Here is a 144,179-nt window from a genome sequence, read left to right as displayed (position 1 = left end):
ATTCTTATTTTTGCTGTATTGTTCTGAATTTTGTGCATAAGTATTTCACCCATGTGACACATAAATACATATGCACAAAAGTAATTTCTACTTACAGCACCATTTGGTCTAATACCCAGTGTGAGTTTTCTGCTTAATGAACAATCTGCAGTGATATCTTACTCCAGAGTGCTGGAACATAATTTCATCTTGTTTAATTTCAAGAATTCTAGCCCAAAAGATCATAGTTTATTTTCCTTAAAAAAGAAAAATCAAAATCATTTTGCTAGAAACAATCCAAATGTTCCTCAGAATCTATCAAGCAGTTAACTGAATGAGCTGCGCCACTGTTAACTTTTTGGGCAATTTTAATTCTTTGACAAATAACCTTGACATTTAGTGATTTTTCTTTCTTTTCTATTTGGGAAGGCTGTGGTGGAAGTATGTGATCTCTTTTAAATAAGGTGTAACGTTGCATATCTTTCTAACATTTAATGTACTCACTGTAAAGCAATTCTTAAAATCAATAAATTATAAAAGTGAAATGAGAACCATTCAAAAAGGGATTTATTTACAGAAAAGAGATCGGCTGAGTTCTCTTAATATCGTTTTCATGGTGTTGTCAGGAAGTCCCCATCACAAAAGGTACAATGCACTATATCTGAGAATTTCTTCGTCAATCATGAAAAGAGTGCATAAAAGCACTAGTTAGAAATTGCACACACTAAACAAGGTCTGATTTATTAAAAAACAGGATCACCTGTGTGCACACGCCGATAAGAGATGGTTGTTGATAACAAACACTTCTGCACAGTCCTCGTAATTATCAGATTAATGTTATCCTATATACACGCACCTAAAGGATTATTAGGACCACCATACTAATCCGGTGTTTGACCCCCTTTCGCCTTCAGAACTGCCTTAATTCTACGTGGCATTGATTCAACAAGGTGCTGAAAGCATTCTTTAGAAATGTTGGCCCATATTGATAGGATAGCATCTTGCAGTTGATGGAGATTTGTGGGATGCACATCCAGGGCACGAAGCTCCCGTTCCACCACATCCCAAAGATGCTCTATTGGGTTGAGATCTGGTGACTGTGGGGGCCATTTTAGTACAGTGAACTCATTGTCATGTTCAAGAAACCATTTTGAAATGATTCGAGCTTTGTGACATGGTGCATTATCCTGCTGGAAGTAGCCATCAGAGGATGGGTACATGATGGTCATGAAGGGATGGACATGGTCAGAAACAATGCTCAGGTAGCCCGTAGCATTTAAACGATGCCCAGTTGGCACTAAGGAGCCTAAAGTGTGCCAAGAAAACATCCCCCACACCATTACACCACCACCACCAGCCTGCACAGTGGTAACAAGGCATGATGGATCCATGTTCTCATTCTGTTTACGCCAAATTCTGACTCTACCATTTGAATGTCTCAACAGAAATCGAGACTCATCAGACCAGGCAACATTTTTCCAGTCTTCAACTGTCCAATTTTGGTGAGCTCGTGCAAATTGTAGCCTCTTTTTCCTATTTGTAGTGGAGATGAGTGGTACCCGGTGGGGTCTTCTGCTGTTGTAGCCCATCCGCCTCAAGGTTGTGCGTGTTGTGGCTTCACAAATGCTTTGCTGCATACCTCAGTTGTAACGAGTGGTTATTTCAGTCAAAGTTGCTCTTCTATCAGCTTGAATCAGTCGGCCCATTCATTCTCCTCTGACCTCTAGCATCAACAAGGCATTTTCACCCACAGGACTGCCGCATACTGGATGTTTTTCCCTTTTCACACCATTCTTTGTAAACCCTAGAAATGGTTGTGCGTGAAAATCCCAGTAACTGAGCAGATTGTGAAATACTCAGACCGGCCCGTCTGGCACCAACAACCATGCCACGCTCAAAATTGCTTAAATCACCTTTCTGTCCCATTCTGACATTCAGTTTGGAGTTCAGGAGATTGTCTTGACCAGGACCACACCCCTAAATGCATTGAAGCAACTGCCATGTGATTGGTTGATTAGATAATTGCATTAATGAGAAATTGAACAGGTCTTCCTAATAATCCTTTAGGTGAGTGTAATCAAATACTGTGCAGCAGGAGCGTCTTTTAAAACCATACCAGGCACTGTTTTACCACCACTAGAAATTAAAGAATTTTAAAAATAAATTAAAAAAGTAACTTTTATTAAAATAATTGAAAATATACATGCATCACTTTTTCAACACTGTGAAAAACAAACCAATAGTTCAGAACAATGTTTGTATTGGGTAACAGGTTCGTTTGGCTTAACTGCTTTACAAGAGTGGATGAGACTCACTTGAATGGCTCCTGAGACCCACTACAGATGTGTATCAAATGGTGCCATCTCTCTGGCCCTCATATTGTTCTTGAACACCTACTACTTATAACCCAGGAGCTCTCCCTAAGCTGGACTTCAAACTGAGAGTACTGGGCCTGAGGAACTTCACCTAAATTTGATAATAAACAGACCAAGCATTAGGTGGTTAACACCAACGCGGCTTTGTAGTACTACAGCCCCTATGTACTCCTACGTCATCTTCAGGCTGAAATTGCCTTTCCCTCAGGACTGTAAACTCATATACTCTATTACGATTGACATAATTTAATTTACTACCAGCAACGCAGTCATTGAGTTGAGAGAGAAAAGCAAGATTACTTATAGGGCTGTGGTGACTGAACTCACAAGAGGGTGTAGTCAACAATACAAAAGAACTCAAGATGGACTTCAGAGGTCACACAGCACTGCAAGACACAAAGAGCTAAAAGCACCCTGATTGACTGCCTTCCATTATGATCCACACTGTCACATGTAAAGGTTTTGCAAAGCATTCTCTACTTTTGCATGCTGTATGTTGTATTCATTTTCTTTACAGCTTTGTATGGCACATTGTACATTTTTCAAGGGGAGGTTTCTTTTTTATCAAAAACTGAAGCACATGCAAGAATTTTAATCCATCCATCCATCATCCAACCCGTTATATCCTAACTACAGGGTCACATGTCTTCTGGAGCCAATCCCAGCCAACACAGGGCTCAAGGCAGGAAACAAACTCTGGGCAGGGCGCCAGCCCACCGCAGGGCAAAAAGTTTAATAATAAATAGAATTATTTACTTCAGTACTACAGACAACATAATTTGGGACCAAGAGAACAGTTATTCAACCAATTGAAAGCTTACTGGTGGTGCACATAGATAGATAGATAGATAGATAGATAGATAGATAGATAGATAGATAGATAGATAGATAGATAGATAGATAGATAGATAGATAGATAGATAGATACTTTATTAATCCCAAGGGGAAATTTCCATACTCCAGCAGCAGCATACTGATAAAGAACAATATTAAATTAAAGATAAAAATGCAGGTAAAATAGACAATAACTTTGTATAATGTTAACGTTTACCCCGGGTGGAACTGAAGAGTCGCATAGTGTGGGGTCTCCTCAGTCTGTCAGTGGAGCAGGACGGTGACAGCAGTCTGTCGCTGAAGCTGCTCCTCTGTCTGGAGATGATCCTGTTCAGTGGATGCAGTGGATTCTCCATGATTGACAGGAGTCTGCTCAGCGCCTGTCGCTCTGCCACGGATGTCAAACTGTCCAGCTCCGTGTCTACAATAGAGCCTGCCTTCCTCACCAGTTTGTCCAGGCGTGAGGCGTCCCTCTTCTTTATGCTGCCTCCCCAGCACACCACCATGTATAAGAAGGCGCTCACCACAACCGTCTGGTAGAACATCTGCAGCATCTTATTGCAGATGTTGAAGGACGCCAGCCTTCTAAGGAAGTATAGTCGGCTCTGTCCTCTCTTGCACAGAGCATTAGTATTGGCAGTCCAGTCCAGTTTATCATCCAGCTGCACTCCCATGTATTTATAAGTCTGTACCTTCTGCACAGTCACCTCTGATGATCACGGGGTCCATGAGGGGCCTGGGTCTCCTAAAATCCACCACCAGCTCCTTGGTTTTGCTGGTGTTCAGGTGTAGGTGGTTTGAGTCGCACCATTTAACTAAGTCCTTGATTAGGTTCCTATACTCCTCCTACTGCCCATATGATGTCTGCCCAACCATTTTTCCATCACAGGATCACCAGGAAGCAGGATACATTCAATACACTTTCAATATACATTGGAAGCAGTAGAGGAACTAACCTGGGCTGGGGCACCAATCCATTACTGGGCACACTCCTGGACACCCAAATGTATTGTTGTCTGGTTAACCATCAACATAGTGAAACTACTTTGTCTGCCATTACAGGACTTTGACCTTTCAATATATCTATGCCAATTATTTAACAAACACTGACACTTTTTGGACACTTAAAAGAAATGAAACGAGCTCTACTGCATAGTCAGTAAGCTTGTAGGTGATTGGCTGGCTGTATTATAGGTGCTAAATCATAAGAACATAAGACATTTGACAAACAAGAGGAGACCATTCAGTTCACCAAGCCTGTTTGTTTAGCTACGAGCTAAGCTGTTCCAATATCTCATCCAGATTCTTCTTAAAGGTTGTCAAGGTTTCTGCTTCAACTCCATGTTGTGGTAGTTTGTTCCAGAGTCCCACAAATCTTTGCGTAAAGAAGTGCTTCCTGGCTTCAGTCTTAAATGCACTTCCCCTTAATGCCCACTGATATCCTTGAGTATTCGTTACACCTTTAAGCTCAAAGAATGTCGTTGGATCTGTTTTATCAATGGTTTGATGTTATTAAAGTAAGAAAATCTGCTGTACACATCAAATCAGACAGTATACACACCAAATTGCAACAAACTATGGCATATTTCAGAAAGTTTGACCTCTGATCTTTTTTAAAACCAATATTACTCATTTTTTCAAACTCAGGTGGGCGATTCTCAATCTACCAAATGCTCAGATGTCTTCTTTACCTCCCATTAATTTTTTCCCTTTAAGGTGTATTAGTGTATTTTTATAAATTAGACCACCAAACATAAATTCTCCAAGATGTTGATAAAGTAGATCCAACACATTTCTTTCAGCTTAAAGGTAAATCACATACTTGAGGACACCAGTGGAAATTAAGGAGAAGTGCATTTAAAGGAATACTAGCTATTTTTCACTGATGAAGACACCTGTCTGTCATTCAAACACACAGCACTGTGGGAATGGCGTCTTCCTTCTTTACATTTAATGCAGAGTTTTCAGGAACTAACTGTTAATAATATTTCAGCAAGAAATGCACACATTTTGCATGTTTTAAAATTTACAAATGATTACTGGACATGTCGATTATATGACACGAGTTATGTGTCTTCCATGAATGTTTTTCACACCACTGTATAGCATTAGTCACCTATTGACCATGCTGACATGGAAAATCCATCCATCCATTACCCAACCCGCTATACCCTAACTACAAGGTCACGGGGGTCTGCTGGAGCCAATCCCAGCCAACATAGGGCGCAAGGCAGGAAACAAACCCCGGGCAAGGTGCCAGCCCACCACAGGAGATGGAATATTCAATGTATAATCCATCCATCCATCCATTATTTAACACGCTACACCCTAACTACAGGGTCACGGGGGTCTGCTGGAGCCAATCCCAGCCAACACAGGGCACAAGGCTGGGCGCCAGCCCACCGCAGGAGATGGAATATTCAATGTATAATTTCTTCACACAAACACAAGAATAAAAGTTTTACTCGGCCACCACTACAAACTACATGGATAAGTAACGTTTAAAAAAATATTTTTGGGTGGAGTATTTCTTTGTGAGTGAAGCATTTCTCTACTTAAAGAGTTGTGGGAATCTGGACCAAACTACCAAGATATGGAGCTGAAGCAGAAACCTTGACAACCTGTAAGAAGTCTCTGGATGAGATATTGGGACAGTTTAGCTACTGGTAAAACAAGCGAGCTTAATGGACTGAATGGCCTCCTCTGATGAGTCAGATTTCTGATGTTCTAAATGAACACACTTAACGTTTTAAAATGCATCAGTTATTCATATACAGCCAAACCCTAACCTCTGATTGTCACAATTACTACCAGATTGTGCAGAGTTTTAGGTAGCTCATACTGACAGGGAAGGCAGCACTGACAAGAGGATAGGACCTGTCGGGGCTGGCAGCGAACAAAAATGTGCTGTCAGATTTAAATATAAACTGAGACCAGGATACTTGCTACCTGCTATTTGAGTTCCTTAGGATGCACAAACCAGTGTGTTTCTTCATGCCGGTCCTAAGCCCGGATAAATGGGAAGGGTTACGTCAGGAAGGGCAGCCAGTTTAAAATTTTGCCAAATCCATATGCGGAGAGATGATCCGCTGTGGCAACCCCTAAGGGGAGCAGCCTAAAGAAGAAGAAGAAGAAGAAGATATTGTCAGTGAAAGGTAAAGCAAGTTATTTTTTAAAACAATGTCAAAAGAGCTTAATGTATGTATATTTTATAATTCAGTTGTTCATTTCTCCATTTCTAGAAATACATTATGGGCATTACAGTGTTAAACACTTGATGGCCTCATATACAATGCATTAAAGGAAGTAAATTCCAGGGCATGGGCCATTTTCGCTTGTTTTTTCCTTTTGCTCTAGTCTATTTAAACTAAGTGGCAAGCTGTCTCTGGTGAATATGCATTTACCTTTAATGTGCACCAAGTACCGCAATCAGACAAGTACCACAGAAAAATACTCTCACATGGTGCTATAATAAAGGAGAGCCATGTGGCTCATTTGGTAGCAGAAAAACATGTAACTGGAAGCTTGTTGTTAGTGATTAATTGTCTTGTGCTGCCAGTCTTGGCTAGACAACCGAGTCAGAGCAGTGCATTAGCCCCTGTCAGCAGCACAAGGTGCTTTGAAGTAAATTGTGTCGGAGCTGTAGCTCCTGCAAGTGGGAGTTAAAGTCATCTTACTTTTAACAACGAAAATAAATCTGAAGTTGCCGTTTACCTGATAATCCATTTGAGATTTGACATTTTTAATTTGTTTGTCTTTGTGATTAACCAGGCCATATTTTTTTCCCCAAAGAACTAGCAAAGCAAATATAGGTTAAAGAAATGAAAGCATATTTAGCATTGCATACGACGGTCACACAGTGGATAGTGCTGCTGCCTCACAGTTCAGAGTTTGTACGGAGTCTTCATGTTTTCTCCATTTTTTCTAAGGTTTCCAATTCTGACAGAAAAAGGGAACATCGATTATACAGACAAGATTTAAGTTCAGCTCCCTATTTGTGTTCATGCTTATCAAGCTACTTCTAGTGTAAAGAGAAAAGTATTTTGTCAGGACATTTTGAAGTCAGGTATGGCATCCCGGGTGGTGCGGTGGCGCAGTGGTAGCACTCGCAGTTAGGAGACCCTTAAGGGTTCGCTTCCCGGGTCCTCCCTGCGTGGCGTTTGCATGTTCTCTCCGTGTCTGCGTGAGTAGTTTCCTCCCACAATCCAAAGACATGCAGGTGAGGTGCGCTGGCAATCCTAAAATTGTCCCTAGTGTTTGCTTGGTGTGTGTGTGTGTGCGCCCTGCGGTGGACTGCCGCCCTGCCGGGGATTTGTTCCTGCCTTGCACCCTGTGATGGCTGGGATTGGCTCCAGCAGACCCCCGTGACCCTGTGTTAGGATATAGCGATGGAAAATGACTGACTGATTGACTGACTATGGCATCCCTTAGGGCTTTGTAATTGGACTGTTACTGTGATGATTTCATATTTTATTTCCAGGAGGTGTCATTTGTAAGCATAACATTCAGTTTCAGTGGTCTGCAGATGACACTTTTCCATATCAATTAATTAGACATCATGCCTTTTATTGTGTCTTTAAATAATTGTATCAATGATCTTCTGTAAAATATTGCATGAGTGATATTTCTTAAAAAGATACTAGGACTTTTTATTGTGGGAAAAAAATTTGCAGGGCTTGGAAAATTATATAGTTCTGTTGATATATAATTGTAATGTGCCTCTGAAAAAGGACTTTGACACAACAGGCTCACTTCAAATAAAGTGATTAGAGCACATAGTCACTCCCTTGTTTTGTGATTATTAACTATATACATGGAGAAAACAATGCGGGAGGCCTTCAGAATGACCATAAAGCAGGCCAGGACTTCACTAACCTGCCCAGAAGAGCCTCACCTTAAATCAGCCAGCCATCATACTGCTATCTGCTGGCTACAGTCTGAGCAGGGCCCAAACTGATGGAGCTGGTTTGAAAGTTCAAAAAGACTTCCAAAATAAACAAACATTCCTTATAAAGGAGATAAAACCATAAAAAAAAAATTGTAGACAATCCCATACTTGAATTTCTTGTATGATTCGAACACGATACTCTGGGCTTTTGAATAGCAAGGCTGTGTTGTCTGGACAGCGCAAGGCCAACAATCAGGTGGAAAAATGATTTTCTCCGTACCTTTTCTATCCTCCTTCAGAGTTTGTGCTTCTTTGAAACCTGGGCATCCCATTGCTAGCTTTGTTTCCATGAAAGGAGCACAGGTAAGGCTTACTTGGTGGATTTGTCAAATGAAGTAACTCTCAGGCAGTCCTCCTCAGCCCTATTGTGATCAGTGTAATGTCTTGTGCTCGATACACTGCTGACATTGATCTGCTTTCTTTTTTTCAGTTTACCATGGCATGGCTACTCTTAAGGACTTTTCATACTTCTTTGCTTGTTTTTATAGCATTGATTTGACTACGAAAAGGTTGAACTGGGAGAACAAAGACCTTATTTAAAACATGCTAATAATAAGGGGTTGTAGAAAGTTCACGTTATACATGCACACACACACAAAGGTAAACCAAGGACACTGCAGGGCCAATAGAGCTCCAGAAGAGGCTTGCAGCACTCACATGCCATGAAAGCAACATTTGTCTGTATAATTGTGTGATGGAAAATACGACAAAATGGCTTAAGAAGGCAAAGTAGAGAGTTGTTATAAATGCTGTATTAGTAAGTTAAATTACAGATGGACGTTTATTACTTATTTTGCACAACATTTGGCTGGGCTGTAGCACTACTGGCCCTTAATGTAGACATGTCACTGTATTTCTTTCAGACTAAATAACATTTATTCTATGGTGTCCTTAATTAATTGTGTCAGTGAGCTGAAAGAGTAGATGGACGATAGCTATCTGTCTTCGAAGACAGCAAAAACAGAGATGTTATAAATTGGAGGAATGATCCAGACTGGAACAATGTCATGTCAGGCATTAACTGAGAAGATCTAAACATTAGGCTTACGGAATCAGCACACAACTTAGACTTAATCTTTGACACCCGTCTGTTCTTTAAAACATAACTTGCGTCACTATTTAAAATATGCTTTTTCAGTCTTAAAAATATAGTCAAATGAAGACGGTTTCTAAATATGGATAATTATGAGAAGTATTTTAATGCATTCATGTCTTATAGAACTGACTTACTGCAATGTGTTAATCACATACTGTTCAAAATGATCTGTTTTCAGATTTCAGATAATTCAAATTGCAGATGTAAGCATCTTTATTAGAAAAGGAAAGTATGACCATATGACTAGTAGTTAAAGGATACGTTTGGTATTTTTTCAAGTCGAAGGTACTTCTTCACAATCATGGGACAGTATATATTAATTTGCCACATAAAATTGTGTTCTAAAGTGAAGCGTGTTTTATAAATTTTAAAAATGCTTTGTCTGTTCTTGCATTCCACTATGGAACAATGCATCCAAATATGATAGAATTATCTGTTTTTTGGGGGAGATGAGTGTGACGATGTGGGTTCTGCTCCATGCTCCCATCTTGCTTCCGGGAGCCCTTGAACCCGTCACCGTCAGTAATGTTACCGATGAGCTCGGCAGTGAGGCACAACAAATAGAGCAAGGGGTTGGTGCAAAATGTGCAAAAGTGCTTTAATTAAAATCAACAACAAAACAGGATCCAAACAAAGTGCAGTGTATCCATTTCCATAAATCTTGAAATCATTAAATTAATAAATAAAAACAGTTGTGAAGTGGAGGTTAAAAAAAACAGAAAAAAAACAATCCTTTAAAACGACGACGGGGTTAAAACAACGCTGGAAGCAGTCCTTTAAAAACAACAAAGCCTGGTGTCTTTTACCTGGCGGCTCCCCTGCTTCTCCCATCTGGGCCCCGCAAAAGGAGAGTCGCCCTACCAGCAGCTGGCCTTCTCTCCACTCTACTGGTCTCGAGGCTTCCCAATCCCTGGTTTCGGTCTAACACTCTCCAGATCGAGACTTGGCTTCCCTAATGACCAGGACGCTCACGTCAGGGAATTCACCACCTAAGCCTCCCGACTCCTGCGTGCTGCCTTTTCGGCCTTACATGGCCAGCCATCCTACTGCCGGTCACTCACGTTCCTCCATAAAATGCTCAGCGGGAGCGACTACTTCCAACTGCCCTAGGTGTTGGCCAAACACCCCTGTTCGGGCGCAACTGTCCAGCTGCCCTCTCTCAACTCTGCTTCCTGCTCTCCTGCAACCTCCATCTTTCTTTTTCCTTCCTTTTTCTTCTCCTCCTAGCCGCCTGGCGCTTCTATTTATGACGGGGACGTGACAATCAGCAGCTCCCGGGAACAATTATGGATGCGGACGATTTCCTACCTGTGCACTTAGGTGAGAAACACCCACATCACTAGTTCTCCAGGAACCGCTTCAGCCACATAAACCACGCCACCTCACTAAGCCGTGACTGCGGCGATTATTTGTTTTAAAACTGGCCTCTTGACGTGAGCTGTGGACCTGCTATACCACAATGAGCTGGTTCCTTCTTAAGTAGGCACAACACTGATTAGCTGTTCTAATTACATACATCTCTGCTGTTAGTCATTTTTGTTCATCTCAACTATAGCTTTAATGGATATATATTATCAGAATTTGTTTATGGTAATGAAACCGAAATAGCACTGTTGAACTGTATGTTTATCCTAATCACTATTTGCGTTTCTGTATACATAATGTAAAAATTGTAATTTGTATTTTATCCCAAAACATCTCACAGTGCTCTGAGCCTGTACTCAGTGAAGAGCGCTGTACGGAAATGAACAAACCTGTCTTGACTTGACTTGATAACTCAGAGGGACTGCCTACCAATTTTCCTAAATCAGCACATACCTTAGGTGCTATCCTTTAATATTCTTAATTACTGCACTATTCAAAAAACTGTTTTTTTTTTCCTATTAAGAAACATAGCGAAATGTAGTTATTTTCTTTTAGCCTATAAAAAAATTTCATTTGCACATTAACTTCAAACACAACTGATAGATCTAATAGTTTTTTCAAACGCTTTTGAAATTGTCCTATTTCTAATGCTGCAGTTAAATCAAAATTCTGTCCCAACAATGATTAGAAGATCTAGGAAGTACAACAAGGTAACTCCGATTCTGAAGTCTCTTCATTAGTTTTCTGTTAGGTTTAGGGGTGATTTCAATGTATAATGCTTTAAATTGATTCTGTCTCGTTCATTAAACAGAACTTAGTGTGTATTATGTGTTTTGGTCAATCATAAGATTTGGGATTTCTACAGATTATTGTAGGAGGTCAAGTGTCAGGAATGGTCTGCCTGTAAGTGTAAGGAATGCCCTATCAGCGTCAGCATTTAAGTGCACTCTGAAGGCCCTTTGCTTTAGTTTAGTGTCCTCTTACTACACGTATACGGTATGTTTCTATGTTTTTAGGTTATCGGTTTAAAAAGTAACGATCCTGGTCATTTTCAATACTGCTTCTCCGATCAACTTTACTGCTCCATTGACCAACTTACTCTTCTTTTCCAAAGAGTGAGACATCAGAATAATCAAGAAAGTCACCGTTTACTCACACAGCTCCAGACCATCAAGCGTGCAAACTTTTATGTCGCATGATGGACTGGTGTCCTGTTCAGGATTGTTTTGCATTGGGTGCAGCTGAGAAAAGCATGACCTTAAATTGGATTCAGCAAGTTTTCAAAATTACATAATTATGACTTCTGAATTATTTCGTAGGTACGTAGATAAATGTGTTTAAACTAATCTGAAATTCTGTCATAGCACTGCTGAATAGTGCATTGGCTAGGGATTTGCTGGTTCGAATCCTGTAAACACCAGAAGTGACTCTACTCCATTGGGCCCTTGAGTGAGGTCCTTAACCTGCAATTGCTTCGTCTTAGGTATGACGTTAATCTGCATCCAGCCCTGCAAGCAGGTCCTCCAACTTATAGGGAAAACTTGAGGGTCGGTGGCAAGATTGGCACTCCAGCCACCGTAAAAAAACCTCACAGTGTTCCAGTGTGGCGCTGAGGTGTCACCCGAAGGCACTCGGGTCCCAATCCAGGTGGTTTGGTGTGTGTGGCAATGTGCTATCAGCGTATACTCCCAACCTCACTCATTGCTGAATACTTTACCTAAAGCATGCAAGGAAAATGCAACAAACCCTTTTCTAATTGTTTAGTGATTGCAACAAAACCGCACTCGCCATAAAACACAGTCTACATCCCACATCGGCCAAAGCTGGGGAATGTAAAATTCACTATTAGGTTGTTGTCAGGAAAGGAAAAGCCGGTTCTGTGTAAAATGCAGATGTTTTAGCACTGTAAGTGGTGGCAATTGTTTTTAACCAACAATGAACTATTTCATTTTTTTTTTTTTTGCTAATACTTAATTCCATGTTGCATATATTAAAACACATATTTGATGGATATATATCTACTTTCCAATATAGTCAAACTTGAGAGAATGTGATATCGGCTCATTTATGTATTTGTGCATGGTTCCATCTTCATCACAAAGAAGGGTTACCCCCCGAAAACTAGAAATAGAATTTCAGATAACCTTTTCTTCGGTTAATTAACTACAATTTGCTGAAAGGAGATCAATCATTGTAGAGCAGTATTGGTGTTTTGTGGCACATTTGTTTCAGTCCCACCTCTCTCAGCATGTGTTTTGATTAGGTAGCCATATCTGAAAGGTCTAGTGATGCGGAAGAAAGATGAAATAGGAAAAAATGTCATCAATACTAAAGTTAAATATAAATAGTATGAGTGTTTGTGTGTAAGCGTCACACATATATATCGTACGTTATAATTTTTTGAAAAGAACCTTATAACCACTTTCGCACTTTTTTTATTTATTTACGTTCTACAATTTCATTTTAAAGATTCGGTTTAATGAAAAAGAAAACCCATACTTGGCTCCTCTAAAACCTGCTGTGAACTTTTATTTATGGACTAAATTTTCAAACATGCGCTATTATGAATCATTTTGAAAGGTTTAAATCATAGCACTGTGCAATTATTAACTCTACAGGTGGTCATAGCCAGATACTTACAACTGAAAACCGCAGATGCATGATCAGCCTTGAAATATTTGCCTCACATGATCATGTCCATATCTTTATGAGGACCATCAAGGCTCAGATATTTAAGAAGCCTCATTATCTTTTCTACTATAGAACCTAAATGTTTTTTGACTTGTTTGACAGATTTGGTGTCCATGGTTTGGGTGGTGTAAACGTTTTAAAAAAAAAAATAAAGTTGGTCTTTAAATCATTGAATCAAAAGTTCAATATAGGGCACTGATGGATTATTTAGTGCTCTGCTTTGTCTGGTCCACTCTGTCTATTGTATATTGGAGAAACTGTCTATAATCCTCAGTCAAGGAAGATGAAAGATCATCCAGCCATCCATCATCCAACCCGCTATATCCTAACTACAAGGTCACGGGGGTCTGCTGGAGCCAATCCCAGCCAACACAGGGCACAAGGCAGGAAACAAACCTCGGGCAGGGCGCCAGCCCACCGTAGGGCACACCCACACACCAAGCACACACTAAGGACAATGTAGAATGGCTAATACACCTAACCTGCATGTCTTTGGACTGTGGGAGGAAACAGATCAAAGATCAGCCACTTTCTATTTTTTATTCTGCAATTTGCATTAAACCTGAAAAATAATATCATATCCATGTGACATATTTTAAAATAAAGCAGCTACCTGGTATCAAAATCAAACATAAGAACAATTAATGAAAACCAGGAAAGGGGGCAAGCGATGATTTCTGCACTGCTACCTTACTCCATCATATTCCTTTATACAATACAATACAGTTTATTTTTGTAAAGCCCAAAATCACACAGGAAGTGCCGCAATGGGCTTTAACAGACCCTGCCTCTTGACAGCCCCCCAGCCTTGACTCTCTGAGAAGACAAGGAAAAACTCCCAAAAAACCTTGTAGGGAAAATGGAAGAAACCTTTGGGAAAGGCAGATCAGAGAGAGAACCCTTTGCAGGTAGGTTGGGCGTGCAGTGGGTGTCAAAAGAAGGGGGTCAATACAACACAATACACAGAACAGAACAAATCCTTAATACAGCATAATAATAAAAATTTTAGAAGTACGGAGCAGAATTTAACAGTAGATGATATCACAGAATAAGATTTGGATATTTTTAGAGTCCTGGAGACCTCATCCATCAAGCTGCCTCCCCATTTGGCCATTTCACGGCTGAAACGTTGCTCCGATGAAAGGACCCCTCTTTCCCATGATTCCTGTGATCCTCCATCAGGGATGACTTTACCGTAGGCAGGCAAACAACTTGGCAGGTGGGCCACATTTGGGTACCGAGAACAGAAACAGAATAGGTGAGGGTTAGTAATCGGTGGCTGTATTCAATATTTGATCAAAGTTGCAGTGTAACTTTAACTATTTGGTCCAGGCAGCACATGCTTAACTTGATAGTGGCTGTTTGTATTGTAGAAGGGTGACCCTGTTCTCGCTTTAAGACTCTTTATTGTGTAGTCCTGAACAGAGTGTCTCAAATCCTAACTACAGGTCTAGTATGTGTATTCTTAGCAGTCACAAAGATGCAGCTGCAATCTGTCACTCCACTTGTGGTAGCTTTTAGGGTTGACTGCTACTTTAACTCAATATTCACCTTTCTTTTACATCTATGACCCCAGGTGACAAGACAGAGTACCAAAACAAGCAGGAGAGGTGGTTTACAGATCTATTGGTGGATTATCAATTTCAAAGCAAAAACAGAGCACTATGAGTGTGACAAAATAATACCAGTACAACCTGGATGGGTAGCAGCTTGTCTTACTAGGAGTCTAGATATACTGTCTAGATGTCTTATCTATATGTCTTAGTAACCTTATTGGTCTCTGATCTGATGTGTCCTCTAGATGATGGAATAAGAGAGAGACACAGACCCAGTCTCTTATACGGCATGGCTTCTAAATGTAAGGAATGACAAGAGACTCTGACTTTCTCTAGTAGCCTGGACATACAGTATGCCTGCCGGGTGTTTTCTTCATGTACTTCTTAAGCCAGTGGGGCGTTGTAGTGTAGGGGCCGACCCTCTCGACATGTTCGACTATGCCCTTTTACCAAGTGAGCTTTTCACTGTAACCTTTGGGCTAAGACTAAGTTTACACTGGTTGTGATCTGGTATGTGGAGAGGAGACATGTTTTTCTTTCTATCAGAAAGCTGCTTCTCTCTTCTAAGCATCCAGTTTAAACTCGTACCTTTAAAGACATTAAACACACAATTATCACACAAAGCTACACGTTACATATTATTTTCAGTAAACCAATGCATTTTGTGCAGTCCTTAACTCAGTTCATTTTTCTTCATTCCTCAGCATAATTTTTTCAGTTACTTTATTTACAGTCTCTTTATGGCACCAAGCTTGAGAGTTTGTCTGGATTTTATACCGTTTAGGAAAACAGTTGTCTTGAGGATTAAACGGTATGTTTTTGTACTAGCAGATTCTTTCAATCAGACTTACTTTTCGATTACACTGTGTACTTCGGTAGTAAAACATCACCATATGCAGTATATATGATTGTGTGGTTTAATTATTTTTACTCTCTTTTTGCACATTTCATTTACACACATACATATGCCTTGGTTAAATGTGACTCAGAAAGCCACTTGCAGCATGCTGTTTGTGTGGCTCTGAGTTTGGCATATAAACATCTTTTATTGGCAGGTAGATGGAAGAGCTGGCCAAAATCTTCTTTTTTTCCTTGCCTCACACTGGGTTGACCAGTCATTCTTGTATGTTAGCTTGAAATGGGTGATTGAGTTTGAAAAGCAAGTATTATGCTTCTTAATTTCTGCCTGAAGCCTCAAGGGATTCTCCACAACTCAATTAGTGTGATCAGATTCATGCTGGGCCACTTAAGCACTCAAGCCTTCAGTTCAAGAATGAAATCTGCTGGTACCAGGAACATTCTGTTCTATGTAGTTGACACTCTAAGATGAAAGTATTTCTTTCTATTTTTCTATCATTTTTGTAGTGAATGCCCATATGTATGTATGGATTTGTACACACAGACGTATCATCCTAATTCACTTGTTCTTATGTTAGTGCTGAGAACATAGGGTAAAACCCAGGAAATCAGATGAGGGACTCTTGATGCCTCAGAGCTTTGGTGATAGTCTTAAAAACCAGCATGAGAAGTACATGTCCAAGAAGCACACTCTGAAAGGTGTACAAAGAAGACTTTCTGAAAGAATCTGTTAAGAACTTGGACTCTCCATAAACACCAGCAAGCTAATGAATTGAACTGAGAGTTGAAAAATGGGGTGTTCTATTTGTGTTTCTTTTGTTGGAGACATCATTGTTTTTGCATAAAAATACAATTGTTGAAGCATGCATGCCTGACCTGGACAATGGTCCACCTTAAATATACAGTGGTGTGAAAAACTATTTGCCCCCTTCCTGATTTCTTATTCTTTTGCATGTTTGTCACACAAAATGTTTCTGATCATCAAACACATTTAGCCATTAGTCAAATATAACACAAGTAAACACAAAATGCAGTTTTTAAATGATGGTTTTTATTATTTAGGGAGAAAAAAAATCCAAACCTACATGGCCCTGTGTGAAAAAGTAATTGCCCGCTTGTTCAAAAATCACCTAACTGTGGTGTATCACACCTGAGTTCAATTTCCGTAGCCACCCCCAGGCCTGATTACTGCCACACCTGTTTCAATCAAGAAATCACTTCAATAGGAGCTGCCTGACACAGAGAAGTAGACCAAAAGCACCTCAAAAGCTAGACATCATGCCAAGATCCAAAGAAATTCAGGAACAAATGAGAACAGAAGTAATTGAGATCTATCAGTCTGGTAAAGGTTATAAAGCCATTTCTAAAGCTTTGGGACTCCAGCGAACCACAGTGAGAGCCATTATCCACAAATGGCAAAAACATGGAACAGTGGTGAACCTTCCCAGGAGTGGCCGGCCGACCAAAATTACCCCAAGAGTGAAGAGACGACTCATCCGAGAGGTCACAAAAGACCCCAGGACAACGTCTAAAGAATTGCAGGCCTCACTTGCCTCAATTAAGGTCAGTGTTCACGACTCCACCATAAGAAAGAGACTGGGCAAAAACGGCCTGCATGGCAGATTTCCAAGACGCAAACCACTGTAAAGCAAAAAGAACATTAGGGCTCGTCTCAATTTTGCTAAGAAACATCTCAATGATTGCCAAGACTTTTGGGAAAATACCTTGTGGACTGATGAGACAAAAGTTGAACTTTTTGGAAGGCAAATGTCCCGTTACATCTGGCGTAAAAGGAACACAGCATTTCAGAAAAAGAACATCATACCAACAGTAAAATATGGTGGTGGTAGTGTGATGGTCTGGGGTTGTTTTGCTGCTTCAGGACCTGAAAGGCTTGCTGTGATAGATGGAACCATGAATTCTACTGTCTACCAAAAAATCCTGAAGGAGAATGTCTGGCCATCTGTTCGTCAACTCAAGCTGAAGCGATCTTGGGTGCTGCAACAGGACAATGACCCAAAACACACCAGCAAATCCACCTCTGAATGGCAGAAGAAAAACAAAATGAAGACTTTGGAGTGACCTAGTCAAAGTCCTGACCTGAATCCAATTGAGATGCTATGGCACGACCTTAAAAAGGCGGTTCATGCTAGAAAACCCTCAAATAGAGCTGAATTACAACAATTCTGCAAAGATGAGTGGGCCAAAATTCCTCCAGAGCGCTGCAAAAGACTCATTGCAAGTTATCGCAAACGCTTGATTGCAGTTATTGCTGCTAAGGGTGGCCCAACCAGTTATTAGGTTCAGGGGGCAATTACTTTTTCACACAGAGCCATGTAGGTTTGGATTTTTTTTCTCCCTAAATAATAAAACCATCATTTAAAAACTGCATTTTGTGTTTACTTGTGTTATATTTGACTAATGGTTAAATGTATTTGATGATCAGAAACATGCAAAAGAATAAGAAATCAGGAAGGGGGCAAATAGTTTTTCACACCACTGTATGTGTATTAAGCAAAATGATAAAGTCTAGGCTAAAACTTCAAACGATAATGGGGTTTCACATTGACACTAAAAGAACACCAACAATCCCCTAGTGCACAGGTGTCGAACTCCGGTCCTGGAGGGCCGCAGTGGCTGCAGGTTTTCATTCTAACCATCTTCTTCATTAGTGACCAGTTTTTGCTGCTAATTAACTTCATTTGCCTTAGTTTTAAATGATGTGACTCAGGCCCCTTAGTCGTTCCTTTTTCCTTAATTAGCAGCCAAACAATAATGAGACACAAAACAAGCCACCACATGACCAGCTCACCTGTGCCTGTCATTCAATATCTGAAACTAAAGGCTGATCTCTCAGGTCACCAAAACATTTTGACGGTTTTGGAACTGAGAGCAACAACAAGCCATGGAATTAAATAACGGGCTTACTTAACAACAAGAATTAGTTTCTCATTAAGAGACTGGTTGGAGTGAAATTGGTTGGAGTTTGAAATCCCAGTTTAGCTGGTCATCTGTTGGCTTGTTTCAATTCCCATTTCTGTTTAGCTGTCATTTAATGAAGAAAAGAATACATTCAAAAGGACTGAATCCTTCAAAATAGGGCTATTAAAATGAAGGGAAAAGGAGTTAATTAGCAGTGAAAACTGATTAGGAAAAGGGTAAGAATGAAAACCAGCAGCCAATGCGGCCCTCCAGGCCTGGAGTTCGACACCCCTGCCCTAGTGTGACCATGTCACGTATTGTATAGCAGAAAGGAAAAATCTGCACATGAACAGAAGAAAGAGACTTGTCACCTGGGAGGAAAATGTCATATTTTCGTTTAATTCCAGTGTCCAGAGGAATCAGCTAAGAAGTCTGGGATGGCTTAAGAAGTTCTGACTAGACAGAGAAGGAGAGAAAGGTCATGATTGGTTGGCGAGAGGCTTATGACCGTTGTGAGACTGCTGAAGCCATGTTGTCAATTTTAAGGTTTGATCAGGAAGAATTGGGAGAATGACAAACATTCCCATCTATTCACTGGGGTCAAATACTTGGTCTCATATGTAAAGAAACAGTATAATTTTACCAGTTAAAGAGAATCAACACCTGTGCAAGCACCATGGAGAACTCACCTTCTAAGGGCTACTCATACTCAGTTATGCACAGACACCAGAGTTTGCTAAAGCAAAGTCAAGTCTCATGTCCCTGAAGCCAATATAGAGCTGCTCCATGCCTGGAAGTGATCTGGGGGTTTGACTCAAAAGAAGAAGTTAAAGCTATCTTATCCAATGGAGTTCATTGACTCTCGAGTTGGAAAACTGCTTGAGGTAAAGTCTCATTGGCAGTAGAAAGAGGCTACCAGAACACCACCAACGAGGGTGACTATGGCCTGTAGTTCTATAGGATGTTTTATAGTGTAAACAGTTCATTCTGCACTTGGATATGGAGTTCATGCTGTAAGGGAATGTTATATGTTCCCCTAGCATATCAGATGTGAGTAGACCTGTAATTTTCACAAGTCTGGCTGACCACTTGTGAAGTAGGATGATGCCAAGAAGAAGAAGATATTGTGCTCATATAGCATTTTTCAAGACACTCAGTGTCAATAGAGGGAGGGAGCCACTTCTACCACCACCAATGTGCAGCATCCACATGGATAATGAGATGGCAGCCATTTTGAACCAGTATGCTCACCACACATTAGTTATTAGGTGGTGAAGAGGTGAGAGAGATAGCAAATTAGAAACGGGGAAAATTAGAAGGCCAGAATGACCAGACCTTGGGTGGCAATTTGGCAAGAACTTCAGGATACCACCTACTCTTTACGAGGGATGATCAGGGATCTTTTATGACCACAGAGTCAGGACCTTGGTTTTATATCTTATCTGAAAAATGGTGCCATTTTTTCAGCACTGTGTCCCCGTCACTGTATTGAGACATTGAGGGATTGAGGGTCCACACATTGACAAAAGGGTAAGTGCCCCCTGCTTGCCTCAATAACACCTCTTCCAGCAGCAACTCAAGTTTTTCCTAGATAATCTTGTGATGATGTGAGTCTGGGAGCACTTGAACCCTACACCGTCAGTAATGTTACTGATGAGTTTAGCAGTGAAGCAACAACAATAGAGCAAGGGGATGGTGCAAAAGTGGAGGTTAAAAAACCGATGAATAGAAAAACGATCCTTTAAAAACAACAAGGTTAAAACCATGGCATGAAGCAGTCTCTTTTTTAAAAAAACCACAAAACACTGTGTCTTCATACAACCTTCTCTACTTGGCGGCTCCCCTGTTTCTCCCATAGGGCTTTGCAACAGAAGAGCCGCCTACCTGCAGGAACAGCTGCCTTTCACTCTGGTCGACTGGTCTCGACGACCAGGACACTCACGACAAGGACTTCTCTAACCAAGCCTCCTGACTCCCACTGCCTTCATGGCCTTACGAGGCCTGTTGTCCTACTGGTCACTCCAGCTTCTTAATCGCTCAGCTGGAGTGACCACTTCCTTCAGCCCCACCGAGTGTCGGTCAAACACTCCCCTCGTGGGCTCACCTCCCAGCTGCCTGCTTTCACTCATTCGAGCATGCTCTTGCTCGCTCTCTTCGCTCACTCGCTCTTCTTCTCAATCACACCGTCTCTCCCCACCTGCTCACTGCCTTCTCCTACAACCTCCCGTTCTTTCTCTTTCCTTTCCTCTTTAGCCGACTGGCGCTTCTATATATCAAGAGGGCGAGGTAGCTGTGGCAAATCAGCAGCCCCAAGCACAATCACATATATGGACGATTTCTCACCTGTGCACTTAGGCGAGAAACACCCATATCACAAATCATCCCGGGACCCGCTTTAACCACACTACCACGCCCCCTCGCTAAGCTGCGAACGCCGTGATTATCTTGATAGGTCATTGCTTACTAAATCAGCGTTGGCAATCCATTACCATCTTCTGATTGTTGTTTTTGCAAAGCTCTCTGCTGTTAACTGAACAGACAGCACCCATCATTCATACTTAAAGAACAAAAAGCCTTCATTTTGTGGAACACCTTTCCGTAGATAACACCAGTACAGATGTAAAGTACTATTTTATTTACAGTGGTACCTTGAGATACGAGTGCCCCAAACGTGCAAGTTTTTTGAGATACGAGCCGTCACTAGGTCGATTTTTTGCCTTGAGTTACGAGCCAAAATTCGACATACGAGCCATCAAAGAGCTTGTCGCCACACATTCCGAGGAACTGACGACAGAGGAGTTGATGGAACTACAGACGCAGCAACATACGGAGGTTCTGCAGGAGATCGGTATCGCGGAGGAGGTTATCTCTTAAAGTGAGATAAAGGAAGTGTTTGCAATGTGGGAAAAAGTTTCAAACTTTAAAGAAAAGAAACACCCTGAAAAAATTACAACTGATCGTGCAGCGGCGCTATTTAATGACACTTACCTAACTCATTTCAGAAACATTCTAAAGGGGAGGACTAAACAAAGCTCCTTGGACAGGTTTCTATTGAAACGGCATGCGAATGAAAGTGACAAAGCGTGGCAAAAAAAAAAACTAATAAAGAAGAAAATTAAGTTAAGCAAAAGTGAAGTGAAAGAAAAAAAATACAATACGCTAATCAGCTTCGCCAAAATCTGTTTATTTCTTTAGATTCTCTTTTATGTAGTAGGTTTTATTTTGTTTCTATACAATATTTGTTCATTATAAATACATTTTCCCCGTGACCCTGTAGTTAGGATATAGCGGGTTGGATAATGGATGGATGGTTGGATGGAAATACATTTTTCTTATATTGAAAACATTTAGCAAAAAATTGGGGTGGTTTTTTGGGGGCTGGCACGAATTAATCTCATTTCAATTAATTTCAATGGGGAAAATTGATTTGAGATACGAGAATTTTGACTTACGAGCTCGGTCACGGAACGAATTAAACTCATCACTTAGGCCAGAAACACCCACATCACGAATCATCCCGGGACCCGCTTTAACCACACTACCACGCCCCCTCGCTAAGCTGCGAGTACGGTGATTATTTATTTAAAAGTGTCCCTTTTTACATGAGCTGTGGACCCACTATACCACAGATCTCCCCTCCAAGAACTGGTCGGGCCTAAACATGCTTAGCTTCAGGCGGGTTACCTGTTCTAAAGTGCATATGGCTGCTGACATAAAGCAGGATTTAGTCATTACCTACCCTTGTTATAATGAGGAGGTGAGGGAGTGGAGGGTAGGAGAAAGGCCAATAGAGTGAAGATACAGTCTCAGTATATCCTTCATCCACTTTAAACTTTTTTAAACTCAAATCTTGAGCCCCAACTTCAGTTTTTACCTGCCTGGAGAAACACTGGCAGGATGTACTTACAGTTCAAGAACTCTAATTGGGCACTGTCCATTTCGTAATTGTGGTCAATGCAAGGAACTGAATGTACGTGAGGTGAAATTTTGGGGTGTCATCCTGGTTGTCCCAGTTGAATTGATAAAAACGAGCAAACAAAAGGTGCACTCCATGGCACTAAAACAAATGAAAAAAATCAGGGTCCTTGGCTCAGGAATCATTCTTGGCTGATAAAGCCTCTCAAAGTCATAGTGAGAAGGAGCTCCGTCCTGTGGTGCATTCTCTTAACAAGTCACACTGGGAACCATGGGATATGTAGCGACAGAACCTAAAGGGGCAGAGTCAATTGCCCTCACTAGGTATCTTCTTGTCACCGGGGTGGGAATATTAAAGGATAAGGTTAGCACCAGCATCCCCTCTCAACCCAAGGTGCAAGTACATACCTGGATGATAAGTCACTGATGTGCACGTGTGACATAACGCCTATGTCATTATCCCTATCTATTGAATATATTCCATGGTGGCAAATCAGTTACACATTTACCACTCAGTTCAAGGCCCTTGATGTTGATCACTTGTTTAATAACTGCTTGCTTACAGCTTCTACAGGATTCCCATGTGGCTTTTCCCATATTCCAAAAATTACCCTGTGTGAGAATCCCATGATGTACTAGTAGCACATTCAAGGTTAGTTCATGTCTTGTAATCTTTGCTTTCCACAGTGTTGTAAAGGAAAAAAGCATATGTCAGAAATGGGTAGATGGGGACATTGAATGTGAGGTTTTTTATTTTTTTATTTAGATTTATTTTAAATTTACTTAAAGACTAGACTACGATAATGTCTTTACTGGGTGACAACAGAATCTTCAAGTTTTCCAGAAATCAGCTCTGATTGTATCTGACAGCACAGATGCCAGAGAAGTAAAATGAAAATTTGTCATCCTTTTGATGAGCTTTGCCCTGTCTAAATGCGTAACTTTTCTGAAGTAGTTTTGCTCACATCAGCAATGATTTTGACAGCCTTGCATGCCAGTTGTCAAGCAATGATTGAGCGAAATTGAGTCAGATTTTCCTTTAAAGTTAAAATGTGTCCATGGGGGTGGGGAAATTAAACCTGTGGCAGTAATGTAGTTCTTCTTGTTTCATTTAAAATATTTAATATTCCTCCAAAAACACATTTTCTCCTTAAAGTTGGCAGGCACAAGTGTCTTTACTTTAATAGGTCTAAATGAACAGCTCTTCTAAAATGTGCAGAATTAATTTAAAATCTTTGTCTAGTCAGATCATACCTGCGGTGTGATGAATTGAACCCAAACCTAAGTAAGGTAGAAAGAACTAAGTTCTGAAACTGTGATACGTGTTTGGCAGCTAAGAGTAGTGAACTACAGAATGACAATTACTTTTAAATAACCATGTGCTACTAAATGACTGGACCAAGAAAAGTCTAACAGACATAGCTTGTTTTATGTGTCCGCTCCGCCATTCATTAAAATAAAACACAATCGTTAGGTAGTTCTACTAGGTGACCTTTAAGAAATCCCAGGCAAAAATTTTGATGGGTCATTGCTTACTAAGTCAGCGTTGGCAATCCATTACCATCTTCTGATTGTTGTTTTTTCAAAGCTCTCTGCTGTTAACTGAACAGACAGCACCCATCATTCATACTTAAAGAACAAAAAGCCTTCATTTTGTGGAACACCTTTCCGTAGATAACACCAGTACAGATGTAAAGTACTATTTTATTTACAGTGGTACCTTGAGATACAAGTGCCCCAAACGTACAAGTTTTTTGAGATACGAGCCGTCACTAAGTCGATTTTTTGCCTTGAGTTACGAGCCAAAATTCGACATACGAGCCATCAAAGAGCTTGTCGTCACACATTCCGAGGAACTGACGACAGAGGAGTTGATGGAACTACAGACGCAGCAACATACGGAGGTTCTGCAGGAGATCGGTATCGCGGAGGAGGTTATCTCTTAAAGTGAGATAAAGGAAGTGTTTGCAATGTGGGAAAAAGTTTCAAATTTTAAAGAAAAGAAACATCCTGAAAAAATTACAACTGATCGTGCAGCGGCGCTATTTAATGACACTTACCTAACTCATTTCAGAAACATTCTAAAGGGTAGGACTAAACAAAGCTCCTTGGACTGATTCTATTCACTGATTCTGTTTCTATTGAAACGGCATGCGAATGAAAGTGACAAAGCGTGGCAAAAAAAAAAAAACTAATGAAGAAGAAAATTAAGTTAAGCAAAAGTGAAGTGAAAGAAAAAAAATACAATACGCTAATCAGCTTCGCCAAAATCTGTTTATTTCTTTAGATTCTCTTTTATTTAGTAGGTTTAATTTTGTTTGTATACAATATTTGTTCATTAAAAATACTTTTTCCCCGTGACTCTGTAGTTAGGATATAGCGGGTTGGATAATGGATGGATGGATGGATGGAAATACATTTTTCTTATATTGAAAACATTTAGCAAAAAATTGGGGTGGTTTTTTGGGGGCTGGCATGAATTAATCTCATTTCAATTAATTTCAATGGGGAAAATTGATTTGAGATACGAGAATTTTGACTTACGAGCTCGGTCACGGAACAAATTAAACTCGTATCTCAAGGTATCACTGTACTTTGTGATGGATGGCCGGCCGTTTATCCCGGCCAATACCCCCAAGCCGCCAGGTGGAGCCCTCCTTGCAGTATGGAGGTCCCCAGAAAACCAGCAGGGCATCATGGACAATGGAGTTTTTATGCTGGATGCCATGGGGGCCACTAGGGGACGCTGCAGGGAGGAATAATGGATATTATTCACGTGGACAAGAGGAATGACATGCTTCCGGAGTGAAGAAAAGAACTTGTACCTGACCCAGAAGTGAATGAGAGTCACATGGACTGGGAATTAGGAACACTTCCGGGTCAGGAGTTATAAAAGGACTGTGGGAGCTCCCAGACGGCGAGCTGAGCTGGGTGGAAGGGTGGCAATGTGTCTGGGAGCTGGAGGATTGTGTATTATTGTAGTATTGTGTTTATGAGTATTGTGGAGGAGAGGGTGCTTTGTGCACTGTGGAAGTTTAATAAAGTCAATTTGAGGACTTTTACCTGGTGTTTGGAGTCGTGGAAAGGGGTTGAAGGGAACGAGAGCGCCCCCTATCTACCACAACTTGTATTTTTATTTATAGTTGAAGTACATCCAGGTTAAGTGACTTCACCATAGTGTAACAAAAAGAGACAAGAGATTATAGATCTTTGGGGCACCCAAAGTTCAACATGTAATTGTAAATAAAAAGCGGTTATTGACTCGTCAAAAAGTAAAGAAAAATGTCATATTGACGTAAGTCTCCATGAAAGACTGTTCAAGATGATGGAGCTTCTGGTATTTTTGGCACCTGGCAGGAAGAGGCGGGTACAGGCAGGCAGACATTGGAAGTGATGTCAGAGATGTCATGGCCATCAATCTTCGATTGCAAAGAGAAGAAGAGAAAAGGCATCAGTTGACAGTGCCCTCTGGCGATCCAATGGGAAATTAGAATTATCTGAGCCCTTGAACTGTCCCCCATGTGCACGTGTGTGACAACAGTCATACAGTGAGGTGGCATCAGGACTGGAACTGCGTTTACAGGCCTGATATTTAGTCACTAAGTGACACAGCCAGCCATGCAAATGACAGCATAAACTATTTGGCCACTTTATTATTACTCAACAATGCATATTGTTTGCTCCTCCAATTTGCCAGTCATTGGCTACAACTCATTATATGTACAGTGGCATGCAGACAAGGGCAGGAGATTTAGTTGTTTATTCTACCAAACTTTACAAAATGCAAGACTCCTGATTTGAACATTCAGGACAGTTCCAGTCTTTGGAGTTGACACATAATGGTGTGATAATCTAAAAAGTCCCATGAATGGCAGTGTTCTTGTTAGTGAGAGGTCACAGAAGAATGGCCAGACTTGTTTAGGCTGACTGAAATGCCACACGTCTCAAATAACAGTTTTTTATCACTAGGGATGCAAAATGATTAGTACAAATTGAAACTGCAGCTAAACTCTGTGTTTTCCACTTCACAAAACAATTTGTGAAATAAATTGGGGTTCACTTCTAAGAAATTTGTACCATTCAAACAAAAAGAAAGCCATTTAGTTCCTGTCTGAAAGTTTATTCATCCATTCTTTCTGTCTGGATGTGCTGTTCGTTTAGTGAAAAAAAATTCACTGGAAACACACATATCCTCAACTAGGATAAAGCAGTTGCTAGGTAACAGTGTGGGCGGGGTTTTTGGCAGTGGCAGTTGACCATTTACCGAATTGTCCTGTGTAGAACCTAGAGGTGTACCTGATTGTTGTTTTTAGCATGTCATCATATGGAAATATGGTTAACAATGCATAGAATTCTTCAGTAACTCAAAGACAAATTTCTGAGGATGAATGAAAGTTGACACAGCTATTATTGTTCTAAAAAGACTATTGATTTTGAGTAAAATGGCTGCACAGAGAAAACAATTTGGCCCTTTTTGTAAAGATTTGTACCTCAAATTATTTTTTTACCAAATAATTAAGTACAGTAGACCCCCGCAAAGTCACGGTTCAGAGTTCCCGGCCTCAGTCGTTCGCTGATTTTTCCTTAGAACCTAACTAATAATTTTTAGCGGAAACTGCAAATTTCCTCCGCAATTTTTTTATGGCTTTTTCCGTGGCAATACTGTACTGTAGAGAGAACAGGAAGCAACCATAATGGAAAAGGCAGTTAGCGATGGTGAAAGTAGCCAATCCGAGAGAGTTATTCATTTCTGCTTGCTGCTGATTGGCTGCTGCTCTGTGACACATCTCCGGCAGATGCAGCCCAGCATTCCCGCATCATAACAGTTTACGACGTGTAGTTATCTCAAGTGTTTCACTGAGCGTTTTTTCGTTTTGTTCTTCTTAAAGCCCTAAGATGCCGCCCAAATGCCCTGCACCTTCTAAGGCTTCTGTCGATGAGCCGAAGTGCCAGAAAAAGTTTAAAGCACTCCAGGAGAAGGTTGAACTACTGGATTTACTCCTGGAACTAAAAAGTGGTAGTAGCCACCCGAGGAGATGTAAATCCTTTGCTTTGCTGTGCAGTCATTATCTTCATTACATACCTTCATCGTACTGCACAGCTAATTCATCATCATCTTCAATCAATATCATTCATTATTGGTGAGTATTCGTACATTTTACTGTATTTTTATTGAATTAAAATTATTAAGTATTTGCCCTACTTATACCAAAGAAAATGACAGAGCATACCAAAGAAAACACACTTGCATTAATTACAGTACATATAGCAGTAACATCGCTATTTTACATTCTAGCTCTGCGGAGACACAGCAGTTCAATACTGTACAGTATACGGGTTTACCTTTACATTCTTTTTTTAGGGTAATGTATTAAGCTGAGTTTAAAATGAAATTAAAGTGTTTTGGGGGCATATTTAGGGTTTAAACTATAAAAGTAGGCATTTTTTTGACCACATCCAAAATTGTGGTTTTTCACAATTCACGGGTGCTCTAGGAACGTAACCCACGTGAATTTCGGGGGTCGTCTGTATTGGCTTATGATATTTTACTGGTAAAATCCCAGCTTTGTGCACAGAAAGCAATGTGCTGGATTCATCTGATTTTTTTTATTTTGTAACAAGACAATCACAGCGGTGAAAAGAGACTTAAAGTGACATGCAGATAAACAGCTAAAGGTGACAGCAAGGTTTAGGATCCAAGTGAAATGCATGGACGATTCTGCACTTAAATGCAGACCTGTGAGTACATGTGATTAACAGCTAAACATTTCATTCCGCAGGCTGTGGCACCATGTTGTGTTTCACCGGACTGAGCAAGCAGAATACAACAGCTAACATTATAACTACTACTTTGGATTTAGAGCATGGAAGGTTTGAGTTCACTGGGTAATAGTGAACACGCTCTGTCACTGTCACTGACTTTGACATATAATGATAACATCTACTATACACTGTGTATGCAGAAATATATTTTCAAAAGATATTCAAGCAGGTGGCAGCCCCACTGCCTCACAGATCCAGCTTCCAGGGTTTACGTCTTGCCCCCTGTTGTTGTCTGTGTGGGGTGTCAATCTTTTCTCCATGTAGTTTCGGTGTCCTTCCATATCACCTCAAGCAACTTAAGCTAAGTTGCTAACCCATTCTAAGTTGGCACTGTGTGTTACATAAGTGGAGTCTGTGCTGGACTGTTGCCCTGTCCAAGCTTCATTCTTGACTTGAGGACAGGGCCTCTAGGATAAATTCTGACCTCCTCATGAATCTGAACTGGATTAAATGAGTAGGAGGATGTTATGTTGCATTAGTCAGCCAGGCCTTTTAAATCAAAAGTTCATGCACATCTCTAACAAGAGCAGCCTGGCGATGTTTTGAATCTAACTGCTCTTGTTTGCATTATTAAGGAGTGCAAAGTGCTTTGATACAAGAGTACAGAGTTCTGAGTGTGAGCGTTGTCATCCGTCACCTAAACAGGCGAGCGGAGAGAGGATTTTGCTGGTTTCCATGCCTTGTTAGATCTATCATCCCTTTAATTAATAGTGTTTTTACGAAGACGTCTGAACTGTGTCATTTCCATTATTGGAAAACCAATGCGATTAATGAATAATTTTCATTTTTGATCCGTTATATCATGCTAGTTGATCTCCTCTTTCTGCACTGCTGAGTGATAGCGTCGTTTTCTGCCCCTCGATCAAATTTAATTTGGCCTCTTATTATATTACAGTGTTGCAACTGAAGTGTCAATTTTTGTCAGGCAATTAGAAGCTATAACCTGTGAAGTTAAGTTTGATAGGCATTGTAATTGGATTGTTTCAGCAATAGCTTGGAACATTTTTTTTCTTCTCTCTCTCTCTCTCTCTCTCTCACACTCCCTCTCTGTCTTTCTTTTGCCGTCCGATGGTGACTGCAAAGATATTCTTTAGAACAAACAAAGAAAGGAGGATGTGAATGACTTGCGCTGTTTGGATTGCCTGAGTGTGCACGACACATTGCCTTCTGTTGTACCTGTGTTTCCCTTTGCCTCCTTGCACATTGACAGCCAGTGTTAAGATTAACCATTTATTATATTTTTTATTTTTACTTTAACATTCCAACCTGCCTACTTTATTGCAGGACCATTTTTTATTTCTTTTGCTAATCTCATAGTATCGTTAATGTACTTTAATAGGGCGGCACCGGTAACAGCAGCTTTATATTTACATTGTCAGAAACCACTTAAATTCATCAATTTAAGTTAGAATTTTAACCTTCAGTCCAGTTTCATTCTAGCTGACCACTTCCAGGACCATAGAGGTGGAAACAGACTGTATATTTTAAGTACCACAGCAAACTGACAAAGAGCAATTGTTCAGAACCTTTCCCCCCACTAATATTCATGTGTCTCCTCATTGCCCCAGTCCCATCATGTCCATATGACCTCCCCCTTTCTGCTGTACAACACCCCTAACTTCACATTTTATGTTGGAGTGCTACATCATTTTGTTAGTAGGACTCTTAGCAACTATTATCTAGTCCAACTCCCAGGAATTCTGTAGGCCTGATTTATACTGCGCCATGTTAGACCCACGTTACTTGCTTCCTCAACATTGCTGCTAAAATTCTGCCTAGAAATAACCTAATGGACCCCTGTACACTGGTGGTCCTCTTTTACCTTTGCTCTCGATTGGTTCCTCCTTTTATCCTCCATTCTGCCCTTGGGATAAGATGGTGCCACTATGTAATAGCTGTCTATATCCAAAGAAACCAGGGCTGAGGAGTCGGAGTCAGAGTTAAGGAGTAGGAGACAATTTTGGGTACTGTGACAGATAGGGGGTGCTGTCGTCCCCTTGAACCCTCTGATCAGACGCCAGACACCAGATAAAAGTCCAAATTATGAATTTATTTAGACAATACAGTGCACAAAGCACCCTCCTCTCCACAATGCGCATAAACTATAACAATAATACAATACAATAATCAATCCTCCACTCCCAGACACGTTGTTCCCTTCCTCCCAACTCAGCTCACCGCTCTGGTGTTTCTCACAGTCTTTTATAGTCCTTGACCCGGAAGTGCTTCTGATCCCTCAGTCCATGTGACGGGTCAGGTGAAAACTCTTCTTGTTCTTCAGCCCGGGAGTATATCATTTCTTCTGTATCCGTGATTGTGAATTATTTCTGGGCTATATGGATAATATAAGTCCCTGGGCCTCCCTGCAGCGTCCCCTGGTGGCGCCCACGGTATTCAGCAGGACTGTGAAGAAAGACTCCAAGGTCCATAATGCCCTGCTGGAATTCGGGGCACCTCCATGTTGCCGGGAGAGCTCCATCGATCAACGTGGGGGTATTGGCCAGGATGAACGGCTGGCCATATACCACAGCACCTGGAGTTGGGGTTGGAGTTGGCAAAAATGTATTGACTCCGACTCCTAATAAATGTAAATTGTAATGAAAAATAAATTACAGCAAGTAAAAATGTCCCATTTCACAAACAATAGTCCTAATGAAGTACTTCTCTGATGTAAGAATAAAGCCCAGTGCATAGTTGTGTTACTACTAGTGTGAAGTTCAGCTGAGCTATTGTACAACCTGACATTCACTTATTGTAATCTGGATTACAGTACATTACAAAAAGTGTTTTCCTTAATTTTAAGATATAATGTGTTTAACAAGTTCGTTTGAGTGTAAACAAGTGTAATGATGTAGGTGGAGGTTTGAGCTGTGGCCTGATGTGTGTGTGGTCTGGAGTTCTGTCTGCATTCACCACATTTGCTCCTACCCAGGGCTGAACTTTAGCATAACTTTGCACACCACCTGTTCGAGAAGATTTTGAATTTAAAAAGGAACAGATTCTATGTATTGTGACAGATAATGCTTGTAATATGTTAAGCACAATTAAGAAAATGAATAAAGTAAATGAAGAAAGTGACAAACAGATATTAAGGAAAACAAGTATTGGAGAAAGTAGAACTGAAGAGAATAGTGAAATTTTGGATAACATTGCTGAAGAAGCATCTAAGCCTACTACTATTCAACATATGCTGTGCTGCAACTTGCAATAAGAGAAGGATTGAAAGATCGTCATGCAGCTACTCTAACTGGCAAATTGAGGCAAGTAACTGTTGCAGCCAGGGCCTCTAAAACAGGTGCCATTTTGAAAAAATGTGCAGGTAAAGGAGCCATTTTGGATCAAACAACACGCCGGGGAAGCACTTATTTGATGGTAAAGCGTTTGCTTGAACTAAAAGACTTTCTTGAAAAACTGGACAATGACAATGTTTTATTAACTGAAAGCAAGTAAAAGAGCTGGAAAGTCTACTTTCTTACCCCTTTATTCTTCACCAAGAGGTTGCAATATGAAGATTTAACACCCAGTAAATTTTTCTTGGGATGGAAGAGCTTGATATATTGCCTGAACAAAAGTGGAGGGCTAATAGATGATGGCATTGTATCCTCAGTGAAGATAAGAGAGAGTCTCTTACTGGATAATTAAATCTTGTGAGCTGCTATTTATGTTGATCCAATGAGCCGAATTCTGTTGAGCAGTGACCAGATTGCTAATAGAAAAAAAGGCCCTCTGTGATGTAGCAGTTCACATGAAGGGATAACTTCTACCAGAAACACTACCACTGGATGAAACTATAAGCACTGGTAACTCAAGATCATCCTCTTCAAATGAAGAATTAGACTTTGATTCCTACTTGGACCAAATGGAAGTTTCAAAAGCAAAGCGACGTTGCTTACATATGAAAAATAAATGACCAGTAAATGTCCAAATAAAGAGATTCCAGCAGGAGTTTTTTAAAGAATTAAAAAAAGTTGAAAAGTATGATCACTCATCGAATCTGACTGTAGAAGAAGCCATCCTTGTTGATCCAGAGATTATTAGTGATGTGGCTAGAATTGTAAGAGCAATGCCACCCACCCAAGTCAGTGTTGAAAGACTATTTACATCCCTCCATCCATTATCCAACCCGCTCTATCCTAATTACAGGGTCACGGGGTTCTGCTGGAGCCAATCTCAGCCAACACAGGGCCCAAGGCAGGAAACAAACCCTGGGCAGGCTGCCAGCCCACTGCAGTAAAAGACTATTTTCAGCTCTAAAAATAATCAAGTCAGATTTAAGAGCTTCTATGAAAGAGGATCTGACAGAAGCAATTCTGTTTCTTAGAAAACTGCATTGAGTTCATTCTGGATCGTATTTGACAGCTATTCTACTCTACAACGGTATTCCAAGTTTAATATATAAACTGTTTTAGGTTTTCTAGTTGTTGTTTTTGTTTTTTGTTCATGTAGTTAAGCTTTGTTTTTGTTTTAGAACTACCGAAGATTTTTTGAACTGGTAAAGTTCCTGTTCCTGATTTTTATGCATGCTACTACTTTATAATAATAATAATAATAATAATAATAATAATAATATACATTTTATTTATATTTTAAATGCTTTCGATATATCCGTGCAGATGCTTTGCACTTTCTTCTTCCATCAAGAAGAAAGAAATACCTTGTAAATAGTAATACATAATCTTTTGTTTTTATGATTTCACAGTGTGTTCTGTGTTTTCTGATGAAGGGAGGGGTAGGGAACGGGTTACTTTAAAACGTGTTTTGCGATTGTGTAATTAGCCATGAGGTGCTGCACTGCCAGTGCTCAGGGATCAGCTTTATATATCCAGTGGCAGTACTTGTAATATTGCAGTTTTTTACCTTTTCAAGTTCACTGGCAACTCACATACAGCAATCGAACAGCCCTGGAGGTTAAAAGAACCACAAGTTAAAAAAAAAATTGTGTTTTTGGAGATGGTGAAAAATATCGCACAGTACTGTCAAGCGCTTTGTTGGATGGGTTCAGTACTTCTTAGTGGCTGAAACAGTATTTCGTTTTTTCGTCTTGTGCTTGCGACCCACCAATGGTTATGTCGGCAATGTTCTTATGTTAGGCATGCATAAAAGTTGTGTCAACAGCTGTTACACCTCTGTCATGTCGCACTGGTATTGCAAAACATCGTAGGGTATGGAGCACTTAAGCCAACCTCACAGCAAATTTTCACAAAACTATTTGGCGAACAAATCCTCCAGGGAACTCAGCATATACAATGTGAAAAACGCTTTGGCGAATTTAGCTGATCAAAAATATTCATATCGGCCATCACTTTTGTCTTCATTTTCTCCTTCAAAAGTACATCCAGAGTGTCGAGAATGAGTTCAGTTGCAGAACCTGCCATTTTAATTAGCTTGTTGGATTGATAGTACCAGCCCAGCACACTACAGTGTAGAAAGTCGCAGTGGTCAACACTAAGTTATAGAATATCCTTGTATAAAAGATGTCACTGCCTACACGGACAGAAAACATTTGTCTTTTAAAAAAAGAAGAGTCTGTTCTACCCTTTCTTATATAGTTCTTTGTATTACAAGACCAGTTCAACTTGTCACTGATGTGGACCCCCGACTACTTCCAGCAGTGCACCACCTCAACATCCACTCCTTGAATAGTGAAAAGACATGGAAACTCTTTAGTACGTTGAAAGCCAATAACCAGTTGATTGGTTTTGCTGATGCTGAGTTGCACAAAATTCTCATTGCGCCAATAAACAAAGTTCACTGCTCTGACTATTCCCCTTTATCGATTACTCCATTAGTGTAGAATCATCAGTCAATTCCTACAAGTGGCATGACCTGGTGTTATATTTATAGTTTAAAGTGTACAGAATGAAGAGGAAAGGAGACGGGACTGCTTTGGAGGTGCTCCATTGTTTCTCACATCCATATCAGAAACGCAGTCATTGAGTCTCACAAACTGTAGACTATTGGACAAACAGTCCATTATCCAAGACACTGTATGCTCATTCACCTGCATGTCTCTAAGCTTACCCCTTAAGGCCGGAGTTATACTTCACGCGACGCGACGCATGCTGCTGTGGACACTCCTGCTACGCAAGCCGCTGCTGTCAGGTCCAAGAAGCTCGTAGCGATTAAAAACTGGGATGACGTTTACGATGGTCTGCATTAATGATAAAGTAAACTACGAGGTTAAAGTGGACATTTCGAGATTAAAGCCGAAATGTCCACTTTAATCACAAAATACATGTTTTCACCGTGTCCTTTATTTTTTTCTCATTGGCTCAAATACAGCGCTATACATTAGGTTGCTGTTATTAAGTTGCAAAAAAAAAAAAAAAGACGGCACAAAAGATGGTATGTGAGACTGTGAACGCTGGGAATGCGTGGCATCCATGATGCGGGCGCGTACGCGTTCTGAGCGTGAAGTATAAATGAGCCCTAACAGGGATGACTGGATGGCACTGAAGGCACTGGAAAGATCACAAAGCATATTCCTCCCAGTGCTGCCAGCTTTAACCAAATGTGAATAAACCTTGTGGAGCAAATAGATAATTGTTCAGTAGGAAAACTGCAGTGGATCCATGTGATGCTTCACAAAAGGACTCATATAGTCCAGAATCAACCTCTCAAAGGTTTCATGATGTGGAACGCAAGGTCCACCAAATTATAGTCATTAACTAAAGGGGTACCTGTCTACTTTGGAACTGGATTAATAGTGTATGTTTTCCACAGCAGTGGCACTTTCTGAAGATTTGGTGTCGGACCAAAGAAGTAGTAGAGGATACCACAAAGTTGTTCAGCACAGACTTTAAGAACTTAGAGGACTGACTCTATTCAAGCTTGTGGCCTTACCTTTGTGTAGCCTTCTTAATTGTCAGGCCACAATGTTGGTCAGAGATTAACTTATCAGTGGCCATACCAGCTGAAGTGAAAGGCATAAAATACATACAGGAAGTTGCTGATGCAGGTGAGATTGCATTGAGAGATTGGACATCATAAGAAGGTTGTAACGAATCGGTCCCGACACTCTGAAATGAGCCAATCGCTACCGCTCATCTTCTTAACTTTAAGGCAACTGATAAACAGGATAGGCCAATATCGCACCCTGCAGCTCACCGCCTTACGTCCCCTTTTGAAATGTTCAGCTCAAACAGTCAAATAAATTACATACAGTATAAAAAACACCTATAAGGCAACATCTGTAAGCAATGAGAAATATATCATACCAAAAAGAAGGTCAAGAAGATGAAAAACAGCACCAATCCCTTTCCTTCTCTCACCAACCCAAAATAAACCCCTAAATGGGCAAATGAAATATATATAGTGGAAAAATCACAACCCAGCCCCCAGTTCACACAAAAGTCCAAAGTTAACAGCAGCTGAATGAAGTGCAGTATGCGCAAAGCATACAATTATACAACTCAAAATTATATATCGAGCACATCTGTCTCGACTAAAACTCTCCAAAATGTTTCCAGGGCATGATCCAACCTGCGAACGTTGCAACCAAGCCCCAGCCTCACTAGGTCACATGTTCTGGGCCTGCACCAAATTAACATTATTCTGGACAAAAATTTTTAATTACCTCTCAGACAGTCTTGGACTCACAATCCCTCCTAACCCATTAACAGCTGTGTTTGGGGTTCTTCCAGAGGGTCTTAAAGTGGAGAAAGACAAACAAACTGTGATTGCATTCACTACACTGTTGGCACGCAGACTTATTCTGATAAACTGGAAGAACCCAAACTCTCCTCTTTTAAGTCAGTGGGAAACTGATGTGTTATACTATTTCAAATTGGAAAAAATCAAATACTCAGTTAGAGGATCTGTGCAGACTTTTTTCAAAACATGGCAGGATCTAATCAGTAATATTTTGAAATGATTTTATAAAGCACAGAGAATTTGTTGATTTAGGTATTTTTAAAAGCCTTAAATTTTACACCGTTTGGCTTGCTCTCTCTCTCAAGGGTGGGGATCGATCTGTTCTTAGCATAATTCTTTTTTTGTAAAACTTGATTGCTATGTATTGATTGTAATAAAATTAATAAATAAATAAATAAAAAAAAAAAAAAAAAAAAAAAGAAGTGCAGAATGCCGGATGACCCTAAATAGCTGAAGTCTTAACCGTAAAATGTTTTACAGTCAGTCTGCACCATTGTAAAAAAACTCACTGGAGTCTGCTCGTGATAACGGAATGTAAATTTCACGTTCCAGGAGTGAATCGCTGACCTCCACCTAACAGACAGGTCTTTTGGAGCTGCAGAACCTTTTCCCTTGGCCCCGGCTAATGCTGATCTGTTTAGTTTTCTCGATGGCTGTCGTCTCTCCTTTTCAGAAAACGGTGCGGTTTATATAAATTTCACCCAAAAAAAAGGTGCCTTCCGGGACACCGCTGACAATTACAGTCTGTATGGGCTATCCTAATACCCACACCAGCAAATCAGACAGAAAGCAGAAAACACATGACATCTTTTTATGTGGCAGTGCTACAAGGTGAAAATACGAGGGAAAATGTATTTAAAAAATGGTTCAAAGTGCTATCTTTGCCAACCTTCCCTTCCAATATCTGAGCAAGGAAGTGCCTGTATTTATGCTCAGTCTATTCTAAATATTGTTCAAATTATTCTCTTTTAGATCTGTAAGTTTATTTTCCCTACAATCAGATATCTCTTCTGCAATTCCTGTATGCCCTTCAGAGCTATGTTTTTCACCAGATTTGAATGCCATCATCTTTTCATTCAAGAGACTTTTTAGCTGCTTAGTAATCCAGTGATTGTTTTTCAGAAAGACGCACACTGTTTTTGTGGGTACAACAGGGTCAACACAGAAGTTAGTATAGTCTGTGAAGTACTGACCACATCCCTTGATATCATTCCCCTCCTGTGATGCACATGTCATTTACCAGGCTGTCCATTTCAGTGCTCACAGTCCACTTACTTACTGCCCAGGAGGTAATAAGTTGTCATCTAATAGCAGGCATCAGAATGTGGTCACATCTGCCCAATGATGGCACAGGTTTACATGTTCATATACAAAGTACAGCGATGGCAAAAGTGCATCCTTGATCCAATGTAGAATCATCGGCATGAGTTGAGTTTACCTCTGTTATAGTGTGTCTATGTAAAAACAGCAGTGTCAAATGCAGGGTTTGAGTTTGGGATCGTGAACGCGGCTGACAGAATAACAGAAAAAAAAAACAAAGCTAGCCTTTACAAGTATCATATATCACACCGGCTGTTACAAACTGGAATCAAATGTATGTTTTAATTCTAAAATAGTAAGAATACGAGCAGCTCAGTTCTCAAAATGGACTCGCCCAAGGTCAAACCCGTGAAGCTTTGATTATACAGTAAGTCAGCAGCTGAAACTGTTGCACCATCGAAGCTGTCGTAGCAATTGCGTGTCAATGTCGCAGGTAAATGCGGGTTGTTTTTCTGCAGTTATATTTTTGAATAAAAGTTCTGTTATATTTGTATCTTTTGTGAAAGTGTTTCTTCGAAATTTGGAATTCAGGCTTCACACAATATATACTTCATATCTACATTTTGTCAATTATTACCAAAACATAAAAACGTTTTTATTTTAACAATGTGTTTACATAGAATGTTGTAGACACGGAACACATACGAAATGCATGCATTCCAAATTACGATACAGTATTTATAAAAGGTGTCATTTTGCTTGATTTCTCACACTACACAACTCTAAGCAACTGACACGCAGGTAAACAGACTTGAGCTGAGACAACTGTGCGGGATGGGGGGATGTGATAGTAGGCTGCTTGCTGTTTGGTGCTTATCAACACATTTAAAGGACAAAAGACGCTGACAGAGAGGTGCAAAGTGTTTTAAGGTTGGATGGATCTACGAATTTTTTCGTAGGCTCTGGTAATTCTAGTGTTAAAGGTATATTTAACATTTGAAAAAGCAGGCACAGTCTTTTCTATCCACAAGTGGCCAGTCTCTTGGTTGATGTCACCACACCATTTAGTATATCTGCAGGGTCGTAATGATTCATCATTAGAGCATTGGAAACAAGGTGGATCATTTCTGTTGCCGGGTAACCCCTTGGCAGAGGGAGTAATATAAATATGAATTAGGATGATGAAATCTCTTTAGGTGGATAAAGTGGATGAATTCCTACAGCCAATATGTCAATGTCTGGGTTGCAAATAAAGGGTGAGTCAAAATGATGTTAACACTAATGGATTATTTTTTTCCTTTCCAGGCTGATGGATAGCTCATGGTGGACCATTGCCATGGCCTCCACACTCCCGTGATTTGACACCTTGTGATTTCTGGTTATAGGGTGTTGTGAATGAACATGTGTGTATAGCAGGAAAGTTCATGAAATCAATGACCTGAAGGGCAGAATACGGACTGTGGTATCATCTGTTCCCTGCAAAATGTGTGTCCAGCCTTTACATGGTACTGTTGTTCGTTAGTCTTTCTGTGTTGAACGTGATGGCGAACAGGTTGAGCCATTCCTGTAAATCATCTTGCACATATGAAGTATGTTTTGTGAATAGTTTCCGTCATTCAAATGTTAACATAATTTTTACTCACCCTGTATTATGTTTAATCATAATATGCTCCCTTTTTGCACAATGACCACATATCCTCCTGCCTTTTCCCCACACTACACTGAGTCTGTTTCTGCTTGAATAAGACAAAATCTGTCCAGTATTAAAATAGTGTCAGTTTAATGAGGTGTCTCCCATCTCTCCTAAATGAAGAAAATACCACAGCACCCATACATGCCGTGACCTGCTATCTGAGAAGACAGTTCTTTGTGCTTGCTCTGGTATTCAAACCTATAGTTCTTCCAGGTAATCCAGTATACATACAAAGAATGCTGTAAAGCACCCAGCAGCCACTTCATTCCCCCACTGGCACATGCAGCACCTCTTCTGCTGTCATTAGGACTCTCTGCTGAATATTTGTGGGACCTGACTTGTCTCAGAACATTCTGATTGTACTCTTGTCTCTGTCAACAGTCTCGCGCCTGCTGGCCAGATATAGAACTGCTCCTTCTCTCGTCTTGTTCCTTGGGTATACACATTTTCTTCTGAACTTCTTTCAGTGTATTCTTATTTAGGGGACACGTTTAAGATTTGTGCCATGTTTTTGGATTTCTGACATCTTTTTCTTCCCCAATTTGTATAATTGTTTATAAGTTGTGTGGAAGATGAATGTTCTCTTCATTCCCTTGTACTAATTCATGTCTGAGAAGTACGCTTTTATGTAAAAGCATGCTTTGCTGAGCAAAACAGAAAAATATTTGTCCAAAGGACTCAAGGTCTAAGTATTCCACACATGAGTCTGCCTTATCACGTTTTCCCTTTTCTGAACGCCACAACAAACGGGGCCAAGAAATAAAGTTGCACAAGGGGCGTTGAAGGGGCTCAAGGATTGTGTATAATAAACGTGTTGACTGTTGCATTTCATAATGATATTAAATCACGCATTCTAGGGGTGTAAAAACTTGCTCCACCCAAAAGACGGGGTTCAGAAGAGCCCTGACGCTGTCATGTATTATTGATTGTCTGCTTTTCTGAAACTCTTCTAACTGTGACTCTGCAAAATAAAGCTGCTTTATAACCACACCTGCTGTCGGGTCTGAGGTCTTAATCCACAGTTTCCCCTCTCCCACCTTGTAACTGTAGTCTACACCCTGTAGTGGTTCCCAACTGCTGATCTTTGGACCAAGAGCAGTGTGGATTATATTTTTTGGTAGATGGCAAAAATGAAATCCCAGGTCATATTTTTAAGCAATGTGAACACTTTTCAGATAACATTTCAAAAGAAAAATGATGTTTGGTCTGGATGTTCGAAATTCCAAGGTGGACCCTTATACCGCACTCCGATTTAGTATTAGTAAATCTGAAAGCTGAAACTCCGATCTAATGTCAGTAAATACGGATGGTAAAATCTCCACTGTGTTAACATGTATTTCCACTTCAGGCACTGGTTGGACAAATTATGATAGAGAGTAAATAATTCTTTTTATTTTCCACATCCCTGATACATGAAGATTTTCTCAGTCTTCTGCGAGTCCACGAGTACACTCGTACAATCTCAAGCTCATTTGAAGATTATCATTCTCAGGTGAATGCCAACCTTGTACTGCGTAATGCTGCAACCACATATATAGTATGTGTCCTAAATGTTGGAAACCACCTAAGGTAAAGATGTTTTCAAAATTTAAAAAGGTAGTTCCACCCATTTAATCCATTTGAGCATTATATGTCACCAAAGCCTGCTCTGCCAGCATTGGGCATAAAGCAGGATCTAGTCCAGTTTGTCACAGGACATGCTTCCTCATACAGTGGAACCTCGGTTCACGAACGTCTGTGAACACATACAAATCGGATTACAACCAAAAAGTTCAGCAAACTTTTGCATCTGTTCATGACCACACACTCGGTATACGAACAAGCCAGTTTCCCTTTCGGCACCGATGATTTCCGCACGTGTTGCATTGTTCTCGGTCAGACGTGCGTAATTGCACGTGCATGCTTGCTTTCGCTGTGAACGCTTTGTGCTCTATTTCATTTCCCTTCTGGTTCGTACGCGCCGATTACTGTATTTAAGCACGTGTTCAGCCTCTCCCTGTGCATTGTTCTCAGTCAGACGTGCGTGCTTTCGCTGTGAACTCTTTGTGCTCTACAGTATTTCGTGTGCTTTTGCAGTTAACTATGGCTTCTTAGCAAGTGAAGAGTGGTGAGAAGAAAGGTTTGAAGAAAATTGAAATTGAAGTACAGAAAAAAATGATTGAAAAGTAGGAGAGTGGCGTTCGTGTTACTGATCTTGTGGTACAAGAAGTCAAAATCTACGATTTCCACTATTCTAAAGAAGAATGAGGCCATTAATGCAGTTCAAGTTGCAAAAGGAGTTACAGTGTTAACCAGGCAGAGGCCTCAAGTGCTGGAAGAGGTGGAAAAACTGTTGCTAGTGTGGCTGAACGGGAAGCAACTTGCAGGGGACGGTGATGTTATGCGAGAAAGCCAGAAAGATTCATGGGAATTTGCTGCAAAACTATCCTTCTACGAGTGGCGAAAGTGAGGTATTTAAGGCCAGTGGAGGATGGTTTGAAAAGTTTTGCAAGAGAAGTGGCATTCATAATGTGGTAAGGCATGGAGAGTAACATTGTTGCAATGTTACTTTTCTTGGTGGTTTATTAAATTACAGATTTTTCAAATGTTCATTTTTTTCCTGTGCTTAAAACTCATTAAAAAAGAAAGTGTTTACAGTGATCGGTTCATAAGGTTATAGCGCAAACTCTTGCAATGTTAGTTTTCTCTGTTATTCAATGTTTTTACATTTAGTTTACTATTACGTTGTGCATTCTGTGGTATATTTAACTATATTTGTGCTTAAAAATCTTTAAAAAAATATATATTTACATACAGTTCATATGGTCTGGAACGGATTAATTGTATTTACATACAGTCCTTTGGGGGAATTACTTCGGGTCACGACCAAATCGGGTTGCGACCAGAGTTTTGGAATGAATTACAGTCGTGAACCGAGGTTCCACTGTACTTGGTCAGTTTACAGTCATCACTTAGCCTAAGCTTAATATCTTTGAAATATGGGAGGAAAGCCTAGAATACTAAAACAGACATGGGGAGAAAGTGCAAATTCTACACAGCCCACAACCGGGAAAGGTTTTAAGTGCAGGATTCTGGGTCTGTGAGCCAGCAGTGCTAATAATTAATCACAATACAACAAAAGGAAAGCATCTACATGAAAATACTACTGTGTCCTTTTTTACCTCTTTAGTCAATTTGTACTTTATATAGCACCTTTCTACAGAAGGAAGTACTTTCCTTTCCTTTATATTTCTATCTTTTTTGTACTAATTGTCTTGACACCATATCCAACTATTTTATAAAGATATCCAGTGCCTTCTATTGCTTTCCTTTTTATCTACAGCATGTAGTAATTAATCAGTCTTGTTCTGTTCCCAGTCTGTACTATGATGGACAGATGAGAAAGGCCTGAAAGTGGTCCATGCATTTAAGTGCTCTCATTTCTTTTCTTTTACCTAGCTTTACTTTTCATCCATTTATTTTTTTTCCCCCATTTTTTCACATACACTGCTATGGCCAGGTTGTCAGATGGCACACTTGTTTCATAACCACACGTAAGTGAAGATATCCATGTCACTTTTCTGTTGCTCTTTTTCTGTTTCGATGTCATATGTTGTCATCCATCCATCAGTCTATTTTGTGAAGCCAACAATCTGAAACATGTTCTGAATTAACCAGCGCCAGCCCACTGTAGGGCATCTTCATACACACACCCCAAACTCTGGGAGCTGCTTGCCCTTTACACACACTAGGACAATTTAGACATGGCCAGGAAGAGGATTTCAATTAAGTTTCACACACAGTTAGGTCCATAAATATTTGGACAGAGACAACTTTTTTCTCATTTTGGTTCTGTACATTACCACACTGAATTTTAAATGAAACAACTCAGATGACGTTGAAGTGCAGACTTTCAGCTTTAATTCAGTGGGTTGAACAAAACGATTGTATAAAAATGTGAGGCAACTAAAGCATTTTTTGAACACAATTCCTTAATTTCAGGGGCTCCAAAGTAATTGGACAATTGACTCAAAGGCTATTTCATGGGCAGGTGTGTTCAAGTCCGTCGTTCTGTCTTCTCAATTAAGCAGATAAAAGGCCTGCAGTTGATTTGAGGTGCGGTGCTTGCATGTGGAAGATTTTGCTGTGAACAGACAACATGCGGTCAAAGGAGCTCTCCATGCAGGTGAAAGAAGTCATCCTTAAGCTGCAAAAACAGAAAAACCCATCCGAGAAATGGCTACAATATTACGAGTGGCAAAATCTACAGTTTGGTACATCCTGAGAAAGAAAGCAAGCACTGGTGAACTGAGCAACGCAAAAAGACCTGGACGTCCACGGAAGACAACAGTGGTGGATGATCGCAGAATCATTTCCATGGTGAAGAGAAACCCCTTCAGCCAACCAAGTGAACAACACTCTCCAGGGCTTGGCAGGCGTATCGATATCCAAGTCTACCATAAAGAGAAGACTGCATGAAAGTAAATACAGAGGGTGCACTGCAAGGTGCAAGCCACTCATAAGCCTCAAGAATAGAAAGGCTAGATTGGACTTTGCTAAAGAACATCTAAAACAGCCAGTACAGTTCTGGAAACATTCTTTGGACAGATGAAACCAAGATCAACCTCTACCAGAATGATAAAGGCAAGAAAAAAGTATGGAGAAGACGTGGAACAGCTCATTATACAAAGCATAGCACATCATCTGTAAAACACGGTGGAGTCAGGCAGTGTGATGGCTGCCAGTGGCACTGGGACACTAGTGTTTATTGATAATGTGACACAGGACAGGAGCAGGCGAATGAATTTTGAGGTGTTCAGAGACATACTGTCTGCTCAAATCCAGCTAAATGCAGTCAAATTGATTGGGCGGCGTTTCATGATACAGATGGACAATGACCCAAAACATACAGCCAAAGCAACCCAGGAGTTTATTAAAGCAAAGAAGTGGCCAACTTAGTCACCTGATCTTAACTCAACTGAGCGTGCATTTCACTTGTTGAAGACTAAACTTCGGACAGAAAGGCCCACAAACAAACAGCAAGTGAAAGTAAAGGCCTGGCAGAGCATTAAAAAGAAGGAAACCCAGCATCTGGTGATGTCCAGGAGTTCAAGACTTCAGGCTGGCATTGCCAGCAAAGGATTTTCAACCAAGTATTAGAAATGAACATTTTTTTCCAGTTATTTAATTTGTCCAATTACTTTTGAGCCCCTGAAATAAAGGGATTGTGTTAAAAAAATACTTTAGTTGCCTCACATTTTTATGGAATCGTTTTGTTCACCCACTGAATTAAAGCTGAAAGTCTGCACTTCAACGTCATCTGAGTTGTTTCATTTCAAATTCATTGTGGTAATGTACAGAACCAAAATGAGAAATAAGTTGTCTCTGTCCAAATATTTATGGACCTAACTGTAGGTGTGTGTGTTAGGCATTGAGACTGATGACTTCAATATGAAAATTCATCAGCCACGTTGTTCTGCAAACAGTACTAGAAATGTTTTTACTCAGCACTGGGAGTGTTAACTTTGCCAACATTTGTTACAGTAGGATGAGAAGTAAAAACTGCCATCCACAAAAGTTAGGCGCATGCCCTCAGCACTTTTCTGTCCACATCCCAAAGATATGAATGTTAGATTAATTGGTGATTCTGTATTTGCCCTTTATCGGTAAGTGCATGAATGGGCTCTTTGAAGGACAGATGCCCCATTCAAGTCTAGCTGCTGCCTTGAGAGTGATGTTTCCAGGATGTGCTCCCCACCTGAGCTGGAATAAAGAGATCTGAGAATGTTGTGCTGTGTTACTTTTACCAAATTTACCACACTCATTTATCGTACCACGTTGTCTTTCATGGTGAGCACAGCCAGAACAGGACACAACCTGTAGCCAACAAAGGTATTGGGAAAGAAACAAGTTCTGCTCTCAGGTTGGTAGGTGAATCAGAGAGTACTTTAATGAGTTGCTCGTTGACAAGGACAGCAGATTAACAATATTTTTGCTTCTCTTCATGGGTAGGCCTGATATCTCGATTTTATAGGCAAGTGGGAAGTGAATACGTGCCGGTAAATCGAGCATTCCAGTCATAATACAATTTTCTATCTCCTAACGATTTAATCCAAAAGATTGGCTGTTCTGTCATAATACAAATAAGAAAAAACAGTGAATGTCCAAACAACGTTACAGTATAGAAAAGTTGTGACAAGAAAAAGCCATTCAGTTCAACGAGCTCCTCCTTTGTACATTGTGTAAAAGTCACATCGGTTTTTATTTTATCTTCAGCCGTGGGGCACGTCTTCCCCGTGTCCCACAGGCCCAACACAGTCCCAAAAGCACTTTAACACAAACAACAACAACTCTCCACCTTGCACCACCAATCCTCCCAGGCAACCTCGTCCTCTTCCTCCCGATTCTGGCCCTTTAGTGGTGGAGGCTGGCCCGTTTTATAGCCCATGCGAAATTGTTCCAGGTGCTTGACCACCTGGTCCCAATTGCACCTTCGGGTAGGACTGATGACTCGTCCAGCCGGGTTCTTGAGTCTCGGCAGCACCCCCTAGCAGCCACCTCATCTCCCAACCAGGTTGTGGAGGACTCCATGTCCCATGGAGCCACGCAGGAGACTGGGGAATCAACGTCGGCCAGGGAGGCTGCCACCAAGCATCCCAGGGGAGGTATTGAGCTGTCCATGGTGGACATATGCAGCAGGGGCGTCCCGGCCAGGCATGGGACCCGGGTGTCCATCACAACATCTAGATTGTCCAAAATAACATCGAGTCTAGTTTTGAAGGTGCCTAAAGTTCTACTCTCTACCACACAAAAACCTTATAACATTTCTGAGAAATCTGCCCATAATTAGTTTCCAACCATGTCTATGTGTTCTTATTGAAAAAATGTATCATTATGTAACATCTGAGATCCAATGTACTAAACCCTTTCACCATTTGCTTCAATCATATTCTCTGCCTAATTTCTGTTTGATTAAACTAAAAACCCTAACTCCTCTCATCTCTCCTCATAGTCCCAGGCACTTTATCTAGTGCTTATGTTTTTTTTTTTATAATATGGAGAGCAAAACTGTACATGGTACTCCAGGAAATGTCTCACTAGCATGTTATAAAGTTTATGCATGCCCTTTCTTGACTTGTACTTCACATCTCATAATATATATATAACCTAACACCCGGTGTTTGATCACTTACGCACAATATGTAGATGTAGATAGTAATGAGTCCACTGTCATGCCTAGATCATTCTCGTAAGGTTTACTTTCACGTTTCAGACCGGCTATTGTGTATATTATTGGTATTTTTTGGGGTATTTGATACTTCAGACTGTAATCTTTTAACCTACTACACAATTTTCCCACAAGGCCAGGTCATCCACACACCTATTCTCAGTAAATACTGTAACCAAATAACTGGAGCAAAAGTCTTGTACTAGAAAAGAGAAAGTCCTTAACTCAATGCTGCAGTCATTGCAAGATTCATCTCTTCATTTCATTAAATACATTCTTTTATTTTTATGGTATGAAATCAGGTCTTGTTAAGATTTGCAGCATATTTTGTCCAGTTGGTTTTGGAGTCCTTTTCACAGTATTATCCTATCATCTATTAAAATTATAAACTTGTAGTTGGCTTTGCTTATGCTTCTTGCCTTCACATCTGTTAATCCACTCATCTATTCTCTTTCGCCATGTTTCTTAAACTTTTGCAATAGGTGGCCCAGTTTGGCTATTAGATGTCTACAGCCTACAATAAACACAAATTTTGAAGTTCAGGCACAAGTTCATTTACATATACAATATATAGAAAACAGTTTGCCATCACCAACACACAAATGCCCATTAAAGTGCAACATGAGTGAATTTAATAGAATTGTTGCAACAGAAAGAGAGGGCAATAATAAAGATTTGGGGTGCCAAGATGGCCATCCCATATATTTGGAGGCAGCAAGATTGAAAAAAAAAAAAAACACTCAAAATATTACAGTCATCTCTACAGATGTGAGGTCAAGGCAGAACTGTTCCCAGATGGTGGTGCTTCTGGTTTTAAGCCCTTCTGACAGGAAGAGGCGGGTCCAGGTGAACAGACACAGGAAGTGACGTTGGAGGTATTCTAGCTGTCAATCAACTGGTCTGCACAGGAAGAAAGAGAGAGGCATTTGGACAAAGCACCAGCCCCTAGAGAGGAGGTAGAATTGGAGTCTGTAGGGCCCTTTAGCTGTCCGCTATATGCACACGTGTAACACTATCCATTACATATGATTTATCAGGCTGGGGGTAATGTAGGCCGTATGTACAAGTATGGCCTCTTACCCAATAAGAGGGCTGATGTTGTCTGTCAGATGTCATTGAATGCTCAATGTCAGGTAGCAGGGAGGACAGGCTTAATCAAAGATCTGGCTCAGTATAAGCTCATTTCTGTATTGTGTCTTAGTGCAACTATTACACTGAGGACACAGCTTTACAGAACTTAGCGGTTGGAAATGACATTAAAACTTTACTGCTTCAACTTTCAGGGCAGGATTTTCTGAAGCGACATGAAGCCAGAAGTTTGAAAGGCATTTCTGTAACAAAATAACTTGATGCGTTTAAAAAGCTTGATGATATCAGTGTCCACGGTGTGACCATAAAGAGCTTCAAAAAATGTCATTTTGACAGTTTAAGTTACCTGGTTCACATATTGAGTTCCCTAATGACGATTCAATTTTGTTTTCGACATGAAGAACAGCCACCACTTTTTATTGAAGAGAGACTAAATTTATGTGACTAAAAATATGGGCTAAACATGTTCAACTAGCCAGCTAGGAAAATCCACTGAAACAGATAGATTATTAGATAGATAGATAGATAGATAGATAGATAGATAGATAGATAGATAGATAGATGGCACTATATATAGATAGATAGATAGATAGATAGATAGATAGATAGATAGATAGATAGATAGATAGATAGATAGATAGATAGATAGATAGATAGATAGATAGTGTGGAGGTTGACCCGGACACAGACAGGCAGACATGTTCATGTCACCCACAAACACGTTTATTTACAAATATATACATATATATATGGCCACAATGCCTTTCTTCGGGCCGCCTCCACTCTCCTCTCTTGCCTCGTCCTTCTTCCACCCGACTCTAGCCTCGAATGAAGGGAGACGGCCCCTTTTATACAGACCCAGGATGAGCCCCAGGTGTTCCCGGCCTTCCTCTTCTGGCCACGCCCCTGCGTGGCGGAAGTGCCGGCTGTCCTCCTGGCAGCTCTCCGGGCGCCGTCCTAATTCTTCCCCCCAGCACTTCCGCCTCCTGGCAGTGACCACAGGCCCCTACAGGGTGGAGCTTCCATGCCCTGTACCTGTGGCCCCCAGAGCAACCAGGAAGGCGGCCCCCACGTGATCCAGGGTGGGCACAGACCCACATCCGGTGCCTCATGGTGTCCCGGCTGGGTCATGGCCCCTGGCATCCCTGACAATAGATAGATAGATAGATAGATAGATAGATAGATAGATAGATAGATAGATAGATAGATAAATATTTTCAAACTTTGAGATGAGTAAAAACAGTTTCGCCTCATCATGAAACTCAAAATGTTGAGTGAGTACTACTGATGAGTGTATTTGCTTCACCAAGAATTTGGTGAAATCATGGAAATGTATTGTGAACTTTAACAAACTCCACAAAATACATTGAAGTCAATATGGAAGAAGGAACTAAACTAGTTTTGATTATACAGCTTTAATGAACCTTTAAGTGTCTCTGAGGGCTGGAGAAGTGTCTGCCAGCTCTGCTGCACTGATTATTGTGGCTATAAAATGTGACCTGAGCTGTGTGGCAGCAGTGCTAACCACTACACCACTGTGCCTTAAACAACAAAAGATGCAAACAAAACGATAACCACAAGCAAAACAGAACAAATGGCCACAAACTAGCAATAAGTAAAAAAGTATAAATCATTGCATTCAGAGAGTTCCAGTCTTGAGGCATACACTGGCTGCGCCACAAAGCAGTGGCATGGCATTGGCTTCCTCCATTGTTTGAACCAACAACTCCAGGCTCAGCTGGAACATCTGTTTTGTTTCCAAAATAACAGCTCAGACATTTCACACTATTTTCTTCCATCAAGAATATAGAAATTCCTTGTAAACAGTAGGTCATTCATTATTATTATTATTATTATTATTATTATTATTATTATTATTATTTTTCACAGGGTCTTATAAGTTTTCTAACAAGGAAAGAGGAAGGAGTGGGCTCCTTCAAGACTTGTGTTGAGTCATAGCTCTGGCACAGGCTAATTATACATGCATAATTAGCCATGTGGAGCTGTGTGGTGGCCAGAGTAAGCGATGCACACAGGGATCAGAGCTATATATCCGGTTGCAGTATTCATAATATTATGGTTAGCTAATGTATCCATCCAATAAAAATACTCCAAAAGCATGCAGGGTGCAAATCTGACTGCATCGGGTTGTGACATTGTGGATGCATGAAGCAGATCAGGCAGTGATCTTACAGTCTGCATGCGTGAAAGCTCTGCCCATGGCTGCTACGGCTCTGTAATGTCACGTTTGTTAAACAAGGTCACATGATGTATTTGTCATGAAAAATAATTTGTATTTTGCAGGTTAACACTAGTGAGCACCGAACCCCATAAAACTATGAAATTTCAGTGTATAACAGAAGCTGGTGGTGATCGCTACCCACCTCAACCAAGTATGACTACAGACAACAGCTGTCATCTAAAACATTTTTCAGTTTCACCAACACTTTCTTTGCAACTAAGGCCTCTATATGTATATTACAAAGAACAGGCTTTACTTGGGGGTCCACTGCTTTTACATTTTTGACAAGCCCACTGTCCTTGCCTGACATTGCACAAGCCTCATCAGTACTTAATCCCACACATTTAGAGAAGTCTGTCACATTTAAAATAATGAATAATTCTGCAATTCAAAAGTTGCTGCTGCATTTGAATGCCAGTGTAAAAATGTACAAAAAAGAAAATCTTTCTGCATACCTCCATGATTTTCATAAATTCCAAAAGGAAGTAGGTTTGCTAGATTTGCCATTTCTGTTGATCTGTGCAGGGCGCTCTTGTTGTCTCCTTATAAGTCGCTCAGACACATTCTTTGGCATGTCCTCAGTTCTCTGTTTAACTGTGTTGTTAACTGTGTTCTGCATGGAGGCTGTCTCTCATGACATTACATCCATCATTTCTTTGGGAGAAGCCAAAATCAAATCCCCTCCTATAATATGTGGCTCCCCAGTCTTAACAATGCGTTTCGCTATCACATAGAATACACTCACTGCTTTAGCTGTGTCAGTTCTTTCATATATGAATTTCGATAAAACCCTTGTTGTTTAGCCTGGTCTTGGAAAATTCCAGAGTTTTAGACATATAACCCGAATGTTTAGTTTCAAGGTAGAGGTTTGGTTGGCTTCAAGTTCTCATTTCCTAAAACTTCTGAGAACAGCACCACTTCTACTCGTTGCCAGCATGTGTGAAGCCAAAACCTAAATATTCCAAATTATGTTCCAACCACTTGATTTTATTTGACCATATCTTTTGGTTCTTCATTTTTTTCCTTCACTTGTGGATTTGTCTGTTTATTTTGGTTGAAGTTTGCATTTTGAAACCCAGCAATCCATTGTCTCGTATCCACAGTCATCCTTTGGACTGTACTTCGCTAGTTGAATAGAACATGTCTACTTATTTCCGGTGTTCACAGACTACTGGGTAGTAGGCTAAAGCTAGAATAGCAAAGGGCCCTATTGGTCACCTACATGATTGTGCAGGAAATGGCACACTAATATGTCATTTTAAATATAGACTGCATTTTAAAATTTTATTTGGATCAAATTTTCATTGTATTATTTTTGAGGTAACAGTCCAAAGACATACAGGTTAGGTGCATTGGTGATTCTAAATTGTCCCTAGTGTGTGCTTGGTGTGTGTGCCCTGCGGTGGGCTGGTGCCCTGCCCGGGGTTTGTTTCCTGCCTTGCGCCCTGTGTTGGCTGGGATTGGTTCCAGCAGACCCCTGTGACCCTGTAGTTAGGATACAGCGGGTTGGATAATGGATGGATGGATGGATTATCTACACATCTTGGAAAATGTTGCTCTTTCAAATGGTCTTAATCCAGATCAGTGTCGTAGGGCAGCCTATCCCATCAGCACTTGACACCAGACAGGAAGCAACACTGAATGGGCTGCCAGCACAGTGCCTTGCACAATACGGCACACATCACTTCCTTAGCCAGCTTGACAAAGACATCTTAGAGATAAGAAGGACAAGTGGGGAACCCAGAGGGGGAAAACTAACATAGAAGCGGATGGGATGAACATGTGAAAGAGAGAGTGACCAGTGTGGATTCAAACTAATCTAAATTGTGGAAAACACCTCCGCTGTGGAGTATGCAATAATGTGTTTGGTTGGCAGTGACGTTCTGAGTGCTACTGCTCTCCTCATATCATAAGCAGTTTGGATGTCTCTTTGCTTGTTTGTCAATCACGCAATACTAGCTGAACTCAACAAAACAGCGCCAGTGTAGGGACTACAATTCCCATCAGGCAGCAGGAGTGCACTGGCAATGAGGCAAGGATATCATCATCAGCACGCACAAAGTTTCAAGTACTCACAGGTTTCTTCTCAATTAATTTGGATAACAACTTCATTGTGTCACAAGATTACAGCTTCTGTCTCTTTGTGGATTGTATTCAGCCATGCTGAATTTCCAAAAGACAGATTTTTTTCCCTGTTTAGTTACACCCAGGCAATGCTATGTACTTCAGCTGGTGCCATAATGAAGATATTATAACAATGTAATACGTACCCCATTAGCTTTTTATACTGGGAGCTGTTCTCCATGCCACACACTCTACTGTACTGGAACGGCTAAGAAAAAAAATATCAAAAAAGCAGGAACAAGAACAAAGAGGAAAGCTGCTTTGGATTGAATTATTTAACTTCTGGGACTGTCTATAAAACCATAGTAGGATTCCATTTGGCACAGAGTTTTGTTTATGAAGGGTAAATTGAGGCTTTTAAGCACACTGATTCTATCAGCAAGACAGTCAACGTGACAGCGTATTGCTCAAATTTATAGCTGCTTCATGATGAGATTTAAAGGCAGATTAGACCACTTTGGAATTACTTTGGCTTAGACCTGAGCCTCAGCCATATGCAATTTGGTCTATCCCTCTTAGAGGAGTAGTCCGTTTAAATAAAGGATGAGCCCTTTACGAGCTACAAGCACACAATTGCACTGATGTCTCTAATAATGCAGGAACTAATCTGGAACTTTACAGCCACTCCGGCAGTCAAAGCTGACAAATTTGTTGGAGCGATGATGTGCTTTCTACTGGAAAGCCAGGTGCCGTCCTAATAAATTGTGAAGGTTAAACAGGTGTATCTTTGATATAATTAACTACAGTTTTTTTTTGGCACTAATAGAAGATTTGGTTTCTGCAGGGGTCCTGGGATTGGATGCCTTTATTGTGGATTTGATTGGACTTGCAAAATTATACATTTGGTACAATGATTTTCACGTTCAACTGACTATTGGTGCTGAAGTTTCAGCAACTAAAAATAAAGTTTGCAAATAAAACAGTCCTTTTTTATCATTTCGGGAGAGATTGTAGAAAATTAGTGAAACATCTCGTGCCCGCTTTTTACTGCAGTATCTCTAATTGTAAAGCTAAGTAGAAAGCTATCATACAGCAATTACTAATATATTTCCTAAAGCTATTTATATATGGCTTTATGTGCTTATTTCGAAAGGCACTATAAAATGGACATGGATTCTCTACAATCTTTAAATGTATTTATTCCTGTGTTTGTTTTATGTGCCCAGAACTTAAGACAGGGCTAACACCGGACCTGATGTTATCTGCTTCCACTGTAAAGTTGAAAATATTTAAGTTAGATCTCATTTGCCAGTAGACATTGAGTGAAGTCATATGCTGTCTACAGTCTCAGACAGGGTGGCCCCATGGTCACTAAATGCTTTGTGAGACCCGGGTCCGAACACCACCAGACAAACACCACTTCTTTATAAAATACACACGCTTTATTCAATAAACACACAGTCCCGCACAGCACACGGTGCTCCCAGCACCAATCACCCCAAATATGGGCCTTTCTCTCGCTGTCCGTGGTCCGCCTTTTCCTTTCTTCACGGGAGCTTCGTCCTGCTCCCACTCTCGACTCTAGCTCCCTGATTGTAGGGAGGCGGCCCCTTTTATGTTCAACCGGACGTGCTCCAGGTACCTGATGAAGTCCTTCCGGCAGCACTTCCTAGTGTGATGGAAGTGCTGCTCTTGCACCCGGAAGCACTCCGGGCATCCCTGGAAGGATCTTCCTCCATCTTCCCGGGTGTGGTGGAAGTGAATGTTTCCCGGGCTCTCTGAGGCTCAGGGCGCCCCCTGGCAGTGGCCACAGGCCCCAATGGGCTTGAGCCTCCTTGCTCCTCTCCTGTGGTCCCCTCAAGATCCAGGGCGGTTGCCCCCTCGTGGCCCGGGGGACGTATAGGCAACCTCCCAGTCCTTTCAAGTGACCCAGCTGGGTCTGTCCCCCAGCCTCCTGTGAGAGTCAAGGCCTATCTTGAGAACGCATCTACATGACTAAAGTAAATTCTGTGAACACATGAGGCACAATGTGGAGCTACTCACTGAAAATGATCCTGGACTAATCTAATGTTTCTCTCGATCCATTTACTCATAAACCAGTTTTCGTTCATTTTTGGGCTTTCAGGTTGAACGTATGTGAATGAACTTTGCTTCTTTGCAAGGCACACTCACACAGACTCCTGCATTCAGTCACTAAACAATCAAACTTTCAAAGTCCCACACTCCACAGGAATTAATTACAGTGAATGTCTTTGGACTGTAGCAGGAGGCTGGAATCCATGTCAGATACCTACAAGAAGATGAGAAGAACAAAAGTTCAAACAGACTCCGGAATCAAATGTTGTGTGGCAACTGATACTGTAAGTACATTAGTGTGGAAGATTGCAATTGCACGCCATTGGAATGAGAGCTAACAAGTAATCATCTTAATTCTGGCCTGTGGGAGAAAATTAAAACTACATAGGCGAATCGCACATTTCAGCTCATTACAAAGACAATGGCTCTCATTTGCAAAATGATTTTACACCCAGACCGGATAATACACTATGCCTTTGGTTAGATTCATCCACATGAAAGTGAACATATGGCAACATTAAGTCCACTGATAGTGTCCTTCACAAAATTCACTTCATTTAAATGGCACCCATGAAATACTTCACTTACATGTTGCTGAGCAAGGGTTTTCAGAACTCAGCATTCAAAAAGCTATTGGATGCTCATTTAAATGATATGCTGTAATTGTCAGCGTTCCTCTTGGTGGAGTGGTGGCTCTGAGGCTAGGGATCTGCACTGACAATTGGAAGGTTGCTGGTTCGAATCCTATAAATGCCAATAGGGACTCTGCTCTGTTAGGCCCTTGAGCAAGGCCCTTAACCTGCAATTTCTGAATGCTTCGATTAGTGAGAAAAGCGCTACATAAATGCAAAGAATTTAATTTCTTTATTTATTACTTGTGTTTCACTTAAATAGCACAACATTTTCAGACCTGCTTAATTCTTTTTAGGGTCATGGAGGGGCAAAGCTTACTTAACACAAAACAGGAACCAGTCCCGGATGAAGCACCAGTGTATTCTAGGGCCCGTTCACCTGAATACTCACACTTGCATTCACACACACACACAGAGATCAAATCTGCCATCAGAAATTAACCTAACCTGTGCAAAGTTGCGGATATTCAAGGAAAACACACAACTAATTAAGGGAAAGTCTGATGAGTTTAACTTAAGCTTAATCAGAATAGTACATCAATAAACATGTGGGACATCCAATAAGCGTGTAAGAGCCATCTCTGGGTGTCATTGGAAACCATTCAATGAAACAGTGTAGTAACAAATGAAGAAACACAAAAAGCAGCATATCAACAAGAAAACCTGGAACTTTCAAGGCCATGGAGATGTTTTATATGCACCTGTTCAGACATCGGAGACATGAAGTAAGTTGTAGAAACTAAAATGGGGCATAAATGTCCCATAGCTTTTGTTATTGTTCTTTATGTGTCAGGTGGCTTGAAATAAGTTCACTTATAGACTCATTATACATACAATAAAGTTGGGAGATTAAAAATCACAATAAGCAGTAAAGCACACAACTTAAGGCAGAGCACAAGAAGTCTAGGGTTAGGGTTAGGGTGAGGGTAGGGGATATCACCTAAAGTGATAGCCCAAAAGTGCACTGGTTTACAACGTTAGTGAATAACTATATTCTATAACTGTTTTTAACTGTCCCATGAGTTCAATAGAAACAATTCTGACACCCAAACATTCCCACATGACTGTCTATCTACTTCTTAACACCCAGACATTCCACCACATCCATTCATCAAACAATGTGGTCGCCCTAATCCTCAATTAAGTCATCTCATTAAGCCCTTCCGGAACCATTGTTCCTAACTGCTCAATCCAATGGGCTTCTTTAGAACTACAGTTAATCCAAAAGTTCAATGAAACCCAAGAGTCTATCAAAACTAAATGTTATTCACTGATAAGAGGGTCGGGTCAGCTGTAGGTATTCAGAAGGACAGCAGAAGGGCAGAAAGCCTCAACTGTCACAAAACGCTTTGTGTGTCTTCAAGATATACCTTAACATCAGTAGACTGGCAGCAGTTTCGATAATCAAGGAGCATTCTTTTCATAACTTAGTAAAATTATAATGAAAATTTTGTGATATGACACTGCTAGAAAGGCTAAGAAAAATGAGAGCGATGACGGGATAGACCTTGTCACACACGCGTGTTTAGGAGGCAACTAAAGGGTTTGAATACATGTAATTCCACGCCGTACTAGGGGGTGGCGAAGTGCTCTAATTCCAACTCTCGATCTCTTGCAGACCATTCTAGGGAAATCCCACCCGGCTCTGGGGCAGCCAACGACGTTACTTTCGGTACCGGTCCTGATGCCATCACTATGTTTAATGGCCTTTAAACCCACCATCTTGTTAATACTAAGACAGTTCTGTTTTGGACTGAGTCGTGAGAACATGGACTTGATTTTGAATAAGTTTTGCAGCCGGGAAAAATTATACGGGTGGCTGCCCCAAACCTTCGCAATGTCTTGTGGTCATTATTGCTACAACCTTTATAGAAAGTTATGGTCATTGTGAGAGAACCAGAACTACTTTTGAAAAAGTTCAAAACGTTAAGGCTAAACCAAAACTGAGGAAATAATCTTGATATCGAAAACCATGTCTTTTTATGAAATAAACACACTAATATACATAGCTATTAGGCTGGATATCTATCAAAGACCTTTAAACCATCATGTGGCTGACAATATCTGACACAACTTTCAGCACTCATAATCAACAAAAATCAGTCTTTTTTATGAAGACACCACAAATCACAGAGATTTAATTTAAAATATTAAATTTTGGATACCAGAAAGTCTGTGACGCCAACCCTTAAACTGTCTCACAGCTGACATTACCTGATACCTGAACCTAGCAATGCTGTAACGACAACAGCAATGACATGACGTGACCAAAACAAAAACAACATGTGTCTCATAAATGTCATTGATATTGAGTAATAATAACAATTTATTTTGTGTATAACAAATCAGTACCAATAGATGAACTACTGTATAACTGTATAATCAAAAATGGACCCCAAGGTAACACAAAACACATGATCATAACACTTTGGAATATTTCATATACTGTTCTGTTGTACCAACAGTTTACACAGAAATATATATAGGAGAAAAGAACTCAGTCTTCCATTTTGTTAACTCAGTCAATCCAGTACACGGTCACAGGGAGATATGACCAGGTTCTTTAAATGGAATAAATTATTGTTAATTTCTTTAATGGTTTTACTTATTTTAGCACAACCTGTCTTATGCTGCTGTAAGCCACATACAAGAAAGTGTCCGCTGCTCTAATTAGATGATTACTGGTCAAGTGATGACGGTAATCGAGGGTGAATATAAATAAAGGAACAGACTGGCGCAGGATTGTGTTTTGTTTTTGAGAGAGAAACCAACAGTGTGTGATCACTGGGAAAGGTAGAAGGAAATGGCTGTATTGGTGGGCTATTTGTTAAATGTTTAGCTGGACCAAATGCTGCAAGGAGCTAGCGAGAGAAGGGGAGGCCAAGGAAGCCTGTTAGAGGAAAGAGGCTCAAGATGCAGTAGCAACAATACATGGGCACAGATGTCCTGGGCACTGCCGGGCTTCATCAGGGGAGAAGAATAGCACAGCATCCTTCAACATCTGCAATAAGATGCTGCAGATGTTCTACCAGACGGTTGTGGCGAGTGCCCTCTTCTACGTGGTGGTGTGCTGGAGAGGCAGCATAAAGATGAAAGACGCCTCACGCCTGGACAAACTTGTTAAGAAGGCAGGCTCTATTGTAGGAGTAAAGTTGGACAGTTTAAAATCTGTGGCAGAGCGACGGGCGCTGAGCAAACTCCTGTCAATCATGAAGAATCCACTGCATCCACTGAACAGTGTCATCTCCAGACAGAGGAGTATCTTCAGTGACAGACTTTTGTCACTGTCTTGCTCCACTGACAGACTGAGGAGACCCCACACTATGCGACTCTTCAATTCCACCCAGGGGAGTAAATGTATCTATCTATCTATCTAGCATCGTCGGTAGAGGGGCAAAGCATCTTGGGATTTATAGGCATTTGCAGGTCAGGTCTCCATGGTGGAGTGGGAATAGAGCAGTCTGCATCATGGAGGACTCCCATAGTCCTAGGGTTTTACAGCCCCACTTTAGGATTCTATTTATTCAACACCCAAAGAAACTACTTTGTTAATGATTTATTTATCTAAACTATTTATGGATTGATTTAGTTTTTACACATTGTTCCACTTTAATTCTCTGTTTTAAAATAAAGATTCAAATCAGAATTGTCTGCTGACTTATAAAGGTCATTTTTTTGTGTTACACAATGACAATAAAGTGGTTGAACTTGCTTGAACATGATCTTGAACTCGACTTGCCCTGGTCCATCCTTGTTAAATGACTATTGATGTTCTGGACAAAGGAAGATGTGTTGAATTCACAGCCTTAAGCATCACAGTGTCCTAAGACATAAACTTTGGTGAAGGTGTCAAATACCAAGAGTACGTTAACTCATCCCAATACCCAAGGCTGAAACGTGAAGTAATCAACTGTAAAAAAGTCCACAATGTTTGCAGTCATCAGAATTGTGGTGTAGCACTTCATGGATTGACTTTGTCGCAAGTTCTTCTAAGGATGAAACCATCCAAATCGTATGCTAGCCGATGACTAGAAGTGATGAACTTAATGAAGTCTTTCTATTTGTTTGCCTAAAAACCATGAATAGGGTGTTATGGCCCTTTGGTACATCAGGGTTTTTGGTCATTTACATACTGTGGCCAGGTGCAGTAATGACAACTCAGGATTGTAGCAAGAAATTGTGGGGCGCCAACAAGGTCGTCCATTTGATTTATCTGAAGACACCAAATAAAGAAAAAGAACTGATAATACAACTTACTGGTGCACATCCCTTCTGTGGCAATTCAAAACAAAGGATCGCAAGAAGGGTCTGTCTGTCTTTAGCGGTGCTCCATTTTGTGGGTTGCTCTGGCCAAAAGTGAAGCCTCCTTCTGGGATGCCTGGGGTTTTATGGTGACAGAACCGGAAGGGGCGGGGCTAAATGCTTTTACCAGGTGGCTTCTCAGCACTGTGGGGAAAGAAGGAGATGACAATGTTAGTGGCAGCGTCCCCCTCATCTTGGCAGGTTATTACATACCTTGACTGACCCTGCAAGGAGGTTCTGATGCGCATGTGTGACAATACCTGCTAATTCAGCTTTCCAACATATTGTCATTTATTTACTTTCTCTCTCATCTTACTATACTGTACAATGCTTATCTATTTATTTTCATTGGCCAAATTTAATTTTAGGTAAGCAAGTGTTTGTCCATCTTTTGAAAATGGTGTCTTGCCGTACCATAGTGGCAAGTCCATCCATCCATCCATCCATTCATCCATCCAGTGCCAAGTCATTAACCAAACTATACTGATGAGCACACAGGTAGGCGGCTAGGAGGAACATCCTCATTGTAGACTGTAGTTCAAGGAGGTTAAAAAGAGGAGGACGAGGAGTACAGTGGACGCATTAACGATCTCATCACCAACAAATATCCATATCTTTATTCCCCCTACCGTTGTTCTTGGTTTTACTGACCATGGGCTGACTTTACACATTATCAGTGCTACTTTTTGGTGATCATTAAAGTCAAGAGGCTCAGTTAATTAAAAATACTTGCATAGGTTTTGTTTGCTTCTCTTTGTTATTCTGTAATGATTACTTAAATCTGTTGAAATTAGATCTGAAGAGACAATTTCCTTTTTAACCAGTGATGGACAAGTAGCACTCAACAATTAATCTGTCTGTCAGTTAGCCAGTCACATAATGTATCTTTATTGTACATAACATCTTTAATAGATAAAGCACTTTACAAAGTAATTAATGTCACTTGAACTCAAGCTGCATATACAATAGACAAGAAATATCAAGAGGATAAATATTCTGTCATATAGTCAGATGAATAATTTAACATATGCTTATGAATAAATATGTAATTTTTATTATAGTTAACTTCAGTTAGGTTTGAAGTACATATGTTATGCAGCATGGGTGGGTGAGCCTGGGAGAAAACGTTCAAGTCCACAAGTTCTGTGGTTTCATCATAAATAATCTCCTAACTCAACAGACCATGAAGGCCAATTTTAGACCCTTTGCAGAGAAGGCAGGGAAACCACTAGGACTGGAGATCAAATCATAGAGGTGGGTTTCATTCACAAGTAAGTGATGACTTTGTCAAGTCCAGTGGAACCTCGGGTCATGACTGTAATTTGTTCCAAAACTCTGGTCGCAACCCGATTTGGTCGTGACCTGAAGTAATTTCCCCCATAGGATTGTATGTAAATACAATTAATCTGTTCCGAACCGTATGAGCTGTATGTAAATATATATTTTTTAAAGATTTTTAAGCACAAAAATAGTTAATTATACCATAGAATGCACAGTGTAATAGTAAACTAAATGTAAAAACATTGAATAACACTGAGAAAACCTTGAACAGAGAAAACTAACATTGCAAGGGTTCACGCTAGAGCCTTACGAACTGCTCGCTGTAAACACTTTTTTTAATGAGTTTTAAGCACAGGGAAAAATATGAACATTTGAAAAATCCGTAATTTACACAAAAACTAACCATAAACAACCAAGAAAACTAACATTGCATGAGTTGAGTTCTGGCATGAAGGAAGTGAGGAGGAACTGGGTGGAGAGGAGATTACAGTTTTGAGGTAAAGTCTGTGACGATGCGGGTTCGCTGCATGCTCCCATCTCGCTTCCGGGAGCCCTTAAATCCATCACCGTCGGTAATGTTACCGATGTGCACGACACTGAGGCACTACAATGGAGCAATCGGATAGTGCAAAAAGTGCCAAGTGCTTTTATTAAAATCAACAAAGCAACAATCAAAAACAAAGTCCAAATTAAATAAAGTGCAGTGCTTTCGGAATCCTTCAATAAATAAATGATCCTATAAAAACAGAAGTAAAGTGGGGGTTAAAATCCAATAGAAAAAATTCTTCATTAAATACGAGATTAAAACAATTCTCAAAGCAATCTCTTTAAAAACAAGCCCTGTGCATCTTTAACTGCCTTCTTTAACTGCCTCCTCGTGGTCTCTCCCTCTCTCTCTTGCTTGCTCACTGCACTGGGAATGCACAGGCAGAGACTGAGCATGTGCAGAAATCATCACGCGTACGAAGCAGAAGGGAAACTGGCTTGTTCGTCACCCGAGTGTGTGGTTGTGAACAGATGCAAACATTTGGTGAACTTTTTGGTCGTAACCCGATTTGTACGTGGTCCGAGACGTTCGTGACCCGAGGTTCCACTGTATGCCACACACCTACAGAATCACCTTTGAGCAACTTTAGTTCTTGTAATTTCATTTCATGAGGTACAGCAGGTGTGCATTAAAATAAATGACTTCTACTTGTCATTTAACTATAATTAACTTAAATCAGTGAGCAGATCAGTGGCAGAGAGGCTAACACTGTTGCCTTACAGTTCCAGGATACTCGATGATCACTGCCTTTGACTGTGGGATACTCCATTTTTGCTCACATTTCCCAAAGATGACTGCGTATGTCATGCAATACACTGGTAGCCTGCTCAGAGCTGGAATTTATCTTGGAAAAAATGGTTGACTCTCCACGATACACAGACTAAATGTGTTTGCAAAGGGTTATAAAGCCATGGGAAAGACTGTAGGCTAAATAGAGTGAATCGTAATCTACTGTCTGTGACTCACACGACCTATGTGGCTGGAGCACACTGGCTGGCAGGAGTTTATAATCTGACTGTGATGGATTGCATCACGAAGTATAGTTTTAGGAAGAAAATAAAAAATACAGGTCAACTTCCATTCCAAAGAATAATTTACAACGAAATTTACATTACAACAAAGTGTTTTATGGTCCCAACTGTTTCCCCATAAGACAGAGTCTATACAAATCTTGTTACTACGAAATACATTCAGCAGATACTTTCATTACAATAAAGTGTCCAAAAGACCTTGAAAGCATTTGATAAGGTGCCACATGAGAGGTTGGGCATCAAGTTAAAAGAAGTGGGAATTCAGGGTGATGTTTTTAGATGGGTGCAGAATTGGCTCAGACACAGGAAGCAGAGGGTGATGGTGCGAGGAACCTCATCAGAACTGGCTGATGTTAAGAGTGGTGTTCCACAGGGGTCAGTGCTAGGGCCGCTGCTATTTTTAATATATATAAATGATTTAGATAGGAATATAAGTAACAAGCTGGTTAAGTTTGCAGATGATACCAAGATAGGTGGATTAGCAGATAATTTGGAATCCGTTATATCATTACAGAAGGACTTGGATAGCATACAGGCTTGGGCAGATCTGTGGCAGATGAAATTTAATGTCAGTAAATGTAAAGTATTACACATAGGAAGTAAAAATATTAGGTTTGAATACACAATGGGCGGTCGAAAAATCGAGAGTACACCTTATGAGAAGGATTTAGGAGTCATAGTGGACTCCAAGCTATCAACTTCCAAACAGTGTTCAGAAGCCATTAAGAAGGCTAACAGAATGTTAGGTTATATAGCACGATCTGTGGAGTACAAGTCCAAGGAGGTTATGCTCAACCTTTATAATGCACTGGTGAGGCCTCATCTTGAGTACTGTGTGCAGTTTTGGTCTCCAGGCTACAAAAAGGACATAGCAGCACTAGAAAAGGTCCAGAGAAGAGCGACTAGGCTGATTCCAGGTCTACAGGGGTTGAATTATGAGGAAAGATTAAAAGAGCTGGGCCTTTACAGTTTAAGCAAAAGAAGATTAAGAGGTGACATGATTGAAGTGTTTAAAATTATGAAGGGAATTAGTACAGTGGATCGAGACTTGTATTTTAAAATGAGCTCATCAAGAACACGGGGACACAGTTGGAAACTTGTTAAGGGTAAATTTCGCACAAACATTAGGAAGTTTTTCTTTACACAAAGAACGATAGACACTTGGAATAAGCTACAAAGTAGTGTGGTAGACAGTAAGACATTAGGGACTTTCAAAACTCGACTTGATGTTTTCTTGGAGGAAGCAAGTGGATAGGACTGGCGAGCTTTGTTGGGCTGAATGGCCTGTTCTCGTCTAGATTGTTCTAATTGTTCTAATTGTTCTAAAAAAATGTTTGAATGAATCATCCACAGAACAGTCAAGAGAATGAATCATCCAAGGAGCAGTTAGTTCTGTGGTCGAAGCTCAGTTGTGCAGTACAATCCCCAAACAGAAACATTATACATTTTTCTCTTTCTTCGAACTTTCCTCGTACTGTTTTTGGTGGTTTTTAGTGATACCTTTTGCTTATTGCTCATCATCATTTGAAAAACATCCATTGGAACTCATTGTCACCCTCCTATAGAAATGGCAGACACGTAAAAAAGACAACAGTTTACATTAGTAAAATAAATAAAAGTTTTGCAGGTCTGGATTCCAGTCAGCAAAAAGGAAAAAGACGTTGCCAGTGAATTTCACCATCGTCATTGTCAACTTTCTTCAAAGACCAAACAAAAACAGAAGAAAAATCTTGGGTTGCAAACCTTGGGCCTCAGCGCAAACGTATGTGAACTGCTGCATTTGAAGACATCGAAAAAGCAGTTATTTCTCTCATCCTTGGCAAGTCAACCAGTCCTTTGTGTTTTAAGAGCGTTACATTCCTTCCCTGCGAGTAATAAAGCAAACCAGCGGGTTTGGATGACAAGACATTTTGTGAAGATGATTGCGACAGCTAGACAAGGATATTGTGACGTGTGAGTCCCTGTCTTGCATGCCAAACCATGAGGCTGGGTCTCAGTACTTTAACAAAATCAGCTTTCTTCAGTTTGAATCAGGAAAAGCACGGTAATTTAAATTGTAGCGGTATCTACCGTTCTCCTATACACAGACACAGCAGTCAGGCAGGGTCATGGCCAGGTTAGTGGCTTAGTATTACTGTTTCCTGCATTATAATGTTCCTTGTGTAGCGGTCAGAAGCCGCTAAGATTCACACCGTCGAGAAAGACGGTGATTTATTTATTTTATGTGAGGATTACCAGGGACAACCCCAGCCTTGGCACGACACACACCCACACACACTACAGAGACAAAGAAAACGCACTGGGAACTTAAACAACAAAAAAGTATAATGAAATTAAATTACTAAATGAAAACAATAATACCACCCCTGATCCCTTCGGCGATATTACAATTAACAGATAAACATGACAAACACGCAGTAAAGTCCATGTATGAAATAATAGCGGTGAAGTTATGTCCAGTGATTTGAATGAAGCGAGGGAAATGGAAAAACACAGTCCTACCGGTAGTTGCTGAAGTAAGTTGACAGATGAATGGTTCAGGAGCGCTCCTTCTTCCGTGAAAGCCAAATAATCCAGACAACGTCCTCAGGAACAGTAAACAGGTAGATGAATGATTCCAGACCCCAACACACAACACAATCCAGGACACGAAGATGTAAAGCAGGCAAACGACAGGCAGTTCCACAGATAAATACAAGCAGCAAACGACCAAAACAAAACTTTTTCCCTCTTCGTCCCCTGCCCTCCTTTTGAACCCCTCTGGCCACCTTTGCCCCCAACAGCCCTGCAAGGACTGCTGGGAGATGCAGTTCTAACCAATGGTAGCACTGCTACACTTGATTCACCCATCGACGACAGGCTCGGATTTGCTTCTCCATTACTCAGCTGCAGCACTGTGACAAGCAATCTTAAACAGATGGGGCAATCACGCTTTGGGATGCACTTTGGCGAGTCGTTCTGCTGGGTTGGGGTGGTGGGAGTCCAAAAAGAGTTCAGAAACCTCACAATATGAAGAATAAGAAAAGGAAGATTCTGCTTCTGATTGATAACTGTGCTGCTCACAGCATGCTTCTACATTTAGATAATGTTGCAGTTGAGTTCCTCCTACACAATTGTACGGCAGCGCTTCAGCCATTGGATTTGGGCATCATTCGCACCCTGAAAGTGTATTATCACAAAGGAAATGCTGAGAAAGATTCTCGTCAGCATAACTTGTAGACAGGAGGAGATGAAAATTAACGTGAAAGAAGCAATTGAAATGATTGCAAACACCTGGACGCAAGTTAAAGGAAGTACTCTAGCGACAAATACAGAATCTCATTAGTACGAAATTTTTATTGAAAGGAAATATTTTTTAGGTCCCTGGCACTTTATTGTAACGTAATTTGACCTGTATATCCTTTTCTTCTTTTTAAAACTTATGAGAAGAGGATTTACGTACCTGGGGTGCGGCACCGTGTTGCAGTGTTAGTGCTGCTGCCTTGCAGTAAGGCAGCAGTTCTCAAACTTTCTTATTTTGTGCCCCCCTTTTTCAACCTGGAATAATTCTACACCCCCTGCATAATATAAGATAGATGAGAATAACCCCTGATACAACTAACAAAGGTATGATACTCGTGCGGTGTCGCGGTATCCTATCATTTTTACTTCCATAAGATTTGCATGTGTTCGGCTAACTTTGATGAAATATTTGCAATTTATTTTTTTTAAGTGCTTTAATAACTGTTAAAATGCCTTTTGTGGTTTTTGGTAGTAATTCTAATCCAAAAAACAAAAAGTAAATTATTTATTCTTATTTATTTTTTTTATGTAAAGAAATTATTAAATATATCATTTTTACAAATCTCGTAAACGAGGACACCGATGAAGTCAATCTGCACGAGACAAACGTATTTTCATCCAACAAGTATTATACCGCTGTTAGTTATATCATGAAAATAACCCAATACGCAGTAAATTATTTAACTCAGTTTGCCAGTATTGGCTACACTGCCAATGTGGTGCAGTCGCGCCGCATTATCACCTGATCTACTGTTACCTGAATGTTCTCGACAGATACCGTACGTCTCGAACTTTCTGGATTGAAAATACGTGACTATAAAAGAAGTAGCAGTGGCGCCGCTCATCATAGAAACAAACTTCAAATAGAAAAGGAGCTCAGAGTGTCTAGAGAGTGTCTCGATATCTCGAATATCAAACCAAACCTGGACAGGCTGTGCACTTTAAAGCAGGCACATATTAGTCATTAGATCTCTGCCTTAGAAATGTTTTATTTTAATTTTAGTAATAATGCATTCGTTGTGATTATATGCTTGCAAATTTAAATTTGAAATAAAAATATAAAAAAATTATTTTGATGTCTTGTTCATTTATTCGACGTCCCCCTTGTACTGTTTCAGCGCCCCTCCAGGGGGGTGTGCCCCACAGTTTGAGAACCGCTGCAGTAAGGACACTAGGGTCTGTGTCCCTGGACCTCCTCATAGTGAAGTTTGCATATTCTCCCAGTGTCTGCCTGGGTTTCCTCTGGGTGTACTGGTTTCCTCTCACCATCTAAAGACATGTACATTAGGTGGATTGGTGCTACTAAATTGTCCCCAGTGCATGTTCACACTGTGATGGACTGGCACCTGCCCAGGGTTTGTTTCTTTATTGCACGCTATGCTAGCTGAGACAGACTCCAGCACCCCCTGTGACCCTGTTCAAGACCAAGCAGTGTAGAAAATGGCTGACATTTTTCATGGGGCAGGAGGTCAAAGTATGAGATTGAGGTGCTGGTAAACAGGCAGCTTACTGCTGTTCAGGTAAGTGCCTGGGAAAAGGTGAGACCAGAAGCCTGAGAAGAGAAAGAGGGAACTGTGAAAACACTCGCGTTTAACAGGGAAAGCCGTAGGAGTTGAAAAGATCCTGTGACAAAGTATAAAGAGCAGAAGTCTGGACATCAGAGAGTGGACAAGCATGTGTGCAAAACAGGGGGACTCATTTATGTCACGTTTCTGGAGGAGGGAACATGGTGTGTGAATGTCATCGTGAAGGGAGCACACATTGGTCAGAGGGAATTGGTCATGGTGATCTCACAGTCATATACTGTAAAATGGGAGGGAGATAGAAGATAGGACCTTTATGCTGGGACCATCCTAGTAGTGGAATAAACCCGAGGGGAGTAAAGTGAAGAAAGCCCTAGATCTGGTTAGAGGGGCAGTCTTGGTAAGCTGTGTGCTCTTTGTCAGTTAGTATATAGCAATAGAAGTCCTTTTTTTCTTTATGAATTAGTTTTCTAAAGTCCCGTGTGTCATCAGGACTGTGTATTTAGTTGATGACATGTCACAAATTTTTATATTCACTGTAAATAAAGACTCAAATTTTTTTTTTACACTATGTTCTTTTTGTCTCTGTCTCAAGTTCCACCACCATTGGTCTCAGTTCATGAACTGTTAGATGACTAGGATTAGAGTTAGGCTGGCATGAAGCCTCACACCAACCAATAAATAGTTCTGTTTGTTACACATTGGTACCTGGAGGATGTGTAAAAGAAGATTTTTTTTATTCTACAAAAAACTATGCAAAGGACAAGAAATCTTATACAAATGATTTTATCAAAACAATAGGTTGATGCTGTGGTTTAGCCCTAAGATTTTCTAAAGGAAATCAGCAGGTTGCAAGTTCACTGTCCATGGATGTTGCGATATGATATTCTGTTGCACTGTGCATACAGCTCATTTTGAAATGAGGCCCACAACGTAAGGTGATATATTAACATTATTATTACAAAATAGTCCCTCATATTATTATATGCAACAGTTCCTTGACTTTAGTTACTTAATACTGTGTAATAATCTAAATAGGTGGTGTACAGCTGATTGAACAAAAGGTAGGAAGAAAATGAAGAAGAAAAGCGATTGAAGCACAGTGACCGGAAAAGAAGGCTACGTTACAAGCTGTTGATAATGACAGGCTTAGTTGTGGCTCCATGCTGGCTTATAACCTGTCAAATACTTTGATCTGCAAAAATGAGCAGGCCAAATCAAAAGGCAGAAAAATGTACTGTGAGTGTGCATTTGGCTTTCCGGCTGCCTCATGCCGTTTCACTTTGCATTTTGTTCACTGGAAATTGGCACTGCTGCAAATATCTTTTGTGCTTGATGTGTTGTTCCATATATTAAAGAAAAAAGTTTATTCCAGCAATTATGTAAGTTAACAAGTTAATGAGAAAATAATAAATTTCTAGTGCTTGATTGTTGGGAAAATAAACCCATCAAAAACCCAGTTTTACAGTTTAAATTTATTAGCAGAAAGTTTAGAGGGAAAATTAAAGTGAGCACATTTCACAGAGACGATTGTCCACCTGCCTAATGCCAATGAAACTAAAATAGTTACACATATAAAAATGTTTATTCCTGCTATTAAATAACTTATCAAGTAATGAGGATTTAATAAATGCCTAGTGTGATTGTTGGGTAAATAAACCCGTCAAAACTGGGGTTTACAGTTTAAATTTATTAACAGAGAATTCAGAAGGGAAAATTAAACTAAACATTTCAGGAAGGCACTTGCCCACCTGCCTAATGCTAACAAAAATGAACTTGTTCAGCTTGTCCCTTTATATACTTTATGGATCGGATGTTCTTCCTGATATATTTGTAGAGGCAATGCAAATTATCATTGATGCAGTATTGGTATTTTCCTCCAGAAATGAATTGTCCATTCAGTCGTTATCGTTTTTTTGTTTACTTTTGTCACCATTTACCAATTTTCTGAGGGTGGCTGATACGGTGCATTTTTTACTGCTCAGAAGCTGTGAGCATTTTTATTTTTATGAATTCACTTGACAAACTGGGAAAAAAAAAAAAACAAGTGTGCCTACTTTACATTAATGCACTTCACGACATTTTCAGTCTTGCAGACATTTTTCTACATCATTTGTTCATTCATATTTTCACAGAAATAAAGCATTCATTTATACAAACACAGTGTAAATCAATTCAGCTATGTGTAACACATTTTTTCCTTCTTACGTGATCTCACATTTAAAAATGAATTTCCAATATGAAAGCCCCTGTTAAATAGTTAATAATAAAAATATTTTTTATTTCATCCTTTAATGTAATAATGCCACTCTAACAAAACTGTAGTAGATAATATAATCTGAGCTAAATATTGAGGACTCACAAAGCCTAAAAACTGTCATGTTTAATACATTTATGCAGTTTTGCTCCTGCATGGACTGTTTCTGTCACAAATACATATATATATATATATATATATATATATATATATATATATATATATATAGCCTTCATTTAAATTATACAATTAAAAACTGGCAAGTCTAAAAACACCTTAATATATACATGTGATCTTACTTATTTACACAGAATACGTGTCTATCCACTTATTTTTTCTATTCAAAGCATATCTAGGAATTAACTTATACAAGGTAGGTTGCCATCCAAGAGCAGGAGACTGTTGCAATACAGATTTATCTAAATATGAAAATGTAACAGTTTGTTATATTTTGTTAGTGTAATATTCAGTTTTGATAAGCATCTCTGTCTTTTAATCACACATACAGCATATTTTGTACATTAGACTTGGGAGACAGAGGGGATCCCCAACACTGAAACAATCTGGAAACAAATCACAAAAGGCAGAACTTCCTGTAGACTTTAAATACTGTATTAAATTGTGTATATCATAACTCAATTACAATAATGCCATTCCTAAATGTGAGTGTTGCACAGTACTTTTAACCGATTTTAAGCAAATATTCTTCTATAGAAGATGTGGAGCATTCTGTGTTAGGTAGCAAAGTGGAGCAGACTGGATTCAAATCCTGGTCAATGCCTGTATGAAAGTTACACATTCTCCATGTCTGCTTAGCATTTTTTTTTTGTTTGTTTTCAGGGATTATGGGATTTGCGCCAATCAGAAATTTCCAGTTTTCATTCCCGATCCATAAGAGGTGCAGTTTATGCAGATGGGGGTCCCCTAATTGACCTTGTGTAAATAAGTGAGCGTGCCCAGTGAAGGACTCACACCACATCCAGGTTTGATTCTTGCCTAATTCTTGATGTGACCGATAACCCAGGAGCCAGAATTTGCTTGATACGGCCGTCTCAATGAATTCGTTTAAGTGAGTTCAGTAGCAGGATGGATGGATGGTTGAAAATTCTCCACTAATGCACTGCATTCCCCCACTTCCTTTCTATAAAGTAGTTTAAATGTGATACTTTTTGGACTTTTGTTCATGCATGTTTTACTTCCTGATTGTGTTGTTATGTTATGTTCCTCTGAAGAGTTTTTTTGAAGACTATTTTTGAAATTCCTTTCAGTATTTGCTCAATTAAGGATCTTTATTTTTATAAAGTGATTTATATATAGTTTTTTTTTTACTGTATACTTTAATGTAATATTCATTTTTTGTAATCCAGTGAGATTTATAGCAAGAAATGGAAGTGAAGCTGAGTTTTCTTACTAACCAGCCTATAACTTCAATTAGTGTTTGTTTAGAAGCTTGGGACTTGCAACACAATTTACAATGCAAGGAAAAATGAAGCAGCAAAATGTACGATACTGAGAGACAGAGTCAATAATTTTTATTATATTTTATATATATTTTATTACCATTAAAACAATTCTTATCTTACTATTACTATTATGATGATATTACTAAAGGGCGGAGCTGGTTTACAATATTAAACACACCAGTGTGTTTCTTCATTTGCACCTCTTTAGTGTGGACTCCAGAACCAAAGCAATACTGTCAGTTTTTGTTTATCAGGTTTATTTGTTCACTTTTTGGTGAAACGTGTGGAATGGGATTTTGGAACTTCAGGATGATTATTATTATTATTATTTAGGAACAGAGATGTCCATGACATCCATACTTTAATGGAACAGCTGAGTAGCCTGCCAAAACAATAATAGATTAGGTGTGTTACCTTTAGGACAAGTCCACATTTTACCTGCCCCTGCTTTACTCCTCAGTTCCCTCAGGATCCCAATAGAAAAAGGAAATTTTGTTAATCTAACTTTGTATTTTTACTTTTCTTTTATTCTATGGACTGTTATTATGGGGTGTTCATTTTGAAATTGTACGATGTCTTTCACAAACTTTGATAATCTCAGATGTGTTAAAAGTGCATCTATCTATCTATCTATCTATCTATCTATCTATCTATCTATCTAATGTTGTGATCCTGCCAACTATACTAAAATGAATATCCATCTATCTATCTATTATATACTACCTTTCATATCTATCTATGTAATGTTGTGATCCTGCCGACTATACTAAAATGAATATCTATCTATTTATCTATTATATAGTACCTTTCATATCTATCTATCTATCTATCTATGTAATATTGTGATCCTGTTGACTATACTAAAATTAATGTCTATCTATCTATTGATGAATCAATCTTTGAGCAATGGTGCAAGATAAAAGAATAAATAGAGATACTGTATATTTTAAAACTCCAGATTGGTAAATTACTTAGTAATTCAGGATTTCAGCAACATTCTAATTGCAGCATAGTATTAAATCCACATAAGTTACATTATCTTATTGAAGACTGTTATTTTAACATAGTTATTTAAATAGTAAAGAAATCAATAAGATGCCGTTTGTGTCTTAGATTTTTCCTAAATGGCACCAACAGCCCCACCTACTGAATCTTATAGTAGTCACCTGTCTCTTCTTGCTCTCTGAATTATTTCCTTTTAACATTGCAAGCCTCGTCTTCACTAGAAACACACATTTTAAAGTTTATAATGAGCACATATTATTACAAATAAAATAATTTTGAATAATAGCAATAATAATGATATATTCTCTAGGGACCAAATAAATAAGTACAAGGTAAAGGTAGCTGCCTCCCTTGTCTTCCTCAGTAGGACCGTTTGCTTATTAAATCTCTTGGTATTTTGAATTGATAATCGGCCCATCTTCAAGTATATGCAAAACATGTTAATGAGCAATCTGTCTCTCAAAAGTGGCAGAACTGGAAATATTAATGAAGTGCTACTAATGCAAAATAATTGGGTTCAATGTTTCTTCTCCATTTCACCCTACCTTAACAATTTTTGCTGTGGTGTCTGCCAAAATGTATAAGTCATTCACAGTGTAGTAGCCCCTTTTTTGTTTCATCAATGTGATAACCTGTTTTTCTAATGTTATAGGAGTAAATCATCACGCCTGCTCCTTCAGCAATACAGTTTAGAGTCCCAGTGCAAGCGCAAGACAGATTGGTCATTAGAATCTTTCACAGATATTAGAATGATTTGTGATTTAGCATAAATAAATAAATAAGTAACTTAATTAAAAAAGAATAGACAACAAATGCTCCTCTCCCTCCACTGGACATTTTATCTTGTCAGAAAATGTCACATTGTAGTGTTCTACATTTTGTGGAAAGTGATTTAGACAAAAACATGTTTTTGTATTATTTATTGATGAATAAAACAGGTTCTTAGACAATAAGAGAAATAACTTTCCAAGACCAAAACAGTCTAAACCACAACTAAGAAAAAGAAAATGAAAAAAAAAAAACATAAAGAATAGAAGTGATTATGAAATTGCATTAAATTTTAGAGCCTATTTGATAAATGTGTTATGAGTGCACTTACCTTACAAATCTATACAGTATATGTAAAATAAATACTGTATGTAAATAGAACCAACAATAGATCGATTATTCACATATTGTGTGTAGAGTTCACAGTATTATAAACTATATATATGTAGTTTGATTATTAAATAGATCGATTATTCACATATTGTGTGTAAAGTTCACAGTATTATAAACTATATATATATATATATATATATATATATATATATATATATATATATATATATGCTGTATAAGTAAAATGTCATGAAATAATATTCTCAAACCCACTTATTGTTTAGCTGTTACACAACTATATCATACAACTTTCATATCAATCAGTGTAAGATCCTTTCCTATCTACCTACAATGTGTATTTCTTATATAGTGATTTTATATCTGTCTATCCATTAATTATATAGTGCAGTTCTGTAGTCTCTTGCAGATCTATTAACCTATTTATTATTTAGTTTATTTCATGTCTGTTTCTATCTATTATATAGGCTTGAAAAGTTATCTGTGGCGTGTAATTTTCACTAAATGATCTAACTATATATATATATATATATATATATATATATATATATATATATATATATATATATATATATTATATTATATGTATATATATACACAGACACACAAATACACAGACTGTATACTTAAAGAGAATAAAATCTATTTGATTATGTCTAGCTATAACTTAGCACAGAATTTTTACAGCCACTTAATCCAGTTCAGGGTTGCAGGAGGCCATTACCAGTCTCCTACATATCAATAAATAATTGCCATATTTCCAATCTATCAGTTGCAGGTAAACATGTCACATTTTCATTGACCAGTTGTGTTTATTTGTTCTTTTTATATACTGTTAGCTTCATTTATGAATTAAGACACATTTTGCGATTTAACTTCCTTTCAATTGCTTAATTAATTTTATTACTGTAGCCAAGAAAAACAAAATGCCTCAAAAGCTGCATTTTATTGGATGCATACAACTCGCTCTTCTGTTGAAACCTCTCTACAAAATAGATGTGTTGGTAGCAACTAGCTCGGAGCTTATTTGCATCAACTGTCTGGCAATTTAGCTTGAAACCTGGCTGTTTCAAATTTGCTGTCTTAAAGTAAAAGGATTCTTCTCCCACGGTTCCTTTGCGTCTGCATGGCTTCATTCGTAAATGGCATCACCTGTTCAATTTATTCCTGTGAAGTTCTCCTATCGTTGAAAGGGGTAAGACAGAGTTTTCCTGCTCAGGATTCTTGCTTTTTATTTATTAACAATTTAATGTGTGTGAAGCAGGCTTGTATTTACTTTGTTGATCAGTTTCACCTTTTTTTTTTTTTTGTTATAATCAGAAGCATTTTAAACTGCATGAAAAACAGCATATAGCAAACAGCAGTCTGAAGAAATGCCTTCTAGGCAAGCATGCTGGGGTTTCATGTTCATCTTCTTTTTTTCTTCATTTAGCTCCTCGGCTAAAGTGCATAAATAAATAAATATTTAAAGGTTTTTTTTTTTTTCTTGATGCACACCAAATACAAACTTGAACACACAGATGCTCTTCTCTCTCAGTTTGACTTTCACTTTTCCGAAGACTGCATGTTCTCTCCTCGTCCCTCCGGGCTCAGCTGTGTCTAGCTCTGTATTTCTGTGTGTGTCAGAGTGTGTAAGTGTTTTTACACCAGTGGAGGGCAGGATTACATTTCAGAAATTAATACAAACTAAACATTCATTTCAATGCTAAAAGAATTTAATTATCCTGCTAAGATTCTTCATGTGATTCTTTCTTTTTTTTTTTTTAATAAAAGGGTTTTTTTTTTTTTTTTCTAAAATGCCCAATAATATAATTCATTGACAAGCAACAATACACATATAAAAAGAATAGAGAATCTAGAGAATTTGTATTTTTAGGGGAATACATTAAATGCCAATACTAATCTCCCTCCGTATTCTACAGGATGCTTTTACAAATGACGTTAGAATATGCAGCAATAATTTAGAACTCTCACTATTAAATATGATATATACAGTATACAGTGCTCATCTTGTTACATTTCAATGATAGGACAGATACATGTTTTAATTGGCTCATTTTCTAGGCCTATGTATTAAGATATATATTCTGTATAAATATCTATGTATATCTATATCTACATGTATTTATAAATAGATACCAATATATATATATATATATATATATATATAAAAGGTTTAAGCATGTGAGTAAAATACAGAACACTTTTTGTAACTGTGTAAACAGACAGCCACAAGAAAGAAAGAAAGACTTGAATATTCAGACTTAGTTTGTCTTTAATAAAATCAAATACTTTGTGTAATATTTCTTATTTACTGTATATTTTGTAAATAAAATGTAAACAGCACACACATACATTTTTAAATGAATTAAAGATAAAGGCCGGATGGACATTCTGTCATTTGCTTTCAGGATACAAAACACTGTCATCTAGGCACAAAGTTGATTGTCATTTGTGACTTCATTCATTTTTGTTTTTTTGTAACTTGCTTTTTAAAGACACATTATTGATGAGAAATCCATTATTGTGTAATTTTTTTTATTTTATTTTTTAAATAAAGAGCAATATAAGGAACAGTTTAGTCAATCAAAATGATCATTTTTATTGGAAGGCTGCCTATGGATTTGTCACATGCGCGTTATTATTGAGGGAAAGAATGAACTTGTGTCTGAGATTTCAATAGTTTTTAGTAATTTACTTTTGTAAACATAGTCATGATAAAGAAAAAATCAATTTTTGCATAGTTAGGAAAGTGTAGAATTTTGACACTAAACAATCAAAGTAGCATTTTATTTTTTAATGACAATTCTGTCCTAGTAGCTGTAGTAATTTGTAGAAATGCTTATTTTAATTTGTGACTTATTTGCTTTTGAAGAGCTTTTTAATATTACTATTAACAAAATCCAATGTATGTATATTTTTTATGTTTCAGTAAATGCAGTGTATGAGCATTGTATGAAAACATAGTGACATTCCTACAGAAATGTTGCCTGCTAGATGATATTATCTATAATAATAATAATACATACATACATACATTATTCATGCTATTTCCTGAATTGTAGTAAATTTTGTGCTTTCACAAAATAATCTGAACATAAGGAAATATGAAAGGCTCTTGGCACATTTCAAATGAACACTATGTGATGGTGAATTAAAACTTGATATGTTTTATGATTTCACAGTAAGCCATGTTATTGTTTAATTTGTAATTAATTTATTCATTTTTTATTTCAACTTGTCTCAGCTCCTAGCTCACTCATAACTCGGATGACTGTAGAGTAATAAAGAGAAACTAAACCAGTAGAATCAGCGTCGCTCCCATTGCTCGTTGCACCTACAAATTTCATTTTCATAGTTAGTACATGCTTCCTGTTTTCTAGAGTTTCTTTTAGACCTAAGATTAATATTTTATCATTTCTGTACTCAATAGTTTTGTCTAATAAAGACTCATTTGCTATTTAGAACTTTCTTCTTCAAGGTAAAATCATTTTAAGACTCTTTAGCTTCTAAACATTTGAGTCACTAAATTACGCTGTGTGTTTTGGTGCGCCCGGCTATGTATTTAGGTGTGCATTTCTCTGTTATACTTTATGTATCGCTATGGTGACCAAATTGTCCTGAGAATTTAATAATATAAACCCCTGCTGTTTTAACTACTGAAATAAAAAATGAGCAACCTGCAAATACACTGAAAGCAGATTCCACTATACTGTAAGTTTAACTGAACTAAAATTTAAACATTGACGGGCTTTGTGTTGTAATATCTAAGCAGTCCACAATAAAATCGTTTCAAGTCAACATCTGAGTATCAGTGTGGCTTCAAGTGAGTACTTTACACTTCATGAGCTCAAAACTGTTCCCACTATAAGATTTTGTTTCAACTCTTCAACACACTATAAGTGTTTAAATAACATTTTCATGATGAGAGGTGCTATATAATGTAAAAAGTATAAAGTAAAAAAAAGAAAAACAAAAGTGGCTGTGAACTCTCAATAGTGGCTAGAAATCAATTTACACGGTTAGTGTGTGTCTACTTTAAACTAATGCCAAGTCTATTGCAGGGAGATACCCTACTACTAACATCACAGGATCAAACATGAAATGACACACTTTAATCAGGCTATTAAAAGATGACAGAAGGCAAACCAAATTAGCATTTCGGGAGGCCTTTAAAATGTTTCAAATATTTTTTAAGTATTGAAAGATATCTCTAAATTATTTTTTTACATGCTTTAGTTTATTGTTGCTACCCCGTAACATTCAGACAATGGATTTACTCATATTGTACTGGCTTTCTTGAACTACGTTGACTTTTTGTGAATCCCGGCCTTTTTCACTCTTTCCTATGGACTGTTCAGAAAAAATGCAGTTAAGTCACATCCAATGAGTTATAAATTAAGAATATAAAATAAAAATATAATCAGGAATTAAAATGTTGGCATTAGAAATATACAGAAATATTTAAGTATTTTTGAGGAAATACTATGGCTAGCATCCTCTGTTCTGTTTCAGAATAATATTTGCCTAAAACATACACATTTTGCTATAGTGTTGTCAATAAAAAAGTAAAACTATTACTAAAACCTAAATATATCAAGAATTTTCTTAAAATGTATTTCAAGAGACTGTATACAATGCTTTAATGAGTCTTATCATTAGCAAAAAAAAAAAGCCACTTGTCTCAGCACCAAAGCTGCTAAGGCAGCTAAACAAGGATGTCAGCAGCGTATATACAGTAACATCAGTTCTGTTAGTCAAAGAGAACTCAGTGGTGAGGCTCCTCGCAGGTCACCACGGCCTGAAGTGACACTACCTCAGCAGCCAGGGCCACTAACTGAGGGGGGTGCTCTTCATACTGAAGGTGACACTCTAATACAGCCACATCTGTCACACTGCATGTCAGCACTAGCATTGAAAAGCAAGGATTTGGGAAATGGGAGTAATGGGAGTAAACTGAAAACATGCAAAATAGAAGATGAGGGGTTCCTTCACAAAATTAAAACTATCTATCTATCTATCTATCTATTATATAGTGCCTTTCATATCTATCTCTCTATCTATCTATTATATAGTGCCTTTCATATCTATCTCTCTATCTATCTATTATATAGTGCCTTTCATATCTATCTCTCTACCTATCTATTATATAGTGCCTTTCATATCTATCTATCTATCTATCTATCTATCTATTTTATATAATGCCCTTTTAATCTATTTATCTATTATATTTTGCCTTTCACATCTATCTATCTATCTATCTATCTATCTATCTATCTATCTATCTATCTATCTATTTTATATAATGCCCTTTTAATCTATCTATCTATTTTATATAATGCCCTTTTAATCTATTTATCTATTATATTTTGCCTTTCACATCTATCTATCTGTCTATCTATCTATCTATCGTGCATTTCATTTCCATTTTTCTACTCTCTTTATCTATGTAGACATATACTGCATGTGTCTCTCTACTGCATCTTACATTATTGCATTTCTTTCCTGTTTATGTCGACATACACTCATCCATTTGCTCATATAGCGCCTTACCTTCTTATTTATCCATCAACCTCTCTCTGTCTCAAACAAACAAAGTTAAAGTTAATGAACAGCCCTGTTTACTAGAGTTTTAAGACAGGAGTGCTAAATACTGCCTCACCACCAGCGGCCCTACACTTGTATGTATGTATGTATGTATGTATTTATTTACTTTGGTAGGTTGGTATCTTATTGATGTGTTTGTTAAATTGACTATATGAGTTTTTATGCTGTTGCATATTATTTGCATAACAAATAAACAAGGCCCTTCATTTGAATCACAGAATAAATTGCTGAGTGTGTCTTTGGAAACTGAAGAGAATTACTTTCTTCCAATTAAAGAGACTGAGATTTTTTTGTTGTTATTGTTTTGGAAGCTGCTCTATTAGCGACAATAAAAAAAAATGTTTGCTTTCATGTCCTGAGTTTTTGACAGACTGCAGATAGTAAAAGAAAGTCTCCTGATCTACAATGGCTGATGCAAAGGTCTCTATACTTGTTTAACAGACTGGATACATTTTGTATTTTTTTTTTTTAGTAAAAACAAGTTACTCCATAAAGCCATCATTTACAGTCATCATCAGTCTTCACTTTGTATAGATATTTTATCATTATTTTCATACAGCTGTTATGGTGCCTTTTTTAAAGTAGTTTTCTTAATGACATATCCCTATAACTTAGTGAAAAAGTAATGAAAGCCTTGGGCTGAATGGAGGAAAAATAATAAAAAAAGCTCCCAATTGAATCTTTTACTTTGATCTCATAAAGAAGTCAAATTTTTGGAATGTAACCTTCTAGCCATAGGCTTTCAAAGCTTGGGAAAACGTGTAGGAATTGATACTCATGAATTTGCAGTCCACAGTTAAACTTTTACTCAACTCATGTGTTATATATAAAGAGTCAGTTTCTATTATTATGCCACTGCTATGCCAGTCTTGTGACTATTGACCTTAGCGTGTGTAGGCATGAGCACAAAGCAAAGCCATGCCACACATCTGGGCTCATGGCTGCTCTTCTATACTGATGATGAAGGCACTAAGAGGTCACTTTATATGTCAGAACATCGTGGGGCAGCACTGGGTACAAGGCAGGAGCTTTATGACAGGGCACTCCTCTGTCTGTTAACTCATACCACCAGTTAATCTAACATACAATCTTTATGATATTGGAGGAATCGCTACATAAAAACAGAAAGTGAGTCAACATGGGAATAAAACACAGGATGTGACATAAGTGAGCCACTATGCCACAGGCAATTTAGCATTGCTAATATGTGATGATTTCTTTTAAATAATAAGCACCCGAGAACACATTACACATCACCTATTACTCCGGACTAGTCACTGCTGATGCTGCATATAAACGTAAAGCAGCTTTTTCAGCTTCTTTATTGTTTCACTGTATGAAACTCACAAAATGCTGAGTTCAAATATAGCCCATAACTAGCTTGACGGATAATGATTTAAAGTTTATCTCATGATTCGTTTGGAAGAAGCCAGACTTGCAAAGACATCCACAAATGTAAAACGAGAACCAGGGAGGCTGTTGAGGAAGTTCAGATGAGTCATTTTTGATATATTAATGACTGAGCTAATAAAGTTTTTCACACAGTGGCACAGTGGGTAGCGCTGCTGCCTTGCAGTTAGGAGACCTGTGGTTCGCTTGCCTGGTCCTCCTTGTGTGGGGTTTGCATGTTCTCCCCGTGCCTGCATGCGTTTCCTCCCACAGTCCAAAAACATGCAGGTCAGGTGCATTGGCGATCCTTAAATTGTCCCTGGTGTGTGGGTGTGTGCCTGCGGTGGGCTGGCACCCTGCCCGGGATTTGTTCCTGCCTTGCACCCTGTGCTGGCTGGGATTGGCTCCAGCAGACCCCCGTGACCCTGTAGTTAGGATATAGCGGGTTGGACAATGGCTGACATATCTTTGTACGTTATACACCTATTTTCTTTAATTTATTTAATCCTTGAGATGGCAATGACAGCACACAAAACACACACCGAACATTCTTTACCTCACAAACAGACTCTAGACCTTCTAGGGAATTCACCCAGTTTTCCAAAGCAATTCAAAAGGTGTGCCGACATTTCAGCTTCTTGGTCTGAAGCGGGATGAAGCCAATAAATATGCAATGAAAATCAACTCCTGAAAAAGACACATAGCTCTCCTCGACTGTTTCCTTCTGGCCTGCTGTTCACTCCGTAATAAAGCCTTACTCAAGCAACCCAGAGAAGACCCATTCCTTTCAGTCATCATTGATAAATGATTAAAGATGGAAGCAGATAGAGTAGGTGCCCTGTCAAGTGTAAACTTCCAATGAAACATTTCAGGTCAAAATCCAGTTACCTTTCCTCTCTTATCCATCCATCCATCCATCCATCTATCCTTTACATAAATCTACTTAATCCAGCAACAAAGGGCACAAAAGGAAGAACAAACCGTGGAGAGGTCATCACTCATAAATGAACATTCCTAGTATTTCCAACCCCTAATACGATCCGATGTTAGTACCAAACCTGGAGCTACTCTAGCCAGCTTCACCAAACAGAAATGCTGCGTCTCATCTCAGTCACTTCACACTTGGCCACAAAGTACTCAAATGCTGGCAATAATTTTTTTCATAATACCAGAATGGCTTTACCATCTGAAAACAGCCCCAGGAGCACCTTAAAGCCTTCTAATCTGCTTAATTCATTTCTAGAATTTCAGCAATCCTACTTTTTTGATTATACACATTTCCAATATATTTTACAGCCAAAACATGAGGTAGTTTATGGCGATAGTAGAGGTGGTCTTACTATAAGACAGACGTTATCAGAAAAGGGAACCCTACACCAGCGGTTCTCCAACCTTCGTATTTCGCGTCCCTTTTTTTTTATCCTACAATAATTCTGCGCCCCCTGCATAATATAAGATAGATGAGAATAACCCATGATACAACTAATAAAGGTGTGATACTCGTGCGGTGTCGCGGTATCCTGTCATTTTACTTCGATAAGATTTGCATGTGTTCGGCTAACTTTAAAAAAAATACATTTCAAATATTTAATCAAAGTGCTTTAATAACTTTTAAAATGCCTTGTGTGGTTTATGGTAGTAATTCTAATCTCAAAAACAAAGAAAAAATTGTTTATTCTTAATTAATTATTTTTTATGTAAAGAAATGATTAAATATGTTTTAATTTTTAAAAATCTCATAAACAAGGACACCAATGAAATACGAATGTATTTTCGTCCGACAAATATTATACCGCTGTTAGTTGTATCATGAAAATAACCCAAAATGCAGTAAATAATTAAATTCAATTTGGCAATATTGGCTACGCTGGCAATGTGGTGCAGTCGCGCCGCATTATCACCTGATCTACTGTTACCCGAATGTTTGCGACAGATACCGATACGTCTCGAACTTTCTGGATTGAAAATACGAGACTATAAAAGAAGCAGCAGCAGCGCTTGTCAGTTAGTCATTAGATCTATGCCTTAGAAATGTTTTATTTTAATTTTAGATATAATGCATTCGATCTGATTATATACTTGCAAATTAAAATTTGAAATAAAAATGTAAAAAATCACTTTTGATGTTCATTTATTCGACGCCCCCCTTGTGCAGCTTCAGCGCCCCAGAGTTTGAGAACTGCTGCCCTACACTAAGCCTAATAAACACAAACATCGTCAAGCCTATTGCACGCATAAAGCGCCAAATATTTCTGAGGTGTCAGCTAATTCTAAAGAATAACCCCGGAAGGCACTTATACTCGAAGTAGTGGAGGTAATATTTTGGAAAAACAAATGCTTCATCCAGAATTTATTGATGTGGTGTGAGTACTGACTCACCATACGAGCTGTATTCATTGTCTTCAGCATCTATATTGATTTATTGCAAATTAATTTTTCTGTGCCGACATTCACATAAATGCTCACAAGTGAATAATAACACGTCGGTACTTCTTTGTATTCCTTCCTCTGTGCTCCAATAAACACACGTTATCGGCAATACACTAATAACCCAATTGTGCTCCACTCACTTAGAATCTGGAACCAATGTAGAAAGCATTTTAAGACGGAGAAGCTTCTATCTGTGGCACCCCTGCAAGAGAACCACCTCTTTCAACCTTCACAAACATATGCAGTTTTTAATATCTGGAAAAAATTTGGAATTAACTTGCTTAGAGATCTTTATATAGACAACATCTTTGCATCCTATGAACAATTACATTCCAAATTTCACATTCCAGCTACAAATTTCTTTCACTATCTTCAAATCAGGAACTTTGTTAAACAGAACCTTCCAGATTTTCCTCATCTTGCACCCTCATCCATGCTGGAAAAAATACTGCTCAATCTCAAGGAGTTAGACTCTATCTCTACAATATATAAAATCATTTTACAATCCCTCCCTTTCAAAGATCCAAGAGGACACTGGGAAAAAGATCTCTCAATTAATATATCAGAGAAGGAGTGGAAAGTAGCAATGCAGAGAATTCACTCGAGCTCCATATGCGCAAAGCATACAATTATACAACTCAAAATTATACATCGAGCACATCTGTCTCGACTAAAACTCTCCAAAATGTTTCCAGGGCATGATCCAACCTGTGAACGTTGCAATCGAGCTCCAGCCTCACTGAGTCACATGTTCTGGGCCTGCACCAAATTAACATCATTCTGGACAAAACATTTTAATTACCTTTCAGACGGCCTTGGACTCACAATCCCTCCTAACCCATTAACAGCTGTGTTTGGGGGTCTTCCAGAGGGGCTTAAAGTGGAGAAGGACAAACAAATTGTGATTGCATTCACTACACTTTTGGCAGGCAGACTGATTCTAATAAACTGGAAGAACCCAAACTCTCCTCTTTTAAGTCAGTGGGTAACCGATGTGTTATATTACTTGAAACTGGAAAAAAATCAAATACTCAGTTAGAGGATCCGTACAGACTTTGGCAGAATTTAATCAGTAATATTTTAAAATAAGCTCGTAAAGCGCAGAGAATTTATTAATTTAGGTATGTTTACAAGCCTTAAATCTCACGCTGATTAGCTTGCTCTCTCTCTCAGGGGTGGGGATCGACCTGTTCGTAACTTAATTTTTCTTTTGTAAAAACTTGATTGCTTTGTATGGATTGCAAATTAATAAAAAGGGGGAAAAAAAAAATAGCACGTTGGCTCTTATGGAGCTCACTCTATATGATGGGTGTCGAACTCCGGTCCTGGAGGGCCGCAGTGGCTGCAGGTTTTCATTCTAACCATCGTCTTCATTAGTGACCTGTTTTTGCTGCTAATTAACTTATTTTACTTAGCTAATTAACTTGACTTCGGCCCCTTAGTTGTCTCTTTTTTCCTTATTTAGTAGCCAAATACTAATGAGACACAAAACGAGTCGCCACATGACCAGCTCAGCTGTGCCCATCACACAATACCTCAAAATAAAGAAAGGTGACGGTCTCAGTAAGGTTGATCTCTCAGGTCACCAACACATTTTGATGGTGTTCTTAGAAAAAACTGAAAAATCAACAGATTTGGAAATATCTGTATGAGAGCAGCAACAAGCTGTGGAATTAAATAACAGGTTTAATTAACAGCAAGAATCAGCTTCTCATTAAGAGATTGGTTGGAGTTTGAAATCCCAGTTTAGCTGGTCATCTGTTGGCTCCTTTCACATCTTATTTCTGTTTTGCTGTCATTTAATGAAGCAAGTAATCAATTCAGATCACTGCATCCTTTAAAACAGGGCTACTAAAATGAAGGGAAAAGAAGTTAATTAGCAGTGAAAACTGGGCACTGAGTAGGAAAAGGGTTAAAAAGAAAACCTGCAGCCAGGCCCGGAGTTTGACAGCCCTGCTCTACATGAAAACTTATGCTTAAGCATGGATACAAGATGCAGCATGTAGAACATACGATCTCTGAATGATCCAGAAGTACCAGACATACTTATTTACCGACCTAATGAAACTCTCGCGTAAAAAGGAACAGATTCTTCTTTTTACTTATTTTAGCTCCACAGATAATGTTTGAGTTTGGCTCAATAGCGCGCTCTAGATATCACAAATGGCATAGGAGGTGCCAGACATACTTACTTACTCACCTAGCAAAACTGTCCTGTAAACGATTAGATTGCTGTTCTCAATTAAAGTAAAAATTATATCTGAAGAACAAATCATTTTAGTGTCTGTAATACAAGTGTTTTCATTTTATGTAATAACAGAAGAATGCCTAGATAGAGGAATGTCTGGAAAATGCATCCTATTCCCATGAGCAATATTCAGAGAAAACTCTTCCATGTTTCATCAAAAATGTTGACATCCAAAGTGAAGCAAAATTACACAAGTAAAAAAAGAAAAACAGAAAAATGAGAGGAAGTTGAGAAGCTCTTTGCATTCTTCACTATAGTATTGAGACTTTTTAAAATAAAGATGGATGTTTTAACACAACAAGAGGCTACAAGCATGAACAATGATATCATACCAGACTATAACAACCTTGCTATTGAAATCGGGGGGAAATCTGCATTTGCCACTGCTACTGCTGTCAAAATGAGTGAATTCTACTTTTAGGGACACCAACATGTATGTCAGACAGTAGAAAATGAAATGCCATGGGAGTGCAATGCAGGATAGGAGCCAATCCCTCAAAGTGCCAGCTCACATACATACATACATACATACATATCCTTACTTGGGCTGAATTTGAGCTCCACACATATTTTGGGATATGAGAGAAAACCTGGAGAACAATGAGACTGAAACACGCAAAAATGAGCAGAACCTGCAAACTATACAATAACAGTAGCTGGGCTGGCATTTGAGCACTATAAGCACAAACTGCTGCACCTCCCCAAAATCAACTGTCCCTGGCTAACCTTCACATTATTTTCCCATTGACGTCCCTTTTGATATGTACAGTATGTTGGAACTTCCGTCTTCTTTTGGGTAGGTGTCATTCTTGGTCATTTTTCAATTTTGGTGATGAAAAAAGATGCTCATTATATTTTGTAGACCAAGACCATTGCTTTCATATTGGGAAAACATCAGGGAAAAGGCTAATCCCCCCTTGGTGAATTCCGATGCAGTGTGTAGTCTTCATTTAAAGTGCAGTAATATGTGATATTTCAAAAATATAACTCATTTTCAGATGGGCCTATAGCAGATTTTATTGTGCCTTAAAGAAAAAAAAGGCTTGTCCTGAGAAGTTCATACTTCAGTGTACCATAGAAACATCTGACAAAAAGATCTAAAAACACTAAAGCAGCAAACTTGGTGAAAGCCAACACTTGGGCCATTCATTCATCTGATCACTCGTCATAACATTCTGGAGTCGATGCAAATTCCTATCATAAAAAATAAGGCAGCAGTCGTTGTGAAAATTAATATTTGTGTCATTCTCAAAACTTTTGGCCACGACTGTAGATCAACCAGAAAATTTAAATGCCAAAAACAGAAAAGTGAAAAGGCTGTGACAGGAGGACAGAACACCATGATAGATAGATAGATAGATAGATAGATGGGTAGTGTAGTTGGCAGGATTAGATAGATAGATAGATAGATAGATAGATAGATAGATAGATAGATAGATAGATAGATAGATAGATAGATAGATAGATAGATAGATAGATAGATAGATAGATAGATTAAATTAAAGAGTGATAACAATGCAGGTATAAACAGACAATAACTTTGTATTATGTTAACGTTTACACCCCCGGGTGGAACTGAAGAGTCGCATAGTGTGGGGTCTCCTCAGACTGTCAGTGAAGCAGGACGGTGACATCAGTCTGTCGCTGAAGCTGCTCCTCTGTCTGGAGATGATCCTGTTCAGTGGATGCAGTGGATTCTCCATGATTGACAGGAGTCTGCTCAGTGCCCGTCGCTCTGCCATGGATGTCAACCTGTCCAGCTCCGTGCCTACAATAGAGCCTGCCTTCCTCACCAGTTTGTCCAGGCATGAGGCGTCCCTCTTCTTTATGCTGCCTCCCCAGCACACCACCGCATAGGAGAGGGCGCTCGCCACAACCGTCTGATTATTATTGCAGATGTTGAAGGACGCCAGTCTTCTAAGGAAGTATAGTCGGCTCTGTTGTTTCTTGCACAGAGCATCAATATTGGCAGTCCAGTCCAATTTATCATCCAGCTGCACTCCCAGGTATTTATAGGTCTGCACCCTCTGCACAGTCACCTCTGATGATCATGGGGTCCATGAGGGCCTGGGCCTCCTAAAATCCACCACCAGTTCCTTGGTTTTGCTGGTGTTAAGATGTAAGTTGTTTGAGTCGCACCATTTAACAAAGTCCTTGATTAGGTTCCTATACTCCTCCTCCTGCCCACTCCTGATGCAGCCCATGATAGCAGTGTCATCAGCGAACTTTTGCACGTGGCAGATCTCTGAGTTGTATCGGAAGTCCGATGTATGTTGGCTGAACAGGACCAGAGAAAGTCCAGTCCACTGCGGCACACTCCTGTGTTGCTGACCACAATGTCAGACCTGCAGTTCCCGAGACGCACATACTGAGGTCTGTCTGTAAGATAGTCCACGATCTATGTCACCAGGTGTGACTCTACTGCCATCTCTGTCAGCTTGTCCCTGAGGAACAGAGGTTGGATGGTGTTGAAGGCGCTAGAGAAGTCCAGAAACATAATTCTTACAGCACCACTGCCTCTGTCCAAGTGGGAGAGGGATCGGTGTAGCATAAAGATCATACATGATGCCAAAACCAAAGACAAAAGCTAAAAATCTTTGTCAAAAACTAGAGTGGTAAATAAGAAATGTGAATAAAGCACAAGGAGTACTTTAAAAATCCAAAAACTTGGACACATAGAGGTGTGTATTATCCTCTTTTATAACTTGTCATAGGTCATGTGACAGGTGGGTTATTAGCCACACAATAGCGATAATGACTGTAAACAGTATTGCACTGTTAGTACATTTTTAAAAATGGTTTTGAGGTAATACAAAACATTAAGTTATTATCTTAATATCTGAGAAAAAAATGAAATAATTCGAAATGTGTCCAGAAACATAAGAAGGTGAAACTATAAGTTTAATTTGTAATCGTTTCTCTCACAGTCAGGAGATGGCCAAACACGACACCAACCAGCTTTACTCCTTACAGTCCCCAGTTTCTACACTCAACCCACCACACTGCAACTTTAACAAGAAAAGAACAGAAAGGGAAAGAGAGAACCACAGTTCGCTGAGATATGGAAGGTTTGGAGAACCCCAACTCTACTGTATCTCTGCCTGAGGCGCTCAAACCACTGAATCCATGATAAAGCACTGGCTAAGCAATGGCTATCGGTTCCTGAGTTTAAAGGCTTGGGGAGAATTCCATCACCCTCTCCAATCCCACTTATACCATTCATGCACTGTACGTACGGATTGTCACCCTGAAGCTTAAAATAAAGAAAAATATGGTGTCTCCTCACAGATTAGCATGTAACCATTAAAAAAGAAAAGAGTATTAGAGAACGATGTGTTTATACCTTTAAAGTACAGAAGGAATTATTTTTTATTTCCCGTTGTGCTTTCATACCTACAATGTAAACTCTGTTCTCTGCAGTAAACAGTTGCAGATGTAAAGCACTTGGCGGAAGAAGACAGGAATAGCTCGTAGGTGTTAAGAACAGAGCATTCAAAGTCACATTATGAAATGACTTGTCTGATGACTAATGTTGTTCATTGACTAAATATTAGTTAGCAAAAAATATGTCAGGTTTGATTCATTTTTCTTTAGTTTGGATTGTTAGTTAGGATGCCAATATTTATAAGTAAATTACTGTAAGGTTTAGAGGAAATGCTTTGAAATATTCAATCTACTTATTTTTCTTTTCAGGGCTGTGTGCAGGTGCAAAGTAGGAGAAAACCATGGAGGGGGCACCAGTGTGTGGCACAGCAGGCTCGGTCCAGGTTGGCCAATTTAGAGTCACCGATGAACATTTGTGTGGCTTTGGGATGTGGGAGGAAAATAGGAAGCTGAAGAAAAAGCCAGTGAGAATGTGCAAACTACACAAAGACAACGGCCCCAGTAGGATTTGGATGTAGGACTCTGAAGCTGTGAGTTGGGTCAGGTCTTGCATTTTTACTGCCCTAGTCAAAGCTGTAGGTGCCTTCACTCTCATCGCCCAGCCAATTGTTTCACCCTTTCTTTGACATGAATTTCATGCGTGTAGGATTATTGCTATTATACCATTTGATATAGCATTACTTATATAACATTGATTTATAATCTGGTTCTTTAAATGGATTATGAACCGATTTATAAACCATCATTGATGTATCCATTTTATGTGGACTACAGGTATATATTTATTTTAATGAACTTCATAATTCTTCATAAGTAGGCTATCAGTTTACCACAAATGTAAATCTGACATAGCATGTTAAAACTGGGTATATTTTAGTTGCAAAATGTGGAAGCACAAATGTAATAATATAGAAATATAACAATATAACATAATAAAAAATAAGTTTCATTTTATAAGCAAAGTTCTGAAAACTAAATAATAATAATAATAATAATAATAACAATAATATGTTTAAAGATATTTACAGTCTGCGGTGGGCTGGCGCCATGTCCGGGGTTTGTTTCCTGCCTTGCGCCCTGTGTTGGCTGGGATTGGCTCTGGCAGACCCCCGTGATCCTGTACTTAGGATATAGCAGTTTGGATAAGGGATGGATGGATGGCTGGATGGATATTTACAGTTTTGAACAAACAAATCACTGAAGTTCAAAACTGCTTTTCTCTTGATTTCATCTTTGGAAATGTTGAAACAATTTCTATTAAATCAATTGTTTAGGTTAGTTTAGATTGGCAGATACTGTATCACATATCTATGATCTGCTTCTCGCAACTGAGAAGACATGATGGATATTTGCTGACTGGCCAACCAACTACAAGTGTTACCTGGTAGGTAACCACCTAATAATCAGATTGTGATCCAGACTTAAAAAGAAGATATATAAGAGTCCCATTTTATATATGAGTCCCATTCATGAGTTTAACTTTCTGCGAAAATGCAGTACAGAAAGAGAATTATAAAGACCTTCACAAATAGATAGATAGATAGATAGATAGATAGATAGATAGATAGATAGATAGATAGATAGATAGATACAATTTGGTATAGTAGGCAGGATTTGATAGATAGATAGATAGATAGATAGATAGATAGATAGATAGATAGATAGATAGATAGATAGATAGATAGATAGATACTTTATTAATCCCAAGGGGAAATTCACAAATTCACTCCACTGATAAGGGTGCGAATGGTAAGAACATTTCTACAGCATATCTATATCTGTTTATGTGCAGTGGATTGGGGACGTATTTAGACCCTTTTACTTTCTGCACACTTTTGTGTTGTGCATTCATTTTAAAATGGATAAATTTGCCATTTCTAGTTATCAATCTACATGGTTTACAAATTTATTAAAAATCAAAAACCAAAATCTCTCATTCATTCCTTGTCCCCATTGTTATGGAAGACTCAATGATTGAATGGATGGACGGCTATTTGTGTTATTGAAGTATCCTTCAGTAATGAAAACCTGATAAATCAAAGGAGAATGCCTTTAGTCATTTCTATGACAACTGTACTTAATATGAAAACTGCGTTCAGCAAATCACAGAAAAGTTAATAAAAAAAAAAAATACTCAACAAGACAAATGACTAAAATTTCTTTTTGTTATTTCACCATTTTTTTTCAATGGCTTCAGGAATATTTCTTGCAGTTGCCAGGTTTGCTGCATATTGCATCAATGATGTCACTATATTCAATTTATCCAAATGTAGGGATAATAATCTTTTAAAGTAAAACGCCACCCAAAATGTGTACGTTTTTTTCATGTTACTTACCCCCTGTACCTTCTAGTGTCGCATGGAAAGGAAAGCTCACATTACTTGTGTCACATAATCCAGCTGTCATATGCACAAAACATGCTTTTTTGTAAAATATTGTTAAATATACATTTCTGGATCATAATCAGTTCACATAATATACAGGAACTAAAGCCTCATGGGAATCACTTTTCAAACTTGAAGACAGGACTCCTGACCAATTAATGATGGGGACAGGTGGGTCTTCAATTCAAGAAGCAAATCCCGTGAGGCTTTAGGTTTCTGTTTGTGATGTGCACTCATTATTCTAAAAGTGTATACTTAACAATATTTTAGCAATAAAAACATGCATTTTGTGCAATTGGTGCACATGACTGGGTAACTGACATGTGGATTATACAACACGAGTAACGTGAGATTTTTTTGTCAGCATTGGTCATTATAGGTTTTTGTTATTTCCTAGACTGTTTCTCTTCATTCTTCATGAAGAAATGGGATTCAATTTTTTTTTTCTCTGCCATCATTAAAAATTACATGGGTTAAGGAGCATATTAAAAATGTCATTTTTGGGTGGTGCAGTCCTTTAAGGAACATCTTTTTTATTCAAATTTAGATAGGGAGAGGATATACTGTAATATAGGGTGGTCTAGATCTAATTATGCAACTTTTAATGCAATACAGGAAAACAATACAAGACAAAAGAATTGTTTGAAATATCTTGTAATAAACGAAAATGGACTTACATTGAACTAATTCACTGACTTTCCATGTAATGTTCCACTTGTCTTCCATTCAGTTGGATACAGGCTTGGAGTAATCAACTTAATAAGTTATAGCGTAATGAAAATTGCATAAAGTGAACGCTGAAGTCGAAAAACAAGGAGATAAACACCAATTTAAAATTAAAAAGCAATTTCTTTAATATTTATTCTTGGTGAGTTAGAGAGACTGCGAGACTGCCCCCCCCCAGCTCAGGCCAAATGATTTGAGTTCGGGCAGACTAGCCTAAAACAAAAAAATGTTCTCTCTATTATTACCTAGCTTGTTCATTAGCCAAAGAGCGAACAGAAAAAACATAACATGTCCATTTTGAGGTCATACATAGATTAGGGTTGCATCTTAATTTATGACATACAGGAGTACAGCAAAAACAAGCAGTACCAGGCTCTTGCATTTTCTAAAGAATGTGCCCTTCTCAGTAGACACACACAAACCCAATTCCAAGCAGTTTTAAAGTTCATTGCATTAGTTATAAAGAGATTACATTCTTATAGCTTTAATATCTTCATTAGACTATATTTGTTTGGTTAGATTAATAATCCTTATTTATTAATTCATAAATGACATTTTTATCTTATATTTTTAAGCAAGAGTTAAGAAAACGATCATATTGATTTATAATATCACAGGGTGTTCTGTTAATTTCAAGAGGTTAGCACTTTCACATAGAAGAATGTGAGCAGTCCAATATTCTGTGCATAAACATAATTACTTTCTTACCTAAATGAAGATCAAATCATATAGAAGTATAAAATCATGCATGATTAATACAAAATACAGTCATTGGTATTTTGTGAGTTAAAATACTTATAATCATCTGTGGTGGGCTGACACCCTGCCTGGGGTCTGCTTCCTGCCTTGCGCCCTGTGCTGGCTGGGATTGGTTCCAGCAGACCCCCGCGACCCTGCAGTTAGGATATAGCAGGTTGGATAATGGATGGATAGACGGATACTTACACTCACCTAAAGGATTATTAGGACCACCATACTAATACGGTGTTCGACCCCCTTTCGCCTTCAGAACTGCCTTAATTCTACGTGGCATTGATTCAACAAGGTGCTGAAAGCATTCTTTAGAAATGTTGGCCCATATTGATAGGATAGCATCTTGCAGTTGATGGAGATTTGTGGGATGCACATCCAGGGCACGAAGCTCCCGTTCCACCACATCCCAAAGATGCTCTATTGGGTTGAGATCTGGTGACTGTGGGGGCCATTTTAGTACAGTGAACTCATTGTCATGTTCAAGAAACCAATTTGAAATGATTCGAGCTTTGTGACATGGTGCATTATCCTGCTGGAAGTAGCCATCAGAGGATGGGTACATGGTGGTCATGAAGGGATGGACATGGTCAGAAACAATGCTCAGGTAGCCCGTGGCATTTAAACGATGCCCAATTGGCACTAAGGGGCCTATAGTGTGCCAAGAAAACATCCCCCACACCATTACACCACCAGCCTGCACAGTGGTAACAAGGCATGATGGATCCATGTTCTCATTCTGTTTACGCCAAATTCTGACTACCATTTGAATGTCTCAACAGAAATCGAGACTCATCAGACCAGGCAACATTTTTCCAGTCTTCAACTGTCCAATTTTGGTGAGCTCGTGCAAATTGTAGCCTCTTTTTCCTATTCGTAGTGGAGATGAGTGGTACCCGGTGGGGTCTTCTGCTGTTGTAGCCCATCCGCCTCAAGGTTGTGCGTGTTGTGGCTTCACAAATGCTTTGCTGCATACCTCGGTTGTAACGAGTGGTTATTTCAGTCAAAGTTGCTCTTCTATCAGCTTGAATCAGTCGGCCCATTCATTCTCCTCTGACCTCTAGCATCAACAAGGCATTTTCGCCCACAGGACTGCCGCATACTGGATGTTTTTCCCTTTTCACACCATTCTTTGTAAACCCTAGAAATGGTTGTGCGTGAAAATCCCAGTAACTGAGCAGATTGTGAAATACTCAGACCGGCCCGTCTGGCACCAACAACCATGCCACGCTCAAAATTGCTTAAATCACCTTTCTTTGCCATTCTGACATTCAGTTTGGAGTTCAGGAGATTGTCTTGACCAGGACCACACCCCTAAATGCATTGAAGCAACTGCCATGTGATTGGTTGATTAGATAATTGCATTAATGAGAAATTGAACAGGTGTTCCTAATAATCCTTTAGGTGAGTGTATAATCATTACAGTTAATAATGTTTTTTCTGCTTTCTCAATAATTAGATCTGGATCACCGTGTAGTAATAATAGCAGTGGTACTAATATTGCCATGTATACAAAGTACAATGAAATTCTTACCTGCATGTCTGACCGACACGCAACACAGTGCCGATTTCCAACACCGTGATAACATGAATGTTTTGAAATTCATGACTCCATTCTGTTTATTAGAACTTGAAAGTTGATGTTTAGTTGTCAGTTGTTAGAGATTAAGAGGTGCGTGGCTCAAAATGAGAATCGCATCGTACGTGTGATGATTTAAGAGAAGACATGCAGTTACAATTAATCTAAAAAAGCCAGTGACAGTTAGTTGGGCTTTGCTTCTTTCGTTGTTAAATTTTCACTTCAAGTTTGCTTGTTGACAATTGGCCTTTCTATCTTTAAATTCCTGGTCTCTTAAAATTGTGCTTGCTCCCAGAGAATGATTTCAGCTTGTTCTTTTATTACTTATTTAATAATTACTTATTATGAGGCAGAAAATTGTAAAATATTATATTTCAATTGCACTATTAAAACCAGTAAACCTTCTAGCTGGTGTGGCTTCTGGACAGGTGTGCCTTATGGATAAAACCAAAATAACTGACTAGAAATGACAGCTTCATTTTTTTTTTTTTTTTGAGATTTTATTAATTTTATTGCAATCATTCCATACAGATCAATCAATTTTTACAAAAAGTAGAATTGAAAACAAGTCGACCCCCAACCCTTTAAAATGACAGCTTCTTAAGATTAAAACTACTGCTTGACTTTTTGAATGTTTTTTATAACCTGCTCAAAAGAATTAAAGGAACACTTTTTAATCAGAGTATAGCATAAAGTCAATGAAACTTATGGGATATTAATCTGGTCAGTTAAGTAGCAAAGGTGGTTGTTAATCAATTGTTTCAGCTGCTGTGGTGTTAATGAAATTAACAACAGATGCATTAGAGGGGCAACAATGAGATGACCCCCAAAACAGGAATGGTTTAACAGGTGGAGGCCACTGACATTTTTCCCTCCTCATCTTTTCTGACTGTTTCTTCACTAGTTTTGCATTTGGCTACAGTCAGTGTCACTACTGGTACCATGAGGCGATACCTGGACCTTACAGAGGTTGCACAGGTAGTCCAACTTCTCCAGGATGGCACATCAATACGTGTCATTGCCAGAAGGTTTGCTGTGTCTCCCTGCACAGTCTCAAGGGCATGGAGGAGATTCTAGGAGACAAGCAGTTACTCTAGGAGAGCTGGAGAGGGCCATAGAAGGTCCATAACCCATCAGCAGGACCAGTATCAAGGCAAGGAGGAACAGGATGAGCACTGCCAGAGCCCTACAAAATGACCTCCAGCAGGCCACTGGTGTGAATGTCTCTGACCAAACAACCAGAAAGACTTCATGTCCTCTAATGGGCCCTGAGCTCACTGCCCAGCAGCATGCAGCTCGATTGGCATTCACCATAGAATACCAGAATTGGCAGATGCACCACTGGTGCCCTGTGCTTTTTACAGATGAGAGCAGGTTCACCCTGAGCACGTGACAGAAGTGAAAGGGTCTGGAGAAGCCATGGAGAACATTATGCTGCCTGTAACATCATTCAGCATGAGCAGTTTGGTGGTGGGTTAATGATTGTCTGGGGAGGCATATCCATGGAGGGTCACACAGACCGCTACAGGCTTGACAAAGGCACCTTGGCTGCCATTAGGTATCAGGATGAAATCCTTGGACCCATTGTCAGACCCTATGCTGGTACAGTGGCTCCTGGTGCACGACAATTCCTGGCCTCATGTGGTGAGAGTATGCAGGCAGTTCCTGGAGGATGAAGGAATTGATACCATTGACTGGCCACCACACTTTCCTGACCTAAATCCAATAGAACACCTCTGGGACATTATGTTTTGGTCCATCCAATGCCACCAGGTTGCACCTCAGACTGTCCAGGAGCTCAGTGATGCCCTGGTCCAGATCTGGGAGGAGATCCTCCACAACACCATCTGTCATCTCATTAGAAGCATGCACCGATGTTGTCAGGCATGTATACAAGAACACAGGGGCCATACAAAGTGCTGCGGACAATTTGGAGTTGCTGCAATTCAATTTGGGCAAAATGGACTAGCCTGCCACATCATTTTTTCACTCTGATTTTTGGGGCGTCTTTGAATTCAGGGCTCTGTAGGTTGATCATTTTCATTTCCATCAAACGAAGTGGCATCCTTTCGTTCCTGACACATTACCCAGTCTATATCAGTATAGATATCCAGGAGGATTTCTTTTTCCCATTGAGATCTGATGTGTTTTCAAAGTGTTCCTTTCATTTTTTTGAGCAGTTTATTTAAAATTGTTCAGTTTGCTCATTTATTACTGATTTCATCTCCCAGTGTATCATTTAAGACCTTTTTTTTGCTCTAGTTACTCTTTAAAAACACAAGCATTACATTTAGTATGTCCACGCTGCATTCTAATTCAAGGCTCTGTCTTTCACATATCTGCACATTTCTCGTGTGTATGTTAGTTTTTTTGGGGTTTTTTTCTGCCACATCCCAAAGAGGTGCAGGTTGTGTTCATTTGTGACTTTAAATTAGCCCAGTGCAGATGAGTGTGCCCTGTCATAAACTGGTACCTAATTTAGGATTGGCAGCTGCCTCTTGCCAAGTGCTGCCAGGTTAAACTATGGCGCATATGAGAAAGAACTGGATGAGCAGGTTTGAAAATGGCTAACTGGATTATGGGAGAATCCCCAGCGTAGATGTCAGTGTTCAGTTATTATTGGAATCACCTGATGCCTTCTTGCAGAATTCCACACAATTTTCAATGTTAGCAAAAGAAACAAAAGCTGCATGTAAAATTCAATGCTCTTTTAATCAACAATACTACAGAAAAGATGCACTAATTAAAAATAGATATATATATTGACCTTGAAGGCTTTGCTTTTTTTTTGCTGGAGAATTAACCACTCCAGAGTTACTCAGGATTAGGAGACGTTTCTAAAAAATTCCACTGAAGTATCCCAAGATTTAAAAGCTCTTAGTGCTCTTCAAAAACAAATGTTGGAATTGAAATGTCTGTTTTGAACCATAGCAAACATTTGTACAGTAGAATAAAAACTGCATAAAATGGTTACATTGGCCCTTTTGTGAGAAGGTATTGTACAATGCGGTATACAAAGTCTACAAACAGCATAATCTGAGCGTTAGCCTCCCCTCTGGAAGAATTGCTCATTTCAGTATTATTATAATATTCAAGGTATGCTGGCTTTTTAGACATATGTAAGAGAAAGCAAAATTTCCTTCTTTGCTTGAGGGGGAGAAAATTAATACTGCATTTTTAAGCAATTAGCAAGACTTAAGATTTCTGTTATACGTTTGCTTTTATCTGTTAGAAATCACCATATGTAATTGCCCCATTAAAGTCGAACTCTCTTCATTTTTTGAGACTGAAAGGAGACCTCTTCAGTGGACCTGACAGAGACAGACAGATCAAAAGCTATTTCCTAATGAGAGAGTACGAGAGAGAGAGAAATCATGGAAAGAAAATTGAAACAAGTGTCATTTATATTGTTATATTATTATAAGTATCATTAAAATATAGTTTTAACAAGTGCCCTATTATAAGTCCTTGATATGTTTTATACATATTCATGAGTCACTGGTAATACTTGCAGTGGAATGTGCAACAGCAAAGGAATCTGTTTTGCAATAAGTAACCATATGATTTATGAGCCAGAAAACTGTAAAATATTATACTTCAATTACACTGTTAAAGCCAGTAAACCTTCTAGCTGGTGTGGCTTCCGAACAGGTGTGCATCATGGATACAAACCAATATAACAGACTATAAATTACTGCTTCTTAAAATTAAAACTACTGGTTGATCTTTTTGAATGTTTTTTTTATATTTAAATATAAATATATAAAATAGGATGTGAAATATTTTGAAAAATAAAACATATTTAATTTAAAAGATGTAAATGGAAATTATTTCACTGTAAATTTCAATTAATGACTGAAAATATATTAAATATTGGTTTCTATCTTGCCTTCGACTGTGGCCGTACGTCACTCATCATCACTCATCATGGCACCTTACCCAGAGCCTGGAACTTTGCTTAAAACTAATGCAGGTTTATCTTGGATCTTCATGAGCTAAGTAAGAATCGCAGAGGATGAAGACTGCTGCTTCCTTAGGGCTACTGCTTTTCAGTGATTTGAACTCACTACAGTTTGCACATGATTATGTAAGGTCCCTTAAATTCCCTTTAAAAAAGCATTCCCTGCTTTCACTACTTGGAATTGTGAGTAAATTTAGGAGTAACACATACAATACAGTTTACGATACAGTTTATTTGTTGTATAGCCCAAAATCACCCAGGAAGTGCCGCAATGGGCTTTAACAGGCCCTGCCCCTTGACAGCCCCCCAGCCTTGACTCTCTGAGAAGACAAGGAAAAACTCCCAATAAAAACCTTGTAGGGAAAAATGGAAGAAACCTCGGGAAAAGCAGGTTAAAGAGAGACCCCTTTCCAGGTAGGTTGGGCGTGCAGTGGGTGTCAAAAGTAGGGGGTCAATACAATACAATATACAGAACAGAACAATTCCTTCTTCCAAGGAGTTTTCCCCTCACATAGAAACAACAACAACATTTATTTATATAGCACATTTTCATACAAATAATGTAGCTCATTGTGACACAAGGAGACCACGCCGACTCCACACAATCATTTAACAGCCAACATTGGAACCCAAGAGTGTTTTGAGAGATACATTAATTAGAGTAACACAATTCATTTCTGGATCATGTCTGGAGGGATCTTGTAGGGGTGCGGTCACATATTCTTTTTATGGACACCCTCCGAGTGAGTAGGGATAGGGATTCTGATTCTGAGGTTGAGGAGAGATGACTGCTATCTTTGGGGAATCAGCACAAGACAGTAGAAACAATAATTTACAATATAAAAATGAAGCATTTCCTTGTTCAGTACTGTGACGTACTACCTTTTCCTGCTCGCATCTTTTTGGATATACCTTTATTACTGAACATTTCTCAATAAGTAAATTAAGAGTAAAGATCATTGGGCTTTCAGCATATCATTGAAAAAAACAATAATGTTAGCCAAACAAAACAATGTTCATAAAAGAGAATTAAAATTGACAAAGGTTTCTTACTGAGGTACTCCATCCAAAATTACATTTATAGTCATATTACTTTCTGCATGTTGTTTGAAGTGATGGTCAATGAAAATTCTTAATCTCATGTTTTCATGGATAAAGTCCCCGATACAGCGGGCTTCAACGGGGACCAGAATTGAGCAAGAGCAGACAATATCCAAAATATTAATGAGAAAAATATTAAATTAGTCATGTTGCATAATCCACACGTCAGGTATCCAGTTGTATGCTTACAATGTCCAAAACACATGATTTTGTTGCTAAAGTCTGGCCAAATAAATGACTTACACAAAATCCTTTTGTGAATAGCTGTTGAGACAGTTCAATTGAACTGAAGAGCCACCTCCCCCTTCAAAAAACTAATATCTAAAATCATCCAAAAATACAAGACGTTAACTGGACGAAAAAAAATAATAATGAATGATTCAACAGAACAAGAAACTGAATGATCTATTGAAACAATCAAAAATATTGAATCCTAAATACCTAAGCCAAAGCTTAATCTAGGCAAATCGAAAATTCAGAATTGTGAACATACCAAACTGTGACTGTGACTGACAAGTCAGACATTTTCTTTTCTTTCTTTTTAAGTTTTTGCTCCTTTTTACTCATTCAGGTGCCTGTGTGTTTGTGGGTAGTTTAGTGTGTGACACGTAAAACTAAAATACATGGAAAAAGTCATTGTGACACAAGGAGACCACGCCGACTCCACACAGTCTTAACAGCCAACATTGAAACCCAAGAGTGCTTTAACAGATACATTAATTAGAGTAACATCTACGTTGTAAACAAAAAAATAAGACCACGTATCCTGCCCTGTTTTATCCTTTCTGCTCACGATGAAGGGCAAGAGTTACTTGAAAAACCAAAACAAACAAGAAAAAGCCTTCTACTGTTCTGTACTAGTGTGCTACATTGCCCATATTTCATTGAATCCCCAAAGAAATGTTTTATCACTTCTACCCGTGCAGCACACAGGCACCCATATTCTTCTGAGGATGTATATGCTTTCCTCTGGAGAATTGGGCAGAAAGACACTCCACGATTCATTTCTGGGTCATGTCTGGAGGGACCTTGTAGGGGTGTGGTCACGTATTCTTTTTATGGACACCCTCGGAGTGAGTAGGGATAGAGAGACGACTGCTATCTTTGGGGGATCAGCAAATTTTAAATGTATTCCCTGGGGTGTTCCCAGTAAATCCCACTGGACAATATAACCCAGCAAACAACTGAGTAAATAACAGAGACTTGATCATACAGTAGTTATTACTTCTCTACTTCTTCCAGTGTTCCTCCGTTCATTACATTTAATAATGAAAAATAAGAACATGTGTCTATCAAGGTGAGAAAATGGCTGAGCATCAAACATTACAGAATTTCTAGTAATACATTTTACTTGTTTTCTGTGTGCTCATTCCAGTAAGAAGTGTATTTCACTTTCTCAAAGAAAAAAAAAAAATGTCTGGCCCTGCTGATGGGTGTTCAGATGTCCTGGTGTTCTGAAGTTAATCTTGTGGGAATAGCAACCTAATCCACAAGAGAGTGATTTTGTACACTTGATACCAAGATCCTCACTGCACAGCTTATTCACTGTCAAGCAACCTTGTACAGAGTTTTACAAAGATGGATCATTGCCTATATTTGCCTACCGGGAGTCAGTACGACAAATTCACAAAAATGTCACTTTGTTACTTGTCATATGATGAAGACTCTTAAGAAGTAAAGTATTATTTTGTATCCAGCATTCTAGAAAGTGCATATAAAAACATTTTAACACTACCACTATAAAGGAGTGTGCAAACTTTTATTTAGAACCTGTAGGTCTGGTGTGTTTATGGTGTTTGCAGTATGAGATCAAAATGGTGCATGGTTTGTTATAATGATGACAACTCATTATGAGCAATCCTCGTGTTTTTTTTATAAAGTGAAATAAACATATTATACAAAGGAGCACTGAACAATCCAGAGCAAAGCCTTGAGATGTGTGTTACTACTGTGATATGCTGGTATGGGTTTAATGAGTGGAGTGACCTTGCACATGTTTTGCATTTTAGAAGACCAAAAGTCATTCTGTATGACAAAATAGATTAGAAAATCACATGAGGTAAGAATATAGCAGAATCAGTGGCATTCAAACATATGATGCATAGTAAGTGGTGGATCACGGGTGGACCTTAAGACGATAGGTGGATTGGCAGATAATCTAGAATCATTACTGAAGGACATGAGATGCATACAGGCTTAGGCAGATTTATGGCTGATGAAATGTAATACAGTGGAACCTCGGTTTGCGAGCAAAATTCGTTCCGGAAAGCGCTCGCAATCCAAAGCACTCGTATATCAAAGTGAATTTCCCCATAAGAAATAATGGAAACTCAGATGATTCGTTCCACAACTCAAAACTATTCATATAAAAATGATTAATACAAAATATAAAGTAAAATACACAATACAAATTAACCTGCACTTTACCTTTAAAAAGAATCATGGATGGTGTGAGTTTCTAAACTCATGTGGGATTCCAACCAACAGGACGACACGCGGAAGAGCGTCCCAAAGCAGTCGCAGTCTCCCAGCGCTGTAGCAGTTCGCCGTATAAGCGCATCCAAAAAGATCGCAGACATGCTATAAGCGCCTGTCGTCAATGGGTCATACCAGGAACATTATAAAGATCCCGCTACAATAAATAACAGCGCTGTTGCTGTTTCAAGCTGAATAAAACTAGTGTTAAAGTACTGAGACTCAGCTTCGTGTTTTGGGGAGCAAGATGGGGACTCGCACTTCACAGCGCACACACACAGTCACAATGCTGTAGTAAACAGAGAGCAGCTGGGCGAGATATAGGAGAGAGAGAGAGACGCGCTGGGCGAGCAAGCGAGATAAGGAGAGAGAGAAGAACCATCAGCTCAGTTGTGATCACATGACGCTCAGCAGACAAAGTGTATCCATACTGCTCGTATTGCAAGACATCGCTCATTTATCAAGTCAAAATTTATTAAAAATTTTTGTTCGTCTTGCAAAACACTCGTAAACCAAGTTACTCGTAACACGAGGTTCCACTGTATAGGTAAATGTATTACACATAGAAAGTAAAAATGTTAAGAGTTGAATACTCAGTGGGAGGTTTGAAATTTGAAAGTTGCCCTTACAAGAAGGATCTAGGATCACAGTGGATTGATCACTATCGCCTTCCAGATAGTGTTCAGAAGCCACCATTTTGGCCATTAAGAAGACTAACAGAATGTTAGGCTATATAGCACAATATGTACGAGGGATGTTCAAAAAAGTTTCCCCCACTTTTATATTTTCGTTTGAAACAGTGAAGACAGGAGGAGTACTAATTGGGCTTTGAAAAGTTGATATGACGCTAGGAAAATGACATCACAAACAATGGTGACCATGTACAAGGCGGTCCAGATCTAATTATGCAATTTTCATTATGCTATAACTTATTAAGTTTATTACACAGAGAAAGAACAAAAAATTATTTTTGTTGCCGATAAATGGCACCTGCCCTGCATTCCAAAATGGCAGTGAGACTGTTGTCAATTGAACAGCAATTCTTTTATCTTGTATTGTTTTCCTACATTGCATTAAAAGTTGCATAATTAGATCTGGACCACCCTATAAAAAAGTGACGTAATTTGCTTTTGCAATTCTTAATAAATAGACTTAAAAAAAGTGTGGAAACTTTTTGAACGTCCTTCAAAGAATACAAGTCAAGGCAGGTTATGCTTACGCTATTTAATGCATTGCTGATTCCTCACATGGAGTACTGCATGCAGTTTTGGTGTTCGGGCTACAAAAAAAGACTTAGAAATGCTGGAAAAAGTCGAGAGAACAGATTCCAGGATTGCAGGGTACAAGTGATGAGGAAAGATTGATGGCGTTGGAACTTTTTTTCAGTTTAAGCAAATGGAGACCATGAGGTGAGATGATGATGATTACAGTGTTCAAAATTATGGAAAGAATTAGTACAGTGGATCAAGACCGTTACTTTAAAATGAGCTCAACATGAACACACAAGCGCAATTGTAAACTTGTTAAGAGAAAATTTCACAAAGATGTTAGGAAGCTTTTCTTCACGCAGCAAACAACAGACACATGGAATACGTTACCAAATAGTGTGGTGGACAGTAAAATTCCAGAGATATTTAAAACTTGACTTTATGCTGTTTTGGAAGAATTTGGTGGATATAATTGGCAAGCTTTGTTGGGCTGAATGGCTTGTTTTTGTCAAATGTTTTTCTAATGTTCTAATTACGAAGAATTTGTGTTATAATATATTCAAATAAAAACTCAACCATAATGCCCTACTGACAATTTAGTCCCTTACATGAGTACATTATACCGTGAAACGGGGCAACATCTTAACTTTCCCAGCATACTTATACAAAATGGATAAGCCAGAAATTAATTTTTATAGGTGGCAACACTCCATAGTTTGTGTAAATGAATGTGTTGTGCTGTGATGTGTCTTTTCTTCTCCCCATACTGTTGAGATTTTGTTACAGTTTTTTATATTCTGAACTCAAATCATTTGTCTTTCGGTGCTCTTATTTCGTTTCTAAGAATTTGAATATTGCTCTTTCAAGTCTTACTTTCATTTTGTTCACTTTAACATTATTTTGTTTTCTTTGTGGGTGCTACCATTTTGTGGCTTTGCTGCTAAGACCTTGGTCTCTGTTTTCATGGCCTTGCGTCCTATTAGATCATTTACATAACATTATTTAAAACTGTTTGTGAATATGAAAACAAAAACCTTTTAACACGTACTTCCCTTAATGATTTTCTGATTACTTACTTTCTGGCTAAGAATCTTTTCACGTTGAGTTTTGGTTTACATGTTGAGTTTAGTCTCACAATTGGTTCTTGTGGTTAAGTCTTTAGACTTCAAACCCTGGGGTTTGGGGTTTAAACCCTGCTACAGATACTATGTGACCAAGAGAAAGTCACTTCACCTGCTTATGCCATTATTGGAAAAACAAAATGAACGTAGTCAATCGTATCTCAACTATTTTAAGTTGCCTTGGATAATAAAAGTAAAACTTTGCCGTCAGACCTTATGTAACATGAGAACACCCTGACCGCAGTCAGTGTTTAAAGTAGCTTCTGTAGGCGTAGTTGGCTTATTTTCTTTATACTCGCCATTTTGGATGTAGCAAAAACTACCAAGTACAACCGGCTCAGTACGGAATGACAAAATGACAAGTTAGGTGCCAGAACAAGGATGTAAAACATTTCTGTTCTCAAATGTAGTTTCTGTTTTGTTTTCCTGCTGGTTTTTCTTTTTACCTCCCCTTCCCTGACAGAAACTGTTTACACCTTTATTAATAACTCCCAGATTAAATAAAAATAAGGGAAATAATAAAGCATATGGCCTGTTGATGTCAGCCAACATTATGCAGCCTATTGGGAAATCTCTGACAAAGTCTTCAGCCCATAATATTTCTGCTCGTTTGAAAAAACGTGTTACCGAGGAGCTGAATTTCTTTTCCCTTTGTTTGCCTAATCTGATGCGGCAATGTGAATCTTCTGCCGCAGATTTCTAGGCCTCCCTGTGGCTTCTGTTTTTCTTTCCTGGCTGCCCTTGATTACTTGCGAGCAGGCAGCCTTGAGCTCTCACACTGTGGGTGCGGAGGTGTGCCCACCTGTGCAGGCTCGGCAAACCTACAGGGACTGGCACACCACATGTCAGGAAGTTACTGCATCCCCTGCTGCCCTACATACAATGCTAGAGTAAGGCGTGCACACACAATATGCCACTCTGCCAACTTCCCTCAAGGTTCAGACATTTTACCTTCCTCGTACTTTGCATGATATACAAGTATGAAGTGATAAGCATCTTTTGCAAAACAGCACAGCTTTTCCGATCTCTGTCACATGTGGAGGTTTCAAACGTCCTTGTCATACAATACAATACAATACAATTTCTTTTTTGTATATCACACAAGGAGTGCCGCAATGGGCTTTAACAGGCCCTGCCTCTTGACTCTCTAAGAAGACAAGAAAAACCTTGTAGGGAATAAATGGAAGAAACCTCAGGAAAGGCAGTTCAAAGAAAGACCCCATGTCCAGGTAGGCTGGGCATGCAGTGGGTGTCAAAAAGAAAAAGGGGGTCAATACAACACCATACAATACACAGAACAGAACAAATCCTCAATACAGTATAAAAATAAAAATTTTAGAAGTACGTAACAAAATTTAACAGTAGATGACATCACATAATATGATTTGGATTTGTTTAGAGTCCATCAAGCTGCCTCCCCCATTTGGCCATTCCACGGCTGGAACAGCACTGGGCCAGCCAATCCAATGAAAGGGCCCCTCTTTCCTATGATTCCTGCGATCCTCCATCAGGGATGACTTTACGTTAGGCAGGCAGGTGGGACCAGTGTCACACAATGGTCAAGGCTAATAGCACCTCCTTGTTTGATTGCTGAATAAACTAGCTAGAATAGTTCTAGGGTCTTTTTGTTGAATTATTTTAAAATGACGCCACATCACTTTATAATAAGTAATAAAATGCCTTATACTTGGTTATGTTGAAGTCGGCTTCTAGATCTCGAATGATGATAATGATAATTGCTTCTTAAAGCACTTTATGGTCATGCTCTCTAAGGTAGAATAATCAAGGTTGATTTAATTTAGACTCTGCTTTTATTAGGCTACTGAAGGAATCGATTTCAACACCTACCAGTGTTCAAAATTGAGACGCTTACTTTATGAAAGCATATTATATCAAACCACACAATGAAAGAGAGACCTTTTCATTCTTATTGGGGTACAAGACATCCGGAGCTACTCATAGCATTAATAGGTACAAAGCGTTTCCTTTCATCCCACAGCCAGCATCGGTCTACTGCAGGACACACAAATGCTTCTCAAATTTAAAAAACAATAATATGGCAATCTAATCGGAAATCACACCACCTATAGTGTGAGCAGTGTACAGATTCAAATCTGTAATGTCAGCACCTAATTAAGGTGCATAAAGAGAGCGTACATCAAAGGATTATCTAAGGAGAGAGGCACAGTGACACAATGAAACACACTTTTGGGTCCAGCATTATTGCAGGAAGAGGTAAGGAGAATAAGTTGTGAGTTTACATGTGTAGCTTCACAACGTTTTATAAAAATGTACAGAGGAACAGGACTCAGTCAGTTAGTCATCATTCAACCCGCTATATCCTAAGTACAGGGTCACGGGGGTCTGCTGGAGCCAATCCCAGCCAACACAGGGTACATGGCAGGAAACAAACCCTGGGCACCGCAGAATAGGACTCATGATGTTGTGAATGAAGTCTTTCAAATATATGCAAATTACGCAGTTATGCCTTAATGTATACCGATAGTTGGAAGCTGAAAACAGTAGCGCTGTTGTAACACAGGGTCAAAAAGATAGCGAATGTGGTGTATGCCATCTCCAAAATGCTCCTCAAACCAGGCCAGATCCTCCACTGGCCAGCCCCATTAAAGCTCACCCCCAGTCATCCAGTCCCCAGTTACTACCTGCAGGCTAGGGCCTACACAGGCCTACAAATGGGGAGTTGGTTTTTACGTTTTTAAAAATGCAATAAAGTCCCAAAATTCACATAAAATGCCTACAAGGAAGAGGGTAACTGAAACAACTCAAAGTGAGAATCTTTATAAATTAAGATATGCATGTACAATAGCAGTAATATACATCAAAAAACTGAAAAACAGGGAAAAAAGATAAAAAGAAAAGTTTGCTTTGAATTGTCTTTTTAGACAACAGGTCTCAATGCACAGTCAAAGCTAGAAATCCAATGAACTGAGAAGACAAATCCAATAACCAAAAAAAAAAAAAAAACCAAAGGAAAAAGCAATATCTGATCTGCTGCCGAGTTTCCCTCTCTGGCTCAACACGTAGCCTTAGGGAGGTCCATGAGTAGTGACATCAGGGTCGTCCAACTCACAAAACGCATGGAACAGCAGAACATTTTGTACTAATCCAAAAATGATAAAAAAATAAATAAATAATAATGAAGATAATGGCGACCAACATTGTTTCTCTACATCACCACAGGTACTACCACCACACTGTAAATAACACAAAAGTTGGAACTGTATATCTAAATGGAAAGACTGAAAGTTAAATAACACACCGTATAATAAATATATCTCAAGCAATGCCCTCCTTTAATGCCTAATACACATGAGTAAAGACAACAAAAGTTCAATACATAATTGCAAAAGAACAATTCTTAGTGAAATGAAGAAGAATAATTAGCAAAAAGCCCACCAATACCCAATTACTATTGACAAAGTAATTGTATAGAGAATTGTGAAGAAATTAATGTAGATTGATGTATTTTGTCCAGACAATAAAGTATGGAAAAACATTTTGACTTAGGCTTACGAGTTTTCTTCCATCTATTCAACAATCCTGGAAGCCTCAACGTTTGCTGTAATAAGACAGGATACATTTTCCTGTTCTATTTCTACTACACTTGTATCTCTTCTTTTCCACAAAATGCTGTTTTTCCTTCCTTAACACAAATGTACTGTATTTAACACTCCCACTCCTGCCCAGACTCCTCCCCACACCTCTAATACAAGCTTCCCATTGGCCCATCCCCAACATTATTCCTGCTGAAGTGCTGTAAGATTTGCTCCTTTATAACCAAGATCAGACTTTTGCACATTTAAACAAAAGAAACAATGGACACAATTAATTATTCAAATGAACAATGCTCTAATTTAAAAGAGACAATAAACAGTTATTAAATAATAAACATAAAAGAGTTAACATAGAAATATGAGGACTAACAAAACAACAATAAAATAAAAAGAATGCATAAAACCAGGGTGACACACACCTACTGCCTGATCACACTGAGTACCTGTTACACTCTGCCATCATAACTTGGCTCATGTGAAGAGACTAACATAAAAATATCTCATGGCATTTTATTGGTATAAGATTGGCTCTAACAAGGTGTGCTGTGGTACTCTTTGACAGTACATAACTTCCACAACTCATTTTATTAAAGTCACATGAGATATTTCAGTGTCCATATACTGTATATAAAGTGCTGATAGTGATACTGTGGGGTCACAATAGTGCTACAATGCAGGGTATCCTGGGGCCCTGTAGGTCCTTAATGTTGGATTAAATTGCACAATTTACCAATGCATATTATATCTTAGCTTTAGACCTTCTGGTATTAATGAAAACTATAATGGTGATGCTGTGCTATCTCAGTACCTTTCACTGGTACATTTTCTAATGGTTACCGTAAAATGTTCAAAATGATGAGACTTTTATATGTGAGCACACAAAGTCAAAAGCACAAGTTAGTAGCATTCTGTTACAAAATATTTAGCTTGTTGTGTATTTCCGTTGAACATGGTAGGGCCAAACCTAGCATTTGTTTGGGGCAAAACAAAATAAACCCTTTCATATCACCACTATGCTGCGCTCAGGTGCTAGGGCACAGAGGACTCTACCAGTCAGACATTTCACAAGAATAACTTTCAGAGTGCTAGATCCCAGCAGGAGGATCCAGAGAAAAATGAAGATGACACCTGGATTAGTATAGTCATGACATAAAGTTGATGTTTCACATCAATCAAGAATATAAAATCATGCCACCCCAAATTGTGTAATATGCATTTAATGCATTCAGTTTACTTTTTATTTTCACAAAATTACCAATTAGCAAATCAACAGTGACCACGTGCTTCTTCCAAAATGAAAAAACAAAAACACAACGACATGAGATGTCACAAGTGGTAACTCTAAAAAATCCCCATAGCAAGTGAACACATCCACAGTGTTATTTTATTAAAGAAACTCGCAGAAGAATAGCTTTTCACCTTCACGCTTACATTGTCATCTCTGAGCACATTATTTCTCGTGATCATTAATAATTTCATGTAAATACTTTACACTTGACTTTCATTTCAATTTTATTTCATGTTTCTCAAATTTTCAGTGCTAGCAAGAAACTATCCCATATACATTTCTCAGTTTTTATGTAGGAAGAAATTAACTGTTTTTGTTAGTTATAGATAGATAGATAGATAAATAGATAGATAGATAGATAGATAGATAGATAGATATGAAAGGCACTATATAATAGATAGATAGATAGATAGATAGATAGATAGATAGATAGATAGATAGATAGATAGATAGATAGATAGATAGATAGATAGATAGATAGATAGATAGATAGATAGATAGATAGACTGACAGAGGGCAGCCCCCTTGGCTTGTAGTGGGGCCATGGGTCATGAGCATAGAAGCTCAACCCTTATGGGGCCCATTCTTCTGGAAATGTGGCTGGAAGAAACTGATTGGGCACCTGGAGTCCTTCTGGGTGCCCTATAAAAAGGGGCCAGTCCCCACCATTCATTGCCCAGAGCTGGGAGGATGAGGACAAAGCCAGAGGAGGAGTGGAGATGGATGGACTGGCAGCAGAGAAGGGACCGTGTTGTGCCTTGGTACTGGTTTACTGTGTGCACATAACTGTTAATAAACCGTGTGCAAGGTGCAAAACCTGTCTCCTGCCTGTCTATGTTGGGATTAGGGCAGCTGTACGCTTCACGATAGATAGATAGATAGATAGATAGATAGATAGATAGATAGATATTTGTCCCTAGCATTAAATTTTTCTATCTCGTATGTGGATAATCATTTTAGAAACCAGCTAGTAAGGACCTCACAAACAGAAGAGCAACTTGTCTGTCTGATATTTCATGTTTTACAAACCATTTTAGAGTGGAAAAACAGAAAAGAAGAGGCAGGATTGTGCCTAAACTCGCCATGCCTGTTAACCCTTTGTACAGCAGCGGCTCCGACAGGTAGCACATTATTGGCTGTCAGAAAACCAGGTGAGCACGACTGGGCTGGAAAGTTGTCACACAGTTGCTAAATTTGATATGCCCAGTCATTTTTAGTCATGTAAATTGACACAGTCCAGCAACGAGATCAGCAACAGCATTTCCTCTGATTAGAAGTTGCATAATGTTACATCAGCTTAAAATATACTAAATTACCGATGGCATTTATGTTCATAGCATGAGCATTTGAGCCATGTGAAACTCTGATATGTCTGAATTGGCAGCAGGACGATACCATAGTAAAGTTGTACATTTAGGGAAAAGGGTTTCGGTGACTTCTTCTTTAGAACTGTAGGTCCAGTTAATTTAGCCTTTTACTGGCAAACACCATGTGTTATGCTTTACAAAGTACGGATGCAAAAAATAAAGTTCAGAACTGATTAGAATATACAAATAAGAGTATCACTGTACCCTGTTCATGTGACGATACTGACCCTTCAACATACTGTCTTACCATATAAATGTCCAGTACATTTTCATGGTGATATCACACCTTGAAATACGGCATACTGCATTTGTAGCGTGTCATACAGTAAACTGAACTTACATTTGTGGAGCCATGCCATCCTCAACATTGCAGTTCTTCAAATCCTTAAACTTAGAAAGTGATTAAAGAATGTTAATTTAAAAAGAGCATCAGGTTTGGAATATGTTGCTTTGACTGGCGTGCCACCAAACAAACAACATTTACTTTATATAGCACCTTTCTACAATGTATACGATCACTAGCAGTGTTTGCATATCATTTTAAAAACTGAAGGATGGGCTTGTTAAGTTACTCAGTCAGGGCCAACAGTGAGCCAGTGATTGAACTGGTAACCTGGTGGCATAAATTCCATCCAAATAGTGTGGTAAACTAAGTTCACCTCTGTAGTACACATCATGATTTTTACCTCTCGTGGTGCAACCTGTATTAGTTTCAATGTGTCTTTAATGGGCCCCTTTAAATCCACAGTGGCTGCAGTCTTTCACTGCGTGAAATATTACAATCAGCATCTGTCTATTTCTCTATTATCTGAACCTGCTTTCTCTATTACAATATTGCAGGGAGCCGGACACAAAACCAGCATGACTGGGCACGAGGCTGGAACCCACTCCGCCTTTGCACTCAGAGAACAGTTACACTCACTAACACTTTCCAACAGAGTTTCAATTTAGGGGTGCCAATTAACTTAACTCAGATGTGTTTAGGTGTGGGAGGAAGCTGCTGAAACACACACTGACAGCCCAGGCTGATACAGAGAGAGTGGCCTGGCCATACTTCTATCCACCACTTTCCTGCTTTTTCCAAGGTTACAGTGGCGGGATGCCAGTTCAGTTCAATTCACTCTAATTAGCTGTATTTAAATGTAAGAGCTATACAAAATTACAATTATAGCATGGATAAAATAAACACGAAACATAAAAAGAGAAACAATGCAAAACATTTAAAGAGATATTCATATAGTCGTATAATGTAGCAGATTCCGATTGCAGCTGTCATTGGTCAGCCAAAATTTGAACTGGTACACTCTACAGGCAAACATTAATTTGAATACAAACTGCTCAGACAAGTCCATAGTTTGTCATGACACTTCCACTTCAAGGCAGACCGAGTGTCACAACTGATGCTAAGAAAAGGAAACTGTGATAAACTTGGCAATTACCAAGCAAAATGCTATAATCAATTAAAACATCAAATATCAAACAGCAACTCATATCAGCAGCACATATTACTAGAAAATGCTATTCTAAAAAATGTAATATTGAGCTTTGATTTAGGGAAGCGTTTCTCAACCTTTAAGTATTTTGTATTTGTTTTAATCGTGCCCCCTTAACGTTTTTTTGAAACCCTAATAAAATGTATTCCTATATTTTTTGCTGCCAATACACCGCTACAAGTTTTATTATACCTACTTAACTTTCATCGACATTTACCTAACTCTATATTTATTTTCCTGGTATCAGAATGTAGTTTAAATTAATTTATTTTGGTTTCAATAGATGTATTTTTCATATTTTCGATTTTTGTTTTCTTTTTGTCACATCTTCACACCCCCTTTTTTGTTACTTCCGCCCCACAGCTTGAGAACCGCGGATGTAGGGGCTTAAACAGATGTACAGTATCTACCCTAATATGACATGTAGAAAGATTAATGCATTGTTTTAGTGTTGAAAGTTTAAGTTGAACGTCTCGGTAGGATCAAGATATAGCATATAGTCAGTATTACTTTTTATGAAAGGACCAGACGATATCCATAGTCAGGAAAACACAGCAGAGTCGATAATGGGAGATCAAATAAAAACGATTGTCAATACCAAAACACAAACTGAAAGATAAGTAGTCAAAACCAAAGTCAGAAAGAAAGTCATAAAAATTGCTAAGTTGTAATCCAATCTCAGATATCAAATGAAGTCCTGTAGTGATTCTTTATACCGTTGTATAAAATGACATCATTAACCGCGCACTCAAAGGATCATGGGAAACTGCAGTGATAATAGAACACACTAAATCCCGAAAAATGGCGACATCCATTAATCAAAGAGTACGGCATCAAAAAAAGATGGTAAAAATCCTTAACTTTTAAATAAAACAGCAACTTAAAAAACTAATAGCAGAATTAGATTCCTTGGATTAAAGAAAAACAAAAGCAAAACAATATAGTAATAATAATAATAACCCACAGAAAACGTAAAGAAGATCACAAATCATAGCAATCAGAAGGCACACTTACTTTTGCACATATTCACACAAGAAAACTTAATGATACCAAATAGCAAAGTCTGCATGCATCTGAGGTAAGAGTCACTGGAGAACTTTGGGAAATTCCCGACTCAGACACAAGGAAAAACTACAAACTCACTAGGCCAGTAACCATCATTTTAAACAAAATTTTATGGAGATGTGGGGCAAAACCATGCTGCTTGTAACTTACAAAGTACACTCACCTAAAGGATTATTAGGAACACCATACTAATACGGTGTTTGACCCCCTTTCGCCTTCAGAACTGAAGAAATGTTGGCCCATATTGATAGGATAGCATCTTGCAGTTGATGGAGATTTGTGGGATGCACATCCAGGGCACGAAGCTCCCGTTCCACCATATCCCAAAGATGCTCTATTGGGTTGAGATCTGGTGACTGTGGGGGCCATTTTAGTACAATGAACTCATTGTCATGTTCAAGAAACCAATTTGAAATGATTCGAGCTTTGTGACATGGTGCATTATCCTGCTGGAGGTAGCCATCAGAGGATGGGTACATGGGATGACCATGGTCAGAAACAATGCTCAGGTAGCCCGTGGCATTTAAAAGATGCCCAATTGGCACTAAGGGGCCTAAAGTGTGCCAAGAAAACATCCCCCACACCATTACACCACCACCACCAGCCTGCACAGTGGTAACAAGGCATGATGGATCCATGTTCTCATTCTGTTTACGCCAAATTCTGACTCTACCATTTGAATGTCTCAACAGAAATCGAGACTCATCAGACCAGGCAACATTTTTCCAGTCTTCAACTGTCTAATTTTGGTGAGCTCGTGCAAATTGTAGCCTCTTTTTCCTATTCGTAGTGGAGATGAGTGGTACCCGGTGGGGTCTTCTGCTGTTGTAGCCCATCCGCCTCAAGGTTGTGCGTGTTGTGGCTTCACAAATGCTTTGCTGCATACCTCGGTTGTAACGAGTGGTTATTTCAGTCAAAGTTGCTCTTCTATCAGCTTGAATCAGTTGGCCCATTCTCCTCTGACCTCTAGCATCAACAAGGCATTTTCGCCCACAGGACTGCCTCATACTGGATGTTTTTCCCTTTTCACACCATTCTTTGTAAACCCTAGAAATGGTTGTGCGTGAAAATCCCAGTAACTGAGCAGATTGTGAAATACTCAGACCGGCCTGTCTGGCACCAACAACCATACCACACTCAAAATTGCTTAAATCACCTTTCTTTGCCATTCTGACATTCAGTTTGGAGTCAGGAGATTGTCTTGACCAGGACCACACCCCTAAATCCATTGAAGCAACTGCCATGTGATTGGTTGATTAGATAATTGCATTAATGAGAGATTGAACAGGTGTTCCTAATAATCCTTTAGGTGAGTGTATACTTGTGTTTGACTAAACTTGCTTAGTCAGGTGACCAAGATCAATTGGTACAAAAATTGCAAAACAAACTCCGAACTTTAGTAATCTTGGAAAACTAAGCATGAGAATAACATAATCACACCCACTTAAGGTTCACTGGGGTGAAGGAATGTAGGTTACGGCCTTCAACATGGTGCTAGTCCATCTCTGGCCCACTCATGTAAACACCCGATCTCTCACTGGGCTCAGTTTTATGATTTATTAAACTCACATGTACATGTTGGTAACATGGGAAGGAAAACCAGAGTATGGAGAAGAAACCCATGCATGGCCTAATGATCTGGACAGGCGTGAGAATGATACATTAGGTTCAGGATTCAGTGGCTTGGGGTTAAGCAGTCAATAGAGTTCTTTTACACCACTGTACCCATGTTGTCTACATTTAAAAGAACTTAAGTACTGTGAGCAAATTTAGTCTATGGGCTACAAAAAAAAGACATAGCAACTCTCGAAAAAGTCCACAGAAGTGCAAGTAGGCTGATTCCAGGACTGAGAGGTATGAACTATGAAGAAAGATTAAATGAGTTAAATCTTTTCAGTTTAAGCAAGAGGAGATTAATAGGTAACATGATTGCAGTGTTTAACATTGTGAAAAGAATCAGTAGAATGGATTCTAGTTGTTAGTTAAACAAGAACACAGGGATTCAGTTGAAAACTTGTTAAGTGTAAAGCTTGCATAGTTATAAAGTTACCAAGTAGTGTGGTAGACTGTAGGACTTTAGGAACCTTTGAAGCTAGACCTGATGTTATTTTCGAGGAATTATTTGAGTAGAATTGGGTAGCTTTGTTGGACTGAATGGCCTGAATTCCCTAGCTAACCAGTTCTCTTAATTTGACATCCCTGTTACCATTTAGGTTTTCAAGAACAATACATCTTACAACATATATTTCCATCTTTATAATTTTCATAACCTTTTTGAAAGCTTCTGGCCCCTGTTGATTAGATAATGCAAGTTTCACAATGGATCAGCTATTGGAGGTTTTTCTTTCAAATTCTAATTTGCTACTTATACGTGCTTTGGCTGTGTTCTTTTCCCATATTTGTGGATATCTTTGAATACTGTTCCACAAGAATATGGGCATACAAGTAGAAACTAGTTAATGTTGCACAAATATGAGAATGTTTTTCATCAGGAAAAGAACCTCAGACAAATGGAATAAATGACCAAGTAGTGTGCTGGAGTGTGGAATTTTAGGGACCTTCAGATCTCAACTTGATATTATTTTGGGCTATCTAGGTAAATGAGGACACTTGTTGGGCCTGTTCTCATCACAGCTGTTCTAGTGGTCTTTCCCTTCTTCTTGGCTGTATGATTCCCACTCTGCTAAATCAACTTTTAGGGCAAATGTGGCTGGAGCTTATGAGATGCAAAACAGAAACCAGCCCTGGAGGTGGCACTAGTTCATCACAGTACCCAAAAACACACACCCAAACACTTTGTTATTCAGGGCCAATTTAGAATTTGTAGTCAACCTAACCCAGCGGTTCTTAAACTTTCATATTTGCCCCCACCTCCCCTTTTCGTTCTGGAATAATTCTGCGCCCCCTGCAAAATATAAAATAGATGAGAATAATCCATGATACAACTAACAAAGGTATGATACTCATGCAGTGTCGAGGTATTCTATCATTTTAACTTCCATTAGTTTTTCGTGTGTTCGGCTAACTTCGATGAAATATTTACAATTTACTTTTTAAAATGCTTTAATAACTGTTAAAATGCCTTGTGTGGTTTTTGGTAGTAATTCTAATCCCAAAAACAAAGAATAAGTTATTTATTCTTATTTAATTATTTTTTATGTAAAGAAATGATTAAATATGTTTTAATTTTGAAAAGTCTCGTACACGAGGAAACCGATGAAGTCAATCTGCGCAAGATGAACGTATTTTCGTCCGACAAATATTATACCGCTAAATGCACTAAATTATTTAACTCAATTTGGCAATATTGGCTACGCTGCCAATGTGGTGCAGTCGTGCCGCATTATCACCTAATCTACTGTTACCTGAATGTTCGTGACAGATACCGACACGTCTCGAACTTTCTGTATTGAAAATACGCGACTATAAAAGCAGCAGCAGTGGCGCTGTATGTCATAGAAACAAACTTCAGATAGACAAGGAGCTCAGACTGTCTCGATATCTCGAATATCAAACTAAACCTGGACAGGCTGTGTACCTTAATGCAGGCACATATTAGTCATTAGATCTACGCCTTAGAAATGTTTTATTTTAATTTTAGTTATAATGCATTCGTTGTGATTATATGCTTGCAAATTTAAATTTGAAATAAAAATGTAAAAAAATTATTTTTATGTCTTGTTCATTTATTCGACGCCCCCCTTAGTACAGCTTCAGCGCGCCCCACAGTTTGAGAACCGCTGACCTAAGCTGTCCATTCTTAGGATACAAGAGGAAACTACAATAAACTGAGTAAAACCCAAGGTATTAGTGCTTCAAATTTACATTCTCACTTACACACGTTACAAGGGCTGCCAAACATTAAACTGTAGACGAAAGTAGCAGAAAAGGCAAAATATTGGGGGGAAAATCATGGTATTTTTCACAATACTGGATCTGCCAAAGGTATTTATTCAATTATTTATATGTATTTTATATGGTTTTGTCTAATATAATAATGGTAATAATATAAAATTAAAACAATATTTGCACTTCTGCGGTGGTAATCAGATCACTGATGACTACATTAAATGGCATGAGTGATTGACTGCATCCCGCCCACAGTAGACTCTCTTGTGTGGTGGAGATGAGACCAAATGTTCTGCCAGATTATGCGGCGGGCACAGGCTGTTCATGGCTGCTGGTAAAAAGTTTGCCCACCCAGCTCCTCCCCGGACACATAGATATGGAGAGATATGTATTTCATGGACATGCTGTCTCTAATTTTTTTTGGACACCATTATCGACTTCCTTTCAGTAACAAGACTTTGCAAATCATTCTTTTTCATTTTTGTTGAACTTCTTTCCGCCCGTGAATCTACATTACCCATTTCCATATATTATACAAATTATGTAGAAGGTGGCATCTTGATTACAGCTGGCAGAGCCTATGTGTTGATGTCAGTGAGATGTACAGAGTTTAAAAAAGAACTGAAGATGCCTGTAGCGCATTTGCAAGAGGAGGGATACAGGCCAAGTTACTTTGGCGAAAACTTGCTAAAGCGTGGGGATCAGAGACAAATATTATTTTTATCAATATAAATGTGCCTCGATAACAAAAACAAAAAAAAAAACAACAAAAAACACAGGAGTCTAATATCTGACCACTTTCAACAAGTAATAATACCTTATGGGCTACACTTAAGGGAGTGCCTTACCCTATGTATGCGGAGATCAGTGAAACCTCATAGTAGATGCCATATCATTTCAAAGTACTTAGAAATAAATCCAGGAATAGAAAAACATTCTGCGCAACACTAACAACTGGGAGAAAAAAAATCCTTGGGAAAAAAAAAAAATCTTACTGAAGCACAATCACTATCTATTGATAGATAGATAGATAGATAGATAGATAGATTGATAGATAGATAGATAGATAGATAGATAGATAGATAGATAGATAGATAGATAGATAGATAGATAGATAGATAGATAGGACTGTAGAAGGTTTCCTAAGTAAGAATCAGGCACAACACCCATAGACGGAGAGACAGCATTTGTGCAATACACTCTAGACGGAAGTGTGTAGGAAAAAATAATAACAACAATAGCTTTTGAAAGAAAACTGTCTTCTTCATTGTGTTTAAGATGAACATGCAAAACCCACAACAGTTAAAGCTTAACTAGTTTCTTCCCAGATCTTTTAACGTCTTCTAAGCCTATCTATGAGTAGACGTTACTGCAGTAGGAGGTAAATCTGAATGTCCCAGATCTTAATTCCTCTACACGGGTGTAACAACAGAACTAAATTAGAATCTAGCCACTTTCAATGTGGCACAAACACCATGGCGTTTCCTCTTTTCACTTTCATGCCATGTGCTGTTGCTCTACTGTGCACTTTCATACCTCTGTCAGTTTTCATATGACTTTTGTTTTCATCCACCCAGTTGTCCCGAAATGCTCTCACACTTCACACTCTCTCCCGCATCCGCTTAACGTTTGCTTTTAGGTCTTCGTAAACCTAAATGCATCATAACATGTGGCAACTAGACAGCCTCCTTGTTTATAAGCCTTGCACGTACTTTCCATACGCTTAAAATGAAACCTCTCTACAGTATCTTTGGAAACATTTAAATTTGGAGGTAACAAATCTCCATATATTATACAAATCTGTGTATTTACAGGTGTGTGTTTGCCCCTAGAGATTCAATCCTTTTTTTTTTAGAAAGAACAGCAATCAGTTATTTTATCAGTATGTAAGATAACTTTCCAAAGCAGCATTTTAAATAAGTCTTTGTTTAAAATGCTAAATGATTAAATTCCCCATTTATTTCTATTAACTCATGAGAAAAGAAATAAAGCAGACAGAACTGCTGACACAGACTCATGGACTCGCAGACAAAGGTTGGCAAGCCTGCATTATTTTCACTGATGCCTTACAATGCTTCATTTAAAAGGAACATTTTATTATCCATTACCGTCAGGTTTTTTTATAGTCCTAAAAATAAAATAAATAAAATGCTGCATTTAAAAAAAATGAAAATGAATAATGATTACAATAAACAAAATGGGTTCAAGAACTGAATGGATAATTAATGATAATTATAAAATTGACAAAACACAAAGTATAGTTCTTTAGAAAGCACAAAATAAAATACTGAACAAGAAGAAATCAGCTCTTTAATTTCTTTTTGATGAAACAAATTTTTCCCTTGTGGTTAAGGCATCAGGCTTCACATCCCAAAGTTGCCGGTTAAGTCTGCGCGTCTAACTCGCTCCGTGACCCTTCACAAGTCACTTAACATGCCTGTGCGCCAGTCACCCCACAAAGGCACTCTATACATTTAAAGCTGCTTGTCGAAAGCTTCTACATTTTTTCTCAGCTAAAAAAAAAAAAAATAACCGTTTAAAAGTGAGTATAAAAACTAAAATTAATATGCTTTTAGAATGTTGACAAAATTATAGGCTGTGGATAGTTTTAATTTCCAAAAATGGGTATACAGAAAATTAGGATTAATATTTATGCAAAAGAAAAAAAATCAGCTTTTCCAAGGAGGCAAGTCTAAAATAAATATATGTAATATGTTTTACCAAAGGAAAAGTCATTAGTTAAATTACAGTTTCAGGTAATGAGATGCATTTCATTTCCACATTATAATAATTTGCTGTTCTTTGGCCAATTAGGAGCGAGAACTCCTAAGCATAAAAGGTATTATGCAGCTTTAAATAAGCATTCTTTTGATGTGTTAGAGAAATGTTATCTCTTACACAGTTCTTCCTTCTGAACATTACACCTTAAGTGAAATTACATTATCATGTGTGAAATGTACTATTTAAGGTGCAATTAAAATTATAACAAAGACAAAAATTACATTCAGTAGCTACACCATTGTGACATGTTTAAAATACAGGCATATTATACAGCACTCTTATTACATATTCATTTTCACATTGTATGACAGTTCCTATACAATGTATCCAAATTACAGATTGTTTAGCAGTTATGTAAAAATGGAAGTGCCGCTAGGCAGGCGTGAAGAACCTATTTCTGTAAACACCTTGCACAGTTTAATAAGTTGAGGGTAAAGGCGCCAGTAGGTCACATGACAGCATGACCTACATACAAACTGTATAACAACATTTTGGTTTTTTCAAAGAACATGTAAGCTGAAAGCTGGTCAGTTTGATCATCAATGTGAAATTTAAGCACAATGATTAAAACACGAGCAATGCAAATTCAGGTGACTTGTGGTGTTTGCTGATTTGAGGACTATTGTTACAACAAAATTGTCAAACCTGTTGCTATGATTTGAGCATTTGATAGATAGATAGATAGATAGATAGATAGATAGATAGATAGATAGATAGATAGATAGATAGATAGATAGATAGATAGATAGATAGATAGATAGGACTGTTAACTATAAGCAGATTTAAAAGGCATTACTAAAATAATAATACATAGATAGATTTGAAAAGCACTATATAATAGATAGATAGATAGATAGATATGAAAGGCACTATATAATAGATAGATAGATAGATAGATAGATAGATATGAAAGGCACTTTATAATAGATAGATAGATAGATAGATAGATAGATAGATAGATAGATAGATAGATAGATAGGACTGTTAATTATAAGCAGATTTAAAAGGCATTACTAAAATAATAATACATAGATAGATTTGAAAAGCACTATATAATAGATAGATAGATAGATATGAAAGGCACTATATAATAGATAGATAGATAGATAGATAGATAGATAGATAGATAGATAGATAGATAGATAGATAGATAGATAGATAGATAGGACTGTTAACTATAAGCAGATTTAAAAGGCATTACTAAAATAATAATACATAGATAGATAGATATTTGAAAAGCACTATATAATAGATAGATAGATAGATACATAGATAGATATGAAAGGCACTATATAATAGATAGATAGATAGATAGATAGATAGATAGATAGATAGATAGATAGATAGATAGATAGATAGATAGATAGATAGATGGGAAAGGCACTAGATAAATAAATAATTAGAGAGGTACACAAAATGGAAGTATACGAAAAGAGAAACAGAATGGCACCAATAATAATAATAATAATATTAATAATTAGCCACAGAAAGAATGGGCAGTGTATAAAAAGAAAAGGAGAAAGGCACTAAAAGGAGAGAGGTTGGGAGCACTAAGATAGATAGAAATATAGGAAAGGTACTATAAAAATAAATAAACGGGACACAGAAAGAATAGGCATTATATAAAAAGAGAAACAGAAAGACACTAGATAGATATATATATAGATAGATAGATAGATAGATAGATAGATAGATAGATAGATAGATAGATAGATAGATAGATAGGAAAGGCACTATATAATAGATAGATAGATAGATAGATAGATAGATAGATAGATAGATAGATAGATAGATAGATAGATAGATAGATAGATAGATAGAATTTGTTTTTCCTCAAGCACGCTTATTCTTGAACTGAGTTATTCTTAATGAAAAGGACTTGCTGGCTCTTAGATACTGAAAAAACAAATCATCAAAGTGCAATTACTGAATTCATTTAAAGAAGTATTAGACGGTTTGTTTTTATTTTATGGGACACGTTATATAAGACATATTTTGCTTTAGCTCCTTTCACATGCACGCTTTATAAATTCCAGTGTGTTGTGCATTCTGCTCTGCCATTTAATAACACCCTAAAGGCTGTTTGATCTTAATTGTTATAGAAGCACTGAAGGTCCGTCATTTCAATGAATTATTAGTTATCTTAGTATTTTAGCCATAACCTTGTATCTGTTTTTTATGGAGATTTAAAGTGAAGCTATAAAATCATGTAATTGTTTGTGGTATTGGGTTTGCTTTTGTAAATATCTGTACATAAAGAAATAGCATTCTTGTACAGTATATATTAAAATAGGTGGGTTTTTTTTTATTTTGAAAGAATGTTTTAATCAATAATTAATTTAGAATTGATAGGTTCTGTATAACATTAAAAAGGTACACTTTTTAGAATTTTTGAAAGCACTAGTCAATGTATGATATGCCCCGAAGTAACAAACACAGAATCTTAAGTAAATGTATTTGAATTTGATTTGTAATAAAATGTTTAAAATGTCATTTGCAGATAATAACTCATTAGGATGCTTACTTGCAAACACGCTACATAAATTAAAGTTTATGGGGAACACTAGACAAAAATAATCTTAAAAGACTCATACGGTACATGTGTGCGCGTGCACACACACACACAAACACACACACACACTCACACACTGACACACCCACCCTCACACACACAAACTCAATCACATATTCAACAATAAAAGATTAACAGCCAACAACACAATTAGAAAATCTGTCATATTTAACTCACCGGGAGAAACACCATGTACAGAAGCATCTGTGGGTATGAAAATGTTTGCAGTCGCTCTCACACACACACACTCCGTGGGCACCGGCCAGGAAAGATAATTCTTTGTTTTAAGCTTCATTTCTAACAGAAATACAAAACAAAGAAAAAAAATACACTTTGCTGGTAAAAATGTTAGTGCAAGTCAGACTCAGACTAAATTTAGATTATTATGCATTTGTATAAGATTACACTATAGAGGCTGGAGGAAATCAAATAATTATGGGGAAGAGGTTGAGCACGTTTCTGACATTGACATGAGGAGAATGTGTTAGTTATGGCATGATTTGCTACTGTCATTTACGTTATTGCAATAAATTGATTGGTTTCAGGTAAAGATGCATAAACTGCATGTGTGCTGCATTTTCCATAAAATAAAATGTCACATGTGTATTCTTTTTTCAGTAAAGCGATACTACTATACAAACTGTTGAAGAGCTGTGTGTGTGTATATAAAATATGCATGAAGAATAAGAAAACGATGACAATTTACTAATTGAATGAAAATGCAAAAATCTACATGAATAAGCAAACATTTTCAGCTTTACTGTAAGTGCACTTGATAAATGGTTTTCATATAAAACAAAATTACAAAAAGCCCTCTATTCTGATTTATATGCAATTCAAATGTCTGTGATATGGTTTGTTTTTCTTCAAATAAATTATTTTTAAAAATCCGATTTTTCCAACTGTTTTTCAGCTTTAGGAAATGGATGAATGGACTTCACAAAGCGGTTTTATACGCCAGCAGTGGATGCATCGGCATATCCTTTCTAAAAAGGAGCTCTGGTGGTGGTTTTGAATTGCCTTTATGAACTTTACTGTTTTGAAGCAGACTGATCTTCAGAAAGCCAGCAACTTGACACGAGCGTGTAAAAACAAACAAGCCGATGTAGAACTTCAGTACATATTTACAGCTGAAATTCCTCTAGGAAATCTCTTGTTTACAGAACTCCACAGATTTACAGCTAACAAAATTAATTTCAATTACCTCCCACCAAAACTATTGAAGGAGCAGGAAAGGAAAGAGAAAAAGACGTCATATTTGTTAGTCAGTTTAAATTAAATGCAACAAGCAAAGCTTTGCAAATATAATGGCAAGTGTGAACTCTTTTCAGCAATCATATGAATTCAAATGATTTTCGTTTAAGAATTAATAATCTCATGTGAAAGAAAGACTTTGATTTATGCTCTTAAAAATATGATTCTATGTATTGAAATGAAAATTTTAAGCATATACAGTACAAGAATCTTTAGTCTTACCAAATAAAAAAGATAAAATACCTCAGTATTATGGATCTTTAGATTTTTAAGTTCAAACTCGAAATACAAGCCGTATTAAGTTTCTTTTATTGCTAAAACTGTCATATTAGAATCTATTTGTGTTTTTTCTTAATCGATGGTTTTCAAGCCCTAGGTATGAGACAGAATCAACCCCAGGATTAAGACGTCAATCCATCACAAGGTGTGCTCACACACACACACACATTCGCACACACACTCATGATATCCAGGCACCAGCCAGCATCATGCCTATGAACTGAGGAAGCAAATCGGAGTCCAAGGAGGAAACCCACACAAACATGTGGAGGACACAGCAGGCCTCAACAGGGAATCCAGCTGGGCTCCAGCTTCTGTGAATCATCAAAGCAACGTGCTGTACTGTTAATAAAAGTGACCTGCTGAAATGTAAGAAGAAAAAGAGGCAAGCTTTAACATTTTTATAATGATAACATCAATTTGACTGTGCGTATATAACAGCTAAGACTGCCACTTAAACACTTGCCCAAATATGTACAATAAAGTTTAGAAACAGGAGAAACAAAATACTTGTAAAATACAGTACTTAAAGCACATCAGTAAAGTGTGTGTAAGTCAGGCAGGTTTATGCGCATACACACATATACTGTACAGTACATATTCGTTGAGAAAGACGGTTTGTGTGTGTGTGTGTGTGTGTGCATATAGGCACATGCTTAATGTAAAAAGCACATCATACAATCAAAAAGTAAAATCTGAACCAAGATGTAACAGTGGGTAATACGCTTATCCTGTTTCCCTCTTCTGCTGCCCTTGACGGAGTTAGCACAGCCGCGGTGCTGTTGCCCTCACAGAGATTAAGATCAGACTCGACTTGTCTTATCGTCACAATCAACCCCCACCTGTGTATGGTGCATCGCCAACTTTAGGGAGGAAAAAAAAAGTTTTCTCTCGCTTTAATTAAAAACTCTTTCACTTTTTCTGCTCGTCTTGTTAATTTCAGACATTTTTTTTTTTTTATGTTTAATTAGAAAACTGTCTTAATGGAAAACACTAGGAGGACTAATTGATGTAATTAAAATTATTTAAGCTAATGCACTTCGCTTGCTTTTTAACACTGCTGTGATTGCAATATTTTTTAGAAAATTTACTCTGGATTTACATCCATTTAAACCAATTAATATATGGATACATATACAAATAGATACACTTAGAGTTTCATTCAGTATGATGAAATAAACAAACAAGGCAGCAGACCCTGTACTCCACTGTATGGACCTCACTAAGGTGGGACAAAGTCAGCTGGTCTACCTAACAAGCCAGGCTGGAACACACATTGGACTGTCTCTCTCTCTCTCTTTATAATTAATTCAGGAATCTGCTACCTCCTCTTCTACTTCACACAGACTAGCCACTTGAACCACTGACAAGGCTTTTTATCTTTCTTCCTATTGTTAACATTACTGGGTTTACCTACAAAACCACTAAAGTGGTTCACCCTAGTGGCTAAAGATTAGACTACAGAGTTCACACTTCAGATCAATCACACCGTGTGACATTGAGCAAGTCCTAGGCCAGCGTTTCTCAACCTTTAAGTATTTGTGAGTTTTCATAACAGTTTTAATCGCGCCCACTAATACCAATTTGTTCTTTTTTAATTAATGATATATCATAGTTGCATATTTTATTATACCTACTTAACTTTATCAACATTTATCTAACTCGGCACGGTGGCACAGTGGTAGCGCTGCTGCCTCGCACTTAGGAGACCCGGGTTCGCTTCCCGGGTCCTCCCTGTGTGGAGTTTGCATGTTCTCCCCTTGTCTGCGTGGGTTTCCTCCGGGCACTCCAGTTTCCTCCCACAATCCAAAGACATGCAGGTTAGGTGGTTTGGCGATTCTAAATTGGCCCTAGTGTGTGCTTGGTGTGTGTCCTGCGGTGGGTTGGCACCCTGCCCAGGATTGGTTCCTGCCTTGTGCCCTGTGTTGGCTGGGATTGGCTCCGGCGGACCCCCATGACCCTGTATTCGGATTCAGCGGGTTAGAAAATGGATGGATATTTATTTTTCTAGTATCAGAATGTAGTTTAAGTTCATTTGTTTTGGTTTCATTAGATGTATTTTTCATATTTTTGAATCTTGTTTATTTTTTTTCACATCTTTGCGCCTCCCTAGGGGGGCCCGCCCCACAGTTTGAGAACCACTGTCCTAGGCTTTACTAAAATTGCATTAAATTATATGTAGTATGCAGTACATCTCTGTACTTATAAAGTACCTTTGGACAGTTTTCAGTGAGCTATATACAATATATGCTCCTTGATCGACAGGGAAAATATCACCTTGCCACAAAAACTAAAAAGAAAGTGTAATACTGCTGAATTACATTCACCGAACATGCTAAAAAACTAAAATAAAACAAGTGAACATATAAATATGATGGTTGCCATATTAAATTAGCATTGCGGCCTAAAAGCTCTTCAGTCCTGGGTTCCAGTCTGGTCCTGAATGCTCTGTGCGACAGGTTTACTCATTTTCCTCAGGTAACCCAGTTTTCCTACAAAAGGCGAGTATTTTCGGTTAATTAGCAACTGTAAATTTGTCTTGTATGAGTGAGTTTGTGGCTCAGTGGTAGGTCCCAGCTTCCATAGCCCCGTACTGGATTAATCAGGTTCAGTAATGAATAAATTGATACAAAATATGACATTATGTTACACCGCCTCCTTATCTACTCCTTTTCAGCCAACAAAGGTGAAGTGTATAATGCTCAAAACAACAAGACTTTGAGAAAAGAGTGAGCAAGAGAGATACATACGTATAAATCTTTACATGGGCTCGCTCCTGCCTATTTATCTGAATTGTGTGTTTTACGCCAGCCATCCAGAGTGCTTAGATCTTCGGGTCAGTTGTCTCTTGTTGTCCCTCGTACTAAGTGTAAAACTAAGGGGGACAGGGCGTTTGCAGCTGCTGCTCCAAGCCTGTGGAACATTTTACCTCGTCACATAAAGGAGTCGTCTACAATTCAAAACGAGATTAAAGACTCATTTCTATTCACTTGCATTCCGTGACCTTCAGTAATACTGATGGTTTCCTCATTGTGATTATGTAACAGTACTTATATTTATTATTTATGCTCATTTATTTTATTTCTATTTATGTTATTCATGTTAATTGTTTTTTTTTCTTTAATACTATTATTATAAAGCATTTTAGCCACAGCATTCCTATGTTGTTTTAAATGTGCTATATAAATAAAGTTGACATTGACATATACAGAATTAGGGATATTCTGTTGTTAATCTGAGATTGGTGCATGGGTGTATAATTTTTTACAAGTTTTGGTATTGGTTGAGTTGATTTTTCTTACTGTGAATTATTTTAAATGTTACTGCAGTGATGTCAGCACACCTCCATTTAGCAGAGTGAATATATATATGGGTCCCACCAGATTATTTATTAGTTATGGAGCTGTAGCCAATCACATGTTGGACGTGGTAACCTTTAATGTCTTCATGTCAAGAATAATTGAGAGGGTGCTAGAATAACTTCAACATCCTGGTTTTAGAATTTTTGAAAGGTTCTTAAAAAAATTCAAGTCTGAGCTTATCACTTTATTATGGGTTATTTTTTTAATCACTATTGAAGTGGCTACCCAATTTCATATTAGCTCCAAAGTCATCACTAGAAGCCTGAAGTATCTACTGTAAATCTGGCATTTGAATACCTGAAGGATTTTGTTCACCAATTAACAACAACAACAACATTTATTTCTATAGCATATTTTCATAGAAGAAGTAGCTCAAAGTGCTTTACATAATGAAGAACAGAAAAATAAAATACACAGTAAGAAAATAAAATTAGTCAACATTAATTAACATAGAATAAGATTAAGGTCCAATGGCCAGGGTGGACAGAAAAAACAAAAAAAAACTCCAGACGGCTGGAGAAAAAAAATAAAATCTGTAGGGATTCCAGACCATGAGACCACCCAGTCCCCTCTGGGCATTCTACCTAACATAAATGAAACAGTCTTCTTTGGATTTAGGGTTCTCACGGAAGGGCTTGATGATGATGGTCACGTAGACTTCTGGCTTTTAATCCATCCATCATTGTTGGAGCATCATGATGCTTTGAGTAGGTGGAGGTGGCGCAGACCACCACCACAAAGAAACTGGAAAAAGAAACAGAAGAGAGAGTTGGGGTCAGTACAGATTTTGGAGCCACCATGAATAGTTATTATGATGAATTGAACATACAGAGTATCAGGATTAAGTTAAAGTGAAGTTATAAAAAGGCCAGTAAGTAATGTGTTTTCAGCAGTGTTTTAAAGTGCTCCACCTATCAGCCTGGTGAATTCCACTTGGCAGGCTATTCCAGATTTTAGGTGCATAACAGCAGAAGGCCGCCCGCCTCACCACTTCTTTTAAGTTTTGTTCTTGGAATTCTAAGGAGACACTCATTTGAGGATCTGAGGTTACGATTTGGAATATAAGGTGTCAGACATTCCGATATATAAGATGGAGCGAGAGTATTTAAGGCGTTATAACCATAAGCAGAATTTTAAAAGTCAATCCTGAATGACACAGGTAACCAGTGTAGTGACATCAAAACTGGAGAAATGTGCTCGGATTTTCTTTTCCTAGTTAGTATTCTAGCAGCTGCATTCTGCACTCGTTGTAATCGATTTATGTATTTTTTGTGTAGTCCTGAGAGGAGTGCGTTACAGACAACAAACGCGTGAACTAATTTCTCAGCATTTTTCAGTGATATAAGAGGTTTAACTTTAGCTATGTTTCTTAAGTGAAAAAATGCTGTCCTAGTGATCGGATGCGATTTAAAATTCAGATTACAGTCAACAATTACCCCTAAGCTTTTTACCTCCGTCTTGACTTTTAATTCTAATGTATCCAGTTTATTAAATTAAAATACAGCACTTGCTAGAGCCTCCCTCCTCAGCTTTGACGAGTGAAAGTGACAGTTTTAAATCCAAGCTGTATTTCATGCTGCATTTGGAGGAATAGTACAGACAAAATTAAATAAATAAGCAACAAAAATCATATTTTGTTTTATGCATACTTATTTGCACTCACATTTCATGCTTTTTCTGTATTTATTGACACATTTCACATTACTTTTATTTGCATATCTATTTCTTTATTTATTTTATCTTCAACTTGCTCTAGTCTTTTGATCTTTGCTTGACCCCAACTACACCATACTACACCTACAGTATGTTTCTTCTTTTAACTTGATCATCCTCTGGTGATTAATTTTTCACCTCACCTAGTAACTAATTTCTCTCCAGCAGGACCATTACATTTTTTTTCTTTTCTTCTGCTATTTATTTGTTTGGAGGATGAAAAGGTGTGGTCAGACAAGCAATGGACAATTCAAGTAAACAGTCTTTAATCAGATGGAAGCAAAGATATCTAACAAAGATATGTGTTATGCAAAATGTCTACCAAATCACAATATAAAACAAATCTTTACTTTGAAAACACAACCCACAGTAGATGCAAAATGAACTAGAAGTCGATCATGCATAGCATGACTTCATGACATCACATGATGCAACATCAGCTTCACAAAATGGCACTGATAAAGAGATTACTGAACAATGTTTAAAAAATTATTGTAACAAAGTGAATTTACTTAAGTATACCTAACTGATCAAAATCATGTAATTCTTGATAAAAAGTTACAGCATAATAATATCCATCCTTCCATCCCTTTATTGAATCCACCTAATCCAATTTTTAGTTGATTGGAAGTAGAAGCACTTTCTGGAATTGGGTGGAGAAGAGTGTCAGGAGTGATTTGTGACAGACGGGTATCAGCAAGAGTAAAAGGAAAGGTGTACGGGTCGGTAGTGAGACCAGCTATGTTATATGGGTTGGAGACGGTGGCACTGACCAGAAAGCAGGAGACAGAGCTGGAGGTGGCAGAGTTAAAGATTTGCATTGGGTGTGACGAGGATGGACAGGATTAGGAATGAGGACATTAGAGGGTCAGCTCAGGTTGGACGGTTGGGAGACAAAGTCAGAGAGGCGAGATTGCATTGGTTTGAACATGCGCAGAGTAGAGATGTTGAGTATATTGGGAAAAGGTTGTTAAGGATAGAGCTGCCAGGAAAGAGGAAGGCCTAAGAGAAGGTTTATGGATGTGGTGAGAGAGGACAAGCAGGTGATGGGTATGACAGAACAAGATACAGAGAACAGAAAGATATGGAAAGATGAACTGCTGTGACGACCCCTAATGGGAGTAGCTGAAAGAAGAAGAGGGACGTAGGAGCTCTTTCTGGTAACATCAAGCACAAGGCAGGAGGCAAACTTGGATGGGGTGCTAGTCTCTCACAGGCCACACTCACTTACACTGCTACACTTACTCATATGTGAGCCAATTTAGAATCACCATTTAAACTAACAATTTTGTTTGGCAAATGATTGGAAAAACCGAGTGCAGGCTAACATAAAAGTACAAACTACATAGGCAATGGCAGGGCCATGATACAAGATCAGTCTTCTGCACCAGAACCACTGCACAGTGCACAGGATTATATTTTCCTCCTGGGTATTAATTGAAATAAAGTAAACATTACCAGGCAGTTCCAAGAGTAAGAGAAGGAATTAAGCTGCAAGAGGAACATAATTAGAGTTTGTTTGTGGAAAATGGAATAATCATCATAGAATATATGAAAAAAATATGTGGAGGTGAAGCCATGACAGCATTATAATTGTAAATCATTTTACAATTGTTTTATAAACTAAAAAAAGAGTATTTCTAGTGGAATATTTGGAAATAAATGTAGATCACAAGTTATGTACAATAAAGAAGTCAAAACAACAACCACTATACTTTCAGTAAAACCATGCCTGTTTTGTTTTTGTGAAAAGCTGAAACTGAAACTGCCTTTGAGTTGACAGTAGACACCAAACCGGAGGCAGATCAGTTTATTCCATCAATATAAATACACAGATTTACCTCTGTAGACATCACGCAATAGTAGTAACAAAGTGTTTCCCTGCTGCTTTGTATCAGCTGCTATACGTTTTCTAAGTAACCCCTTAATGAAATAAGTATTTCATAATATTTTTACACTTCTTGTTCTTCTACATGTTTCACTGACTTGTAATCATCTTATTAAGAAACATCTCTTATAGTCATTATTTATAGAAATATGGGCAGACAATAGTCCATTATAAGTTATATTCACTAATATAAATCTATTAAACTAAAAACTGAAGTCACTGTAATAAACCCTCATGAACACAGATCAAACTAGAGTAGGACAGCCTAGCTACCCTCTGCATCACCTATCTCATTAACATTCATTCAGTCTTTATCTGATGACCCTTTGTCTAGGATATTGGCCAGAGCCTACCCCAGGAACATCAGCTTTACAGATTTGGATAAGGTATATATTTACTTTGACATGAAACACATTTTTTCAATGAAAACCATCTAACACGAACATAGGATATGAAATGCGTAAGCAGAGCAGAAATACAGTAACCTGTTCTACAATCCACACATTGCATGTCTTTAGTTTCAAGTGATCTGAGAAATGTATTCTCACCCAACTCAGTTTAAAATTGTAAGAGTACCATCTTTTTGTTCAGTGAGTGGTTATTTTGTATAAAACGGACACAAGTGTATTTAGTTTATAATTCTGACATGTAGGAGACAGACAGAAGTAGTCTATATTAAGCAGTCACATTTTATGTTTCATTTACAGTTGGCTGAAACAAGCAGAGATTAGCACCTGCTCCTGAAGATCTGCAGGAAAGGATAAGTGCTTACCTTTAAGGGGTCTGGGGAAAGCCAGACTTCTATAACACAAACACGTGAACTAAACTGGGATATCTGCCACTGCCACATTACCAAGAAACAAAGCTAAAGAGATGCACTGTGAGACACACATCAGCCGCTGAACAGGATGTTCGTCAACTTTAGGACCCGCAGATTAAGCTCGAGGGATGTTCAGCAAATATAACACCATAACATGATAAATCTTCTATACGTGCTCATATATTCCCAGAAGGTGGATTTGTAAACAGCCAGCAATGTATCTGGTTTGAGGCTACTGCCCTGTAACCTGAGGGTTTTCTTGTCCATATGGCAAGGAGGATGCCCACTTGAGAAATGTACGAATTGTTAATATTCTTCCTCAAGGTACCTATCTGAAAACCATCTGGCATTCAAGAGAGTTTATTTATTTATTTTGCTTCCCATTTTTGGAGGACTTCACTTGTTTCTTTCACTGTCGAATGCTAATTATTTAAATAACAACTTGTGTATTTCAAGAGGGTTTTTTTCTTCATGTTCTCAACTTTCTAGTAAAGTATGGCTTTCTTTTAACCATACTGAAATATCTGTTTAAGTCTGTTTTACTTTCTTTTTTTTTTTTTTTTGCCTTTTTTAATATTCAAATGATAGTTTTTTTTTGTGAAAACCATATCTGTTAAGCCAAACTCCAAACTCTCTTTCATCACCCTCAACAATGGGACTTCATATTTTCAGGAAGATTCGTGGACCCAAAGGTAGAACCTGATGCCCGCAGAAAGACAGCATGTCATCCGTGTCCTCCGACTGTTTTTTTTTTTATTTTCAGTTGAATTTGTTTTTCCACTTACCCAAAAAATAAACTTTAGACCCTCAAAGTTTCATTTTACGTTTTAGCTTTCTGCCTACTTCCTATTTCATAGGTGCAAAACTGTATATACTTGATAAGCATCCACATCTACATCCATTATAGTTATTAGTGTTTGGATAATTCTACATGCTGCCACCATGGACTTTCTTATATAGCATCTTTAATAATGAACATTAAATATTGTAATAATCAATCCATTTATTTTCTGAACATACACATTGAAATTAGATCTTTTGTCAGCAACATTGAGTAAACAGAAGGACCCAACCCTGGAAAGGAAGACAGTCTACAAGTATAGTTGGAAACATGTTTTCACATTGCCAATTTTCGGTCACTAATTAGTATCATATATAGGATAATCCCGGAAACCACAGTACCCAGACTAACTAACCTAGTTTTGCACAGAGACGGTGCACTAATTGAGTCCTAAAATTACAAGGTAGCAGCTCATATTGCTCTTTGACGAGTAGCTCACATTAGATTGATAGATAGATACTTTATTAATCCCAAGGGGAAATTCACATACTCCAGCAGCAGCATACTGATAAAGAACAATATTAAATTAAAGAGTGATAACAATGCAGGTATAACAGACAATAACTTTGTATAATGTTAACGTTTACCCCCCTGGGTGGAATTGAAGAGTCGCATAGTGTGGGTCTCCTCAGTCTGTCAGTGGAGCAGGATGGTGACAGCAGTCTGTCGCTGAAGCTGCTCCTCTGTCTGGAGATGATCCTGTTCAGTGGATGCAGTGGATTCTCCATGATTGACAGGAGTTTGCTCAGCGCCCGTCGCTCTGCCACAGATGTTAAAATGTCCAGCTTCATTCCTACAATAGAGCCTGCCTTCCTCACCAGTTTGTCCAGGCGTGAGGCGTCCCTCATTCTTTATGCTGCCTCCTCAGCACATCACCGTGTAGAAGAGGGCGCTCGCCACAACCGTCTGATAGAACATCTGCAGCATCTTATTGCAGATGTTGAAGGACGCCAGTCTTCTAAGGAAGTATAGTCGGTTCTTACACAGAGCATCAGTATTGGCAGTCCAGTCCAATTGATCATCCAGCTGCACTCCCAGGTATTTATAGGTCTGCACCCTCTGCACAGTCACCTCTGATGATCACGGGGTCCATGAGGGGCCTGGGCCTCCTAAAATCCACCAAATCAAATTAGAGCAAAAGATACAATACAGTGTCTTCATATGGGCTGTTAAAGCATACTGTATGTTGCATTTCCCATCACATGTTTTCATGAAGAATAAAATTAAAAAAAAGATAAAATACAAGCCAATGGTGGCCTATACTGTACAATGGCAAACAATACAAAAAAAAAGTCTATGAAAAAAAAATCTTCTGTTATATGTGTTGTAAATAATCCACATGTCCGATGTATAGTTGTTTGCTGAAAACATGCAAAACACATGCAATGTTTGCTAAAATATAGTTAAAGTCATGGTATTTGAAGCATCAGCACACATCATAAATAAGAAATGTGTTCATGTAACCCTGAGGTAGGACGTTTAACCAATGAACCCCTGTCATTTCATCTTGCGAACCTCTTATTAACATTTTCTGGATATACAGTACTATTAAATTGCCTAAATAAACATTATTTGACTAAATAATTTCAGGTTTTTTTGTCTTTATTTAACATTAGAATCCTATTTTTACAAACGTTGTTATGGTAATATGTGTGAGAATTTGGATGCTGACTAAACAGCACAACTTTGTTTTATACTACCAGACACCATGAAATCATGTCACAATCATAAATAATGTGTTAGTTAATTTTGTGACAGCACATATGAAAGTATCAGAAATTATGAGAATACCCTAGTAAGTTGGAAAATCATGACAAGGACGAGGCATGACTATTATTAGAATATCATTTCTCAGACACATATACTGTACATTAAACAGGGGTCATGGTGGTATAGTGGTAGTGCTGCTGCCTTGCAGTAAGGACAGTGGGGTTATGTCCTGGGAGCTCCCAGCTTGGAGTTTGTAGGTTTCTCCCATGACCACATGGGTATGCTCCACATTCCTCTCACAGCCCAAAGACATGAAGTTTATGTGAACTGGAGCTGCTAAATTGGGTTGTGTGTGTGTGTGTGTGTGTGTGTTTGTCCTGCAATGGGCTGACGTCCTGTCCAGGTGTTGCTTGTGCCCCATGATTGCTCAGATATTCTGTAGCTACTTACAACCCAGCATTGCATAAGTGGATTAGGAAGATGAGTGGATGATACAAATGAAACACTTTTTCAGTGTAGTTGGCCAGTCCAGTTCCATCACGTTGTTGTTACAACTTATATTGGATGAGCCTCATTTACGTTAATTCACTTGCGTGGGACAAGCTGTTCATTGCAATACAAGCAAAGGAATTGTTATTGGATGCTAGACGTGGGGTTTTCCTGCATATACCAATAACTTTTAACTATTCATTAGGCCTAGAGCACAAACGTTACTGCCAGGATGTAGGTCTACAAGGTGACAAAATTACACTAAAATGAAACTCTTGAATATGCTGGAACATGCTGAGTAAGTAAGCACAAGGCATTTCGTAGGTAAGCAAAAGTATACCTGCTGGAGTAATTTGTTCTGCACACATAGTGCCGGTGGAGAGGTTTCCATAGTTCAAAATGAGGTCCCCCATTTAGTGGCTTCAAGAATCAAAAGTAACTTCCTGGAGGTTTACTAGAGACTATCTCAAGGAACCTATCCGCTGGTCCAGAGTCAATGAAGGTAGTATCTGCATAAACATTTTGCCCACAGCAATCACAGAAGAATTAGTCACATGTGATGTGTGCTTTTAACTGAAATTGCTTTGGCCATAAAAGACTTATTCACTCCAAGTCTGTATGCTAATGTTGGATGATAACTGGAAGATGCACTATCCTCCAAAACGGAAGAAGAGCTCCATGATATGACAACCTTGGCATTCCAGATAGAAGAGAGTTGCATGGGTCTCTACCTTAAGCAGATTTCCTTTTCTCGGATTGTTTTTTTTTTTTTTTCTAATTACTTTTTAGATGTTATGTCTTTAGTTGATCTCTAATTTAAAATGATTTTGTCAAGTTGATTTTGAACTGGCTGTGTTTGCTTATGATGTCTTTTTTTGTAAGTCCTCTTTTTTCCTGACTTTTTGGTTCCTTTCTGTAAATTCTTTATAAATATCAAAACTTTCTTTGTTTTTGTCCTGTAAACCAGAGTTTATGAGCACCTTCTCCCCTGAAAGGAATTTTGAATATTTTTAGTTTTACAAGCTTGAGCCCCATTTTGGGCTTGTACGGGACATTTGAGTTTGGGGACAGGCTGCCTCGGGAGAGGCCGTTTCCCATGAACCAGATTTAATGGAATCCTGGTCTGGCTTTTTTTTTTCAGGCCTGCTCACTTTTTGACTGTTTTAGTGCTGCTAAGAATATTAAAGTTGAGTTAGTGTGTCTTGATTTGGAATGTGATTTGGAAAGCTTCATAGGCTTGTAATGCAACTTTATATTTATACTTGGAAAAAGACTAGAATAAGGATGCCAATTTCTCTCAGTGGCTGTATATTATAATTGATGTTGGCTTTTTGCTTTGAGAGGGTGAGCCACATGCTAATAATATCTGTTTTTTTCTCCTATAAGGAGATTCTACACTAACTCAGGTATGGCTTTGTCCTCACTATGGTGAAACACTCACTTCCATGTGCAAAATTGCTAAGAAAATGTCATGGTTGTGCCGAGTTCAGTCTCTGGGCACTAGAGCTAGTCTGACTGGATGTTCAGGGCCAGCCAGCTCAAACATTTTGTTCAGTTTAACATTCCAGTTGCCCCTGCCAGTGAATGGTCCAGGAGTCCAGTTGTTTACAATCCCAGGAGGATTCATTTCCAAATTCAGTGCTACAGCTTCAGAGCGGACATTGTCCATGTTCCAGTACTGTACATTTTCAATGTGTCAGTTGCTGCACTACCAGGGACTGGAATTCATAATATTTTTGCTGTAACTCAAGGAGATGTCTCCAAGTCCAGTGCAGCATCCAGCTAGTCTTGGACTATTCCACTAATTCTGATCTTTGAACTTCTGTCAAGTGATCTTTGAGATTTCTAGAAGCTATTTAATTGTTTTCTGTGTTTTGTCCTGTTGCTTTTTTGATGAACCATTTAATGTTAATTGTTTTTCTACAGGTTTTCTCTATTTCGTTAATTGCTTTGTAAATTTCTTTAGCTTCTGTAAATTTGTAATTGTTCTTTATTGCTTTGCTTTTTGTTTTCCTGTTTTTGCAATAAACCCAGTTGGGCAATACAGGTAAGCAGTTAACAGGGATACAGGCTTAGCATTTGGCTGATTACTGGGGCATTCCATTTTTTCTTTGTGTTTTTGAATCCCATTTTGCTCTTTCAGTTTTATATGCTGCTTTTGCTTTTTGTTATTTATGATCTTTGCTTTTTTGGTGTTTTCTGCCTGTCTTTGCTTCCTTTAATATTTTATATGTAGCCCTTTTAAATTATTTGGGCTGTAAAATAAACAAGAGGAGACAGAATAAGGTTTGGGGTAGCCACCCTGTACTGTATACTTGAAAGTTGGTCGATGAAAAGTGAAAAAAACAACACCACCAGGGGCCTCATGTATAAACGGTGCATACGCACAAGAATGTTGTGTATGCGCCCGTTTCCATGCTAACATCACGATGTACAACAACTAAACTTGGCGTAAAGCCACGCACATTTTCACACTAGCTCAATCCCTGGCATACGCAAGTTCAGTTTTGTAAACTGGTGGCACCCAGCGTCAAAACAGTGCTTTGTTTCCAGTGTGGTTTCCCTTTCTTTTATAGATCCACATCCTTGAAGTGGCTTTATCATATACGCTGAAGTTAACTACATATTGTTTATTAGTTTAAGGCATCTTATTGTAATTAACCTGTAGCAATATATAATGGTCCACAGAATGGCCATACTATTCCAAATACCATAACTGCTTTAGTGTTGTTACTCTCAAGTATTTATCCCACTGTATCTGAGTATCGAATCACAGCTCTACAGCAGCTGATGAGAAAGAGAATTATCAGTATACAGCATCAAGCACACGCTGCCTCAGCCATGCTGTCTATTTGAACTGCTCTCATACGGTAAACGTTTCAGAGCCTTTCCTGTACGGACCTCGCAGTTCAGGAACTGTTTCTTCCCAAGAACTCTAAATGCACTCAATCAGTCCATCAAGTGCTCCTTGTAGAGCTGTTTGTACTTATAAGTACCATAAACTCACTGGAAACTTGTGATACAGTTATAATATTGCACAACCTAAGCCACTTTATAAAGCGCGTATTTACATATAATGACCATATCATTTTTAAGATGAAATGCTGCAAAGTATGTTTATTACATTATACAGATAAAATGTAAACATCATTTAAATAATCTATATTGTCAGTAATTAAACATGTGAGGACATGGTGGCGCAGCGCTAGTGACAAGCTGGCGCCCGCCATTCAGAGATTGTTCCTGCCTCGCGCTGTATTCTGGCTGGGGCTGGCGCAACAAGGGAAGGATAGATGGATGGAATAATTAAACATTTACTATGAAGATATTTCAATGTTCCTTACCAATTTTGAAGAATTGGTGTTCTAAGTTTACAAATGGTTTAACATCTATTACAGATCTGATTGTGTGACGATTGGGTAATTGGAGAAAGAAAAGTCAGGACAGGAATTGGGGGTTAGTACATTTGAAAGGGTACTTGCTGCAATAAATTATTTCATCGAAGGTTATGCACGGCGCCACAAGACGGGGGGCTACGACTTGCCTTTTCACGGCAAAGCTGGTGACAACTTCTTTTTTATTTCGGGCACTGTGCGACTTTGTGAACTTGAACTTTCGAGTTTCTCTGACACTCTGTGTCACTCAGTCAACTTCCTTTTGTTGTTTATACCACTGTTTAAACCAACAACTAGTACATTTTTCTTTGCCTCCGTAATTGGTATTTGCTGAAATTCTTCTTTTCCCCGCCTGTGCTTTTGCCATTTTGTCTTTTCACAGAACACTGAGCTTAAGGACATTTATATTGATTTGCATATTCAAAGCGGCATAATTCTGGGAGGAGTTAAGGAGTGGCAGCAGGCGCGTGTGCGTGTGTTACTTTTCATGCAGACCGGGATTTATGTAGTGGAACAACGTGGAAGTTGGCGTACGCACATTTGCATCTGGATTTTTTTGTGCGTATGCACATTTCCACTTTTGTCCGTACGCCATGTTTTAGTGTAAATTCTACGCACAGCGTTATGCATGAGGCCCCAGGTCTTTACAGAGTTGAGTCCAAAACAGCACTGAGGTACAGTGGGAAAGATGGCCGATATATAGCTAACTCACAGGAAAAGGTGGGTTTATAAGCGGAAATGATGTCATATGGAGGCAGGTTCTGAGGTATCGGAGGTGGAAGTGATATCATAGTCAGGGAGGATCTGAGGGACCAAAGGTGGAGAAATGTTTTTATGAGGCTGGACCTTAAGCCTGAGAAACACATTTATTTGAGCTCATAAACTGTCTCCAATGTGAATTTAAGTGAATTTCCCCTTGGGATTAACAAAGTATCTATCTATCTATCTATCTATCTATCTATAAATTTGCACATGTGTGACAGTGTCTAAAAATATTTTTGTCTTTATATTTTTGATTTGTAGTCTATTATTTGCCTAATTATCTTTTTTTTCTTTTTTGTTTATGGTCAGTTATAATTCAACAAATTAAAGTTAAGATGATTTTGGATATTATGGATTCCCTTTCTTTTCAATTCTGTGCTATGAAAAATAACAAAAAGGGCAACATTCTTACAAAAAGGTGAATCCAGTGAACAGTCTGGTAGCATTTTATTATGCTTAACCGTTACATGAAGTGTCTTTAGGGATTCTGGAGCTCCAGACAGTCAGTTTAAAATTCCCCAAAAAAAAAAAAAAAATTGTGCATTACCATTAAATATCTAACAAGTAATTTACAGTCTTCAGACAAAAAATTTGGCAAGTCATGCCACCAAGTCTTAGAGTGGCTGTTTTGAATTTTGGAACTAGTTCATTTTGTTTATTAGAACAACCCCATTGTGGAATTGCAGTGGTTATAAAAACATAACCGAAAAATGAATTGGTATTAAAAATGCCACTAAGTTAGTCCTTTAAAAATTATATTTAACAAATGCACTGGAACATCTGCCAGCTCAACACTGGGAATACAAACACTAGTTATAATTTAGTCAGCCACTAGAGGATGTGTTCCTAGACTATTTCAGAAATAGGGTTTTTGTCCCTAATACTTTTGTAACTTTGGGCTTCTACCTGTGTACAATGGTACCCATGATGTAAATTGCTTTGGAACATTTATTTTTTACTAAAATCGTCAAGTTGCACTATTATTATTATTATTATTATTATTATTATTATTACATATAAAAAGCAGTAAACTACATATAGCAAATGAACAAAGGTCATGGGCAAAGCAAACATTATTATCTATGCATGCTAAATTCAGTTTATGATATGTATAAAAAATGGATTACAAATATCTGAAAAAGTAAAAAAAAAGTTATACAATATTATAAATGCAAATTTGTATGTAATATGTTACAGTTCTTGTTAACCAGGTGTCATTGGTGGATCTACCATCAGGGCATTCTGGGTGTGCAAGGATAAGCATGCTGCCAAAATGAGAGTGGGACAATCTCCATCCCTCTTGATGAAGCAATTGATTCCATATATATATATCCATGCATTCATCATCCAACCCGCTATATCCTAACTACAGGGTCACGGGGGTCTGCTGTAGCCAATCCCAGCCAACACAGGGCGCAAGGCAGGAAACAAACCTTGAGCAAGGTGCCAGCCCATCGCAGTATGTATATATATATATATATATATATATATATATATATATAATTTCATAGTTTAATGTCTTATGTATAAACGTCTACACGTGAAAGTGTGTTTGTCTGTCCAGCCCAGAAGTCGGAGTAAAGGCTCCACCTCCGAGGAAACAGAAAACTCGCTTAGCCGCTAATAACACAAGTGAGACGAGCATGTCAGCAAAACTAAACCTCCGAAGAAAGACCAAGTTGCTGACATCAGCAAAGCGGTATCCCTTTACTTTTCCTCCTGCCTCTAATGCACAAGCGATGCAAGCACGTCGGCAAAACGAATCCTCCTAGGAGCGATATGCCAAGATGAGTTCCTTTCAATTACCTGACATCTCTACCTTTCAGTTTTTTTTCTGACAATTACAATAGTTTCTAGGACCCCAGGCTTTTTACAGCACGGGCTTGCAGAGCTAGTATGTTATAATAACACCAAAAAAAAGGGGGGCCAAGATTTGTTACTGAGGAGAGTGATTAACTGTCACCCAAAACATAAAACACCACAATACTGTGGGAAAAAGTTCAGAATGCTTACCAAAAGATATTATTTCTAATTTAAAAGAATCCCAGAACAAGGATAACAAGGCTGCATGTTCCAGCTTTCATACTGGTGGCTACTAGTCACATCCAGCACATTGTGAACAATGTAATAGCAAATATGGAAGAATATTTTGGACAAAATTAAATAAAACACAAATAAATAAATGTACTGTTAAATGTGACGAAAAATAAATAATAAAATGATATATATATACATATAAATAATTAAATGCATAATAAAGTATTTTTTGGTTATTTATGTACTTCTTAAATTAATTCGTCATGCATTTATCTCAGTGACATCACATGCAATGTAAAATATGTCTTGAAAAGAAAGCTGTCAAGTTGAGAGGGTGGGCTCTACCGAGTACATTTTTTTGATTGGTGAATTGGCAGTCTGCGGTGGGTGGGCTGGCGCCCTGCCCGGGGTTTGTTTCCTGCCTTGAGCCCTGTGTTGGCTGGGATTGGCTCCAGCAGTTAGGATATAGCAGGTTGGATAATGGATGGATGGATGAATTGGCAATGAAACATATACTTCAAGTTGTGACTATGCACATTCATGCAGGATATGAGTTACAAGAAGAAGTTGCCTCAAGTTGTTGCATGAAGTGGCTACTTTAATTGCAGAAGCTCTGAATGCATCATGAGAAGTCCGTGTCTGGAGTATCTGCTGTAAATGTGGCCCCTGATAACTGAAGATTTATTTCCACTCTATTAACAATTCACAATCAAAACACAGTACTCACTAGTGTACCGTATTGATGGGTGAGAATGACATTTCAGGTATAAGTCATGTTGCGTGCGGTGTCAATGAAAGACATTTATGAAGAATTAATTAATAAAAGAAACAAACAAACAAACAAGCAACAAAACAAATATTTTATGATTAATTTAATTATTTATGTTCATATATCATTGTGTTTTTATTTATATAATGTCATATTTCGCAATACATTCAGTCTTTCAGTGTATTTTATTTTGTCCAAAATATTCCTCCATGGGCAAGAATATGGCTGCACCCAAATGAAAAAATAATAACATATTTAAGTGTTGAATAAAAAAATTATATTATATATATTATATATAAAGTGGGGAAATAATTAATCTTCAATTTGAACATTATAACTCATAATAGATTCATAACATATACAGAATGTTCAGTTTTTGCTGTACATACACACAGACACATGTTCATTAACCTTGAATTAAAATAATATTGCGTAGTTTGTTTTAACAATATAACTGTGATAAATAATCATGATGATAGATAGATGGATAGATAGATAGAACTTTATCTGCCCCCAGGGGGAAATTTGGCTTTTTACAAAAGCACTTTTAATAAATAAATACATAAAAGGAAAAAATAAATTAATATTCGAAAATGCTATATTTATACATAGACAAAAATGACTAAAAAGCAAAAAAAAAGAAGAAGAAAACTCAGTCCCAATCCCAGTAAGGCATTATGCTGATGTATTTCTGTTGGTCTAAAGGAGCCCCCATAACATTTCCTGACCCACTTCTGCTAAACGATCCACGGGCCGAAGGTCCTCAGTGTGTCAGACAGAGGATTTGCAGCATTGTTCATAATTGCACTCAGTTTTATTTTAATTCTCTCCGTTATTACAGCCTCCAGGGATTCACAGTGCATCCTATAACTGAGCCTACCCTTTTAATTAGCTTGTTGATTCAGTGGGCCTTTCCTAAAGTGGAGTTACCAAACCAGGACACCACATTGTAGAAAATTGCAATGGCCATCGCATAGTTGTAGAAGATATGAAGGATGTGACTTCCCACATTGAAAGAACACAGTCCCGTAAGGAAAAACAGCCTGCTCTGCTCTTTCTTATATACTGTAGTTCTTCAGTTTTCTGAGACTATTCCAACATGTCATTAATGTGGACCTTCAAGTACTTGTAGGAGTGCACCATCTCTACATCCACTCCCTGAGTAGCAATTGTGCGCATGAAATAAGCAGAGGGTTAGAACAGAGATAACACCCAAGACAGGCTATGAAATACAGTCTTTTCTAGAAACAAACAATTGGACATATTGTAGTCACCACACCCTGGCACCACTATCCTGCTAGCAGCCGGTGCAGCTGTCCGACATTTTCAGAAGGAAGCCACTTGGAGGTGGTTCAGGAATCTTGTGGAACTACAATGCAGGACTCGCTCATTACCTGCCTTCACCACTGAGAACCAGAGACTCTTGTTCTAATGCTTTTTATGCCTTTTACAACAGCTCTATGTGAGTAGTTACATCAAAATGAAAAGTGAAGTTAAGTACCAGTTTTTCCCTAGTGGCTGTGAATCATTTTGTTACTAATTTTGGCAATGTGTTAAAGACTGTGGTTTGTAGTACAAAGGTCAAAAAGAAGAACCATGGATTCCTGCCTCCTACAGAGTCTATTTCCCTGCCTTAATGTGAATAATACTATTAAGCTGCCAACTCACTGTGACTTTCAGTATTCTGTTCAACTACAGCTACCACAACATTGCCTAATGGTTATCTTGGAATGGCATCTGTTCCAGAAATTAAGGCTATGAAAGATGCTGGGAAAATCTTGAGAATGGTGTCAAAGACCTCTTCTGTGTTCTGCTATTTCCATTCACCATAAAAGTAGCTGTATGCTCGTACTGCTAATAATAATTGCATTTAACTTTCAATCATCCCCTATGAATTGTACATTTTTTATAGAAACTCTCTGCTCACCTTTATCTCAATCAATTTAGAGTTAACTAAATAAAATTCTAATAAACACAGCTATCCCCTTTCCTTTATACCATGCATTTTGATACACACTTCTGTCTTTTCATTGAACATGAAGGGCACAATTCCTATCACATTAGCCCACAGTAGAAAGGTAGAAGAGTGGAAAATTCAGTTAATGATATTTTGTATATGTTCTAGAAAGTTGTAATGTGTTACACATTAGGCAGAAAGTTTGATATTTTCTATGTCTGAATATGAACATGTGTGAAAGTACTCAGTCAAATCTGAAATACTAATTGGTGTGAAAAGCTAAACACGTGGATTTCCATGTTAATCTACTGTTTTATTCATACTGTATTCATACTGATGACGTGGTTCTGTTGGCTTCATCGGACAGTGACCTCCAGCTCTCACTGGAGCGGCGGGGATGAGAGTCAGCACCTCTAAATCCGAGGCCATGGTTCTCAACTGGAAAAGGGTGGAATGCTCTCTTCGGGTTGGGAACACATTACTGCCTAAAGTGGAGGAGTTCAAGTATCTCAGGGTCTTGTTCACGAGTGAGGGAAGAATGGAGCAGGAGGCTGACAGATGGATCGGTGCAGCATCCACAGTAATGCGGGCTGTGCAATGGTCCATCATGGTGAATAGAGAGCTGAGCCAAAAGGCGAGGCTGTCGATTTACCAGTCAATCTACATTCCTACCCTCACCTATGGCCACGAGCTTTGGGTAGTGACAGAAAGAGCAAGATCGCGGATACAAGCGGCCAAAATGAGTTTTCTCCGCAGGGTGGCTGGATTTTCCCTTAGAGATAGGGTGAGGAGAGGAATTCGGTTATCCAGGAGAGATTCAGAGTCGCTGCTCTTCCGCATTGAGAGTTTTCAGTTGAGGTGGTTCGGGCATCTGATTAGGATGCCCTCTGGATGCCTCCCTGGAGGGGTGTTCCGGGCATGCCCCACTGGGAGAAGCCCACGTGGCAGACAAAGGACATGCTGGAGAGTTTATATCTCCCAGCTGGCCTGGGAACATCTCGGGGTCCTCCCAGAGGAGCTGGAAGAGGTGGCCGGGGAGAGGGAGGTCTGGGCTTCCCTGCTTAGGCTGCTGCCCCCGTGACCCGACCTCGGGTAAGCAGTGGATAATGGATGGATGGATGGATGTATTCCTTTTCATGGGGTACATAGGAGACCAACTGAGATGAAAGTTTTAATGTGTTAACCCGTAGCCACTTCAGTAAAACAAATTAAATGGTTTCAAATTATCTTTGATGTTTTCCAGTAAATGAAGCGCTAACTCTACTTTGAAATAAGGTTCACCTAACAGAATTGCTTGGACTAATGAAACAAAATGAACTTTGGGTTTTCTTAAGCCTGCTCACTTTGGCCTCGGTTTTGCTTCATGCTGGTTCAGATCTCTCCATTTGTACTCAAGAATGACGACCCTGCTGTCTGAACTGAAATAGTTTGTTGCTAATATTTGGGTCAATTACACAGGTGGTGTCCCGATACATATTTATTTTGCAGAACAAAATTATGATGTGAGTTCATAGTGGTACCTGGTTAATACATTCAAATAGGCAACACTGGCTTGATGGAGCATCACACGCATTTATTGTATTTACTAATCACAAAAAAAAAAACTTTCACAGTGTGCTTAATAATAAAGCATCAAGGGCAGGATAGCATTCCCTGTAGTGAAGTAAGAGCCCTGCTCTGGATATCCAACAACAACGATATTGATTTATATCGCACATTTTCATATATGAAATGTGCTCAGAATGAAGGATATTTGCAGTTTGGGAGGCCTTAGTAAAGGCTGTTCAGTGAAGGACGCTCCTATTCATTCTCAGCAATGCTACTCATTAAAGATTCAAATGGATAGACTGGCACTCCCAATTAGCAAATTAGAAAAAAAAAATCAGCTATCAATTGTCTAATCTGCTGAATCCAGGCCTGGGACATGAAACTATCCTAACAGCATGAGCGACAGAGCAGGAGTCAGCCCTGAAAAGTACTAGATTTGCAGGCCAGTCACACAATATACAGAGTATCAAGAAAGTTGCATAATTTTAAAACTGTGCAATGACATTACAAGTGTTCAATCATACTCATTTTTTATGCAGACATTTAATTCTGGCTACTTTGACCAAGACTAAGTAGATTATTTACAAGATGTGACATTTCAGCCTTGACCAGTACTTAAGTTTTGTGTACACTAATACCAGCTATTATCAGAGACTGCTGTGCACTGTGTGCCATGCAAGGCTCCATGCACAGATCCACAGAAGCAAACAAGAATATCCCCAGGGGCCAATATTGACACATAGCTTAATTGCGCTACCACACGGGGTGGTATTTAAGAAGCATACTCTCTGTCCCTTTACTAAAGATGGACTCCCTGCAGGGTAAATATGAAAAGTTATGTCTTTACCAACGTTTAACCACTGTGATTTTAACCAAGTGTGGCCACTGAGAACCACTGCAGAGCATTTATTTCC

General features: G+C 38.5%; 2 long non-coding RNA genes across 2 annotated transcripts; one reads left to right on the top strand and one right to left on the bottom strand.

Moving 5' to 3' along the window:
- Positions 1-53,318: 53,318 nt before the first annotated feature.
- Positions 53,319-120,655, bottom strand: LOC120518847. Its single transcript, XR_005631312.1, has 3 exons — positions 120,619-120,655; positions 58,536-58,724; positions 53,319-53,860 (listed from the first exon to the last, which is right to left on the bottom strand). It is a non-coding gene; the product is annotated as an uncharacterized LOC120518847 (long non-coding RNA).
- LOC120518846 lies at positions 72,785-121,247 on the top strand. Its single transcript, XR_005631311.1, has 3 exons — positions 72,785-73,283; positions 87,456-87,676; positions 121,060-121,247. It is a non-coding gene; the product is annotated as an uncharacterized LOC120518846 (long non-coding RNA).
- Positions 121,248-144,179: the final 22,932 nt, after the last annotated feature.

Source organism: Polypterus senegalus, chromosome 18 (assembly GCF_016835505.1).
Source record: "Polypterus senegalus isolate Bchr_013 chromosome 18, ASM1683550v1, whole genome shotgun sequence".
NCBI lineage: Eukaryota > Metazoa > Chordata > Cladistia > Polypteriformes > Polypteridae > Polypterus > Polypterus senegalus.
This window is presented reverse-complemented; position numbering and strand designations above follow the sequence as displayed.